The 144179-nt window shown below is 39.9% G+C and overlaps 2 protein-coding genes and 1 non-coding gene across 6 annotated transcripts; 2 read left to right on the top strand and 1 right to left on the bottom strand.

Annotated features, from left to right (window-relative positions):
- Nucleotides 1-8545: 8545 nt before the first annotated feature.
- On the bottom strand, nt 8546-52211 carry NUFIP1 (nuclear FMR1 interacting protein 1). 2 transcript variants are annotated; one of them, XM_029210583.1, is made up of 10 exons: nt 51788-52211; nt 49418-49500; nt 48166-48264; nt 47365-47427; nt 46630-46706; nt 30718-30810; nt 26416-26591; nt 16433-16549; nt 10192-10424; nt 8546-8847 (listed from the first exon to the last, which is right to left on the bottom strand). In XM_029210583.1, the coding sequence occupies exons 1-10, from the start codon at nt 52197-52199 to the stop codon at nt 8731-8733; spliced, it is 1470 nt and encodes a 489-aa protein (XP_029066416.1). In that variant the 5' UTR covers nt 52200-52211; the 3' UTR covers nt 8546-8730. The 2 variants fall into 2 exon arrangements, with proteins under 2 accessions (XP_029066416.1, XP_029066417.1); XM_029210584.1 differs by having other exon boundaries at nt 51847-52055.
- LOC114888473 lies at nt 28216-28336 on the top strand. Its single transcript, XR_003791806.1, has one exon. It is a non-coding gene; the product is annotated as a small nucleolar RNA SNORA40 (small nucleolar RNA).
- A 127-nt stretch (nt 52212-52338) lies between the features above and the next one.
- On the top strand, nt 52339-83640 carry GPALPP1 (GPALPP motifs containing 1). Of its 3 annotated transcripts, none has more exons than XM_029210498.1 (9): nt 52339-52506; nt 59975-60107; nt 61066-61170; nt 63767-63872; nt 69824-69958; nt 70401-70565; nt 73461-73559; nt 78532-78750; nt 83608-83640. In XM_029210498.1, the coding sequence occupies exons 1-8, from the start codon at nt 52419-52421 to the stop codon at nt 78748-78750; spliced, it is 1050 nt and encodes a 349-aa protein (XP_029066331.1). In that variant the 5' UTR covers nt 52339-52418; the 3' UTR covers nt 83608-83640. The 3 variants fall into 3 exon arrangements, with proteins under 3 accessions (XP_029066331.1, XP_029066330.1, XP_029066329.1); XM_029210497.1 differs by lacking the exon at nt 83608-83640 and adding an exon at nt 79400-80398; XM_029210496.1 differs by lacking the exon at nt 83608-83640 and having other exon boundaries at nt 78532-79136.
- The last annotated feature ends 60539 nt before the right edge of the window (nt 83641-144179 follow it).

Genomic DNA, 144179 nt, shown 5'->3' on the forward strand with positions numbered 1-144179 from the left:
CAGACTAACAAAACTACTGTATCTGCTGTTTGTTGGATATTCTTGTCCCTCAAAAAGGTCATCTAAGTATAACCTATGTTATCTTTGAAAGGCCCAACACTGGGGACCACTCCACTACCGCAGTGAGAGGACCGCCTCTAGGGGTAGGAGGGTTCCAAGGAAAGGCACACGTACCTCCCCAACCAGTGCCATGAGGGGTATGGAGACAGAAGCCTGCACACCACCCAGTCCTTCTTACAGTCTCACATCCTTCTCACGCACCTGAATGGTAAGCCCCAACTGAACTAGGACGAAATGTTTACTTTTTTTTTTAAACTTTGAAGTCTTTAAGTCTTACATACTGGCACATTTCACGTATCAGCAGAACTAGTAAAAAGGTTTGTAATACACTGGTAAATTCCCATGTACGTGTCAAAGAATAAAATTTCAAAAAGTTGGAAACATAACACAGTAAAGCACGGGTAAAAACAAAGGTTTAACTTATTACCAAAGGGCCCTGAAGGGTGATAAAAGAGGATACCAGAAAAGAATGTGGGAATAAGGTCACAAAGTTAGATGCTAAAGTGGTTAATGTCCTACAAGGCTAAACAACTGTAACATCCTTTCTGCTAGAGAAAAATAGCATGTCACTCCACCAAATAGAGATCACTTGCAGCTTATCAATAATGTGCAAGTTAACATCTGGCTGTACGGAGTCTGGGCCATAATCAATCACAAACAAAAAGTGGCAGTTAGGACTTCCCTGGTGGCGCAGTGGTTAGGAATCCACCTGCCAATGCAGGGGACACGGGTTCGAGCCCTGGTCCAGGAAGATCCCACATGCCGCGGAGCAACTAAGCCCGTGTACCACAACTACTGAGCCCGTGTGCTGCAACTACTGAAGCCCGCGCACCTAGAGCCCATGCTCTGCAACAAGAGAAGCCACCAAAACGAAGAGTAGCCCCCGCTCACCACAACTAGAGAAATCCCACGTGCAGCAACAAAAACCCAACGCAGACAAAAAAAAGTGGCAGTTAAACGTCAGCATCTAGCATTGTTTGTTAGACAATACTCTAGTACAGTGGTTTCCCAAACATGTCTCAGGACTCTGTCACACTCTTAAAAATTATCCAAGAGCTTTTATTTATGTGAGCTGTATCTACTGATATTCATAGCATTAGAAATTAAAACAAAATTTAAACATATTAATTCACTTAAAAACAATAAACCATTTACATATTAACATAAATAACATTTTTCCAATACAAAATATATTAGTGAGCTGAGTGGCATCATTTTAAAGCTTTGCAAATCTCTGGGATTTAAAATAACAACTTATTGATGACAATAATTACAGCGGTTACAGAGACTATATAGCAGGGATAACCAGATAGCTAGTAAAAATACAGTAAAAGTCCTGAGAACCACCTGAGTTAACCTCTAAAAACTCATATACATAGCCTCAACCCACCACCTTAGAAAATTCTAGGAAACACAAGAATAGCCAAGCACATGGTGATGACAGCATCACACACTGTGTAGCCTTTAGGAGATCTCCACTGTACTTTCATAAAAGAAATGAGAGTGAAAAAGGCAAATAATGTCTTAGAATTAGGAAAATAGTTTCAATTTCATAGCCTCCACGAAAGTGTCTTAGACACTCCCAGAGGTCCCTGGACAACACTTTGAGAACCACTGCTCTAGTATGACACTGAAAGGGCATAAAGTAATCCACTTCTCTTATTTCAAGTTTCAATCCTTTTTAAAACATATTTTTAATAAGAATGTAATTCGATACAGCCTTTTAAAGGTCATTTGATTTTTGATCCTAACGTTCTTTTCCACAGAAGTATCCAGAGGTGCGTACACACACCCATACACACAGAGTGTGTATCACTGTAAACTCAGTAGTGTTCACGGTAGTATCATTAACCTCAGAGAAAAACTGGAAACAAATTTCCCCATTGGGGAATGATTTAAAAAGTGAAAGCATATGTATACATGCATGCATATATATGCATATATTTATATACACATGCACAAATGTTTGTGACATATTGTCAAGTGAAAAAATTTGCAAAGCATTATCTATGATTTTTCCATTTAAACACAAAGTTTATACAAGCATATTTAGATACTTGTATGTGTTTTAAATGTCTGGAAATACACACCAAACAGTTAACAGTGGTTCTCTGGGGAATATGAGAAGGGAATAGTTATATACTACTGGATTATTTGAATTTTTACAATGAGCATATTACTTTTGACATTGATAAACAACAACAACTAAAAACAAGATAACTAAGAGACTCAGCGACTAAATGCAACGTGGTATCCTGGACTGAACCATCAAAAAGGACATTCTTGGAAAACGAGCAGAATCCAAATAAAGCCTATAGTTCAGCTTCACAAATTAAATAAAAACATAAAAACAATCAGAACAACATACAGACACTAAACTGCAAATACGTGACCCAGGAAACGATGGCATTCGCTGCTAATAACCAGAGATGACGCTGCCGGAAACTGGAATGTGGAAACCTTCACACAATGGGCGGAAGGTCCTGAAGCGAAGACATCATAGTTTCTCCAGGGTGTGTACAAAGACTTGTTTAAGTCGGCTGGGTACGGAAGATCGATAGAAGACACTTGCTCTCTTTATAAGACCCAGAAAGTGTTCCAAGCATGAGCCACAACTGGTGTTTCACAGGAGGCACTGCACTGCAGGGCACAGTCTATGGCAACAGCTGTTTAAGAACAGAATTTCAATTTGGGGTCTTTTCTCTGTACATTCTGAGTATCTGTCTTCTTTATTACTCCGTTTATTCACACTTACTGATGTTCTCCTCTTCCAGTTTTTTTTTTTTTAACATCTTTATTGGAGTATAATTGCTTTACAATGGTGTGTTAGTTTCTGCTTTATAACAAAGTGAATCAGTTACACATATATATATGTTCCCATATCTCCTCCCTCTTGCGTCTCCCTCCCTCCCACCCTCCCTATGCCTCCCCTCTAGGTGGTCACAAACCACCTAGCTGATCTTCCAGTTTTGAGGAAGAAATAATAATTTGTTCCCTAAGCCACTCCCAAGCTGCCTCCAGGTATGCTAACAGGAGACTGCTCTGGAGCAAGCCTGCCCTCCAAAGCTCCGCTTCCACCACAGATGAAGTGGCTTATTCCCAGCCTTGTAAAAGAGGCAAACAGTCACTGGACAAAGGAAGTGAATAAGGCAACATTCAAATGCTAATTCAGGGTGTGGGCTGTGGAGGTTAGAAAACCATCAGAAGAAAAACCTCCCTGGGCTGTTCCATCAGTGGGGCTCTCTCCTCCCCTCTCCCTCAGGACTCACTGACCACCTAGCACCCAGCAGCACTGGAGAGCTCTACTGCACAGAGCACCACCATTTCCACATTTAAATTAAAATATTGATACATTGTCCACTTGAGAATCTAAATGTCTGTTTTTTAATGGAAAAGAGGGAGGTGTTAGTGATAGTAAATACAAAAATAGGTTGAGCTTTTAAATATGTCCAAAATATAGTTTTCCAACATGGCACTTTTGATATACAGAACAAGGCACAACATGAAATATACAGAATGATCTTAACTATGTTATCATAAAAAGTTATAAAAACTTAATTTTTCTGATTGGACAGTTGATGATCTCAAGGAATTAATTTGTAATGATAGGTATCTTTTTTTAAGTTCCTATCTTCTAGAGATGTATGCTAAAATATATAGGGATAAAATAATAAGATGCCTTAGCATTTGCTTCAAAATAATCTCAGGTGGAGTGGGGTAGGGTAGGGTGGGTTGGAATGGGTGAGGTGTAAATGAAAACATGATTGGCAACAAACTGATAAAGTGTTGAAGCTGCACGATGGTTGGGAAGAAGGGTATCATTACATTATTCTCTTTTTACACTTCATATGCTCTTACATGTGCTTGAAATTCTCCAAAATAAAATGCTTTTTAAAAAAGCCACAAAAAGGAGAAAAAAAAATTAAACAAAGATGTTTACCCAAAAAACTGAGGACTATAATGAATAAAGAGATTCAATTAAAAGTCTGGATTAAAACAATCGGGGCTTCCCTGGTGGCACAGTGGTTAAGAATCCGCCTGCCAATGCAGGGGACGTGGGTTCGAGCCCTGGTCTGGGAAGATCCCACATCTAAGCCCGTGCACCACAACTACTGAGCCTGCATGCTACAACTACTGAAGCCTGTGCACCTAGAGCCCGTGCTCCGCAACAAGAGAAGCCACCACAATGAGAAGTCCGCGCACCACAGTGAAGAGTAACTCCCCCTCGTTGCAACTAGAGAACGCCCGCACACAGCAACAAAGACCCAACACAGCCAAAAATAAATAAATTAATTAAAAACAAAAAAAACAATTGACTACTCTCTCCATATGCTCCAAATTCCTTGAAATGATATTTGTAAAAACAACTGAAGATTTACAACAGGGAAGAAATACAAGATAAAGGAGGATATCAGGAAACCAGTGGTTTTGAGAAACTCCTATAAAATGGTTTTCAAAATGTGGTCCCCCCAGACAAACCTCATCAGCATCGCCTCAAGCTTGTTAGAAATGCAAATTCTCAGGACACATCCCAACTCCCCTTACTCATAACCTTTGGGGGCAGAGCCCTGCAATCTGGTTTTAACAAGCCCTCCAAGTGATTCTGATGAACCAAAGTTTGAGAACCACTGTAAAACTGATCAGGCTGACAAGAAACAAGAGAGGAAGGCCTCAGCCCAAACCAGCCCTAGAGACAGCAATAGGAAAGGTAAAAGCAATTACAGGGATACTCTAAGCTGAGTCCACAAGTGACAGAAAGCTGGAGGCCTCTAGCTGCAATAGTCAAGTGCTAACCTTGCCCACCTCCAAAACCAAGTGGTTGGTGGGAGTGGGAGACAGTTCTGCCCGGGATTAAACCTCAGATTAAAACCCTTTGTATTTTGGCAAAGAGATGGGAGCGAGGCTCAGACAACAGCCTAGATCTTTTGCCCACTCCCCATCCGTGTATTCTAAAAATTCTGCGGGAACAAGCTCCCTTTTCTCAGTCAAGGTAAACATCTATGGGAGCAAAGAAGGCTTCTACAAATGTGGGAAAAATCCATACCCACTACCAACCCATTAATCAAGTGAATCTCTTTCATATGTAAGAGTGATCTTTTAAGGACAACAAATAGTGATAAAGATAATTAGTAAACTGAACAAACAGAACAACTGACAATCAATGGGGAAAACAAATAATTCAAGGAATAGAAAATAACATGAAAATTCTAATTGATATCTTTAGAAATGTAAGGGTACTACACCTTTGAAAAAAGCAATTAGAACACGAAAGTAATCTTGACTATTTAAAAACAAATTACTAAACTTAAAAACTAAACAGAAAAGCTAAATGATGTAATGGACATGCTTGAAGAGGGAATTAGTGATCTGGAGGATAATATTTGAAGAAATCTTTCAGAATAGAGCAAAAAGACCAAGACAAATTATATAAATCCAGTGACAGGATCAAGTCAGGAGGTCCCATATTCACTTGATAAGAAGTCTAGAAAAAAAAAAGACAAAATGGAAAGAAAATAAAGAAATCATTTTAGAAATTGCCCTTAGTCTAAGAATGGTACAATTCTTCAGAGTGAAAGGACCATTAGATAAGCAGAACGAATGACATATATTATATCCCACATACCTGGGTGCATTACTGGTGAAATTTTAGGACTCCAAGCATAAAAAGAAAACCCTGAAAGTTTTTCATGAGGGGGAAAAATAAGTTTTTACCAATAAATAAAGAGAGAGAATCAGACTGGTGTCTGACTTTTAAGAAGCAATACTGGATGCTAGCAATCATGGTATAGCTTCAAAATTCTGAAGGGAAATGATTTTGAAACTAACACCCTAAACTTTTTTTTAAATTGAAATGAGGATTCAACATTTAATTACTTGATGATATGCTGCAGTAAACCAAAAAACTAACCCTGGGATGAAAGAAAAAGCAGTGAGAAGGAAACAGTGAAACTTATAGCTGTCTAAATAATGATGCATAATATCAAGACACAAACACACACACAGACCAAGATAACAGAGATTAATCTAAAACAAATCTCACACGATTACACCAGGAGAAGAGGTCCAGGTGGGGAAGTGACAGAATGCTAAGGTAACTGACTTAATTGCGAGATGGGTGAAAACTATGGCTACTGATTAACTGTAAATATAGAGAAAAGAGGTAACCCTTAAAGGAACAACAACAGGTTAAATTATTTCCAAAGCACTAAGAGGAAAAACAAGGAGAAAAGAAACAACAATCAATCAAGCCAATAAAATGGTAAAATAAAAACAAGCACGATATTCAGAAAATACAAACTACGATGGTAGGAATAGTCCAAACATTTCAACAATTTCAATTAACATGAATGGATTAAACTTCCCAGAGACTCTTAGATTGAACTTCCTAAAGCTGTTTTGACTACATTAATTGGGGAAAATAGGAGCCAATGCAGAAAGTATTAAGGACAAAAGAGAATATCTCAGTTATAAAAGGCACAGCTCACCAACAGTCACATAATGCTTTCACATCTCAGAAATCAATTCATTAAATGGACAATAAGAATGTAGAAGGTCTGACAATTAACCAGTTAAATCCAAAAAAGAACAGGCAAGTCACCCCTCCCCCCCCATAACTCATAGAATATTTACAGATATTGACTATGCATTCCATAAAGTAGAAACCATACAAGTTACACTCTATCTGCTTGGAAATTTTAAACACATTAAGTAATTCCTGGTTTAAATATAAAGGCCACTGAATCTGAAATTACCCACTAGAAATAAACAACAGTCACCACAGCTTAAGACTGTCAGACACAGCCAACGCAGTACTCAGAGGAGCATTTTCAGTTTTAAGTACATCTATTAGGAAACAAGAAAGATTGAAAATAAAACATTGCACAATATACCTTAAAGCAGTGATTGTCAGCACCCCTGGAGATAGAGTGGTTCTCTGAAAGTAGCCTAGGAGTCTGTGAATTCCTTTATATATTTTAAAGCCTATGGAATTTGCATGCTAACCTGTGATAAAACTGCAGACCAGTCAAAATTTGAATATTAAGTCAGTTTGTAACATTGGTTACTTCATCCATCCTGATGAGACGAACTGGGTTAAGAGTCACATCTTTGAATAATGCAAGGCCTTATTCATTTTTCTATCTTTAATCCATTGAAGTAGTATAAGAACTGAATTAATTAATGAACTGGACAGATAATTTTCCAAAATATGGGGCTCACTGGAGGAATAGAGTAAAGCAGAATAAAAAGGTCTGTATGGTGGTTACCAGGTTGGGAAACACTGACTTCAGTATGAATCTTAATCTCAGGTCTGTGATGTCACGGTGTTTCGTGCCTGGTGTTCCAGGATTTGGGATGGCATCTTACAGATGCAGAGGAACAAGAGGGCAAAGACCTGCTTACCAGCTTTCTTGCCTTATTTCTTGAAGGCAAGATTCATGGATTTCAATAATAACAATGTCAGATAAAGTTAATTTGCCAACTACAACAAGAGACTAATTTATAAAAATCCAGTTCCTTTGGCTGTACGTCAAAAGAGTAGAGCTCTAGCACTAGCTAGCACAAATGACTAGAACATAAGACCAGAACCAAAGATAAAAAGATCTTAGCAGCTATTTATTTAAAACATTTCTAGGGCTTCCCTGGTGGCACAGTGATTGAGAGTCCGCCTGCCGATGCAGGGGACACGGGTTCGTGCCCCGGTCCGGGAGGATCCCACATGCCGCGGAGCGGCTGGGCCCGTGAGCCATGGCCGCTGTGCCTGCACGTCCGGAGCCTGTGCTCCGCAACAGGAGAGGCCACGACAGTGAGAGAGGCCCGCGTACCGCAAAAAAATAAAAAAAATAAATAAAACATTTTTAGAAGGTTCAATTACTATCTTTACAGGACAAATTTTAATTATTTAAAACTCAGGTACCATGATTTCACAAACTACTGTTTATGCTATAAGAAACTAATTGAACCTCATCAAGTACTATACTTTACATACTTTTTCAAAGGAAAAGTTTTTTAAAAGGTCCAATTCTGAACCATACCAAAAAGAAGCACTTCAACTGAATTGAAACACACACAGAGGCCAGATCTGTAATGTTTCAAATGATCAATATTTGTGCTACTTAAATGCCAATAGGTGAATTTCAACATGTCCTTTGAAATAAACAGTGAAAATTAAAATTGCAAGACCTTCTCATTGTATTAATTTGCTCTTTTTGTTTATTTCTAAAACATCCCCGTTTGCTGAAGTTAAAGAATGACTCTTCCTCTCCCGTATTAAAAACAAAATGACTGTATTTCTCTCCCCAACCTATAGCTCTGCTCAGCTGAATTAAAATTTTTTTTAATTTTTTTCTTTACCCCTAAACCAGTACCTTCAATTCTTAACTGGCCCAAGGGCAGACTTCCTTACATGACAGCAATAAACACAAATAAAAAGTAGAATTCTGCCAGCAAATATTATGCATGATCCCAACAATACAGACACAGTCTTAAAAATCAGTTATGTATTTATTTGTATAGAGTCAAAGGAAAGACTTGAAAATCCTACATAATAGCCCATGAGGCTTACAATTTAATTACTAATCCAGTTTAAAAAAAAGAAAAGGTTTTCCTCCACAAACTTGAAGATGTTACTATTTTACATGCTTCAGATATGTGTACTAAAACACCAGACACCTATTCATCTTTAGTTTTTGCAGAAGTAGTATTAAGTCCAAAAAAGTCTTTTTTAATGATGTACCGAACACACTGCAAAATCACATTTCTTTCATGTCGAATGTCTGGAGCTAAAAGCTAAAAAATGATAAATAAAAAGATTAGCTGGTAAATAAAATATATCCAAGAAACACCATCTAAAATAGCATGTGTGCCTTCTCTATATAAAGAACACAGAACAATAAAGATGTGTATTATATTTACTAATTATTTTCCTAAAACACAATGCAAGAATATTTCCTTTTAACCAAAACTATCTAGCTTAAGCACAAATGTTCACATTTGAGATCCTCTCTAGGACTATCAAGCAAAGGACAGGAAAAATAGGTTTAAAAGTCTACAATTCTTTAAATCTAAAAATCATGTCAAACAGGATCCTCCTAAACCCAAATCTATAAACAGTACAGAAAGTGGTAAGGAGATATGGTAAATATAGTAATAATGAAACTAGCAGTAAAAAATCCTAACACTGCTGGTCTTTCAGAACTTCCCATTTTTGTGTTTACTGTAATTGAAAGAGAGCTGAAAATCCCTGGTATCTAGAATACATAACCAAGGAATTATATGTGATTCGCCAAAAAGATTTAATGTAACTACTCATTTTACTTCTGATGTCATTAATTAGTTCAGAAACACCCACACAGGACCTTTCAGTAGAAAGATGATTTAATATACCACTTATGAGGTAAACATTAAAAAAAATGCAATTTACTTTATATAGCATCAAAATTTACAAAACAGAGTACATTTCAGATCAATTTTTATTAAGAAGCAACTGTGTCTACATGTATTACAACATGTCATAGAGTGTAGTCACAGAACACTTCAGCTCCAGCAGAAGCATACATCTGACCAGGCAAAATCAGACTTTGCACAGAATGCCAATAGATAGTTTTACAACTCCACTGAAAATGAAAATTTCAGAGTATTTCTATCACTCTTAGAAATGAAAGTTTTGGATCTTTGAACAGCTTCGTGTCCATCACTTAGAATCAAAAGAGGCATTGCTTCTTTACAATTTGAAGAAAGATCATAAATTTTTGAGCACATCATGCTGAGAATAAAGCCAATAATGCACAGAATAAACATAAAACCCTTTCTCTCCCTTCAGCCTGCACTGTATTTAGCTGTGCTCTCAATAGGAAAACTTTATAAAGGTCAGTACACTTCAATACCTATTTCTTTACCAACCACTTAAACCTAGATTCCTCTATTTTAAGCAGTTTTGAAAATTGTAATTATTCTACATTTACCAAATATCAGCTATATTTCAAATGCAGCTTCAGAATTAAGATACTTAGATAACTCTTCAAGGAGCATATGTCTCTGGAAACCTTAAAATACACACACACAAGCCCAGGAGCTCTATCTTCAAGACACAAGAAGAACACAAAGATCAGAACATAAAGAAAAATCACTTACCATTTCCAGGAGATATGGATGGTGTGTTCTTGGTTCAAATAATGTCTGATAATTGCGATAATTTTTTTTCCTCTTAGGATTTGTGTTTTTGAAACTTTTCTTTTGGCTCTCATACTTGGCTTCTGAGAAATTTCTAACAGTTGCTTTAACATCTTGACTTGGTTTCTTAGGAGTACTGCTATGAAGAACCTGGTCTTCTGCCAGAATGTCTGCTTCAGTCTTGATGGGAGCTTCTAATGTGATGAAAAATAAACACAAAAATAAAAAACAAATTAAAAAACAGGGAAAACTTAAAAAGATAACAAAAAAAAACACCCCATAATATTCCCCTTCCCCAGCCATAATACTGGCTACTTATTAGTTAAAACTGAGCATGTACAATGTATTATACAAAATTTTTCAAATTGTGAGCTATGACTGCCAATAATTGAGATTACCACAAAGAACTACAGAAAATGATCCCTATGAAAGAAATAATACCAGATGGAAACTTGGATCTACACAAAGGAATGAAGAGTGCCAGAAAGTCAATATGTGGATAAATACAAAAGACCTTTTTTCTCATTTGAAAAAAATTTTAAAGAGAATTGACTATTTAAAGCAAAAATAATAATAACAATGTATGTAGGGTTTATAACATCTATAGAATTAAAATCTAAGATAACAATAGCACAAAGGAAGGGAAGAGGAAAATCTAAGTACATTGCTGTAAGATTCTTGAATTACAGGAATACTTCACTTTACTGTGCTTCGATTTAATGCTCTTCACAGATAGAGCGTTCTGTACAAATTTCAGGTTTGTGGCAACATTGAGCAAGTCTATCAGCACCATTTTTTCAACATCAATTGCTCACTTCATGTCTCTCTGTCACATTTTGGTGATTCAATATTTCAAACTTCATGTCTCTCTGTCACATTGTGGTGATTCAATATTTCAAACTTTCACTGTTATTAAATTTGTTATAGTCATCTGTAATCAGTGATCTTTGATGTTACTATTGTAATTGTTTTGGGTCACCACAAACCATGCCCATAAAAGACAATAAACTTAATTCATAAATATGTATGTTCTGACTGCTTTACCTACCTGCCATTCTCTCATCTCTCTCCTTCTCCGCAGGCCTCCCTATTCCCTGAGACACGATACTGAAATTATGCCAGTTAATAACCGTGCTACAATGGCCTCTGAGTGTTCAAGTGAAAGGAAGTGTCTCGCGTTTTTCACTTTAAGTCAAAAGCTGAGACAGGCCAGAAGCTAGGCCTCTTGTACCAGTTAGCCAAGTTGTGAAAGCAAAGGAAAAGTTTTTGAAGGAAATTAAAAGTGTTACTCCAGTGAACACACAAATGATAAGGAAGGGAAACAGCCTTACTGCTGATATGCAGAAAGCTGTAGTGGTCTGGACAGAAGATCAAACCAGCCACAACATTCCCTTAAGGCAAAGGCCTATAATCCAGAGCAAGGCCCTAACTCTCTTCAATTCTATGAAGGCTGAGAGAAGTGCGGAAGCTGCAGAAGAAAGGTCTGAAACTAACAGAGATTTAAAAGAAGCCGTCATCATGACATAAAAGTGCGAGGTGAAGCAGCAAGTGCTGATGTAAAGCTGCAGCAAATTATCCAGAAGACCTAGCTAAGACAATTAACAAAGGTGACTACACTAAACAACAGAGTTTCTATGTAGACGAAACAGCCTTGTATTGGAAGAAGATGCCATCTAGAATTTTCATAGCTAGAGAGGAGAAGACAATGCTTGCCTTTAAAGCTTCAAAGGACAAACTGACTCTCTTGTAAGGGGCTAATGCAGCTGGTGACTTAAAGTTGAAGCCAATGCTCCTTTACCATTCTGAATATCCTAGGGTCCTTAAGAATTACGCTAAATCTACTCTGCCTGTGCTCTATAAATGCAACAACGAAGCCTGGATGACACAGCACATATTTATGACATGGTTTACCGACTATATCAAGCCTATTGATGAGACCTACTGCTCAGAAAGAGATTCCTTTCAAAATATGACTGCTCACTCCTGGTCACCTAGGAGCTCTGATGGAGACGTACCAGGAGATTCATGTTGTTTTCATGCCTGCTAACACAACACACAGTCTTGTCAAGTTCACATAAACATGTTTTGGGGTATATATGTGTTGGGGTATAAAACGAATCTCAATAAATTGAAAAACTGAAAGCATACAGAATATGTTCTCTGACCATAACAGAAGTAAATAAAATCAATAACAGAAAACTATCTTTAAAAACCCTCCAAAAAATTGGAGCTGAACAACAGACTTCTAAATAACCAGAGTTAAAGGACATATCACGAGAGAAATTAAAAAATATTTTGATATAAATAAAAATGAAAACAAAATGTGTCAAATTTGCAGGATGCAGCTAAAGCAATGCATGGAGGCAAATGTATAGCTCTGAATGCTTACATTAGAAATGAAAAAAATTTAAAATCACTTATCTAAGTTTCTACTGTAACGAGGTAGAAAGTGAGGAGGAAAGAAAGAGTGAAAGTGTGAAAATCAATTAGAAATAGACAACAGAAAAAAATCAACAAAGCCAGAAGGCAGTTCCTTGAAAAGATTTATAAAATTAATAAACATCTAGCAAGATGATCTGATCAAGAAAAAAGGGGGAAAAAAAACCCCAATTAATAGTATAAGGAATCAAAGAAGGAACATCACTATAAATCCTACATATAGCACAAGAAAATATCACAAACAACTTTATGCCAATAAACTTGACAATTGGTCAAATTGAAACAAATTCTTTTGAAAAATATAAATTACCAAAATTGGCTCAAGGAAAAAGTAGAAAATCTGAATAGTGCTATACCTATTAAGGAAATTTGATTAATTTAGAATCTTCCCCCCAGAGAAAATGCCAGGTACAGATGGCTTCACTACTGAATCCTACAAACAAGAAAAAATTGCTGCAATTCTACACAAACCCTTAAAAGAGGAGGAGGAAACAGATCCCAACTCATCCCAAATCCAGACAAAGCCTATAAGAGAAGAAAAACACAGACTAATATTCCTCAAGAACACAGATGCAAAAATCCTTAATAAAATATTGGCAAATCAAATCCAGTAATGTATTAAACAGGTAATACACCAATTCCGAGTAGACTTTATCCCAGGAATACAGGGTTGGTTTGACATTTGAAAATCAATCGGTGTATTTCACCATACTGAGAAAAAAAACAACCACCACCATATAATCAGTTGAAAATTCACAAGTATTAAGATAGGAATTCCCTCCTCTCAGCCCCAAATGGTTTTTCTATATTTTTGATTACCATGAATTATAGGCTAATGTGATATAAATAGTTCTATCCTAGACGTCGGGAACTGAGTTCAATTGCCTGGACAAGAGTGTAACAGGCTAATCATATGCCTCAAAACCCTCAATATTCAAGCATTACATAGGACTGAATGTGGAAATTACATTTGAAAGGAAGTACAGGGTAAGTGTCAGAAGCACAGACTCTGTTACAAACTGTTAGGTTCAAATTCTAGATCCAAGACTTCCTAGCTGTGTGACCTTGGAGCAGCTACTTATCTCTACCTAAATTTCCTCATAAGTAATGGCACCTACTTCATGAGGTTACTGCAATAATTAAATGAGTAAAGCACATTAAACAGTGCCCGAAACAGAGTAAGCACTATATAAGAATTTGCCCTGATAGTGATTTTAATGTGCCTTCAAACTAATGGGGAAAAGAGGAAAAGAAGAGAAATATAACCATAAAACAACGGAGCTAAGAATTCACAAGTGGTTTGCAGAGTTCAAAACTATGGGAATAATAATTAAAGGCAAAAAAGAAAAACTAGGGCACTATTTTCTCTTATGTCCCTCAATCATAGCCAAACCTGTTTGAAGAAACATAGCAATTTTGGGGAGTTGCAAAACTGTGCTTAACTTCTCATATGGCACAAACAAAAACAAAAAACTAACATGCAAGACCCAGGACAGATAAAACATTTGGAAATACTGCTCACTGAAATTTTCTTTCCTATCTATATCTTAATGATTCTGAAAGCCCCAGAACCAAGTATATAGCCTCTTCTTTTGCTCAGTCTTTCTGGAAGGACCCTTTCCTTGTTTAAAATTCATTCTGGAAAAGCACTATTCATGTTTAAGATCCTCTACACACTTCTATGTTAATTCCTAAGTTAAGACAGGTCTTAAATATGAAAATACGGTCGTTAAAATCTGTGAGAATCAGACTGCTTCTCTCCATTTAGAACCCACTTAAATAAGAAGCCTTCTAGACGTTATTTCATGGTTCAGAGAAGGCTCACTTTATTTCCTTGGTTTATTTACTCTGAAGTCCCTCTGTGTCAATATCCTATCCTATCCTATAGCCCAGAATTAACACTGAAAGCTAGAAATTTGCTAGTGACCTGGATGGCTTAATAAAGCTGAATTCAAATTACATAAAATAATTCTTAAGGCTTAGGAATGTGAAGCAAGGACTTTTTCCTTAAGGCAGGACATTTTAAATAATTAGTCAAAATGAATTCATACAAAATCAAATATATCTTTTAACAGAGAACATCTTCTGTTATGTACTAGAAAAGAAAAGCTATGCATTACTGTGCAGGAAGATAGCAAATGCCACACAAAGAAAGACTGTAATGGAAGGCAATACAGTTGGCTTCTTTAGACATTTAAGTCCCTAAACCTAAGCTTTACATCAGCTTTGCCATATACTAGCTTTGCAAACCTACCCTCTCGAAGCTTAAGGGTCTATAAAATGGAGGGTTGAAACCTCAAAGATCCCTTCCAGTTTCCTTTCTTCCTTCTAATTTAAAAAATAGTGGCAGCCTCAAAATGAAGACATGAGTATAAAATGTTTTATCTTAGGAATGAGAGAAGAAAGCATTAGTACAGCTTGTTTTTATGGGGTTCAGTAATCTGGTAATAGCTTTCTTTGCTATCACCTGTCATAAATACAGATGATAAGCAGGAAATGTAATACGTGTTTAAAGAATAACTTCATCTTCATATCAGTATAATGGAAACAAGAGTAAAGAAATAAATACTGTTTTTCTTAAGATTAAAAAAAAAAAATAAGAAGAGGCAACCATCTGCTAAGGAATACTCTGATAAAGCCAAAGTAGTTTATGTTTCAAAATTCAACTAGCTTTTAGCCAGCTACCATAGTAAAAGGAAAAAAGGAAAAAAAAATTCCTGTTATAGATAGATCTAAACCTTAACTTTCGTATTAAAGCCCAACTCTTCCTTCAACATCTCAACTACACAAACATTGATTTTCTCTAGCCTAGCCAACATTAAAAGTCCTGCCATCTTCATCCAATTACATTCAAACCTTCCCTTCATCCTACATATTCACTTTTAAGACACTCTATTCTTGAGTACAGCCCCTACTGTGATTACATATCTGAGACACACACTCATGAATTCTCTCATGGTTGGTTGGTGAAGCCTAGATAAAATAACCATGCAGAGCCAGGTACACAGGCACAATAGGACACATGCTTATTCACTAAACAAATGCTGGATTACTGATATGAACCTTGGGTTAAGAACTGCCATACTGCCAAGCCTACTTGCAGCTCTTTTAGGTGGCCCTAAAAGAGACGCTAGTGATTGAGCTGGTTTATTATCATCTTTAAAGGTTAAGACATGTATCCTGAACAACGTTAACTTCTCAGAAAGACTATCTAAAGGATTCCCTGTCTCTCAACCTTTAAAGTACATACACAGGCGAATGCAACGCAAGTATAGGGTTACTGTGTTCTCCAAATGAGATAATTTAGGTAAATGAGCTCTATAAAGAGCAATGCCCCATATACATGTAAGGAATGTTATTATCCTCTTTGTCACAAAGGACCTCGCTCCACCTGCTAAAGGTGCAAAACATGTTAAGACAAGGGTTCTTGAGAGTAGAGAGAAGTAATTAACCTTCTTCACTATATCTTTTAGAATATTCTTTGATTTCACTATGGATATTATCTCTTCCCCTTCCTATTCTTTTATTATTGTTTGCCCTTTTCTCCTAGGGGAGCAATACATTTCCACATTTCTCCCACTTCATTTCATCCCATGTTAACTTCTGAATCAAACGAAGAAGGAACTTGAGGATCAAAGAATGTGCATGACACATCTTGTCCTCAGATACATACACACGAAAGGAAGCTACTGATGCGTAGTGTACATCAAAGGCAAAAAGCAACGAAACAAACCTAACTGTAACAACTGAGGCCATAACTTACCTTCCGGCTCACTCTCCGACCCCGAGAGGCTGCCATAGCTGCTCATTAGGGAGCACAGGGCTGGTGTCACTTCCTTAGGTATGACAGCACTTTGTGGTTTCTCCTCTTTATCGGACTCTGGAATAGAAAGACCTAAGAGTAAAACTGTATACCAAAAATATCTACAACCATAAGAAGGAAAGCTGACAGCCCCCCACTCCCTCGTGTGTTAGTGAAAAGAAAGTAATTTCTGATCATTTCCTCAATCTTCCCAAAAATGAAATCCAGGAGACTCGAAAAATTTCCCCTTGGTTTAAATCTTTATGGTCAGATAAGCTATCTACCCCAAAGAGAAAACAGAGGGGCAAATGGAAGCTATACACGACTCAGTTTCTTACCATGCTTCACAGGTTATGGAACTTGGGCCTTCTCTAAATTAACCAGACAGTCTTTGTTATTATTTTATTTTATTTAGGCTATTAATTAATTTTATTAAGGTAGCAGGAAGGCCATAAACTTATTTGACTTCACTGGATTAGGATCACAGACTCTGAAAATTAGATTTATAATAAATAAAATATAAAATATCCACTCTTTGTTGTTTTTAAGACTGGGTCGGAGGGCACATATAACATTTCAACCATTCTATAGCTGAAGGCACAAAGAGTTCCGCTGAACTGAATCTGCCCAGAATTTTTATTATTTAGAACTTCTAAGAGCTTAAGTAAACAAGCCAACTATGAGAATTACCAAGTACTAAGAGCCTGCCAAAGGTAAAGTGTTTGATCAGAGCCCAGTAAGCCTAGCTATAGCCCCCGGACACAACCTATTACATTTATTTTTGGCAGCTCTCAAAATGTATTACATCTATTCTAAACAAGTCAGTAATGCCTGACTGAAGAATGAAGACAGTAAGTAACCTGTCTGTGTAGTGAACCAACTCAACCCACAACCAATATGAAATGTTTCAAGACAGTACTTAACGTTTACCAAGTTAGTCTAAGGGAAACCAAAACATGCCAGTAGGAAACAGGAGGAAACTTTTATGTGAGTATGGAATTACCACCTTCTGGTGGATGAAGTTAAATCCTCTCTCCTCCCCCAATCCACACTGCCCAGCAGCAGCCCCTCCAAACACTGCTCCTTGTCGATTTTTAGCTAACTTATTACCTTTTCTCCTGAATTAATAAAGGGAAAGGAAAATATGCAGTTATATATATATATATATATATATATATATATATAAATAAATAAGTTACTAGTGGATAAAACAGAATCTGCAACAATATTAGTACAGACACTGGTCATCTCATTGTTTGAATGATGACGTACCAAAGTGTAGTATTTCCTTCTAAGACCCAAAGAGAGGCACCAAAAAGTACAATACAGTTGACTATATAATGCTCTTTAAAAGCATGAGCTCATTTAATCCCTATGAAGTATCACCTTCACTATTTTTTTTTTTTTTTTTTGGTTGCATTGGGTCTTTGTTGCTGCACGTGAGCTTTCTTTAGTTGTGGCGAGCTGGGGCTACTCTTTGTTGCAGTGCGTGGGCTTCTCATCACGGTGGCTTCTCTTGTTGCAGAGCATGGGCTCTCGGAGCGTGAGCTTCAGTAGTTGTGGCTTGTAGGCTCCAGAGCGTAGGCTCAGTAGTTGTGGCGCACGGGCTTAGTTGCTCCGCGGCATGTGGGATCTTCCCGGACCAGGGCTCAAACCCGTGTCCCCTGCCTTGGCAGGCATATTTTTAACCAGTACGCCACCAGGGAAGCCCTGCCTTCATTATTAATTACAGGTGATGAAACCAAAATTCAGAGAATCTGAACTGGATGATCCTTTAGGTAACAAATCTATAGAACACATGGGTCAAATTTAAATTCTAGCTATCTGATTCCAAATCCCACTTCTTAACTAGTGGGCTAGAGTACCTCCTATAGATATATAAAGTCCTCTTCTTAAAATTAAGTCATCCTACCAAAATGTCTCTCTGGTCTAGAATGTTAATAAATGTCTTCCAGCTATAGCCCATTTCTCTGTTCCCTTTCAGAGCAAAACCCCAAATAACTATTTATATAATTCACCAGGGAACACCTGGGCCTGAAATTTCCTACAGCTATCTGACACGCTCCAGAATCTACTCCAATCTGCCTTTCAGGCCCACCACACCAGTGAACCTTTTTCTTCCAAGTTCACTGGATTCCTCTGTGTTGCCAAAGAGGAATACTTGTTGGTGCTCATCTTATTTAACTTAGTGATGACATCTGACAGTCCAAGTGACCCTTGAACAACACGGGCTTGAAGTTCATGGGTCCACTTATGCACAGATATCTTTCGATAGTAAATATTATTGAAACTGATCTGCAGTTGGTTGAATCCGTGGATTCGGAACTGTGGATACAGAAGAACTGCATTACATGGAAGGCAGACTACAGGTTACACTTGAATTTTCGACCACGTGGAGGGCTGGTGCCCCTAACCTCCCAAATTGTTCAAGGGCCAACTGTAGTCATGTTTTACTTTTAAAAACATTTCCTTCACTTGGCTTCCAGAACCCTTTCACTTGGCTCTCCTTTCCCAGTCTCCCTACTAAATTCTCTTCATTGACCAACTTCAAAATTCTTGAACGTCCCTGGGTCCGATCCTCAGCAACCTTTCTCTTTATGCCTCCTCCTCCTCTTATGATCTCATTTTATCTCAAAGTACTATCTAGATCCTGGTAAATCACAAATGTATACCTCCAGCCTTCAATTATCCCCTAAACTCCAGAATAACCTAACTGCTATTCAACATCTCTACTTGGGTATCAAACAGGCACCTCAAAGGTTAACATGTCCAAAAACAAGCACTTGATTTCTCCTCCAAACATGCCTGCCAGTAGTCTCCGTCTCAGTAAACGCCAGCTCTTCTTCATGGTTACGCCAAAACCTAGCAATCACCCTTGACTCTTCTCTTTTTCACATACCATATCCAATCTAGCCACAAATACGGTCAGCTCTATTTTGAAGATATATCCAGAATCATACTCCTCCTCATTACTTCACTTCTATAACCCCAGTCCCAGTCAACATTTCTTACCTGGACAGTTCTAGCAGCCTCCTAAAAGGACACCCTGATATGACCCGCCCACCTCTGCAGTCCATTCTCCACCTTAACACATCACATCACCTCTCTGCTCAGCCTCGGAGTAAAGTCCCAAGTCCTTTGCTGCCTACAAGACCCTACTTGATCTGATCCTTCACCACTTTCTTCCTGGCTTACTCCACTCCAATCTTGCTGTTCCCTGAATACACAAAGCATGCTCTCACCATGGGGTGTTCGCACTTGTTGCTTTCTCTGCTTGGAAAACTCTCCCCTCAGGTCTCAGCCCCTAATTTTACTCAGATTTCTTAATGTCGCCTTATCATACAGATGCCATTGCTGATTATATAAAATAGCACACCCCTTTCTCCAACTGCCATTCTCCATCCTTTTCCTTAGCTTTACTCATCGTTATGAAGGATATCAACCCCTACTTACTGCAGCTGCCCCAAGCAGAACATAAGGTACAGGAGAGAAGGGGTTTGGCTTTGTTCAGTACTGTATCCTCAGAGCCTAGAACAGTACATAAGTGCTCAAGAAATATTTGAAGAACAAACTTGCATGAATGAGTTAAGGACAAGTTCAAAAAGGCTAACTGATACAGAATGACAGAGCTATGCCGAGGTGGTACCACAAAAGAAACCTGATTTTGTCTGGATTCAGAGCTTATTCTTTTTTCTTTTCAATAAAATGATTCCATTTTTCTTAAAAAATCACATACATGTGTATAAGAAAAATACTGATGGATATAAAACAAAACGTGAGCAGTGGCTGTCTGTAAGTTAAGAAAGTAGGTTGTTTTTTATTTTATGCTTTTCAGTTTTTTCCTCACATTTTCTGCATTATTTTTGTAATCAGAAATGAATAGAAGAAGAAAACATAGGAAAATAAAACCTGGAAGAAAGTGTTTCCTCACAATTCAATTCAAGAAGTGGACCACACAGCTTTAACTGGCCTACATATCACCCCTTTCCTGCCTCCCTTTTTTCCTAAACTTTATATTTTGAAACAATTTTAGATTTACACAAATGTTGCAAAGATAGTACCAAGAATTTCCATATACCCTTCACCTAGCTTCCCCTAATATTAACATCTTACAAACCACAGTACATTTACCATAGCTAACAAATTAACATTGGAATAGTACTACTACCTAAACTACAGACTGTAATGTAATTTCATCAGTTTTTCCACTAATGTCCTTTTTCTGTTCTAGGATTCAATCCACCATATCACATCACGTTCAATCACCATGACACCTTGATCTGTGTCTTCTCCAAACCTGTGACAATTTCTCAGTATTTCCTTGCCTTTCATGAACTTGACTGTTTTAAAGACTACAGGTCAGTTATTGTAGAATACCCCTCAGCTGGGTCTGTCCGATGTTTTCTAATGATTAGACTGAGGTTGTGGATTTTAGGTAGTGACCTTCTCATCATATATCAGGGGGTACATCTCAACCTATTACTGGTGATATTAACCATGATCACTCGGTAGTCTCCACCACGTTACTATTCTGCTCTTTAATTATTCTATTCCTAGAAACAAGTCACTAAGTCCAGCCCACATTCAAGGGGAGGGAAATTAATCTCCACCTCTTGAAGCAAAGAATTTTAGACATACATTAAAACCACAACATGAGTAGTTGGTGTACTCATTACGAGGAGTGTCACAAAGCTCACTACACTTAACTGCCTTCCCAAGTGTAAGAGCTAGGAGTTCATACAAATGAACACCTCTTTTCCTATTTCGTCCCCCTCAGCTATGTTTTGGGGACCCACCACATGTAATGACCCTTTTGGCACTATCAAAACATCCTCTATGGCGACTCTTCATCTCAAAAACAGAAGGCTGTTCACACAGACGCTCAGATCTACTTGGCAGTTCTAATGTAGGCATTTCTAGCAGCCATCTTGGAATGACTATACCATAGGCAGAGCTGATAAAATAATACTCAAGAAACTTCACCCACATTTTAATAAAAGCAGCCAAAACATCTGTCTAAACTAAAAATACCAGTATATGTACAGCAACATGGATGGACCTAGAGATTGTCATACTGAGTGAAGTAAGTCAGACAGAGAAAGACAAATATCATATGGTATCGCTTATATGTGGAATTTTTAAAGAGTACAAATGAGCTTATTTACAAAACAGAAATAGAGTTTCAGATGTAGAAAACAAACTTATGGTTACAGGGGGGTAAAGGGGGGAGGGATAAATTGGGAGATTGGGATTGACATATGCACACTACTATATATAAAATAGATAACTAATAAGGACCTACTGTATAGCACAGGGAAGTCTACTCAATACTCTGTAATGATCCATATGGGAAAAGAATCTAAAAAAGAGTGGATGTATGTATATGTATAACTGATTCACTTTGCTGTCTACTTGAAACTAACACAACACTGTAAGTCAACTATATTCCAATAAAAATTAAAAAAAAAACAGAAACCATAAAAAATAAAATAACGAAAAAGATCCCTGAGTAATATTTTAAGGTCTTATACAATTTAATATTAACGTGTGTTAAAAATTTTGATGGGCCTAATTTAGGATAATGTTTCTATAATTGAATAAAAATTAAGAAAAAATTTTAAAACTTAAAATAATAAAAACACCAGTACAAAAATAATAGCAATGAAGATTATAAAATCAAACTTTAAAAGCATTATAAATACCAACTCCAATAGTTTCTTTTACTGTTAAAAAAAGAAAATAGTGACACTTTTCTTAGGGGAAATCTCCTCTCTCTCTCATACATACACATCATGTTCCCAATGACCAAAAAAAATTTTTTTAATCTAAAAATTATCACTAGACTATGAGTTTCTTGAAGGCAGGGAAAGACTTCACTGAATTATAGGGCTGGGCAAGCAAAATGCAGGACCTCAGTAAATCCCTATTGAAATGAAAATAACAAAAAACAAACTGCCCTTTGAATGTCTTACCCAACTCTAAACATTAGAAAAAGCTTCTCATCTGGCTTCTTTCTACAACTTATTTCTCTATTTGTGCCACCCTCCTCTCCCCCCACTATTTCCTGTTGCCTTTATGGAACAAAGCACAATTATATGCTGTAACCCCAAGAAGATTTATAAATTCTCACAAAGAAAAAGCTATATATTGAAAAAGTCACTCTAAAAAAATGGGAACTTTGGTTTATAGTTTCCAAACCTCAAAACCAGGTATTTAACAATGGGCATTCATGATTTCTGATGTGCTAGGCCAGCTTACTTTCTTACTTGAATGTCTACCTTTTTAACAACAGAAGCCATCTAGCTTACCTCGATGCATAGTTATTAGACTGATGTCCCAGTGTTCTATGACAATAGCTATATTTGTTATAATGAATGACTAACAAACTGGATCCTTCCTGTTTTGTGGACACTGAGGCACTTTAGTCAGTGATGCTCAGGACACATTACTGACCAGCTCCTTTCCTTCTAGCCCAGACAATACTTGTTAAAACCACGGGCCAGGAAAGCCACAGAACATGCTGTATTTAAACAAGAGCAGAGCACCACCAAGGAAATCTAGTGACAACAGGCCATACTCAAAACTCATAAGCTGAGAGACTCCAAATGACAGGCTTTCCTTCTGAAACAATGTCAATTCCCAATTTAAAGCATCTGCACAGGGACTTCCCTGGTGGCACAGTGGTTAAGAGGCCACCTGCCAATGCAAGGGACATGGGTTCAATCCCTGGTCCGGGAGGATCCCACATGCCGTGGAGCAGCTGGGCCCGTGTGCCACAACTACTGAGCCTGTGCTCTAGAGCCCGCTAGCCACAACTACTGAGCCCGTGCACCTGGAGCCTGTGCTCCGCAACAAGAGAAGCCACCGCAATGAGAAAGAAGCCTGCGCACCGCAACGAAGAGTAGCCTCTGCTCACCACAACTAGAGAAAGCCCACGTGCAGCAGCGGGGACCCAATGCAGCCAAAAATAAATTAATTAATTTAATTTAAAAATTCTCCATCTTTAAAAATAAATAAACAAAGCATCTGCACAATTAATGAGGGTTCACATACTACCAACTACCATCAAAAAAAGGTGGGCTCAGGCAGTGATTTTCTAAACGTGACATGAGGTTTATAGAGATTCTCAAGAGCTACTATCTCGTCTAAATGTGAATGCTGCTGTCTAGATAAGGTTCTAAGCCCAAAAAAGGCAAAAAATAAAAGAAATTGGGATCTTCATTTTTAAAGTGAGCTTAGTGCTGAAAAGTGTCAACTGCGACATTTGAGCATGAATAGGGCCACGCTGTCACAATGCTGCCCTGCCACCGACAACCTGAATAACAAGCACAACTAGATCTTAATGAAGGTTGACTGGCTCTGGCCCATGTGAAGGAAGCTGCTTCCAAACAAGGTAAAACTGATAAATTGGAAAGTCGAGAATCTGAGATATATACCTAGGGCATGTGAAAAAATGGTACATACGGTTTTCTGTAGCTATACCTGGAGTGGAAAGTTGAAAAACCAACACTCTGAAACATTGATTTGGAAAATGTGAAAGTCCAGAAGAAATCCCAGGTAAAGAATAACATAAATTTAAATGGAATCTTTCCTACAAAATTAAGCTACCATAATTTGATTGTTGGTATTCTGATTTCCTCAAAGAACAATATTATAAATTTACAGCTTACTTTTAGGATTTTTATGTTCAAGACTTACATTTTCAGCTCTGACCCTCAGAATAGCTAAGAGTTTCAACATTAAGCCAAAACAAAATTACTTGCTATCTCTCATTCAACTGCTCGTAGATCTGCCCGAATGCTTTCTACCATGAGGATGAAAGGCATTTAACTATTGTTTCTCAGGTCTAAGGCGTCTCTTGAAGACCTACATACAAATAGAGGCAAGATATACTCATCTTTTTGTTAGTGTTTCACCAGATTGATACACTGAAACACTTCTTTAAAAATGAGAAAACAGAATCACCCAACCAAAGCTAACAATGCAAAAACAGAGTATTCAGTGCTACAGAATCCTTCAAATGTTCATTTAGAAAATTGCATAAAGGGAAGAATTATGTAATTTTCAAATTAGTAACACTGCTTGTAATAGTAGTCTTCACATTTGTGTTTCAAGTATTTTAATGACATGGAAGTTTATATTTAGGTATAGATTGTATTTCATCATCAAGGTCACAAACTGTAAGTCTGAAGAAGCATGTGGGCTCTCTCCAACATTTTTTGAAGGAAAAAAATATCAGTGCCCAAGAGTAAATTCAGCCCTGGCCCAATGTCTTCTGTCTTTGCCTTGCTAGCAGCAAGGATAAGATGCCTTTTTAAACCTCTCTCCCACATCTCAACTATCCTAGACTCCTACAATATTTTTTTTGGCCAAATTCAGACTTCACGTGTAGAGGTAGTATAGTATGCTAGGAGTCAGACACCTAAATTCTAATTCTGGCTCTGCCGTTAATTAGCAGCATGACTAAGGTAAATTACTCACTCTAAGTTCCTTGGTTCGAAAACGGAAGCAGCATCTGTACATACGTAAAACGCTGTCAGGAGGAAAAGAGCTAATATACACAAAGCATTTAGAGCACAGTAAGTATTGGGTTGGCCAAAAAGTTTGTTTGGGTTTTTCTGTAAGATGTTACGGAAAAACCCAAACGAACTTTTTGGCCAACCCAATACCTTACTCAGTAAGTGTTAGTTGGTGCTAAAATAATTTATTATTATTATTCCTACTAAATTTTATCTTGTCACTCTTAGCCCAACATTCCCTTATGCCAAGATCTTTTTCCATCCTGATTTAGTCGATGAAGTAGTTATACCCCTGTTTCTTCCCATCCATAAATTCAGTCATCTGCCACCGGACTTCCCTGGTGGCAGTGGTTAAGAATCGCCTGCCAGTGCAGGGGACATGGGTTTGATCCCTGGTCTGGGAAGATCCCACATGCCGCGGAGCAACTAAGCCCGTGCGCCACAACTACTGAGCCTGCGCTCTAGAGCCCACAAGCCACAACTACTGAAGCCCGCACACCTAGAACCCGTGCTCTGCAACAAAGAGAAGCCCACTGTAATGAGAAGCCCGCACACCGCAATGAAGAGTAGCCCCCACTCGCTGCAACTAGAGAAAGCCTGCAGGCAGCAACGAAGACTCAACACAGCCAAAAATAAATAAATTTATAACATAATCTGTGATTGTCGTAGAAGCCGCTTTCCCCCAAGCCTGCTAGCAAACCTGCAATGTAACATCAGCAACACCCCTTTGCAAAAGAAGAAGCACTAGCAACTGGATAAAGCCTCACATCGTTACTAGAAGGAAAGGTGGTAAAATATTTACATAAACATTTTTATTTTTCAGGAGAGAAATGAAGCCTTAGCGGTATCTTTCTGTGACAGCAACATTTTGGTCCTTTAATTTCTCAACTTATAAGCAAGAGTAAACTTATCTCCTAAATTCTAGAAGGAATTTAAGAAAAAACAATAAACACACATAAATATATTCTATGCTCTGAGGAAGAACAGTATTATTTAAATATATGGAATTCATATTATTTACCCAAAGAGACCATGTTCATGCTGAGCAGCATAAATACTGGCTTCCATTGGAATTCCTGCTTTCTAGGTGGGAAAATGCACATAATGATGCAAATCTGAATCCACAACATCTATACATTCAAAATAATCTTAAGAAAATTTCCAAGATTATATGATACTAAGGAAATTATCCAATAAATATAATCTTTCTCCCACATTCTACCTGCCTCATGCATTCATTCGCAAGATTCAGAAAAAATGTCTTTAACAAGATTTTTGACAAAACACCCCTATTAAGAACAAAAGCATCATTCTACCTTTTTACATTTTTTGCCATTAAACTCTCCCCAAACAAGGATGTGAAGAATCAATTTCTGCATCACTGGCTATACTCTTAAAAACATGGGGTTTTCTTATTTAGCTTACCGGAATCGGTGTTTACCAAAACACCCAGAGGGTCTGAATTTGCCTCGGGTGTACTTTCAGGCTTCGAACCACACAAGGGATTGCCTGACCCAGCACGACCATTTTTCCATTTGTGACGTTTGCCAGGACTTCTGATTTTTGCCATCTGTGAATGTCTGGCCATCCCCTTCATCTTGCTGGAGTAAGAAAAATGCAATTCTTAATATAAAAGGCACTGACCTTCCAAGAAAAATTTGAAAAAGATTACTGAATGCAAAAGAAATTTAGCTGTCAATCACCTGTCACCTAGTACATTAAAGAGACCAGAATAAAATAAATTCAATGGCTTCCAAAGTAGAACTTTAAAAGGATAACATACCACAATATACCATACTTTATCAATTCCAAGTTGCACATTTCCTCCCATAATGTAATCCCTCTGAAATTGGGCTATGTTGTACAATCAAGAGCATGTGAATTTAACTGGCAGCATTCTTTCATTCCTATTATACATTAAGATAAAATGCTCCTTAGACTTTACAAAGTGCATTAACTCTTATCTCCTTAATTGTAAGTAGCCTTAAAGTTTCTGACACTTTTACAAATATGCTACCTTGTTTCTTGTTTAAACTTCATGGTTCTTGTTTAAACTTCATGGTAACTCCTTAAAATAGATTAGACAGGTATTATTCTCTTCACATTACAGGAGGATAAACTTAAAGATCATAGACCAAGCACAATTTCACGGCTAGCTCAAATCAAGCGCCCTCTCAAACCATAGCAATTACTACTCTTAGGAGGAAAACAAATACTTATGTGAGCACCTACTTATGTAAACTATGCACAGGAAAACAAAGACCATTTTAAAAAAAAGGTTCATTACATATACTCTCAATGGACAATAAAACAAAGTAAGAAAATAATACCAAGGCACATAATGATCAAATTGCTCAAAGCTAGTGAAAAAGAGAAAATCTTAAAAGCAGTCAGAGATAAAAGGTATTTTATATAGAGGAACAAAATGACTGCAGATTTCTCTTGGAAACAATGCAAATAAGAAAACAACGGGGCAACATCTTTAAAATACTATAAAATTTTTAGAAAACTGTTAACCTAGAATTACTTATCTAGCAAAAATATCTTTCCAATAGGAAGGTAAAATAAAGATCTTTTCAGACACACAGAGCTGAAAGAAGTCATCTCCAGCAGACCCTCACTACGAGAAATGTTATAGTAAGTCTTTCAGGCAAAAGGAAAATGGTATCAGATGGAAAGATGGATCTACGCTAAAGAATGAGGAGTACCGGGCTTCCCTGGTGGCGCAGTGGTTGAGAGTCTGCCTGCCGATGCAGGCGACACGGGTTCGTGCCCCAGTCCGGGAAGATCCCACGTGCCGCAGAGCGGCTGGGCCTGTGAGCCATGGCCGCTGAGCCCGCACGTCCGGAGCCTGTGCTCCGCAACGGGAGAGGCCACAGCAGCGAGAGGCCCGCGTACCGCAAAAAAAAAAAAAAAGAATGAGGAGTACCACAAATAGTAACTATATAGGCACCCCAACCATCAGCTAACAAACCACCAGCTGTGACTAAGGCTTGTCAAGATCACCAGATAACCCCCAGCTGACCCCAGATATCTGAGCAGTTAAGACTATCATATGGAGAAAAAAAAAAAAAAAAAAGACACCTATTAAGGGTAAAAAGGCAAGCCACAAATCGCAAGACTATATATATCTGCACTACCTATACTCTACGCAAAAAAGGATTTGTATCTAAATAAATAACCGCTACTAATCAAAAAAAGCAACCCAATTAAAAGGTGGTCAATAGCACTTGTGTTTGTTTGATTTCTCGACAAAGACTTCTAGACAGGGGCAAAAATAAATCCTCTTTTGCAACCCAGAACTCACTGTTCAGTATGAGTTTTGATACAGGTAAGAAGGAACATGATACCTAAAAGAGAATCAAGTGATAGGGGTGTACTGATAAACATAAAGATTGCTTCCAGGACTATAGAGCTGATAATTTCCCTCATATCTTAAGCTTTTAAATTATCAGCTGTATTGATTTAGTACTCTAATTTTAATGTTGACATGAAACAAAGATGGCTTCTTTTTTTAAGCTTGTATCTTGAACACAGTGTCTGGAGTTTAAAAAGGTATTGGCATATCCCAATGATCTGTACTGTTCTAGGGTGTGATGGCTTAGGAGTGAATACGATTTGAACCTAACACATTTTTAGAGGATGTCAAATTCAGAAACAAGCAGATCCATCTCCTGACCCTAAACATGGTCCTAAAGTAAATCGCTTGAGGAAATTGGATCCCAAAGATTACAGGTGTGGAATTTTGAAGCGTGTCCATACTCCCCTGGAGATCAAAGAAGCCCAACTAAAAGAATTGTGGGCTAACATAACAACTTCTTTTTGAAAGGGCTATTTTATCTTGAAGATTATGAGTTTGGAGGAACTAAGGTGATTGGCAGTGGAAAGAATCAGAACACGTGAAATTCCTTAAAAATTTACTGACAAATAATTTTGTCTATGTTACACATAATTTAAAAAAACGCTTTAAAAAAAATGGTCAAAGACTTGAACTGGCACTTCACAAGAGAATATCGACATGACGGATAAGCATATAAAAAGATGTCCAACATCGTTAGTCACGAGGGAAATGGTATAACATGAAGAAAACGTATAACAATACTATGCATTGACCAGGACACACAGCAATTAGATGCAGAGTCAGTAGGAGTATAAATTAGTACAAGTGTTTTGGAAAACTGTTTGACTACATCTATTATAACTAAATATCTAGTATGACCTAGTGTGTGTGTGTGTGTGTGTGTGTGTGTGTGTGTGTGTATATGGCCAATGTAAACAAGAAACAAGTACTTATGTCCACAAAAGACACTTAAAAGAATGTTCATAGTAGCTTTATTCATAATAGCCCAAATTGGAAACAACCCAAATGACCAATAGTAGAATGAATATATATTCTCAAAACTAAGTTCTATATAGCAACAAGAATGGATTTACAGCTATACACAACAATATGGATGAATCTCACAAGATAATTTTGAGCCACAGAAACTATACGCTAAAGAAGACACATCAATACTATATAATTCCACTTATACAAGGTTCTAAGAACAGGTAAAATAAATTTATGATGATAGAAATCAGAAAAGAGGTTACCTTTGTGGGGAGGCATGGAACTAAGGAGGGCCTAAGAGAGAAACCTTTGTGAGGTAAGACGTTCTATGTATTATTAATGTGTGGAAGTTACATGGGTATGTAGGTATGTGAACGTATATAAATGCATTCAGTTGTACACTCAATACAAAACGAAATGGAAAAAATGCTATGAATGTGAGGCATTGGGGAAAATGGGATGTCTCATATACTGCTGATGGGAGAGTAAACTACAACAACTTCTATGACAGCTATTTGGCAGTCACCTATCAATATTATAAAAACACATGTCTTTTGACTCAGCAAAACCACTTCTAGGAATCCATGCTCAGAAATATCTGCACATGTGTGAAATATATGTACAGGGCAATAATGGCAACTTTTTATTAGTAAAAGATTGGTGAAAACTTAAATGTCTTGTCAATAGAGAATTTTTTTTTTTAAGAAAAAAAAAAGACCCTTTGGGATATTCTTATGCTTCTTACACACCCTCAGAGAACGAGGAGTCTTGTTTATATGTCAATATAGGACAATCTCCAAGTATATTATTTGGCTAAAAAAAGCAAGATGTACAATAGTATCAAAAAAGGAAGGGCTTCCCTGGTGGCGCAGTGGTTGAGAGTCCACCTGCCAATGCAGGGGACGTGGGTTCATGCCCTGGTCCGGGAGGATCCCACGTGCCGCGGAGCGGCTGGGCCCGTGAGCCATGGCTGCTGAGCCTGCGTGTCTGGAGCCTGTGCTCCGCAACGGGAGAGGCCACAGCAGTGAGAGGCCCGCGTACCGCAAAAAAAAAAAAAAAAAGGAAAAAAAAGACTATTATCTATGTGCTATATAAAGATGAAGTATCTCTAGAAAGATAAAATGGGTTGCCTCTGGGAAGGAGAACTGTTTAGCTAGGATACAAAGACAGAAGAGACTTGTTACTGTACATCGTTTTGAAAACCACATAAATGTAGGGTACTACGTATTTTTAAATATAATTTTAAAATTTTTAAATAAAAAAGTTACAAAAGCAAATATTTCAGAATTGAAAGTATAGAGGTTTTAGGATTTGGGTGTATGCTTTTTTATTATTTATAAGTACATACATTCATTTAAAATAAGCATTGAGGGTGCAAGCAATTTTAAGGAACTTACCCATACTGTGTCGTTGTCAACACTGCTCCTCTCTTTTCCTTTTCAATTTTTAACTTTTTCTTCCTTTCGATATTAGCCAGAGTTGGGTAATTTCTAGAGAACAATAAAAGTCCATTATAAAAGGGCTTTTAGAGTAAATTTTAATTATGCAATCAAGCAATTGTTGCATTTAACAACTTTTGTTTAATGACTAATGCAGTAAATTGATATAAACTTTTAATTCCTTCTGGAATTTTTTTAAGGGTGAAAAAGTAGACTGTAACAATGCTACTCAAAGTGTATACCAGCTGCCAGTCCAAACTCTGCTACCAGTCTGTTACCAAGTAAGAAGCTTACAATAGAATTTAAATCAAATATATCATATAATGTGCTGAAACTCATATACAGAGTTCACTTATTTGGCACATACCCATAAATACTATAAACAAAAATGTATTTTCTTATGCATCTACTTATGCAAATACATACTAGGAGGTATATCCAAAGTTACCAAGATGAGGAAGAGACAGTTCTTAAAAAAAAAAGCTACAGTCTACCAGGAAGGTTAAGAAAAGCATGGTTATTTCTAAAGACTAGTTATAACAAAAGACAAAATATTAAGCATCCTAAGGAGTATAAGGGAGGTTGGGAAGGAAAGATCCTATCTAGATGGAGAAATCCACAAAGGAACATGAAAGACACTGGTCTTAAATGGTGTTAAGAGACAAAAATCTGATGGAAAAGCGTCAGCATGTGCCTTTGTTTTTTTTTGGCCGCGCCACATGGCCTGTGGGATCAACCAGGGATCGAACCCATGCCCCATGCAGTGGAAGCACAGTCTTAACCACTGGACTGCCAGGGACCTTTTTTTTCTCTTTTTTGGTCAGAGTGTTCTAAGCAAACAATGCAGACAAACCAAGGCCTCAGAAAGTGTGAGAGAATGGCAAGTGGTTCATTCTTAAAGAAACAGTTACAGGCAATCAGACCAGAAAGGGAGGCTGGGGCCAAAATGTGCCTCGAATGCCAGACGAGAAAGCTATTTTTAATTCAGTGGTGTTGGGGGGGCCACTGAAAGTTATGAACAGGGAAAGATATGAACAAGGCAGTGAAAAAAATTAAATCTGACAGCAGCGTGCAAGATGAATTGCTCTGACAAAGCTTTCTTTGTTCCTTAGCACAGTTGTGTGGTGATGGAGGCACCAAACTTTGGTGGTGAGAGGAACAGATACTAGGAGCATAAAAAGCACGAAAGGAGGGGAACACAGACAGCCCTCTACCACTCAGCCTGGCTGCTCATTAGAGTAAATTTTGAGAAACATCAACACATCATGTTCTGCCATCATTTCGAGGACACTGTCTCTACCCCCTTCTTTTTTTAACATCTGCATCACTGACTGGGATAGCACAGACAATAGAAGCCCATGGGCTGGGCACACTGGAAGATAAGAATAGAAATGACATTGAGTAAGTGGTGAAGTAATCAGAAATGGAAAGGCAATGAATTTCAGTGAGGACAGTGCAAAGCAATCTATCCAGCCAAGAAAAATAAACTCCACAAGTAAAAGATGATTAATGTACAAGTTATAAATAAACATAAGAGGAAAAGATCAAGGTCACAGGAGATAAAAATCTGACAGGCAGTCAGCACCACATGAGTACAGTTTTGGAAAGCAAACATAATCTAAGGCGATATGAGATGGACTCTGGCACAGGTACAAGTGTGAAATCATCCTCTCATGACACTCAAAGGTGATCAGAAACTCGCAGGGCACTGCATCCAGCTTTGTACTTCTAAACTGAAAAGGAATGTTAAGGAAAAATAAAACTTGGAGGGGATTCAAAAGAGACTCAAAGATGATCAACAGGATGAAAAAATAAAACCTCTGAAGAAAGATGAAAGGAACTAGAACTATTTGCAGCCTTTAAAAGAGGGAGAGAATGACAAAAAATGATCTTACAGAGAAGATGGCAGCCAGCTGTTCTCAACCTGAAGACAAACTACACCGAAGCAGAAATGATGAGGAAAAGGTGATGACTTTCACAGGCACCACAGTGTCTAGACGTGTAGCTCACAGCTAATCAACACTCTTCACACCTCTGAAATTCACTTATTCTTAAAAATGTTAAAGAAACACAAAATGTGTTTCTTTAACGTTTTTCTTCCGAGTGTTACAGAGCAACCCTTAACATGTTGGGTCATATGCTAAACATAAAGACTTGGTCCTACAGTGTTTCATGTATAAGCAAGGAGCTATGTAAATGCTTCTCAGTGGTAAGGAATACAAACAGTTTGTTACAGGAAGTGGATTTTAGGTGAGATATAATAAAGAATTCCTTGAATGAGACATCAAGAATGTTGTGGAAACTCCTTTGGTGGAAGTCTTTTAAAACAGCTCACTTCTTCTTTCTGGCTGACTAAAGTGTCACTTTCCTAAAGGTAGGGGATTTTTATATCCCTTCCAAAGTTATAAGATTCTATTTTTCAGTGCTTAAATGAATAAAATTTTCTTGCAAAAGTTATACCATTCTTATTTACATAGAACCTAGAGACTAAAAACTAGGGAAAACAAGGGTACCAGAGAGCAAATTATCCCCCCAAATGGGAAACCAGAAACACAAGACCTAGTTATACATACAACAGTAATCAGAAGTCCCTTCCAGCAACATACTAGGGAGATACAGGAATAAGGGAAAGTCTGGGTCTTTGATAAAGGACACAGCTCAGGTTTCTAAATTACACAAATCCAAAGAAAACTGTTGAGAAAAATCACAAATTGTGTTACACTGTACAATTACATACCAATAAAATTTAGTCCAATATCTCCTGGTAGAGAATGGATGTTATAAAGCTATAAAGACTGTGACAAGTGGTATTTTCACAGTTGGTTTCTCTATTTTTATCTGCTAAAATCACTTTTCTCCCTACTTCCATCTTTTCCCAACACCCCAAAAGGACGTGGCCCTGAAACCGTATGCTCTCTATCTTGCTCTCTTCTCCCTCTTTCATTTCTTACCCCCTCTTTGTCTTCCCCTTGCCTAAGCCTTTAAGCCTCCAGTGACAATCCTTAAGCCCCAGAGTCAATAAATTAGCAACATGGAACCAACCATTATCTTAGCACATCTCATTCTGGTTACCCTTCTCTTTCCTTATACTCAAATCACCACCCACTCCTTGGCTTTTCCCTTAAGCCTCTTCTGTAGAAAAACACAATCCCTCTTTATTCTCCCTGAATCACGGCTACTTCAACATTACTGCATTTTTATTTCAAAGTCTTTCCAAACTTCAAAAAGATGTAGCATTCTTTAGGAGCACAGCCCCTCTGCTGGAATTCTGAAAGAACTGGGGACACAGCTGTAAAGCGTTTCCTCAGAGCCACAGTAACTGCAGTATTAAAATAAATAACACAACTACTCCACCTAGTGGACTCCAAATCTGCCGTGAAGTATGTTTCAACATCTCTAAAATAAGAGGTTTGGGAAACGAACCTCTACCACTCATTTTTCCTAATGCCAAATCATACAGCATTTGTACCCGACAGGAATTAAGAAAAAATAACTACCGGTTTTTTTTGGCTAGGATTTCTTTTTTTGCAGGTTATTAGTGGAAAGCCTTAAAGTTTTTAATTAAACACAACTATGGATGTTTCTCAGAACTATGCATTAAAAAAGAATAAACTTCACCTTCAAATAAATTGGAGGGGGAGGGAAGGGGTGGCATGACCCCTCTCACAAGAAGTCCTGCAAAACGAACTGATTGCCCTGCCTTCCAAAGACGCCAGCTATCCCTTGACCAGACACTGTTATCCCCACACAGCAAAATTTAATGCTTCAGTTGCCTGTGCTCTCACGGCCACCTACGGATATTCTTCCCACATCTCCCATTAGAGTGAGGGTCTTAAAGGCAAGAGTCTACTCCTATCTCTTTTCAGTAACCTTGGCCATATATAAAACAATCTTTGCCTTTTCAAATACTGAATGTAAAGTTTACCTCTAATTTCAAGCTAAACTCTTGTCAGGAAGTTATTTAAAGCTATAATGTACATCAACATAAATTCAAAGGTGGCTGAGAGTTCTCGATTACATTACAAAACCAAACTAGTCTTCTACCAGGGACTTTATAGAAACACGTGCTACCTAAGCTAGTTTGCATCTTCAAATGTTAGTATTCCTTAAGTTTCTCTAGCCAGCGGAATTTTTTCCTTTAAAGCACTTGTTGCACAAAACCACAAGGTGGCAGAGTTCACGTTCAAATGGGGAAAGCTACTGTAGAAAGTAATGCATTCACATACAGATCAATTTGGTTTGTCTTGGTGATGATCTGTCCTACGTGGTGAGAATTTATTGTTCAAAACCACAGCAGTTTAAGTACCATTAGTTATATTATTGAATTCCAACTACAGTTATTAATCTGATCAACACTGCCCAATTTCTTTAACAATGACAAAAGTATAGTTTAAAACATAAATTAAAAATATGAATCTCAGCAAGATTTCTCCAACCACTTACTTGTATATACCAAAATAGAATAACACCCATAATAAAAATATTTTCAAGCCCCATTTACATATATCAACATTTATAAACATCCCTTCTACCTATGGCACCGTGGGATATAAACATTCACACAAACCATGGTTCTTACATTTCTAAAGCTTGTAATTTATTTTTTTAAAAAAGACACATAAGCAAAAAAGTTCATCAATAGTACCATAATGAGGGGCACATACACTAAGGAGGCAGAGGGGATACCACATTCAAAGAGGAACAAGATACCCCTCTAGGCAGATAAGGAAAAATACTCCCAAAATTTTCGTCTGGCAGGATTTCAGCTGGACTAAAAGCAGTGAGCAGAACTTCAAGGATAGAGAAGGGAGGATTTTCTGGAAGCAGCATGATGAAAACAGAGGTTAAAAGTTCAAAAAACTTGTTTGTGATATGAAAAAGAAAAAAACCAAGTCTGGCTGGGACAAAGAACTCCTATAAGTAACGTGGGATTAATCAGGAAAGGTATGTTAAGCCCACATTACAGTACCCTGACTGTCAGTTCTAAGGTGTTGTTTTCACTGGCATTTTACCTGGCTAAAATAAAATCAGTTTAACAAATTTATTTTTAAATTTTATTCTACATAGTCATCTATGTAACTAAGAAATACATGCATACTAGCATCTCAATTTGCATGAAAAAAGAACAAACACAAAGAGAATAGCCTAACCTCGTTGGTCAAAGTCAATTCCTTCAGTGTGATCAACACTGCTGAGCGCTCCTCTGCAGAGGGTACTTCAGCTGTGTGGTTTTCTTGACTTAGCAACTGAGCCAGGGCTGAGATTTTGCCAGGTGGGTGTAATGAAGGGCAACGGAATGAGGGAGCTGAGCTTCTGAGAGTGGTGGAAGTGGCTTAAACTTGGCAGAGAAGCAAAGACAGAAGGGGGATGAGAGAAAAAGAAGGTAAAGGGGGTAAGAGGTGGGAGGCTTCAACTAGTCCGGGACCAGGTACAGGTGACAGTGAGACAGTTGGATGAAATGCAAGTCATGACCAAAGAGGAGTAAGCCCAACTTCAAGATTTCTGGGGCAGAAAGTCCAGAAGATCCACAGGGTGGCCGTGAAAGTAAGTGGCAGAAACTGCATGGAGGTAAAGGGCACTGGAAATTGGAAGGTAAAAAGGTGCCAGATGAAACTCTTTACTGTAAGCTGTGAGTCTCAAAAAGTCAGCGGAATTCAAAGGATACACACTTCTGTTGGACCATCTATATAGATGCCAAGGGCAGGGTGGTAAAGGCAACTGCAATCCGCCTTGTTAAGAATCACGGGGGAGGGACTTCCCTGGTGGTCCAGGGGTTAAGAGTCCGCCTTCCAATGCAGGGGATGTGGGTTCGATTCCTGGTTGGGGAACTAAGATTCCGCATGCCGCGGGGCAACTAAGCCTGCACACCGCAACTACTGAGCCTGAGCACTTTAGAGCCCACACGCCACAACTAGAGAGCCCACACGCCGCAACTACTGAGGCTGTGCGCTCTAAAGCCCGTGCACCACAACTAGAGAGAAGCCCGCATGCAGCAACAAAGAGCCTGCACTCCACAACAAAAGATCCCATGTGCCGCAACGAAGATCCCACTGCCGCAACTAAGACCCAACGCAGCCAAATAAATATTTTTTTTAAAAAAAAAAGCACCATGGGGGAGGCTGTCAGAGCTGCAGAGGGCTGTGGAGACAGATGGCAGGAAACTCCAAGAAGGGCCAAGGAGCAATCATCTGGAATTCACGTCAAGGGGGCCCTACAAGTCACAAAACCAGTCACTTTTTGTTCTTGTTTTATTTGACCTTTCCACAGCAATGTGCACTGATAATCACATCTTCCTTCTTGAAATCCTCCCTTCTACTGGCTTCCACGACAGGTCATATTCTGAGTTTTCTTCTACTTCTCGGGCTCTTGCTCAGCAGGCTTGTTGGTTTTAACTCCCTTTTAGGCTATCTTCCCTTTCCACTCTACCCTCTCTCTGTGGGGTATATCTTCTGCATTCATGGTTTCATGATTTTAAAATATCTATCTCCAGCCAGTCTGGTCTGAGTCCCAATGCTTACACAACATCTTCTAATAGACATCTCAGAATCTCCTCATACTCAACGATGTCCTAAATCAACACCTCCAAATGTGATTCTCTTCCGGGATTCCCTGTCTGAGGAACAGGCACCACCTTTCACAAAGGTGCTTTCACAGAGGAACTTGGACATCTCCTCAAAACCTCTTTCCTCCTCAACCTCACAACTGTCCAACTACCAAACAGTGCCCATTTTTATGTTCTATATCCACCTAGTTCTGTCCCCACAACTGCCATCTTTCAAAAGCTTCTATCATCTCTTACCTATATTCAAGTTCCTATACTCATGCCAATCTGTCTGTGCACTAGCCCCTACCTCCCCTTATTTCTTCCTAATTAGGTCTAAGTTCAGCTCAACTGCCCTTTGTCAAGGAACACCCCACTCCTCCAGACTAGATGAGGTCCTTCCTCTTATATGCTGAGAAGGAGGGTAGAGTGGAGGACTGTGGGAGAGTAAAACAGCTAGAGACATAGTAGAACAGAATCACTGAAGCTGGCTACCATTAATTTAATAGTGGGTCCAATTTTCCCAGTTTATATAATGCCTTAATTTAAACACTCGTTAGATATAAAAGAACCAAAGTTGGTTAATCAGGAACTCATTTCAGAACTTCCCTATTGCCTTAAGTGAACTCAAAACTTGAGAGATTAAACACCTTACTTAGTTAACTTCTCAGTTGCTTTATAATCATTGCTGACTAATAGCCATCATCATTCTCCTCAAAAGAATTAAACATATACAACAGGGGCTGGCACCACTGAGCTGCAACAACTTCCAACTGACCAAAGTCAGGGCAAAGTACCAGGGAAAAACCTTTGCAGGTAGGCAATTTCCAGTCCATCTAGCAGGATATAATCTTCAATACTGTCATCACCAGCTCTTTAAAAACTAAGTATCAGGAAGGGGAGCTAACTCTTCTTGTTTGATTATTCCTCTGTGCAAAATAGTAAGAAAAAGAAAAAAATTGTATCTGTAAAGAAGCCACCTAGAGGAGGCAAGGAGCTTTATATGAACTTCTTCGAATTCTTCACTAAGCCAAATCACGTCATGGTCCCAACTCCTTTGACTTCTAAGTTTGACCATGCAATTGGCTAAGGCTTCTTATCAATGCCAAGACTGGTTCTTCCCATACTGCACCATTTAATGGTAATTCAGTCCACAAATATTTATTCTCCACATACTAAATCCCAGGTACTATGCAAAGTGCAGCAGAATCAAAGATGTCTAAGACTAGGGCCACCTATAATATAATGCAACAAACGCTATTGTGTTTGTATTAATAAGCTATGTATTCACACAGGAAGTAGTGAATAATGCTTTAGGGGAGGTTGGTCCATGGACTGGCAGCCAATCCACACACTTATGTCAGGGTATAAATCAGCTATGTCCCTAAACAAAATATATTTAGTTCAGCTGACATTTTCTTCTTACCAAGACTTTCTCAATGAAGAAAGTAAGGTATAGATTTATATTCTGGTACAAGTTCCTTATCTTGTTACAGACTAGCATTCTGACAGCATTGAGATAGAGGAAATGAAGAAGAAAATGACAAATCAGGTGACACTTAAGACAGGTCTTAGGACTTCCCTGGTGGTCCAGTGGGTAAGACTCTGCACTCCCAATGCTGGGGACCTGGGTTCAATCCCTGGTCAGGGAACTAGATCCCGCATGCATGCAGCAAGTAAGAAGAAGTCCGCATGCCGTGACTAAGATCCAGCGCAGCCAAAATAAATAAATAACATGTTAAACAAAACAAAACAAAACAGGGGGCTTCCCTCGTGGCGCAGTGGTAGAGTCCGCCTGCCGATGCAGGGGACGCGGGTTCGTGCCCCGTTCCGGGAAGATCCCACATGCCGCGGAGCAGCTGGGCCTGTGAGCCATGGCCGCTGAGCCTGCTCATCCGGAGCCTGTGCTCCGCAACAGGAGAGGCCACAACAGTGAGAGGCCCGCGTACCACAAAACAAACAAAACCCAACAGGTCTTACAAGATAAATAAGATTCTGCCGGGAGATAAAGAGGAAAAGGCATTCTAGTATACCCTACTCCTCCTGGTGGCCTAGATTCTTACCCTAGATTATTACATTTGTTAGCCAAGGATGCTCTTAAAATTCTATTAAATCCATTGAGTCCATGTTGACTGCTGACTGGCTGGACCCAGGTTTACTTTCTTAAGAATTAATTTCCTCTGATTGTCCTTCACCCTCATCTAACTCTTTACACAGTATTAATAATGGATAGCTGCATACACATTTGCTGAATTCTATTTGTTCTCGGTTGTTTCTAAATCTTTACGTTTATGCTGGTTTTCCTCAGAATTACCTTTCAAGCTTTAAAGGGCAGTAGCTAACTCTCTCACGTAACACTGCATCATTTCACACAGCTCTTCATATACACACATACAGGGGCTTTAAGCTGAAAACTTTAAGTTGAACAAAGTACAACTTTAACCTGCTGGTTAAAAGTTTTTAAGTATCCTTCTTGACCTTTGAAGGTAACTCTTCCTATCTGAGGCTCTCCTCATTTTTCAATTCCAGAAAAACAGCTATTGACTTAAAACTGCTGCTGACCATCGTAATAGCTCTGACTTGGTCTTCTGTTTCAGGATGAGGTATCCTGGTCCTAGCCTGAGACAACAGCATCCTCATGGGATTTTTCATTGGTAGATTCTAGCTAGACATCTTTTAAGCTTTCTTCCCTTATAAGTATAAAGCTACAAGTCACATGGTAAGACTCAAATTTCTTAGACTTTAATTACAGGAAAACATTTCTCATCTTTTTATGGGTAAGGACAGGCACGTGTGTATCTTGTCACTGCTGTACTCCCTCTGCCTAGCACACTCCAATCATTCAACAACTTTTTAAAAGTAATCAAAACAATAAACATAACAAAGTATTATACATTTTTTAAAAAAATAGCACTCACCCATCACTGCCTCAGTATTGAATATTTAACAGAGGGGGCATGTAGTGGCTCCCCTCAAAGAGCAAGGTCCCATTATGACATCAGTTATTTATGAAGAGTTCCTGTTAGGTCTACCAAAAGCTACATTCATATAGCCTCATATAATATAGTTTACAGTCCTATTCCCTACTACCAACGTTATAAGGGAATGCAATGAATCAAAACTGCAATAATAAATGCTGTGTGTTTATTATACGTCAAGTAATGATACTCCCTAAGTCACTATATACCAATTCTGAAGAATGACAAAATTAGGACTGGTCATTTTCCATTGAATATTTGCAACATTATAAAAGACCAAATTTCCATGGGTGGGCCTGAACCAAGATGGTGCAGTAGAAGGACGTGCTCTCACTCCCTCTTGCGAGAACACCAGAATCACAACTAGCTGCTGGACAATCACTGACAGGAGGACACTGGAACTCACCAAAAAAATACCCCACATCCAAAGACAAAGGAGAAGCCTCAATGAGACGGCAGGAGGGGTGCAATCACAATAAAATCAATTCTCATAACTGCTGGGTGGGTGACTCACAAACTGTAGAACACTTATACCACAGAAGTCCACCCACTGCAGTGAAGGTTCTGAGCCCCACGTGAGGCTTCCCAACCTCGGGGTCCAGCAACAGGAGGAGGAATTCCTAGAGAATCAGACTTCGAAGGCTAGTGGGATATGATAGCAGGACTTCGACAGGACTGGGGGAAACAGAGACTCTACTCTTGGAGGGAACACACACGGTAGTGTGAGCATCGGGACCCAGGGGAAGGAGCAGTGACCCCATAGGAGACTGAACTAGACCTACCTGCTAGTGTTGGAGAGTCTCCTGCAGAGGCGGGGGGGTGGCTGTGGCTCACCGTGGGGACAAGGACACTGGCAGCAGAAGTTCCGGGAAGTACTCCTTGGCATGAGCCCTCCCAGAGTCTGCCATTAGCCCCACCAAAGAGCCCAGGTAGGCTCCAGTGTTGGGTTGCCTCAGGCCAAACAACCAACAGGGAGGGAACCCAGCCCCACCCATCAGCAGTCAAGCAGATTAAAGTTTTACTGAGCTCTGCCCACCAGAGCAACAACCAGCCCAACCCACCACCAGTCCCTCCAATCGGGGAACCTGCACAAGCCTCTCAGACAGCCTCATCCACCAGAGGGCAGATAGCAGAAGCAAGAAGAACTACAATCCTGCAGCCTGTGGAACAAAAACCACATTCACAGAAAGACAGACAAGATGAAAGGGCAGAGGGCTATGGACCAGATGAAGGAACAAGATAAAACCCCAGAAAAACAACTAAGTGAAGTGGAGATAGGCAACCTTCCAGAAAAGGAATTCAGAATCATGATAGTGAAGATGATCCAGGACCTCGGAAAAAGAATGGAGGCAAAGATTGAGAAGATGCAAGAAATGTTTCACAAAGACCAAGAATTAAAGAAGAAACAAACAGAGATGAACATTACAATAACTGAAATGAAAACTACACTAGAAGGAATCAATAGCAGAATAACTGAGGCAGAAGAACGGATAAATGACCTGGAAGACAGAATGGTGTAATTCACTGTTGTGGAACAGAATAAAGAAAAAAGAATGAAAAGAAATGAAGACAGCCTAAGAGACTACTGGGACAACATTAAACGCAACAACATTCGAATTATAGGGGTCCCAGAAGGAGAAGAGAGAGAGAAAGGACCAGAGGAAATATTTGAAGAAATTAGAGTCGAAAACCTCCCTAACATGGGAAAGGAAATAGCCACCCAAGACCAGGAAGCACAGTGAGTCCCATACAGGATAAATCAAAGGAGAAACACGCCAAGACACAAAGTAATCAAATTGGCAAAAATTAAAGACAAAGAAAAATTATTGAAAGCGGCAAGGGAAAAACAACAAATAACATACAAGGGAACTCGCATAACGTTAACAGCTGACTTAGCAGAAACTCTACAAGCCAGAAAGGAGTGGTGTGATACATTTAAAGTGATGAAAGGGAAGAACCTACAACCAAGATTACTCTACCCAGCAAGGATCTCATTCAGATTCAGCAGAGATATTAAAACCTTTACAGACAAGCAAAAGCTCAGAGAATTCAGGACCACCAAACCAGCTTTAAAACAAATGCTAAAGAACTTCTCTAGGCAGGAAACACAAGAGAAGAAAAGGGACCTACAAAAACAAACCCAAAACAATTAAGAAAATGGTCATAGGAACATACATATCGATAATTACCTTAAGCGTGAATGGACTAAATGCTCCAACAAAAAGACACAGGCTCCAACCAAAAGACACAGGCTGGATACAAAAATAAGACCCATATATATGCTGTCTACAAGAGACCCACTTCAGACCTAGGGACACACAGACTGTAAGTGAGGGGATGGAAAAAGATATTCCATGCAAACGGAAATCAAAAGAAAGCTGGAGTAGCAATACTCATACCACATAAAATAGATTTTAAAATAAAGAATGTTACAAGAAACAAGGAAGGACACTACATAATGATCAAGGGATCATTCCAAGAAGAAGATATAACAATTATAAATATACATGCACCCAACATAGGAGCATCTCAATACGTAAGGCAACTGCTAACAGCTATAAAAGAGGAAATCGAGAGTAACACAGTAATAGTGGGGGACTTTAACACCTCACTTACACGAATGGACAGATCATCCAGTCAGAAAATTAATAAGGAAACACAAGCGTTAGATGACACAATAGACCAGAGAGATTTAATTGATATTTATAGGACATGCCTTCCAAAAACAGCAGATTACACTTTCTTCTCAAGTGCACACGGAACATTCTCCAGGATAGATCACATCTTGGGTCACAAATCAAGCCTCAGTAAATTTAAGAAAATTGAAATCATATCAAGCATCTTTTCAGACCACAACGCTATGAGATTAGAAATCAATTACAGTGAAAAAAATGTAAAAATTACAAACACATGGAGGCTAAACAATACACTACTTAATAACCAAGAGATCACTGAAGAAATCAAAGAGGAAATCAAAAAATACCTAGAGACAAATGACAATGAAAACACGACAATCCAAAACCTATGGGATGCAGCAAAAGCAGTTCTAAGAGGAAAGTTTATAGCAATACAAGCCTACCTCCAGAAACAAGAAAAATCTCAAATAAACAATCTAACCTTACACCTAAAGGAACTAGAGAAAGAAGAACAAACAAAACCCAAAGTTAGCAGAAGGAAAGAAGTCATAAAGATCAGAGCAGAAATAAATGAAATAGAAACAAAGAAAACAGTAGCAAAGATCAATAAAACTAAAAGTTGGTTCTTTGAGAAGATAAACGAAATTGATAAACCATTAGCCAGACTCATCAAGAAAAAGAGGGAGAGGACTCATTAAAATTAGAAATGAAAAAGGAGAAGTTACAACAGACACTGCAGAAATACAAAGCATCCTAAGAGACCACTACAAGCAACTCTATGCCAATAAATGGACAACCTGGAAGAAATGGACAAATTCTTAGAAAGGTATAACCTTCCAAGACTGAACCAGGAAGAAATAGAAAATATGAACAGAACAATCACAAGTAATGAAATTGAAACTGTGATTAAAAATCTTCCAACAAACAAAAGTCCAGGACCAGATGGCTTCACAGGCAAATTCTATCAGACATTTAGAGAAGAGCTATCCCCCACCCTTCTCAAACTCTTCCAAAATATAGCAGAGGGAGGAACACTCCCAAACTCATAATTTGAGGCCACCATCACCCTGATACAAAAACCAGACAAAGATACTCCAAAAAAAGAAAATTACAGACCAATATCACTGATGAATATAGATGCAAAAATCCTCAACAAAATACTAGCAGACAGAATCCAACAACACATTAAAAGGATCATACACCATCATCAAGTGGGATTTACCCCAGGGATGCAAGGATTCTTCAGTATACGCAAATCAATCCATGTGTTACACCATATTAACAAAATTGAAGAAGAAAAACCATATGATCATCTCAATAGATGCAGAAAAAGCTTTTGAAAAAATTCAACACCCATTTATGATAAAAACTCTCCAGAAAGTGGGCATAGAGGGAACCTACCTCAACATAATAAAGGCCATATGTGACAAACCCACAGCAAACATCATTCTCAATGGTGAAAAACTGAAAGCATTTCCTCAGGAACAAGATCAGGAACAAGACAAGGATGTCCACTCTCACCACTATTATTCAACATAGTTTTGGAAGTCCTAGCCATGGCAATCAGAGAAGAAAAAGAAATAAAAGGAATACAAATTGGAAAAGAAGAAGTAAAACTCACTGTTTGCAGATGACATGATACTATACATAGAGAATCGTAAATATGCCACCAGAAAACTACTAGAGCTAATCAATGAATTTGGTAAAGTTGCAGGATACAAAATTAATGCACAGAAATGTCTTCCATTCCTATACACTAATGATGAAAAATCTGAAATAGAAATTAAGGAAACACTCCCATTTACCACTGCAACAAAATGGATAAAATACCTAGGAATAAACCTACCTAGGGAGACAAAAGACCTGTATGCAGAAAACTATAAGACACTGATGAAAGAAATTAAAGATTATACCAACAGATGGAGAGATATACCATGTTCTTGGATTGGAAGAATCAATATTGTGAAAATGACTGTACTACCCAAAGCAATCTACAGATTCAATGCAATCCGTATCAAATTACCAATGGTATTTTTTACAAAACTAGAACAAAAAATCTTAAAATTTGTATGGAGACACAAAAGACCCCAAATAGCCAAAGTGTTGAGGGGAAAAAATGGAGCTGGAGGAATCAGACTCCCTGACTTCAGACTATACTATAAAGCTACAGTAATCAAGACAATATGGTACTGGCACAAAAACAGAAACATAGAACAAGATAGAAAGCCCAGAGATAAACCCACGCACCTATGGTCAACTAATCTATGACAAAGGAGGCAAGGATATACAATGGAGAAAAGACAGTCTCTTCAATAAGTGGTGCTGGGAAAACTGGACAGCTACATGTAAAAGAATGAAATTAGAACACTCCCTAACACCATACACAAAAATAAACTCAAAATGGATTAGAGACCTAAATGCAAGACCAGACACTATAAAACTCTTAGAGGAAAACATAGGAAGAACACTCTTTGACATAAATCACAGCAAGATCTTTTTTGAGCCACCTCCTAGAGTCATGGAAATAAAAACAAAAATAAACAAATGGGACCTAATGAAACTTAAAAGCTTTTGCACAGCAAAGGAAACCATAAACAAGACAAAAAGACAACCCTCAGAATGGGAGAAAATATCTGCAAATGAATCAATGGACAATGGATTAATCTCCAAAATATATAAACAGCTCATGCAGCTCAATATTAAAAAAACAAACAACCCAATTCAAAAATGGGGAGTAGACCTAAATAGACATTTCTCCAAAGAAGACATACAGATGGCCAAGAAGCACATGAAAAGTTGCTCAACATCACTAATTATTAGAGAAATGCAAATCAAAACTACAATGAGGGATCACCTCACACCAGTTAGAATGGGCATCATCAGAAAATCCACAAACAACAAATGCTGGAGAGGGTGTGGAGAAAAGGGAACCCTCTTGCATTGTTGGTGGGAATGTAAATTGATACAGCCACTATGGAGAACAGTATGGAGGCTCCTTAAAAAACTAAAAATAGAATTACCATATGATCCAGCAATCCCACTACTGGGCATATACCCAGAGAAAACCATAATTCAAAAAGACACATGTACCCCAATGTTTACTGCAGCACTATTTACAATAGCCAGGTCATGGAAGCAACCTAAATGCCCATTGACAGATGAATGGATAAAGAAGATGTGGTACATATATACAATGGAATATTACTCAGCCATAAAAAGGAACGAAACTGGGTCATTTGTTGAGACGTGGATGGATCTAGAGACTGTCATACAGAGTGAAGTCAGTCAGAAAGAGAAAAACAAATACCGTATGTTAACGCATGTATGTGGAACCTAGAAAAGTGGTACAGATGAACTGGTTTGCAGGGCAGAAGTTGAGACACAGATGTAGAGAACAAACATATAGACACCAGGGGGGAAAGCCACAGGGGGTGGTGGTGGTGGTGGTGTGATGAATTGGGTGACTGGGATTGACATGTATACACTGATGTGCATAAAATTGATGACTAATAAGAACCTGCTGTATAAAAAAATAAATTAAATATTTTTAAAAATAAATAAATAAAATAAAATAAAATTCAAAAATTTAAATAACAAAAGACGAAATTTCCTTTTTCAAATTGTTCCGTAGGGCCAGAACGGTCATTATTTTCAAGTCCTCAGCCTTGCCACAGTAAAAGAAAATTGTTTCACTAGTTCTTAACTCTTTACTCACTTTCTTCTTTCTTCCCTCCATCTTGCAATCTCCTCTGGAGTGTCTAACTTGATTTTCTTCATACCAGGAGCATGCGTCTAAGGGGAAAATGTCTGCTGAATATCAAGAAGCGTATTGTATGCTTTTGACTAAATCTCAAGTATTATGGGGGATAATGGAGACTGTGTACCCAAAAGTAAATTTACTAGCAGAGACAATTTTAAAACTAAGTAAGCAAGCTTTATCTATCCTTATTATGACTTTTCCTTTAAAGGAGAAAGAAATTTTCTCTTGTCTTTAGATTAGTACTACTGATAAGAAAAAAGTCATAATATCATTTTGGTTACAAAGTAAATGTCACCGAATACTTGATTGATATTAAATACCCAAATGAATTACCTGCCAACCAAAGTTAAGAAAGTTAGCTAGAGAAATAATGAATATACAAAACCATTTGAAACAGCATGGTATAGTAAAACAGAATTTGCCATCATGAAATTCAAGTGCAGGGGTCAGTTCTGAGACCCTGGGCAAATCATTTTACCAATCTGTTAAATAGGGCCAAGATTTATTTACTTTACACAGTGGCTTACAAGGATAAAATTGAATAGTAGATGTAAAAATGCCTTACAGTGTTCTGTGTACAGTGTTCTGTGAATGTTACTCATTAGTAGGCTATGTACATAGAGAGCTATGAAGATAATAAATCAATGAAATAAAAAGAGCATGTAACAAACAAACAAAAAAAGAACTTACATTTCTCCAATGGAACTGGACAATCTTCTCATGTGCACTAAAAGAGCAATCTACCTCAGGGCACTGTAAGAATTTTTAAGAAAGGCTACTCAATGTTTTCCATAAAAAATTTACCTTACTACTATATATACAGACATATTCTGGTCATATTACATAGTATCCCATCTATGTGGTGTTATCACTGAATACCTAAAACAAAAATCACTCCAAACAGAGTTGCACTCTCTAAGTATATAGTACAGTAATGCATATCATTTACTTCTCCACTTGAGTGAATGCACGACATCAGCAAGGTTGTAAAATGTTCTTAATTCCTAAAGTTAAGGGGCACGCCTACAAACTGAAAGAGAACCTTTCCAAACTAAGAACTTTCTTTTTAACTTTTTTACTTCTCAAATATCCTGGTTAAAAGTACTTAATAAGGTGTAAACCATCCGTAGACAGTGCTGGGCCAAGGCAAATTACACTGTGTGGTTAGTCAAGGGCAGCCTTAAAGGAGAAAGAACTCACAAAGGCGCACGGAGCAACCGGAGGAGAGGCCCAGCCTCTCACAGAGCAGACGAGGCGCATACATACAAACAGCTGCCAGACCTCCCTTCTCTTTTACTGTCATCTCACACTTCCTGAAGCAGTGGGCTTCCCACCCTCAAACTGCAAATCCCAGAGTCACTGTCCCAATTTGGCAAGTCATCTAACAACATTTCTATGGAAACTATAAACTTTTAAGGGAAGGAAGCTCAGAATTTCTACCAAATACACCCATTTTGCTAAATAAATATCAGGACAACTAAGAAAACCTACTTTCATATGTTCGGACATGTGTTTATCATACTTCTCTTGATTTTTAAAACCACGATCACAGGTATCACAAAAATAGTGAAAAACTGGTTCCTTTCTTTTCTGCAAACAAAAATGAAGAGGCATTAGGCTACTGGTGAGAACTCTAATTATCAGTAAAAGTACAGTACATATTTTGATTTTTCACACAACCCTTACAGGTGGCAAAAACTTCTGAATACATTTTTAATGAAGGGATGATTCTGTTCTTATTTTTAACAAATACATTAGGAAAAGCCAGGCTTGTTAAAAAATTTTAAATCTGAGTAAAGCTAATATAAATTGTGAGTAGATTTAAAATTGGTAATCTAATAAAAACTTAATAGAGCATATGTCAAAATGACCTAAAAATAAATATTCAGGGTAAAAACAGTATTTCTTCTTTTAGGAAAAACAAGTGCGTGCGTGCGTGTGTGTATATTTTAACTACAGAATGAAAAAAAAAAGAACTATTTAGGTAAATATTAGTTTTTTTAAATTCCCAATTTACTATTTTTATGTTTAAACATAAAATAAAAATGATTATTACAATGATAGGCTATATAGGGCCCCAATTGTTCAATGTTGAGATTATGTTAATAAACATACTTTCACAATATTTTGTTAATATTAGTTACATAGTTTTGATGCCAAAATGAAGGGTACTAATCTCATGCTGTAGATTTACTCAATTTATTCTAAACTAATAAAATTATTTACACATCTTAAAAGTTGAAAGACCAGATTATAAGCTACATCAGAATAAAAAAAGCCTATTTTAAGACTCAGTTTCTGAACATAATGAAGGGCTGTTCCTCATTAAAAAAAACAAAAACTTTTAATTTCATCCTTCTCCTCCCAATATGCTAGTAAAATAAATAAATTAAATATATAATATATATTATGTATAACATATATATTATACTTTTGTTTACTTCATTGAAGTTTAATAACATTTACATTTATCTGTAATCATAATCCCCCATTATATTTACTCCTGATACTATACTGAAATGGATTAAATGTTTTCTTTTTCTACAATTTCTCCACTTATTTCTCAAAAAGATTTTGCTTGAAGTTTTTACTTACAGCCAAGACCCTTAAAGATCCTTTTATGCAAGGCTCTGCTGTGTCAATAATGAATGCAAAACACTGAGACAGTTATGATTGAAACACAAGATATGAAACAGTGACATAGGGACCAAAGTGTCACATTCAAGAACATCTTAAAAAATACCCTTTTTTTCTGTTTTCTCCTGGGAGACATGTTGAAGTCATTGACCTTTGCATCATGTTTTCGTGGAAGATAAGAATGTTTAACTGAAAAACAAAATGAGATCCAGAAATGTTTGCAACTATACAATTATTTAAAATTTTGCTACAGAATGTCATAAATACTTGAGAAAAACAGTGGTAAACTACTTCTAGGCAGAACAGTAATTCAAACAAATTAACAAAGATTAAGACTAGTTTACCAAATAAACATTTTTCAAATTAATACATATTGGTAAGATTACATGTCCATAGATGCTTTTTCCTCTAAGTAAAGGAATGGACAAGCTAACCTGGTAAAATTCCTTGTAGTTATTTCAAACATTAGAAATGTAAACCGGGGACTTCCCTGGTGGTCTAGTAGTTGACTCTGTGCTCCCAATGCAGGGGGCCTGGGTTCAATCCCTGGTCAGGGAACTAGATCCCACGTGCTGCAACTAAGAGCCCACATGCTGCAACTAAAGATCCCACAGGCCGCAATGAAGATCCCATGTGCCGCAACTAAGGCCCAGCGCAGCCAAATAAATAAATAAATAAAAATATTTTCAAAAAGAAAAAAGAAATGTAAACGGTGCTGGAGCCGAATGGAGCTCTTTCAGCATCAATTTTACATCAGGAAAACAGACCCTTGTGAAATACATTTCTTCTCAAATATTTTTCTTTTCTTATTGCCATGACCCAACTCTGAAACCTCGATCTTTCACCCAGATCACTGTGACAGCCTTCCAGACTGGCTTCCAGTTCCTAAGTCCTCTCTTCCAACAGACCCTGCACACTGACACCACAAAAATAATCCTCCAGTCATCACAACCCTGCTCAAGACCCTGGAAGCAAGTAGCTACTCAGGACTCATCGAAGAGTCCTTCGATGAGATCCCACTTTATTTTTTCACCCTGCTCTTCCCTGTACCTTCCACATACTATGCTTCAGTCACACGAGAACACTGCAACCTTCAGAACTCACCTTGCACTGACACCTCTTTGCTTCCACCTAAAAAGCATCTCTTCCAGAATATTAAACATCTCCCAATACACTTCTTCCAAAAGTTTTCCCCAACTTTCTCCATACTCTGAAATCTCCTTTTATATGCCTCTATCACCAGTCACACTGCATTGTGATTTATATTTATGAACGCATCTCACCTCGCTTGGGACTGTCTTAGGCACATTCATATCCCCAGCATTAGGCATACAGTAAACACTGATTTGGATTCAACTTAATGTAAATTGAATTGTTCTAAGCGAACAATTGCATGGCTTTAAATATGATCTCTATGCTAATGACACCCCGATTTACAGCTCTAGCCACAAACCTCCCCTGAAAGTACAAACTAATAGCTAACAGCCAGTTCAGTATCTCTACTTGACACAAATCATATTCCAAACTCAACTCCTGGTCTCCTTTCTAAATCTACTCCCTCATCCTTCCACTTGCTTGGCAAAAAACTTTAAGTTATTCTCGTCTCCTCTTTACATCCCATCCCACATCCAATTCCTCAACAAATTATGCTGACCCTACCCTACCTTCAAGATATATCTAGAATCCAACTACTTCTCATCACCTCCTGAGCTCCACCTTGGTCCAAGTCCCCAGTATCTCTCACCAGGTTAACTGCAATACCTTCTTAACTCATCTCCCTTTCCGTCATTTCCAATCAGTAGCCATATTAACCCTTTGAAAACATAAATCAAAGCATGCCACTCCCCTGAACTAAACATATCATAACAGTAGAAGTCCCACGATCTACAAGGCCCTCTTCCTCTATTGCCTATGACTCCACCCCAGGCTCAGTCCTTTCTTGCCTCACTGGGTTCCATTCTGATCTATAGCTTCTGCCTCCAGGTCTTTGCACTTGCAGGTCCCTCTGCCTGTACCGCTATCCCCCAGATACATGCTCTGCTCTGATCCCTCACCTCCCTGAAGTCTTTGCTCCCATGTCACCTTACGTACGACTGACACTGACATTTAAAACTGCACTGCCTGTCACTCTGCTCTCTCTCCATAGCACTCACTGCCTTCTAATACACACTGCTTTCTTTTGTTTATTGTCTGTCTTCCTACACCAGGAGATTTAAGCTCAAAATAAGGATATTTGTATGTTTTGTTCACTGCTATATCTCCCCTTCCTGGTTCATAGTTGGAATTCAATAAATAATTGTTAAACTGAATGAACAGGCAGGAAAAACATAACTGGAACGAACTGTGAGACATTAATGACCAGACTCCAAGAGTGCAAGGCAGTATCAGAAGGGGAGAGAGCAACAAGGGTGGAAAACGAGAGGGAAGAAGGGAAAAGGAAAGGTAAGGGGTGGTACAGAGAGGAGTAACAACCTACACGGAGTGTTGTGGGGCTGCCGATGCCAAGGAAAAACACCAGGAGACTGTGTCCAGTACCATGATGTTGAAGCCTGGAAATTCCAGGAAGGCTGGCCATTGAGTTGACGCTGAGAATCAAGGGGGGACTGGGCGTCGAAAGGGGGCTGTGCCCCGGGAAGAATCTGGGCGTCAAAGGGGGGAGGCGCCTCGGGGAGGCTCTGGGCCTCCGCGGGGGGCTGCGCGTCTGAGGAAGGTTCGGACCCTCCTGCGGGAAGCGACGAAGGCGGTGGTGGCGGCGCCGGCAGCATCGCCCAGAACATCCAGTTGTCCGGCAGCGAGGCACCGTCCCTCAGAGGCTCCAAAGAGGGGGTCACCTCGGGAGCTGAAAACCACCCCGTGCGAGTCACGCAATCACTTGCCTGCTCACCCATGCCATCCACCTAGTAGGGAAGCCAGCGTGCGAATGTGGAGCAAGCCTTAGGCGTCACTTCCGTTATCGCTAATGAGACAGGTCAGCCAATCACAGGCTGCTACGTCATTGGTAGGGGCCGGAAAAGCTTCCCTCATTTTCTGCGTATGGCGGGCTACCTCACGGGGATTTGACTCTGCGTGGATACACCTGTGTGCGGGACCAGTGTCTGCCACCGCGGATGGCGAGGGATCTTATCGGGCCGGCACTGCCGCCCGGCTTCAAGGCCAGCGGGTCAGCGGAGGACGAGGAGCGGGACCCCAGCCCCGGTAAGCGGCGGCATGTCCCCTGCCCGCCAGGCCCTCCCACCCCGTCTCTGGCCCGGCCCAGTTCTCAGAGTACTGGTCCCGAGGCCCGGGAGGGCGGAGGAGTGGCGAGTGGGCGCGGCCCCACCCGAGCTAACTTTCCTTCCCAAGCGTGGCCGTGGGGGCTGTAGAAACGAGCTTTGGCCTGGTAATCATTATCACCAAGAAGTATTCGCATTTAGTTCTCGATGGGCTGGACGCTGTGCTAAACGATCAATGCACATTCAGTGATTTAATACTCTTGGCCACTGTATAAGGTAAAGATTATTATTTCGTGTTGCAAATGGGGACACTGAGGCCCAGGCTGTTGCGCATACCATACAGTTAGTTAAGTGGTGGAGCCCGACTTAGAGCGAAGCCCGTACTCCGAACCTCTGTGCCTTCTTGCCTTCTAACGTGCAACGAATGCCCTTGGCTCTTGCAGAAGATGCTCTGCGCCCTAGCCCCCGACCTGCCTTCCTAGCCTCTCGTCCTGTCCTGACACACACGGCTCAGAGCTCAAACCAATCCGAGTTTCTGCGCAGTTCTTCAATTCTCTAGGCTTCTTTGGCCCTCGCCCTGCTCTTCTTGACGTACCTGACAAACTCCCACCTCATCCTTCAAGCCCTAACTTCAGTGTCACCTCAGTGTGGAAGGCTTTCCACACTCTCCCAAGCATTGTCACGCCCTCCTCTTTACCCACGGGTTTTTTGCCTACTTATTTACGTCACATATTTAATACACTGTTTTCAAATAACTTGCTGACATATCTGTCTCCACCATTGCACTATAGTCTTCTAGCCTTAACACATAGCAGGCACCTCGTATTTGCCAAATAAATGCTTCTCAGACTCCTCCGTGATGAGTATCCATCTCCTTTCACGTTTGTACTAATTTGTAGCCTGGGACTGACTGAAGTTGGCAAAGAGCAAAGCTGGAAGAATAACTCTTCCATTTCCGAATCTAATTTGCATTCTTTGACTACCCAGAGGCCGTGTTTCCACCTAGAGGTTTCTTTCCAGGTCTTGTTTCTGCTATAGCTGTTAAAAAGTTAGGCTTTTATTTTAGCAAGGAAGGTTCCATTCAACTAAGGTTGAAGAAAAGTGGGGTTAACCAAACTTTTTATTTAGCACACAGGCCTGAGATGGACCAATTTAATTTTATTTGAATACTCTGGAAAATTGAGTGCTGGGAAATGTCCCCTGAGATCATGTTAAAAACTCGGGGGTGCAGATGTTTTCTCAAGACCAGTCTGCATACTCCAGACACTGCTTTGTGTAAGCTGAGTGGAGCCTGGGCTCTTTTGACTCTGACTTTATTCTCCTCATCTGCGGCAACCTTCACACCACTCATCCCAGCCACATTTGCAGTCACACACTGGATCCTATTCCACCTCTGAAAACTTTTTTTTTTTTTGGGGGGGGGGCGTACTGTGCAGCTTATAGGATCTTAGTCCCCTGACCAGGGATTGAACCCGGGCCCTTGGCAGTGAGCTCATGGAGTCCTAACCACTGGACCGCCAGAGAATTCCCCCATCTCTGAAAATTTAAATTCAGATCTTATTCTCAGCCAGAACCCCTTATTCATCCATCATTCTTACTCAGTTACTCTCATTACATTTTTTTTTATTTTTTATTTTTGTTTTTAGTCTCATTGAGCCATGTGATCTCTGCCTCAGTCTGTTTTGGCCTTAAATTTCCTTTAATTACTTCTGTCCCTGCTCAACTTAGCCTCCATGGTCCGTCCATTCATGCCTTCTCTTGCCAGTGTTTTCAGCTGCCTTATCCCATTTAGTATTCTGTTAAACCCATCTAGCAAAAACTCAGCCCTGGATCAGTCCAGTCGTTCACCCCTGATGAGCCCACACCCAGGCTTCCAAGTGCTGCTAGAAGAGACCTCACCCCTCCACAGGCTAATGCTGCTAAAAACTATAGTCTTCTCCCTGGCTGGGTCCACAGTTCCGCGCAGCCATCCTCAGACGTTTCCCCACGCAGGTCTCCTCCCCCATGATCAACCATGGCTTTTTAAAACCTTCTCTTTCTTCTTTACACTCTCTCTCCATCTACTTCACAGAAAAAGTAGATGCCATCTTAAGAGAACTTCCTCACTTTTCTGGCACAGTACCTAAAAACTTTCCCAAACCTCTGCCCAACTCTTTCGTCTTCCCTTTGATTATAATGCAAGAGGGGAACTACCTCCTTCCAAGGCTAATCCTTCCATTTTTACTCGGAACCCCTTCCCTCACTAGTCCTGGGCGCTCCTTGCCCTTAGCATTTAACCAGAACATTCAAATCGTTCCCATCTTCATGAAGACTACTCCACATCCCCCAGTAGCTACTCTTCTTTCTCTCTGACCAACTCTGGATCCTCCCCATTTTCTCCTTAACCCACTGCATTCTGGCTTCTGTTCTTGCCAATCCACGGAGACCACTCACCAATTTCACTGTGGAAATAAATGAAGACCACCCACCAATCGTCTCAGCACCTTTTTGCTAAATTCAAGGCACCCTTTTCAGTCCTGACCTCGTTTGACCTCACAGCCGCATTTCCCCCTGGTGATCCCTCCTTCTCTCTTCTCTTGGTTCCAGCCACTCTGAACACATTTCTAGATGTGCCAGGCCCTTAGGCTTTCAATTCTTTGCAGATGCTTTTCCCTCTGTCTGGACCACTCTTCCTCCAATCCACACTCCCTTTGCCCAGCTAACTCAATCTCATCTTTTAGCCTCAGCCCAACCATCACGTTTGTTTGTTTGTTTTTAATTTATTTATTTATTTATTTTTGGCTGTGTTGGGTCCTCGTTGCTGAGCCGGGGGGGCTACTCTTCGTTGCGGTGCGCAGGCTTCTCATTGCAGTGACTTCTCTTGTTGCGGAGCATGGTCTCTAGGCGCACGGGTTTCAGTAGTTGTGGCACACGGGTTTAGTATTTGCGGCACACGGGCTCTAGAGCACAGGCTCAGTAGTTGTGGCGCACAGGCTCTAGAGCACAGGCTCAGCAGTTGTGGCGCACGGGCTTAGTTGCTCCACGGCATGTGGGATCTTCCAGGACCAAGGCTCGAACCCTTGTCCCCTGCATCGGCAGGCAGATTCTTAACCACTGTGCCACTGACGTCACTACCTACTCCCATCAAAAGACAGTTGGGGCTTCCCTGGTGGCGCAGTGGTTGAGAGTCCGCCTGCCGATGCAGCGAACACGGGTTCGTGCCCCCGTCCGGGAAGATCCCACATGCCACGGAGCAGCTGGGCCCGTGAGCCATGGCCGCTGAGCCTGCGCGTCTGGAGCCTGTGCTCTGCAACAGGAGAGGCCACAACAGTGAGAGGCCCATATACCACACACACACACACAAAAAAAGACAGTTGGATGCTCCTTATTGACATTTCCATGACTTAATCCTGTCACAGGATCAGCAGGCTTTTCCTCAACCAGATAGTAAATATTTTAGACTTTGCCAGTCAACAGGCAAAATCAAGATTATTATAAAAATATGTATATAACAAGAGAGCAAAACAAATTTCCGCAAATCTTTATTGTTGAAATTCAAAATATAACATAACAGTATAATTTTTTTGCAGTTTAAGTCTACTAATGAGAAGAATGGAGCTGCTTTGGAGGGAATAACGTTTTGTTTAATTGGGGTTCAGAGTCAGTGTTTCCTATTATAATCAATTGCTGATCTATAATGAGATTTAATGTGCTTTATACTTAGTACTTCTTTTTGTATGCATAATTCTGTGTGATAGATATTACAAGGGAAATATAATGGAATATATGACATAATCTCTATTTTCATGGAAGTTGTAATCTACTTGTAAAATTACCATTGCAGTAGAAGAGCTACCTTAATGATGCGCATCACTGCTTTAGGAGAGAGATGGAATAGTTCGTTATAAATGCCTAAAACAATTTTTTGAGACATTTTATATAGTTCTGAAGAGTGATACCTATAAAAAAAAAAGTGAAGCTAGGGGGCTTCCCTGTTGGTGCAGTGGTTGAGGGTCCGCCTGCCAATGCAGGGGACACGGGTTCAAGCCCTGGTCCGGGAAGATCCCACGTGCCGCAGAGCAACTAAGCCCGTGTGCCACAATGACTGAGCCTGCGCTCTAGAGCCCGTGAGCCACAACTGCTGAGCCCACGTGCCACAACTGCTTAAGCCTGCATGCCTAGAGCCCGTACTCCGCAACAAGAGAAGCCACTGCAACGAGGAGTAGCCCCCGCTCGCCACAACTAGAGAAAAGCCCGCGCGCAGCAACAAAGACACCAACGCGGCAAAAAAAAAAAGAAAAGAAAGGAGCTAAAAAGGAAAAAATACTTCTCTCTTTAATACTTAGGAGCAAGAGGAAGATGGAGAGAGCCAAGAGTGAAATGTAATCCCCTAGGCTCTTTCATGTTAAACTATAACCACCTAGAATTTTGAAGAAAGGGATATTTATGGAAGGTTGTATGCTCCCTTGCTATATTCTAAAAGGTGCTTTCTCTAGGAATTAGTAGTACATACAAAGATAAACCAGAAATCAGTAAAGGCGTTATTCATTACGGTCAGAAGTCAGGTATAATCTCCACTTATAGTTGGGGAACATTTACAAACGAAGACATAACTGTTCTTCAGTCTTAAACAGCAGTTGGAGATATGAATTTTATCTTTTAATTCTTATTGTTTTCCTCTTTTTGCTCATTGATTGTTCTTTTCTAGGCATGCCGTATTACCAGTTTAGCTTTTTTAAAAATATATAAATTTATTTATTTTTGTCTGCTTCGGGTCTTCGTCGCTGGGCGTGGGCTTTCTCTAGTGCGGCGAGCGGGGGCTGCTCTTCACTGCGGTGCGCAGGCCTCTCATTGCTGTGGCCTCTCTTGTTGAGGAGCACGGGCTCTAGGCATGTGGGCTCCAGAGCACAGGCTCAGCAGTTGTGACGCACGGGCTCTAGAGCGCAGGTTCAGTAGTTGTGGCACATGGGCTTAGTTGCTCCGCGGCATGTGGGATCTTCCCGGACCAGGACTCGAACCCGTGTCCCCTACATTGGCAGGCAGATTCTTAACCACTGCGCCACCAGGGAAGCCCCAGTTTAGCATTTATTTTCTATAATTCCTTCCTTTATTTAATGATACATGGGAGAATGTAGAAAAATGCATCCAGTTTTTTAAGGTCAAAGTTCGGATTTTTGAAGTCAATTTGTTGTGTATTGAGTATTTGTTCTATGGTAATACAACAAGGAGCAATAGGGAAAAAATTTCAGAAATAGACCAGTGGTTCCAACACTGAGCCTGCTTTCTCCCCTGAGTTTTATATTAATATACCCAAGTACCACTGATCATACCACTGAAATTTCTAATGGGCATGTTAAACTGAAGGTGTGAAAAACAAGCTCTTAGCTCTTCCCCCAAACATGCTTCCCTCCTAGTCTTCTCCATATTAGAGAATAGCATTACCATCCTCCTGGCTAGCTAATCAGGCCAGAAACCAAGACATCCTCAATTCCTTTTTGGCTCTCACTTCTCACATCCACACCATTAGCAAATCCTGCTTCTTCAAAGCAGTTGCAAATCAAACCATTTCATATCAGCTTTCTAACTCATCTCCCCTACTCCTGATTCCCTATTGACCACAAGCTGAGTTTTTTGTTTTCGTTTTTGTTTTAATAAAAAAGCTAATTCAGATTATATCTCTCCAGACTCAAAACCTTGCAGTGACTGCCTGTTATAACTAAAATCCAAACTCAATTACCACAGCCTATGCTCACATTTATGGAGTGCCTGCTGTATGCCAGATATAGTGTTATATGCTTTTCAGGTATAATATGTATTCTTCACAACAGCCCTATGAGATTGGAACTACTGTTAACCTCACTTTACAGATTAAGAGATTAACACAGGAAGGTTAAATAATATCCAGATCACACAGCTAGGAAGTGGCTGAGCTGGAATTCACAGCTGGAGCCTGGCCCCAAAGCATATAGTGTGGCCCCTTTGAACCATCCAGTTTTGTCTTGTCACTTTGCTTACTTTGCTCTAGCCACACAGGCCTTTTTGTCCCTCAAGCACATCAAGCTTGTTCTCTCCATAGGACTTTCACACTAGTGATTCCTCTATCTAGAATGTTCTTCCCTCAGATTGTTGCATGACCACTGTCATCATTTAAGTCTCCCTACAAATGTCTTCTCAGGGGAACCTTCCCTGACCTCTGTCTTTAAAATTACCCTCCCACGTATTCACAGTCACCTTTTTTTATTTGTTTCTTTTTTAAGTTGTTTCTCTAGAAGTACTTACTCAATAAATATTTGTTGAATGGATGGATGTTGACTTTGTTGAATGTTGTTTAATATAACGGTTAAGAGGTTCATATCCTAGCTCCACTATTTAGTTGTGTAAAATTGGGCAAGTTACTGTCTCTCTGCCTCAGTTTCCTCATCTGTAAGCTAGAAGTAATACTGCTTTCCTAATAAGGTTGTTGTCAGAATTAAATAGGGAAATGTGTGTAAATCTCTTTTAAGTTTTTGTTGTTATTAATACTGAAGGAATAGCATACCTGGGAAGCTCTTTGGAAAATCATATTTCCAGGCCCTACTCCAGGCCAACTAAGTCAGAATCTCTGGGGCAAGGGCCCAGGAATCTCTTTTTTAAAAATATTTTGGCAAGTCTGATAAACACCCAGGCTTGGGAACTATGTCAGTAGAGTTTTAGCATCACTGCTGAGGATCGACATAGACAGTTGTGTCTGTGTGACATCATACAATGACATCATGCAATAATTTATAATTTCGCTAAGTCATGAAGTGAAAGCAGTTCACTATGGTGAGTGGACACAGAACACCCTTACCTCTTCCTTGGCATCTGCATCCCAATGTGACCTCATTCTCTTCTCTGAATCTCTACTAGTAAGCAGGAGAATTTAGAGTGCCTCTACTTTTGTTTCTGCTTGGAAAATCATCTCAAACAGAAAGCTAACTGAGAAGTATGGTAATACCAGTAAAGGTATTTTTAAGTGGTGATTCTTAGTCAGAAACCAGAATGGATAATTTTGATTTTTACCATGTTAGACTGTGGAATGGCAAATTTGTTGTTTGGTTAGCTCTGTGATATAAATATTGTCTACCATACGCTGTCCATAAGGAAAAAACAAAATTATGAAACCATTTTGGCAGTTGCACCAACCAAAATTGCAACCAATGCAAAAATTGCAAGATGTCAGGCAATTTATGTTCTATTGCTATATTTATAAGTTTGGGTGTTAAAGCTTTTGTGAATCTCGTAGTTAACACTGTGTAAGACATGATTTCTGCCTTCCTGGAGTTGGAAAGACAAGCCCACTGTACACAACAGGAACAAATGAGATTAAAGTCCATAATAAATGATAGCCAGCCAGTGCTAAGAATTTCAGAAAAGAAAGTGTGAAATGTCAGCTAGGGAGTTCATTGAAACAGTTGTGGCTACTTATGACATACACAAGACATCTTCTTTAGTTGCAGGACCAGCTCTGCCCCCTAATTATAAAAGCAGTAGTTCAAAGTCATCAGACAGCGACGAGGACAGTAGTTCTTTGTCTGAAGAAGGAAATCAGGAATCTGAAGAAGATGACACTGGTCCAACTGCAAGGTGAGTCACTTATTACATTAAATGGTAAACCAATCTTCCAATCTGGTGTACGCTGGCTAGAACAGAGAGCTGGTAAGGGGATATCATAACCTGCATTTATATAGCACAGGAAGAAATTACTTCATATGGCATTTCCTCATGAACTACCTTTCAGAAAGAAATTTATTTTAGTAGTATATAGCTCTGGAGATATCTAGAATTTCAATAAAAGTCTTATATAAAGGAATTTTCCTAAGGTATTATTGAAGTGATTAAATATTCTAAATAAACCATACATCTTCTTTTTAAAATTATGTATGCAGGGAACTCCCTGGTGGTCCAGTGCTTAGGACTCCGTGCTTCCAATGCAGGGGGCACAGGTTCGATCCCTGGTTGGGCAACTAAGATCCCACAAGCCGCACAACCAAAAAAAAGAATATGCTTTAAAAAAAAATTATGTATGCAGTATGTGCTTTTTGTTTAAGTAAATGAATGATTCCCTCTGACCTAGCCTTACTCACCACAGGTCGATGTAAATAAGAAGTCAAATCTTTGTTTATTATTGGATAGCAAGGTCTTTTTTAAAGCATTTTAATGAGTAAGAGACAGAAGTAGCAACTTAAAGCCTTTACTTAGGTGAATTTGAAAACCAGTGCCATAAACTTTTTGCTCAAAAATATCTAGCAAGTAGAGTATTTGAAACATCATTGAATGGACTCTTAAACAACACAGAAAATATAGAAAATTGATATATTACTGCTGTAAAGAAGTAACCAATCTCTATTTTTAGACCATAAGTGAATTTCAAGAAAAGATTAGTATAAGATCTGTGGTAGATTTTTTTTCTTATTTGGCAAGATTATTTTATTGTTTCAGTGTTTGTACAACTAGTTGAAGTTAATGTTCTTTTAAAAATGGAAATTTCTCTATGAAGAAAATTTTGACATACATGCATAAAATTACACTACTGTGTTTTCAGAAAACAGAGGAGAAATCAGGATGACGATGATGATGATGGTGATGAAGGGTTTTTTGGACCAGCCCTTCCTCCTGGATTTAAAAAGCAGGATGATTCTCCTCCAAGGTGGTAATGTGTACTACTTCCTGCCAGTCTTTTCTAGTGTCCATTAATTCATTAAAGAGTTGTCTGAAATTGTTTTTTAACTTATGTGTTTATATAACATTTGAAATAAATTTGAAGTAAAAATAACTAATTTTAAAATTTATATAAGGAAAATAATTATTTACACGTTTATGACACTTTTATAATTCATAAAAAACTTCCACATCTCTTATTTGATACTCACAAGAGCGTTCTGTGGCAGGCTGGGTGAAACATGACCCTTCTTCCCTATTTTTTTTTTAAACAAGTAAGGTTGCACACATAGTCAGTGGTACACCTGGGGCTGGAATCCTGGTGTTTGACTTCTAATTCAGACGTCTTCTTAATTATTTATTGAAAGAATAGACAAATCCCTAAGTACCAAGTTACACAGTTAACTTCACTGAACCTCAAATTTGTCATCTGTGGAATAAGATAGCAACACGTACCTTACAGAATTGTCGTGGTGATTGAGATTTCATATTTATATGCATATATATACATGTGTGATTCTTATATAGTGCCTGGCACAGAATAAACAGATAGTAAATACTGATTCCTATCTTCCCGGAATTATAAAATATTTAACTGCTGAATATGAAATTGCACACCATATTGTTTATAATTCATAACATTGTATCCCAGTATGCAAGAACAAGTAGAAAAGGCTGTTGTACATTTTATATTCAGAAGTTATAATCACACTTGTCAGCTTCTAATTTTTATATAACTTTTGGGGAGTAACTGCCTCTGACTTCAACTCAAAAAACACTTTTTGTTGCGAATGTAGTCAGTTTCTGTAATGGCGTCAGCAAGTAAAGGGATGCTTATTGAAGAAAAGAAAGAAGAAATAAGAGGAATAGGCAGTCCACTGCCTGTTTTTGTATGGCCCCGAGCTAAGAATGATCTTTAGGGGGTCATTAAAATACAAAGATGAATATGCAACAAAGACCAAATGTGGCCCTTAGAGCCTAAAATTTCCTGTCTGGGTTTTTATGGGAAATTTGCTGACTGCTGGGAAATAACATTCCTTTCAAGAAAATAGATTATTAGATACATAGCGATTTCTTTCTATTTTGACAATAGTAAAATATATGTTTGAAATAAACAGGTGGAAGCATATATTGGAGGCAAAACCTCATACACGTCCACAGCATGTGCCGTGGTTATGTTCCTTTACTATATTTTAAGATTTTATGTGTTAGTGGTTTTATCCTTACAAATTCCCTGAAGCCAGAGAATTGAGCTGTAATTGCATTTGTAGATCTGCTAAAAACTGTACTCAGAAAAAAACCCATACAGCACTTCCTTATACTTTATAAATGATAACTAATTTGATCTAACAATGCCACACTTCCGCATTTTTCATTTGCAAAATTGTTTTGGTTCATAGCAGTTTTATGAACCAAGGCAAGAGGTAATTAAGTGGCCAGGATCAGACCCCAGACCTTGTGACTCTAGTACTATTTTTGTCCTACCGGGAAACCTGTCTGTAAGACTCTAATTGAACATAGTGCAATCTGGAAAATTCAGCTTAGGGCATCAGTGCCATCTTGGTTGGTAACACTTGCACAGGGACATCTCTGGAAAAAAACAAAGAATGGAGAAAATTAACAGTATGAAAGAGAGTAGAAAATATCGTTCTTCTTTTGTTTTTTCCATACATAAAGTAGGACTTTTTCTTTTTAAGTCCTAGAATTTAGGCAGTTTTCTCTTTTGAATGGATGTCTGTTCCCTCAGAATGTGGCAGTAGGGCAGCTAGAAAGAAAATGAACTTTGGCATCAGATAGACCAGGGTTCAACCTCCAGCTCTGCCACCTACTAGTTCATGTTGTCCTTGGGTGTTATTTTGCTCAGATAGAAAATGGAGTGACTTATACCAACCAGGGTTTTTTGAAGGAAACAGTACACTGGTTGAAATGTGGTTAGCATACTACCTTCTCCTTTATATACAGGTCTTAAATGAACTTTTTTCCTTCTTATATGCTTCCACATCATTATTGGATTGTTAGAATGGTGTTTAGGTTTTTATACTGCCTCGGCACACATAACCATAAATTACTAACATCTGTTGTATGCACTTGCTACGTATGTCCTTAGAACCCAATTTATACTTAAGTAGTTCTGACTATAAATATAATGCCACTAAGGTATTTTTCAGTGGATGGTGAATATCAAAACTGAAAGCCAAGGCACAAAATGAAAAAGATCTTCACAGGCTTTAGTCCACATAAAAGTCCACATAATAAGGACTTTTTTTTTTTAAGTTATTATTTTTATTTAACATAGTTCTTTTAGGAAGTGGGTATACACCATTGCCACAAAGATTGAGAATTACTGGTTTAGCATCTAATCGTTGACTAACAAATAGAAAGTTAAAATACCAAAAATTAGATTTTTATTTTTATGATACTCGGTGAAAAAATACTAGGTTATAGAGTAAAAATAATATGTTGAATAAGATTCTCATTTTCAACATTTGTTATTATCTGGCTTTTTATTATTTGTGTGAGCTTTTATTCTGAAAGCTGACTTTTTAAAGTCAGGGAGAATGATAAAGGTACATTTTATTTTTCAGGCCTATAATAGGTCCTGCATTACCACCTGGTTTTCTTAAATCTGCACAGAAAAGTGACAAAGGCAGAGATGATCCAAGACAAGTATCATCGTATTTCAACTCTGAGGTTTGGAACTTTTTCTATTAAAGAATAAGATGTAAGAAACTCAAGACTTTACATGGGAATAACTACAATCATTTGACTCAATCATATTCAAACTAATTTAGGATTGTAGCTAGGTAGATGAAATCAAAAGCTGTCATAGACCTGAGATTCTGTTAGAAAAATAACAAGGCAAATTACATGTGACAGGGTGTTACCTATTCATGCTTCTCATCCTTGAAGGGAAGCTTTAAAGTACTAGAAACTAGAACATGATGCAAAGTTTAAAGAATCACTGTGATTTGATCCAGAAGAGAACAAGCTAAGAAAATTTTTAATAGTGAAATAATTATTATAAAATATTGAAATTAACTTTCTCCTACCCAGCTCTCATACCATTGTATAACAAGGGCACTAGTGGATACATGATGTTTTGAAAAGAAAGAACAAGTAATTTTGGAGTCAAGGAGGAAGCCTATATTCTTAGAGGGCCAGTCCTTAACAAAAGCTGAGATTTGCAGAATACTTTATAATTTGTAATGCATTTTTCCCATATATGCATTTGCAGCTTCTCCAAAGCCTTATGAAATAATCATGATCTGTATCTTAGAGATGATAAAAGCCAGAGAAATTGGGTAACTTAACTCCAAATCACAATTTCTACTTATGAAAAGTCAAAGCTCAAACCCAGTTCTTAGGATTTTATATCACCTGTTCAGTCTGCTAATCTGCAGTGATTAATTCATGCTGAAGATTAGCAGACTGAACAGATGGTAATAAATTCAAATACTCCTGTGCATCTCCACTGAGAATCCAGCAATTCCACTGAAGTTGTTACTAAAGGAAATATATAATGCAGTGGTTAAGCTCATGAACTCCAATGTCATTTACTCATTCTTTCAGCAGATGTTTATAAAACACCTACAGTGTGTCAGGCCCTTAGAGAAATCAGTCTGACAACAAATTCTGTTGTTCCCACCTTCAAAAACGTCCAGAATCCAGCCACTTCTGCTGCTACCCTGATCCCAGTCAACATCATATTTCACCTCTTTCATTGGTCTTCGTGTCTTAGCCTTTGTTCCTCCACTACCTCTTCTCAACACAGCAGCTGGAGTGGCCCAGATAAAACAAAGTCAGATCATGTCATTGACGCTCAAAACCATCAATTTGCTCCTCCTCTGTCTGCATTCAAGCCAAAGTCCTTACAGGGCCCTCTATAATCTGGCCTCCATTAGCTCCCTGATTTTCTCTCTAATTTTGATCTGACCACACTGAGCTCCTTGCTCCTTAAATATGACAGACAGGCTCCTACTCCTGAGCCTTGATACTTGCTATCCAAGTCTCTCCAAAATGGTTTTCCCCTAGATACTTAAGTTGGCTTGCTTACCATCAGCTAGAGTGCTTTTAGCTGCTAATAACAAAAAATCCAACTCGCAATGAAATGTAGTCTTAACCTTGTTAGTTAACAAATTGGTTGTTTATATAATTTCCTGGGTGGTCTGTAATCTGTATTCCCCAAATAAGAAAAATGTGTTTCATACCTAAGAAGAGGTCTAGAGGAAGGGTCATTCCAGGGTTGGTAAATTCAACAGACTAATGAGATCATCCAGGGCCCAGTTTTTTATGTCTTCTCTATCATTTACACTATGTTAATTCCTCTTAGGCTGACCAAGTGCTGAGATTAACATGCAGATGGCAGTGTCCAGACATAGGGTCCCTATCCTGTGCCCCCTTTTTAGAGAGAGGAAAACCTTTCCAGGTGTCCTGTAGACCTCTCCTCACATTTCTTTGGCCAAAATTGAATCATATGCCATGCTCAAGCCAATCAGTTGGCCAAGAGGAATGAGACCAAAGTGATTGGCTTAGAATTATCAGCATTTTTACCCAGGAATTAGAGAAGGTTCCAGTTTCCTGAGAAGCACATGGTTCCAAAGAAAATGAACAAAACAAAACACAGGCTTCTCTTAGCAATAGAGTAGTTATTGGTTGGAGCTGTTACAATCCCTGTCTGAAAGACAAACCAAGGCCTAGAAAGATTAAATAATATGCTTGACAATCTTGAGAAAGAAAAACAGAGCTGGAGGAATCAGGCTCTAGACTTCAGACTATACTACAAAGCTACAGTAATCAAGACAGTATGGTACTGGCACAAAAACAGACATAGATCATGGAACAGGAGAGAAAACCCAGAGATAAACCCACACACATATGGTCACCTTATTTCTGATACAGGAGGCAAGGATATACAGTGGAGAAAAGACACCCTCTTCAATAAGTGCTGTTGGGAAAACTGGACAGCTACATGTAAAAGAATGAAATTAGAACACTCCCTAACACCATATGCAAAAACAAACTCAAAATGGGTTAAAGACCTAAATGTAAGGCCAGACAGTATAAAATTCTTAGAGGAAAACATAGGCAGAACACTCTATGATATAAATCACAGCAAGATCCTTTTTGACCCACCTCTTAGAGGAATGGAAATGAAGACAAAAATAAACAAATGGGACCTAATGAAACTTCAAAGCTTTTGCACAGCAAAGGAAACCATAAAGAAGACAAAAAGACAACCCTCAGAATGGGAGAAAATATTTGCAAATGAAGCAACTGACAAAGGATTAATCTCCAAAATTTACAAGCAGTTCATGCATGCAGCTCAGTATCAAAAAAACAAACAACCCAATCCAAAAATGAGCAGGAGACCTAAATAGACATTTCTCCAAAGAAGATATACAGATTGCCAGCAAACACATGAAAGAATGTTCAACATCACTAATCATTTGAGAAATGCAAATCAAAACTGCAAAGAGGTATTACCTCACAACAGTCAGAATGGCCATCATCAAAAAATCTACAAACAATAAATGCTGGAGAGGGTGTGGAGAAAAGGGAACCCTTCTTGCACTGCTGGTGGGAATGTAAATTGATACAGCCATTATGGAGAACAGTATGGAGGTTCCTTAAAAAACTAAAAATAGAACTACCATATGACCCAGCAATCCCACTACTGGGCATATACCCTGAGAAAACCATAATTCAGAAAGAGTCGCGTACCACAATGTTCATTGCAGCTCTATTTACAATAGCCAGGACATGGAAGCAACCTACGTGTCCATCGACAGATGAATGGATAAAGAAGATGTGGCACATATATACAATGGAATATTACTCAGCCATAAAAAGAAATGAATTTGAGTTATTTGTAGTGAGGTGTAGTGAGTTATTTGTAGTGAGTGTGGCACATATATACAATGGAATATTACTCAGCCATAAAAAGAAATGAAATTGAGTTATTTGTAGTGAGGAAATGAAATTGAGTTATTTGTATTTTTAACACCTTTATTGGAGTATAATTGCTTTACAATGGTGTGTTAGTTTCTGCTGTCTAACAAAGTGAATCAGCTATACATATACATATATCCCCATATCTCCTCCCTCTTGCGTCTCCCTCCCACCCTCCCTATCCCACCCCTCTAGGTGGTCACAAAGCACCGAGCTCGTCTCCCTGTGCTATGTGGCTGCTTCCCACCATCTGTTTTACAGTTGGTAGTATATATATGTCCATGCCACTCTCTCACTTCGTCCCAGCTTACCCTTCCCCGTCCCTGTGTCCTCAAGTCCATTCTTTACGTCTCCGTCTTTATTCCTGTCCTGCCCCTAGGTTCTTCAGAACCTTTTTTTTTTTTAAGATTCCATATATATGTGTTAGCATATGGTATTTGTTTTTCTCTTTCTGACTTACTTCACTCTGTATGACAGTCTTTAGATCCAGCCACGTCTCTACAAATGACCCAATTTCGTTCCTTTTTATGGCTGAGTAATATTCCATTGTATATATGTACCACATCTTCTTTATCCATTCGTCTGTCGATGGGCATTTAGGTTGCTTCCATGACCTGGCTATTGTAAATAGTGCTGCAATGGACATTGGGATGCATGTGTCTTTTTGAATTATGGTTGTCTCTGGGTATATGCCTGGTAGTGGGATTGCTGGGTCATATGGTAATTCTATTTTTAGTTTTTTAAGGAACCTCTATACTGTTCTCCATAGTGGCTGTATCAATTTCCATTCCCACCAACAGTGCAAGAGGGTTCCCTTTTCTCCACACCCTCTCCAGTATTTGTTGTTTGTAGATTTTCTGATGATGCCCATTCTAACTGGTATGAGGTGATCCCTCATTGTAGTTTTGATTTGCATTTCTCTAATAATTAGTGATGCTGAGCAGCTTTTCGTGTGCTTCTTGGCCATCTGTATGTCTTCTTTGGAGAAAGAAGGGGCTATTTAGGTCTTCTTCTATTTAGGTCTTCTCCCCATTTTTGGATTGGGTTGTTTGTTTTTTAAATATGAGCTGCATGAGCTGTTTATATATTTTGGAGATTAATCCTTTGTCCGTTGATTCATTTGCAAATATTTTCCCCCATTCTGAGGGTTGTCTTTTCGTCTTGTTTATGGTTTCCTTTGCTGCGCAAAAGCTTTGAAGTTTCATTAGGTCCCATTTGTTTTTTTTTTTTTTTATTTCCATGACTCTAGGAGGTGGCTCAAAAAAGATCTTGCTGTGATTTATATCAAAGAGTGTTCTTCCTGTGTTTTCCTCTATGAGTTTTATAGTGTCCAGTCTTTCATTTAGGTCTCTAATCCATTTTGAGTTTATTTTTGTGTATGGTGTTAGAGAGTGTTCTAATTTCATTCTTTTACATGTAGCTGTCCAGTTTTCCCAACAGCACTTATTGAAGAGGCTGTCTTTTCTCCATTGTATATCCTTGCCTCCTTTGTCATAGATTAGTTGACCATAGGTGCGTGGGTTTATCTCTGGGCTTTCTATCTTGTTCTATGTTTCTGTTTCTGTGCCAGTACCATATTGTCTTGATTACTGTAGCTTTTTTGTATAGTCTGAAGTCAGGGAGTCTGATTCCTCCAGCTCCGTTTTTTTCCCTCAAGACTGCTTTGGCTATTAGGGGTCTTTTGTGTCTGACAAGGACTGTTTTAAACCCAAGTGCATATAGCATCTAACACAGTCTTACATGAAAACCCTTTAATAAAATGATTTACTAATGGGACTTCCCTGGTGGCTCAGTGGTTAAGAATCCGCCTGCCAATGCAGGGGACATGGGTTCGAGCCCTGGTCCAGGAAGATCCCACATGCCACAGAGCAGCTAAGCCCATATGCCACAACTACTGCGCCTGCATTCTAGAACCCGTGTGCACCGCAACTACTGAGCCCATGTGCTGCAACTACTGAAGCCCACACGCCTAGAGCCCGTGCTCTGCAACAGGAGAATCCACCTCCATGAGAAGCCCACACACCGCAACGAGGAGTAGCCCCCACTAGCTACAACTAGAGAAAGCCCACACACAGCATTGAAGACCCAACACAGCCAAAAAAAAAAATTAAAATCACTGTTCTTTAAGAAAATTAACTTAAAAAAATGATTTACTAAGAACTACTTGAATTCAATTATTGGATTACTATTGTGTCTTTGGGGTAACGAGAGAAATACTTTGGGAACCAAATTAACTCGTTCGGGCCAGTATTTTGTAAGGCTTTGCACAGCATTTCTGTTTCAGTGGACTGTACTAAATCATGAAGGCTGATACAGCTTCCAAGAATGTCTTATTTGTGTGCATCTTATTCCAAAGAGCTCTTTCTGTACCAGGAAAGAAAATGGTTTCAACTTGTGTCATCTCTGATGAATCATTAATAATTCTCTGGAATATTACAGAGAAATTGTGAGGCCACATCTATGTCCATCAGGAAGAGGACTGAGATGAGTTAATGAGCTCTGCCGTGGACATAGGGAAGAGGTGAGACAGTCCACAGCCCCTGGATTTGTCATTTTTGTATGGTGCTCTTGAGGAAGGCACAGGAAAGGTGCTCAGTGATTAGCCAGCAACACAGTGTTTGCTTTTTGTTCTGTTTCTAGGTTATCAGTCACAGTTAAATTTTAAGTAATTTAGGATCATTTTCTTATTTCAGAAGAAAACAGGTAGCAGTGAAGAGGAGGACATTATTGGGCCAATGCCTGCCAAAGGACCAGTTAACTCTAGTGTTACGACAGAGTTTGAAAAAAGGGCCCAGAGAATGAAAGAAAAACTGACTAAAGGAGATGATGTAAGTTTTAAATACATAGTACACTTTTCTCTGAGAAATTGACCAAATATATTAAAAAATCTCAATTTTAAAAATGAACATTAAAAAAATGTATATGTACATATGTAAGTGTATAAAAATTTAGGCTCTAGGTAATTCAGAAGCTATAAAAGGAAAAGAGTAGAAATTTTGCCTACTTAAAAATTTCTGTATGACAAAAGATAACATTAAGTCAAAGGAACAATAAATTAGATAAAAGTATTCATAACATATATGACCAAAAAAAATAGTCTATTAAATCCTTTCTCTTAAAGTCTGTTAAATAACTTTCAAGCCTCAGTTGAGAAACATAGTCACTTATACAGTATTCTACACATATACACACATACGTGTGCACACACGCACACATATACACATTTTCCAAGGCTACTTTTTTTTATTTTACTTTTTATTTCTCTTAAAGGATTCATCTAAAACAGTTATAAGAGACTCTTGGATGACTGAGCTTCCTCCGGAGCTGAAAAACTTTGGTCTTGGGCCTAGAACTTTCAAGAGAAGAGCTGATGACAAATCTGGAGATCGATCAGTCTGGACAGATATGCCAGCTGACAGGGAAAGGAAAGCTAAGGTAAGAGGGTTTGTTTGTTCCTGTATTTTTGTCCTTGTTGACTCTATTTTGAAAAAATAGGAGGCAGAATTATTTAAGAGTACTGTTTTTAAAATTATGATTCCAAAGGGAAAAGATTTCCCCTGAAGGAAAGTTAAAAGAAAGTGAGGCCAGTTGCTTCCTGTGTATTTACTTACTATTTCCCAATAAATTGTCTCATCTAAATCTCAAGAGAACCTGGAGACATAGGTTTACTGACCTCATTTTATGAAGGGAGACACTATCCTCTATGAGGTCACCTTTTCTGGAATTAAATGCTGGTAAGTCATGAACAGTAATTCCCTTCTAGACCTTTCTGACTCCAAATCCCCTGGTCTTTATACATCATACTATCCATGAAAATTTCTTTTAAAATGTCTTGAACAAGCCAAGGCACAGATTAACCTAGCAAGTTAAGTGATACACAGGGACTACCTCTGAAAATAACAGTAGCTCAAGTGCAGTAAACTTCATATTACTGTAAAGATAGGCAAAAAGCCCTTTCATTAATATATTGAATAATTTAATTTAAAAATACCCGCAAAAGTATGCATAAAATATTATTGTCGGATTTTCTTTTCTTGGATCTCTCCATTTATTATGAAATATTCCATTGTAAGTTAGGGGTCCAACCAGTGTCCTCAGCACTAACTCCTTAAATTCACTCCATCCCAAAGTTTCAGTTTCCTTGAGATGTCCCATTCCAATCTTAAATGCTTGACTAATTGGCACCTTATGATTATAGCTTTATCAGTTCTGACTTAAATTCACGCCCCTAACTCTGTTTATCTTGTTCATCAGTACCTAGAATTATGAGGATTTCCATCTTCATTCTATAACTGTAAATTGAATATCTCCTCTGCCAGGTATTCTGTTTGGTCACAGGTAATAGAAAAAGCTCCTTATGGCGCTTTCATTTTAGTGGAGAATTGGTTGTGAAATAGTGTCATTCTTAACATGTGGATGATATGTGGCAATCTCCACACTTTAGCAGAATATGTGGCAAAATCATAAGTTCCCCTTTGCCCGGAGGATTCAAGGAAATCTGAGAGTTGTAACAGAAAGGTGAGGTGAACCAACAACCTGAGGGCAGAATAGACAACAGAAGATACGGTATAGAAGCGAGCCACACACCGTGAATGACTAGTGTTGGAACGCCTGTCTGCTCTTTCTTAACTGGTCTTCTATAAAAATAACATACTGACGTTTTTTATAATTTAGCCTTTAAGATTGTCTCCAAAAAGACATTTAATCCCCTTGCTTACGTGGACTTTTTATTTGTGCTTTTTTCAGTCCTTGTGTTCCTCATTGTATGTGAGTAGATGTCTAGCCTACAGCCAGATATGCAGGGAGTCTTCCTCAAAGAAAAATACCACAGAAAAACGGAACAAACAGAAACTAGCCAGTTTGAACTCAGGTGATTTTAGGCCCTATGACTGAGTTCTTTAGATATAGTCATTCTTTTCAGGGCTGAAAGTGTTTTGTTCTGTGTTTACAACAGGCTCCCAAAGGGATGACTAATACCCCTTAAATTTTATGTGACACTGTATTACAGCATATAATACCACAGACTTATATTTGTGGTACAAATTATATAGTGTCACAGAGCTGTCCTATATACAGGTCATGACTAATTTTTGATTTTTGTAACAGATCTTAGTCAAGTTTCCTTTTTTATCTCTCCAAATTACCTTTTTGTAGATTTTCTCCACCACTTCATCTTACTTTTTTATATTTGATTCCCCAGCATTCATCTCTCATACCACTAATGTTTGCACATTCACTTAACCAACATGCCCAAATGAAGTAAGATTGCTTTTTAGAAAGAAATGGCAGTGTTATGCATAAATTAATTGAATAAGATCTGTTATGTTCTCTTTTCCCAGTCTTGACTAGATTTACTAACTCTTAACTGGTCAGGTTTTCACCTCCATCTTACCAGAACATCATTTTTTTCTCTTAATATTTACAAGTAAAAGAATCTTTCTGGGGAAATTTTTATGAAAAAAGAAGAAATGAGCTACTCGTATGTTTTTTAACATACTTTATTTATTAAGTACAATGTTGTTTTAGTCCATCATTAAGGTAAAAATGGTGTGGGGACCTCCTTGGCTTTCTTAAGCAAACAGCAACAGTATAAAAACATGCTTTGTGGAAAGTGGTTTTCAGTTGATTTTATATGGGCCTTCTTCTTTCCTGGCTGGGACTATATTCTCCAGAATACTTTTTTTTTCCTAACTAAAATTTATTAGAAATTTACCTAAGTATTTCACTTGTGTGTGTGTGTGCTATGGTAAATGGTATTTCTTTTTAAATTTCAAATTCCAATTGTTCATTGCTGGCATATTTTGTATGTTGACCTAGCATCCTGCAGCTTTGCTACACTTATGCTTACTAATGCCAAGAGTTTTTTAATAGATTCTTTGGCATTTTCTACATTGCCAGTCATGTCCTCTGTGAATAAAGATAGTTTTATTTTTATTTTTTCTGTACCCCATTTATTTCTTTTTATTTTTTTTCCCTCAAGAGTGCTTTTCCTAGCTTTGAAAACAGATAATATAAGATTTCTTTTTAAGCCTTATTTTCTCTTCTACATTTCATTATTGTTTGTCATTCTCATCTCTGAGTTTGATAAAATCCATTTAGTTGATTGGTTAGAGGTTTTTGGGGTTTTTTTCTTGTTTTCAGGCAAATGTTAGAGTAGGACACTAACAGATCCCTTATCAAGTATATTGACATTTCTAGTGGGAAGAGATTCAATGGGCCTGGCTTCGTTTAGTCTCCTATTATTCAATCTGAGTTAAAATAATAGTATTTCTTTTTTATTTTCTCTTAATTATATGGTTTAGTAATGTGTTTTCTGTGTTCGTTCCTCAGGAGACACCAGAAGCAAGAAAGTCATTCAATAAGAAGGATGAAGAACATATATTGACAGGAATGGAAAAGAGATTGGCCGAGCAGGTATCCGCATACAATGTAAGTTAGGGGATAAAATATATGGCCTTTCATTTTTTCCCATCTTTTAATGCTCTTCTCATTTTTTCTCTTTTTCTTGTTTCTCTTTCTTAGTCTTCCTTTTCATCTCAGTCTTTTTCTATACATCTGTTCTGAAAAATACTCTTGTGTGTATGTGTATATGTGTGTGTGTGTGTAGTCCTTTAGTATAGGCTTTTTTAATGCATCTCATAACATTTTCAGTTCACTTTTTACTTAAGTCATATGTCAGAAATTCAATTCCTAAAGATGGGTAGCACATGATTATAAAGTAAGAGCCCTACTAACTCCTAGAGAGCCCAATTCATACATTTTAAATTGTAAGCTGATTTGGAATGTTTGATGTAATGATTTAAATATGGGAGAAAAATATAAATCTATATAAATATAAAAATTTAAATATGGTTCAATTTAAATTTGTAAACTAAACAGTCAGTATTCATTGGGCATATTATTATTTTGTAATAGTCTCTTACTCATAAAAAAAACAAAAACAAAAAAACCACTAGTGTTCCAGCTCAAAGAATAAATGTAAACCATTGAACCCTTTGGTCCCTGAAAGGTATTCAGGAAAATTACCTTCTGTTCCTAGTGTATTAGTTCATGAAAATTTCCATGAGCATTAAAAATATAGTTAGCATGATTCATTGGGCATATATAGACCAGTACCACAAACAGTGAAGCATACATGAAGCATAGTTGGAAACTGACCAGAAACCCAACCCAAATGGAACATCTTTGAAAACTGACCAGCCCAAAGTCAAGTCTCAACAAAATTGAAAGAATCACCATCATTCAGGCACCACAAAGAATTTAAATTAAACTTCAGAATAACTTAAAAGCCCTACACAACTGGAAATTAGAAAATTCAAAATTTAAACTTTACATCAAAGAAGACATGATGATGGAATACCTAAACCTGAATGATAAAAAAATATTCAGTACAAAAAAAAAAAAAAAAAAAAAATTCAGTACAACATATCAAAATGTGTGAGATGTAATATAAAGTGGCACTTAGAGGCAAAATTTATAGCTGTAATGAGTTATGTTAGAAAGGAAGAATAGCTGAAAATTAACAAGCTGGGCCTTTTTCCAAACAGGCATTTCTTATAAAACTAAACGAACACCTACCCTATAACCCTGCAACTCCACCCCTGGGTGTTTATGTAAGACAGATGAAAACATGTTTTCGCAGACTCGAGCGTGCTTCACTCATAATAGTTCAAAAAGACTTATACAGGAATGTTCATAGAAGCTTTATTCATAATAGCTAAATACTTCAAGCAACCCAGCTGTCCATCAGTAAGAGAAAGAAAAAGCCAAACTGTGTTCATAGTAAAATACTACTCGGCAATAAAAAGGAACAAATTACAAATAAATGCAACAACGTGGATTAATCTCAAAGACATTATGCTGAGCGAAGGGAGTCTTACACAAGACTTCCTACCCAAGTACTACTGTATGATTCCATTTATATGAAGCTCTACAATAAGCAAAATGAATCTATGGTTGGAAAAAAACCAGAATACTTGTTGTTGGAGTGGGGTTGTGGAGACGGACTAGGAAGGGGCATACAGAGCTTTCTGAGGTGATAGAAATATGTTCCAGAAATTGCTAGGAGTTTGAATTGTAAAACTCAGTGAATGTAGTATTAAGATTTGTGCATTTCATTGTACGTAAATTTACTTTAAAAGAAAAAATTGTAAACGAATATTGAACTCTGGTTAGTGAAATCATGCTGAAATACTAGGGATACATGTAACAGTGTCTGCAATTTATTTTAAAACACATCCAAAAAATTAGCGTTCTAATCTTATGCTGAAATTTTGGTTACTTATGAGATATAGTTTTCAAAATATTAATATAGTCTTAAGACTAAACCAACTTATAACTCTTAGTATTGATAAATTGAACACTCTTTAAAATATTACCATGAAGGCAAAATAAAAGCCAAACAACTAGAATCTTAGCATGAATTTTCAAAAACTGCTGAAAAACTCGCCCATTCAAAATAAATTGCCCTGGCTTTTTGCAAATTAATATAAAACCTACACATTTTTGTTAAATGATTAAATTTGGTGAATCAGCAAACCAGTCATTTAGCAAATTGATCTCTACATGAATTGGCTTTTGGTGTGATTTTTGTTACTTACTTAAACCTTATAATGATCTATTAACAAAAAATTATTATTAATGATCTCTCAACTGTCAACTCTCTCTCAACTTTGATTTTTTTTCACATTGGTCTTTTTTTTTTTGCATTCAGAACGGCTAGACATTTAATAACTCCTCAGCTGAGGACCGTTTTCCATCTTTTCTCCAAAGGTCACAAGCTGGCAGCATTGCCACCCTACTGGATACTGAGGGACAGAGTAAAGAGAGTGAGGAAGGGCTATAGTGCCCTGACTCTCCAGCCCTCCTGAACAGGGCTTATTTTCCCATTCTCACTTTCCAAATCTGTATAATGGGAATAATAACATTTAATTTATAGAGATATTGTGAAGATTACAATATAGTATGTGCTAAGTAAATTGAATACTTAACATGTCTTGACTGATTCTTTTTTTTTTTTTGGCTGCGTTGGGTCTTTGTTGCTGCGCGCAGGCTTTCTCTAGTTGCAGTGAGTGGGGGCTACTCTTCAAAGCAGTGCGCAGGCTTCTCATTGAGGTGGCTTCTCTTGTTGCGGAGCACGGGCTTTAGGTGCACAGGCTTAGTAGTTGTGGCTCGCGGGCTCTGGAGCGCAGGCTCAATAGTTGTGGCTCACGTGTTTAGTTGCTCCACGGCATGTGGGATCTTCCCGGACCAGGGCTCAAACCCATGTCCCCTGCATTGGCAGGCGGATTCTTAACCACTGCTCCACCAGGGAAGTCCCTTGACTGATTCTTATGAACCCCGCCACACTACTAAATCCTTTGTATTCATTAGATTACTTAACTCCTACCTCATCCAAATATTTAGACATTATTACTATTATGATTTATTATCTTACAGCTGAGAAACTGAGGCTTAAATAACTTGCCTAAGGTCGCCAGTGTTGAAAATGTCAGCACCATCATTGCTAACCAGATTCTTCCAAATGCAGAAATTTAGTTCTAAACTGTTTCTCCCTGCTATGTGTATTGATAGGTTATTTTTTCTTAGCAACATTTGATTTTTTTTCACCTCCAGTTTTCATTAAAAATAAAGAATTCGAAAGCACTTAACTTGCAAATCAATTTGTTTCCTAAAGACTTCACCAAGATTTATGAAATGACCAATTTATGAAATGAGAGGGATTGAGAACATGGAAATAGTGCTAATTCAAATAAATATTTACTAATTCAGCATCCAGATAGAGCTCAATGTATAGGAAATAGCAACCACATAACTTAACTGATAAAGTCAGATCTCATTGTCAATCAGACAGGTGATTGAGACTGACTTTCTGTGAGAAAGTCTGACTCCATTTCTCTGTTCAAATAGATGTGATTATGATCATTCCTATGACACTTCTGAATTGTAACGTAGGTGGGTAGGTGCCATGAGTTTGTCTTCTGATAAAATAAGAAGCTGCCACCTTCATCGTTTCTTACCAGTTATTTTGCTTTTACTGAGCTCTCCTCATGTCTTTGCTCTCAAATATATTCTCTGACAGGAGGCAGGGCCTGGAAGAGATGTGGTTGTTAAGCAAAAGTTGTCTTTTCTTTCATTGCCCCATTCTGCAGTATATCTGAATTCAGAACATTCCAACAAGAGCCAAACTACCCATTCCGAAAGGACATTACGCTCTTAAGAGAAATATGTTTGAGACACAAAAGGACACAAAGCCTCCTGGGTTTACAGTTCCTTGATTAGAAGATCATTCATACAGTATTTCAGGTTTTTTATTTGTTGCTCTGGAGACTTGCTGTCCAAGACAACATTCCGTAATAAGATTCTGAAAGGCCTCTCCTTTGTTAAATGGGAAAGGGCTATAATGAAAGGGGAGACATCCTCACGAGATGCATTACCAGGCAAGTCAGCTTTAAGTGAGGCTAAGAAGTTGAGAATCATGAGTAGGTAACGTTGAAATTCTCTATGCCTTCATACCCCATGGAATCCACTCCGTGTGGCCCCCAGGGATACATATATCACAGTTTGATGGCTGCTGGTCTGTACTACCTGCATCTACTCCTGCATCCCACTCCCTGCTTCTTCAATCCAGGGCTGTTCTGTCTTTTAGTTTAACCAAAACCGAAAGGTCTGTAAAGAATCTCCAATTTACGAAACCAGCTGACTTTGTTCAGACCTCATCCTACTAGATATATTTGAAAATGTGAAACTAATATGTTGTAAATCAGCTATACTTCAATTTAAGAAAAAGGAAAAGAAAAAGAAAATGTGAGCACATACCCCAGCTGAAAAGAAAGAAAATGAAGGAGATAAAGCTGAAAGGACAAAAATTCTCTTGGCACACAGACTATGCCAGCTTTTCCTGCACCGGCCTTGGATCTTGTCATCTCTGTGCCGTGGTTGTTCTGCTTTGCACTTGCTTTAGCTTCAGCCTGGCAGTGCCCGTGTCTTCAGTTCCACCCGTTCAGGGTTCACGGACCAGCCCATCCATGAAGCTTTAACCGGGCTCCCACATGAGAAAGTAATTGCTCTTCTTTCTCACCTGTGTTCTTGGTTCAGACTCATGTTGACTAATCACACAATGATTTTCATGATGGTTATTTAAACATTAGTTTACTCTCCGTCTTGCTCTTTTTTTATTGTGTGGCGTATAGTTGGTAGATACCGTCATTTTGGTCTAATTGAATTTGCCTCTGATAACACATTTTCTTCAGAGATGCTGTCTTAGATTTGGAAAAACCTATTGGGTTTGTAAATAGCCCTCCTTCATGTTTACCATTACTACTTCATTCTTTTGTTTCATGATTATATTCTGTCAATGATCTATATAAGATTTTTCTTTCTACTCTCTTGCTCTCCCCAGGAATCAAAAAGGCCAGAATCTCTTATGGACATTCATCAGAAAAAACTAAAGAATAAGGCTGCTGAAGATAAAAATAAGCCCCAAGAAAGAATACCATTTAACCGTGATACGGATCTCAAAGTTCATCGGTTTGATGAAGCTCAGAAAAAAGCCCTGATAAAGAAATCTAGGGAACTAAACACCAGGTTTTCACATGGCAAAGGCAATATGTTTTTATAAGTAAGTATATTTCAGTGAGGTATATTTTCATACTGATAAATTTGAACTTTTCTAAATACTGTTATATATAACTGTGTAAAAATTTATTTCCTTTTATAATAAAGTAGATTATAAACCTGCAGATCTTTATTTTCTAAGTAAACTGTGAGGTTTGAAAATTCAGCCTTGTGGAATAAAAAATGTTGTATACTGGGAAAGTAGACTTGTCCTCATAATAACCTAACAGGGCATTACTATTCAAAATGCTAAAATAAAAGCTTTTCATTTGTGAGACATGGCAAAGGAAAGTGTGGTGTGAAGCTTGGGTAAATATGCATGCTTTATTAAAGAATGAGTTTTTTAAAAAAAAAAAAAAAGAATGAGTTTTGCTAGCAGTCTTTTTATGTTAAACAAGATCACAAAAGATGTTCATTGCTTTTGAAATGTTCTATGTAAGTTAAGGTTCAAAACCGTTACATCACTCATACATAGCCCGAACTGACAAGGGTTCGTAATGGTGATTACATAAAAGCTAAGGTTGCTTCTTAAAATCTTTGTGATTTTTAATTGTATGAAACCTACATCAATATTAAAATGTGACTTTCAGGGAAGATACGGTTAAAGTGAGAAATATTTTCCAACTTACTGAATTTTCTTATTCTTACTTCAGGGGGATTTCCCTGTGCAATGAAGAAGAGTTGAAGAATACTCTTTTTTTCTGTCTGTCCATCTTTCTTCCTTTATTTTGAGTTTCTTAAGATTAGAGGATTGCTTTAGTCTTACAAACCACACGTCCTTTAAAGTCACGTGGAAACATGAAATCAGTGTGTCTTACGTAGAGTAGAATTTTGTGTGTCTTTGGCTTCTGAGGAAATGTGGGCTTTTCTTCAAATAACTTTTTTGAGGATTCCCCCCCTCCCCACCACTCCCTAATTTTTGTGCTGTCTCACAAGTGCCCAGTTAAGATCTGGTCAGGACCATCCACTGAGTCTCTCCCACAGCTCAAGACCCCCTCATCAGATATTATGAACTTGCCCTGAGTGAGTGTGTCAGGTCCTCACGGTGAATCCATGAATTTGAAATTGTTTGGGTTTCCCTCTAAACTGCAGCCAGTGAATACACAACATTTACTTGAAAATAGAGGGTATGGAGGTTTTGTCCATTTTGTTATCAGTTTGCTTGTTGCGGCAATCAGGGCTTTTTATTTGTGGTTTGGATTTTTTGGTTTGTTTGTTTCTAAGTCAGAAAGAGGGACCTCTGCATTATTTCATGTGCTAAGGAAAAACTATTTTGATTTTTCCAACTTCAGTAAGTATTTCTAGGGAAGGCAATCTGAGGGACAAGAGAACACCATTAACCGTTCCCAGTGTGAAGTCTGAGACCTGGTCTCTGTGATCTCCACCAAAGCTTTCTAAGTCTTTAACCTGCTTTGGGATGATCTGACTTGATTCATTTATATTTAACATGCTTTAGCTAATTTACTGGGGACAGATCTTTTATATCACTCATAAGTAACTTTAAAAAAAAATCAAACTCATAATCCCTGAATACAAAAATGGAAATGGAAACTAATCAAAACCACCCTGATGTAAGCTGGGACGAAGTGAGAGAGTAGCATTGACATATATACACTACCAAATGTAAAATAGATGGCTAGTGGGAAGCAGCTGCATAGCACAGGGAGATCAGCTCGATGCTTTGTGACCACCCAGAGGGGTGGGATAGGGAGGGTGGGAGGGAGATGCAAGAGGGAGGAGATATGGGGATATATGTATATGTATAGCTGATTCACTTTGTTATACAGCAGAAACTGACACAACATTGTAAAGCAATTATACTCCAATAAAGATGTTAAAAAAAAAAATAACACCGATGGAGTATTGTAGTATTGTAAGTTTGTGATGCTTTAAGCACTGCCCCTTAAGATATTAAACAAAACTCTTAATAGTTAAAGCTTAAATTCAAATTCTGGAAGTTATATTTTCTTACAGATTAATCCCAATTGTTCTGCTAGTTCTGTGCTCTAGTTTTGATGAAGCACACGGTTTTAATGAAAAAAGATTCTGAGTCCTAGCTCATCTAGGCTTCATGAAAACTGAATAAACTGTTCAATCAAATTATGTGACAGATTTTTCTCCTGATCATAGAAGTACAATGATCTTCCATAACCGTAACCTACTCAGAGTGTTACTATTTGTAAGATGAATTTTTCTCCTAAGCAAATTGGAAAAGTCTAGTCTAAGCAGATTGAACAGAGCTACCTTTTGACCAAAGATGTCATTTTTAGTGGATGATATTTTCTGAACACAAAACTTTGTACAGGAGCATCTATTACTTTCATTAATTTTGTTATGATTTTTTTCCCTGACGAAAGGAATAAATGTTTTCTAATTCCTCATCCTTATGTAAATTCCTAATATATATTTTTGAGAAGTTTTGGTATCTTTAATGTAAAAGTGTCATATTTGGATACTTACTTTTGCTTTGCTTTCCTTACCTGAAGGTAGATAGGGATATTTCTCTAGTATGTATTTACTATTTCTTCCATCACCCTTGGAATGTCTGTGACCTTAACAAAAGGGAGAAAATATTAATACTTTCCATGAGTGACCACCTCACATGGTACCTCAGGTCTAATGCTCTCTCATGCCACCCTGAGGACAGTTTTAACAAAATGTGAGGCCAAGCCAGAGGTTTTTGCCCCATGGAGAGACCAAACCCAATATAACAACATTGACAATAAAAGCAGAAAGTAGCTATCTGAACAGGATGGACAGGTGGTCTTCATTTTATTCCCTTCCCTCTTCCAAAGCCGCAAAAGGCCTGGTAAATCAATTCTCCTCTCCATTTGGCAGAAAATTGGGATTGTTGACATTTTCTGCTAAGAACTTTTTAATTTTCTGTACTTCTTGGCCAAATTTTGTAGAGCTGTGACCTCTTTTGAAACTTAAAAATGAAGAAGAAAAAAGAACAACACTAAGTTCAAAGAAGGGAGCAGACATTTTAACATTCTTTACTGTTTGGTGAAGGTGACATTTAAGTTCATTGTCCCTGAAATTATATGATTGTGTTCAGCTGTCTAAATTGTCATCTCAGGTAGATTTTGATGCTTCAAACAATAACATCATTACTGGTAAATAAATGGCTTTAGTAAGTGGGGGAATTGGGAGGGGAGACAAAAGGTGAGAGGTGGTAGCTACACCCATAATAAGGCTGTCTCATCCAATAAATTTTTTTGTATTGGGAAAAATATCATAAATTAAGCCCTATGCCAAAAAAGAGAAAGAAAAGAAAAGCTACAGTTTTCTAAGAATTTTTTATCTTGTTCAGATGTAGCAGCTACTTGACATTTATCACTTGAACATTTTATGGTTCTTTGAATTAATGATTTTTTTTAGAAGTAAGGTTGGGCTTTAGATGGTACTGAGGCCTACATGCTCCAGAATAGATTAACAGTTATCATATAAATTATTTGATCCTGAAACATCTTGGCACTTTTTGTTTCTTATATAGGGTGGATAATGTTAACATTATATATTACTTAGAAACGTATGATCGTGGGAGATAGTTTTTAGACTATTTACAGGAGCCCTTATCACTTCTCTTCACTTTTTCCATGGCAATGACAAGTATTGTTCACAAAAAAGTCTCTGTTGAGTTGTGTACCTAAGAGGAATAGCCAACATGGGGGAAGTAGCTAGGATAGTACCCATGTAACATCAGTACCAAGTCTTCTACTTCAGACTGTTAAATTTTTTTACTTTGGCTTTTGACACCATCATGTCATTTTAGTCTGCAGTTACAAAAGGTCGTGCATTTCCTATTATAGGAGAGGTATATTTTTTTGCAGCTTAAATATTTAACCGTGACTAGAGTATGTACAAAATTTAAAAGTTATACACTGCCCCTTTCAATCTTTTCATTTTGAACTTTATAATTAAAAGACTGTTTTTAGAAAAGAATTCCTGAGGTGTGATTTTTTTTATGTATGAATAAAGTTGCATCTGTATCTGAGAAGTTGTCGTCTTTTATTTTTGTTTTGTTTCTTTTAATATTATTAGCTTATCTGAAGCAGGCAATGTGCATAAAGAGAATATCCTGTAAAGGTTTATTCTAACCAACCAGATCATTGTGGGCTGTTGTGGGTTAAAAAAAAGTCTTTCACTCCAACTCACTTGCCAGATTTTCATTACCCCAGTATAACTACAAATATAAACTGTTTAGAAACACAAGACAGACAAATTGGAAATGCTCTTAAGAGCACCGTGGCACAAGAGGGGCTGGCACTGGATTTGTAACCAATATTCCATTTTTATTTGACAGTTGGTGGGTTTTTTCTGGATTGGTTGATTGTGAGATTTTACGTTTTTCTACTTCTCGAATTCTTTCAGGAAGCATGTATTCTTTTATAATTCCAGGGGAAATGAACCTCTTTTTTTTTTTAAGTCCCAATTTTGTGTTATATAGGATCAGAGTTAGAAACCGAATTACTAAGGAGACAGGACTTGGGATTTCTCTCTTTATTTTTTTAAAATTTTTATTTTATATTAGAGTATAGTTGAGTAACAATGTTGTGTTAGTTTCAGGTGTACAGCAAAGTGATTCAGTTATACATATACATATATCTGTTCTTTTTCAAATTCTTTTCCCATTTAGGTTATTACAGAATATTTCTCTCTTCCTTAACTGGGGAAGTGACCAAAGAGATACTTTGCAATACAAAAGCTAAGCATTAAATGATAGGAATCTGGACATACAGGATCCAAGGAAAGAAAGCCCTTGAGTTTTCAGATCAGTTCCCTATAATAAGTATTTCTTAAGGAGATAATATGTTTGTTCATTCAGTAAACATTTGTTAAATACCCGGGTGTGTCCTAGGTGCTAAGAACACAGTGGTGAACCAGACATTCGTAGCCCTCGTCCATGAGAGGAGGTTCTGTGCTAGTCACTACAGAGTGTTCACAGGTAAGTAACGCAGATTCCCTGCCTCGTGAGACGTGGGAGAGCAGAAGATCTCAGTAAAAAAGATCGAGTAAGTGTATATCATGATGACTATAGCTAATACTGCTGTATGGTGTATAGGGAAGTTAAGAGAGTAAATCCTAAGAATGCGCATCACAAGGAGAAATTTTTTTTTCTTTTTGTGTCTATATGAGAAGATGGATGTTAGCTCAAATCAAACCATTGTGCTGTCCACCGTAAACTCATACAGTGATGTATGTCAATTCTCCGTAAAACTGGGGGGGACGCCACAAACTGTGGTTAGTGTTATAAAGAAAACAGGGTAATGGGACAATCCAACAGGTAATTGAGGATGGAAATCCTACCTGAGTAAGGTGATAAGGAAAATCTATCTGAAGAGATGTTATTTAAGCTGAAACCTAAAAAAATGACAAACTAGCAGTTTGAAAAATGACTTGTTACCAAATCAGGTCTGGCTGCTCGCTGCTCAGTCAATAACTCGAGAGAGAGGCAAATGTCGCGAGAAAGGAAGGCTGCTTTTTTAATCAGAACGCTGGCGATCTGGGGAGATTGTGGACTCAGTGTCCCGCTAAAACCACCTCCAAAGATTCTGCTCAGTCAGGAAAGTTTTTAAACGGAGAAAGGGAAGTAACCTCAATCATTGAGATGGGGGGATCAGAGTCGTCCCTATCCCGCTCTGTGCAGGCTCATCGTGCAGGCTTATAGATGCTGTCTTGTTCGCACAGTTGGCTTCACACGGTTTGTTCGTGAGATTACTGAAGGGGAAGCTAGGGAAGAGATCTGATCATCTGTTAATTATGTTTTCTTCATTTCCACTTTGATCCATGGAAAGAACAGGTTAGGCAAGGTATTGTGTGATCAAAAAATTGAAAGGTGTGCTGGGACCCGAGTTGAGTAGAGCATGGGGCTGCCGGGTTTAAGGTAAGTGATAAGACAAAAGGGGCCTCCTGCAGAGACCCCTTTCCTGCAACCAGCCCTTTCCTGCCAAAAGGTGCTTGCAGACCACGTATGCAAAAACCCTGAAGCATTCGTTCTTTGGTGGTTGAAGAATCGCACCAGTGTGGGCGGTGTACAGTGAGAAATACGCGTAGGGTTGGTCCCTGTGCCAGCAGATACGAGGAAGCCCATGTAACTGCAATTAACCCAGCTTTATAAGGTAAAAGGAGCCTCCCAGAGGAGAGTGGCTCTTGGTCAATCATAAACATCACACAGGAGTTGGCCTGATGCATCCTAACATCAAAGATCTACCTTACTGGCCTTCCAGAATTTCCTAAACATATCTGAATTCATACCTTAGGGCCTTGCTCTGAAAACCTGTATGAATCCTCACTAATAACGGTCATCAGTTATCAGAATATTAGTACATTGAACTCCTGCCTATACTTTATCACCAAACCTGCAATTATTTAAGTAGAGCTGTTAGCGTTTTTTTTTTTTCAGAATTTGTTATAAATGATTGTTCATTTCCTCCTCTTAGGCCTAATTATTGAGGATTATATACAGCCTTTTTAATAGCTAAATAACACCAGATGAATTCAATAGATATCGATTGATATCAATCAGTTAATTAATTAATTGATAGCAATTAATCTTTAGAATTCCAGGACATGGCAGAACCTTTTCATTTGGGAACTGGAGAATACAGTAGACCTGTTTCTTAATTTGAGAGCCTTGAACCACCTCCATCAGAATCACCTGGGGAGCTTGTTTAGCTGCAGATTCCCAAACCCACCCCTGTTGAATGGGGATCTTTGAGGTTACAGTCAGGAAATCTCCATTTTTAACAATTATCCCCTGTTATTGTTTGTCAGCTCAAGTTTGAGAATCACCGCACCTATCATATATGTTCCTCTAAACACTCCCCTCTCCCTTGTTGATGTGTTCCACTTTCCTATATTAAATATTCTTAAATACATAGTCATTTTATGTTACATGGCTATAATCACCAGTACTGATAATACTTGCATTATGAGGAGTGGATTATCATTTCTCTTGAGTGAATTGATGCTTAAAAGTTTTCATTCTTGAAACATTTTTTACCAGCCAGGTGCTACAGGGTTTAAGATTATACTGTCAGTGGTAATTCAGTCTAATTTCATTAGACTTTGCCTTCTCTTGGGCGCCTTTTAAAATGGGAGAGTCCCTGGGAGCAATAGTTAGGTTATAAGACCCTTGTCCCTGGCTGCCTGGGTCCCTGTGATATCACTGAATGCCCTGGAAATACAGAACATTGAAAGGGTTAGGGGGCTCAATGGGATGCTAAAGATGAACTTCATAGTGGGTGCCTTGTGACTGTTTTCCTTGGGGGAATTAATCAGTGAATGTTACTGAAGTATTTTAAAGTCTTAGGTAACTGCTTTGGCAGCTAAGGTATTATTTGAACTAAGCTAGCAAATACACTTTTAGATATCAGTTTCTGCATTTGCTAATAAAAGATGACTATAGATAATGGCAAACAGCAAAGGTACGTGATTGTATTAAGACTGAAAAATGTCCAGAACCTACGCTAGAATATTGAAAAGCATTTCGAAGCTCATTTTCAAGTCTCTCTGATCACCTCCTTTCCACTGTGCAGCCCTTTATAGAACTTCCATTTGGTTTCCTTAGGATGGGTTAATGTTGGCTGAACAGACCGTATGATCAGGTATTTTGTCCTAAAGTTTTCTCTTTACATAATCAGTGCTCTGAGGTAAAAATAAACTTGCTCCTTTTATCACTGGACAGAAAGGAAGAAATGGAGTTGCCTATGAATATAACTTAGGATGATTTTTATCTTTTTGAGTAATGCTGAAAGCAACACATCTTGCTCCCCTAAGAATACATAATACTGTAATACCTCATCCGCACTATACATTTAAAGAAAGCAGTTTATTAACCTGAGGTTGCTACTTTTTACAACAGGTACAGACATAATTAATTTGACACTGGCCAGAAAAATCAATCTAGAAATTGTACCCAATTTTCAGTCTTCATTTTAACTGGACACGTTATGGTCTTTTAAATGTCTTTTTTTCCCAACAGCCTTGTGCACTGGTTAATAAAATTGTCATACTTGGAAACTGAGACTCTTAGAGTTAAAAATGTTTGCCAGTCAAACTGGTTTGTCAATAAAGACAAGATTAGGACTCACCCTATCAACGTATAAGATGTCAGTTGACCCATTCATAATACTGTGGTCCTTCTAAGAAAACATGAAAAGATGGATTCAGAGCATTTCCGTTTACCATCTAATCATAAAGAGCTTTTTAAAAAATCACATTTATATTCTTTTTCTAAAATAAATTTATTTATTTTTAAATTTTTGGCTGCGTTGGGCCTTTATGGCTGCGTGCAGGCTTTCTCTAGTTGTGGCGAGCAGGGGCTACTCTTCGTTGCGGTGCGTGAGCTCTAGGCATGTGGGCTTCAGTAGTTGTGGCACACAGGCTCAGTAGTTGTAGCTCGCGGGCTCTAGAGTGCAGGCTCAGTAGTTGTGGCACATGGGCTTAGTTGCTCTGTGGCATGTGGGATCTTCCTGGACTAGGGATCTAACCCGTGTCCCCTGCATTGGCAGGCAGATTCTTAACCACTGCGCCACGAGGGAAGTCCTTATATTCTTTCTAATTAGTGCATATCAATACGCAGAAGGACTGCATCTTTAGTTCAGCATTTATCAGAACTGAGTAATCCCTAGGTTTAGAGGGATGAGGGTGATAGTTGAACAGACATGGTATGGACCAATTTAGACAACAAAATCCTCTAGGTCAATGTTTTTGAAACTTCAGTGTTCATCAGAATCCCCTGAGAGCTTATTAAAAATATAGATGCCCTCGCCTCATTATCAGAGATTTTGATTCTGTCTGTAGGTTTTGGTGTGGGCTCAGGCATCTGTTTTTGGCGAGCTCCCCAGGTAATTCTGATGCACTCCGAAGTGTAAGAACCAAACTTGGTTTGGTCCAAACGTGGCATATTAAGATTTCTAGAATCAAAAAAGTCAGATTGCTGTTATGCTGTGGCCACTGAGCCTCTTGATTCAAAGAACAGAAGGGAAAACTCATTTCCCAGCTTCCCTTGCTGATAGAGCACAAGTATGTGGCATGGGCTCAGCCAATCAGATGTACCCACATAGGACTGGGATTCCAAGGAGAGAAAAGTAAAGAAGCAGACATTCCCAGAATCATCTTGTGGTGGAGGTGGCTAGATTTTCAACAGCAGCAGAGGTGGCATTTCTGGTACCCAGTCCCAAGCATCACTGTTGTGATCCACCATGTTGGAGGCCTGTGATGTGGTATGGAACGGTGGTAACACTGGAGCATTGCAGTGAGGTTGGACATATCCCTGGTTATATAGCTTCCAGACCTGCTTAAACTGGCCAGGTATATTATTTTGTTTACAACTAAGAGCTCTGAGTAACATCAGGGAGTTATACTCTGCTAGTTAAGAGCGGAAATTTTGGAGACAGCATCTTGGGATCAAATCCTGGCACTGCCACTAGCTGTGTAAACTTGAGAAAGTTTCTTAACCTATCTCTGCTGTAATTTGTCTTAAAATGGGGGCACTGATACCTCATAGGGTGTTATGAGGTTTACATGAGATGACACACTTAAGCAATTAGCACAAAGTCCAGCAATAAATGCTGGTTATCATTATTGTAGACCCGTGGATAACAGACCCACTCATTTCTTACGACCTCAGAAAATTCCTCTATTTATCAGGACTCTTGGCAGCAAGTGGTAGAAACCTAACTCAAACTGGCTTAAGCAAAAAAAGATAACCTTGGCTTGAGGTACAAATGGATGTGGATGCCCAGTTCATGTCACCAGGATTCTGTCCCTGTCCCCCAGCCTGCTTCCTTTGTGTGGACTTCATCTTTAGGTGGGCTTCCCAGGTGGTGACAGGCAAAGATAGCAGCCCCTCTAAACTGACATCCTACCAGCTTAGCAACCACTGAAAAGAAGGCCTCTCTTTCCCACTAGTTCCAGCCAATAATGCCCAAGGACTAAGGCTAACTGGCTCTAGGGACCAGCTTTGGTCACTTGTTTACCCCTGAATCAATCATATGGTCAGGAGGTCACCCAATAGCCCAGGCTGGTTCACATCTCTACCTTTGAAGCCAAAGCGTGGGTTAAACCTGATCTAAACCACACAGGCTGAGAACTTGGGAGGGTAGCTCCCTAAAAGAAAGTGAAAGTGCTGTAACTGGAAACAAGGTAACGTGCTACAAAGGACAAAACACCTGATGCTTGCAATAGCCCCCATCTCATGTTTTATTCCCACCAATTTGTTAATGAGAATACCAGTGTTTTGTTTACAAAAATGGGATATAACCCATCTACCTGTCTATTCACCCCAGGTTCACCTTTGTGAACACCCCGCCCCCTTTGTTTTTGGCCATGCTGCACGGCTTGTGGAATCTTTGTTCCCCAACCAGGGATCAAACCCAGGCCCTCGGCAGTGAGGGTGCAAAGTCCTAACCACTGGACCACCAGGAAATTCCCTTTTTGGCTTGTTTTTTTTTTCTTTTTTGTGAATCTCCCTTTCATTAGGTAGCTTCTACCAGTTCTCCTGGTTATGAATCTTTGTGTGGGAGGTTTGGGGAGGGAACAAGCACACATTGACCTGCTTTAGAGATGACTTAGTGTCGGTAGGTTCTGCCCAGTAAGACAGCACTGCTTGTCCCCTGCTTATTTGGTTCCGTGAAATCCTCTGACATCAAGAAGTACATTTAGCACAAAGTAGGTAAGAAATGAGGGGCTTCCCTGGTGGCACAGTGGTTGGGCGTCCGCCAGCCGATGCAGGGGACGCGGGTTCGTGCCCTGGTTGGGAGGATCCCATATGCCATGGAGCAGCTAGGCCCGTGAGCCATGGCCGCTGAGCCTGCGCGTCCGGAGCCTGTGCTCCATGGCGGGAGAGGCCACGGCGGTGAGAGGCCCGCGTACTGCAAAAAAAAAAAAAAAAAAGAAATGAGGCTGTCATAGTTTATTCACCACGTTCTGCTGCCATGTATAAATCACAACACAACTCAAGATGGTTTACTTAGTCTTTCCATTTACAAACAAGACAAGAAAAAAGAAGAGAAGGAAATGAAAAAATACATAAAGGATTGCCAGCTTCAACCCAAGCAATAGCGAGGAAGCCTACCTGCCATTGCCAGTTTATCATGTATCTTGATAGAAGGCGTCCAATATCTGAGGCAGCCCTCGAGAGGTGTTAGCCAAAGTTGGGGCCACACATCCCCAAATCACGAAAGTAGGAGGAAACAGGAAGGGGAGTAGGAGATTCTCAGATTTACCTCTTGAGCATCTGCAGAGCTAGATCTGGAGGAGTGCCAGAGGCAAGTGTCATGGGCTGGATAGTGGCCCCAAAAGGCATGTCCACCCGGAACCTCAGAATGTGACCTTATTTGGAAGAAGGATCTTTGCAGATATAACTAAATGAAGGATTTCAGGATGAGATCATCCTGGATTTGAGTTGGGCCCTACATCCAGTGACTGGTATCCCTACAAGAGAAAGGAAAGGGAGATTTAAGACACAAAGACACACCGAGAAGAAGGCCACGGGAAAATGGAGACAGAGATTGAAGTTTTGTTGCCACAAGCCAAGGCACTCTACAAGCTAGTAGAAGCTGGAAGAGACAAAGAAGGATTCTCCCCTAGAGCCTTCTGACACTTCGATTTCACACTTCCAGCCTCCACAACTGTGAGAGATAAATTCTAAGTTACCAAGTTTGTGGTAGTTTTTTTTTGCGGCAACCCTAGGAAACTAATGTAACAAGACAGGAAGCAAATTCGCCTTCGCTTCATCAAGCCAAAGATGAGGCCTAGTGTTAGCAACTTCTCATCAGCACTCGTCATTGGTTGAGGACATGGTGGCCAGTAGATTTGTCAGATGCTCTGAGGGTTCTGGCCTCCATGCATAATGGTTCCCTAGGAGAAACTGGAGGGATCGTTACCAAAAGAAAATATATTCTGGGCAGGCAAAAATTTGAAAAAACAAAAAAACACTACAATCAGTAAAAGGCCTGATATGGAGTACTTAGAAATGGATTTTTTAAAAGAGAAGTGTTGTCAAGTGAAGGTAGTTCATTAATAAATTGTTGTTTAAAATTAGCAATCAGATATGTTGCCATAGTACTGCTGGCCTCCTATACATGGCAATTAGATCATGTGTAAATGTATCTTTCTAAAGAGAAAAAAGGTAGAATATTTTTCCTCACATAGGTAACTATTTCTAAATGAGCTTTGTTTGTACTGCCTCACAAGCAGTTAAGGTTCAGTGTGGGTAGTAATGCCATTAATTTAGGCGATGATAATACAAATTATACTTACTAATGAGCTTTGAGTTCTTAGTTACAAGGCAGAAAAGGGTTCAGGAGTCATTCAGACCAACTCAATGTGTAGCTGTAGCCCCCAAAAGCTAGTAGAGTGTTGGATAATATAAGAGAGAAAAGAAATACAAGAAAAAGTTGTACTGCTTCCTGTTCTAGTTTCTATACCTCAAGGAAAGAACTCAATAGAGAAGAAGGAAGTCTACAGAAGGAGAACTAAATTAAGTCCTGTGTACAAATATTTATTGAGCTCCCATAATGTTTGAGCCCCTGGTCTAGGGATGCAGAAATGATTAAGATGTGGTCCTCAACTTCACAGCCTAAAGGGAGAGACAGATACAGAGAAATAGCTGTGATAATGCAGCTCAGCAAGTTCAGGACAGACATGCACACAGGACACCAGGAGATCACAAAGGAGACAGCAGGATCTACCAAGGTTGAGCTGAGAGCAAAACAGACAGCAACACAGGGGCTTGGGTGGTGGTGCTGTTATGTGTGTTTGGGATTGAGAGCGACCAGTTTGAAAGGAAAGACGGTGGAAGGGAGAGATGGGGAGCTAAGAGAAAATAATCTCGCTGAAAGGGGAGAGTTAAAGGATGATGAATAGTGATTGGCCTTAGAGAAACAGGAAGAGAGGTCCACATCCTCTGAAAGTAGAGAGAAGGAAATGAGGGCAGTTACGGGTATCAATAGGTTTTAGGTAAAGTTCAGAAGAATAAGGGAGATTACTCCTGGCATCCTCAATTTGCTGAAATCAAGGTTTTTCTAACCTTTGGGTGTGTTGAGAATATGATGAACACTCTGGATGTTTCACCTCTTAAAAATGCACATTACACAGATTCTTACATATAATTTCAGTTTCCCAACCTTTGAGTCCCAACCATGGACTCTGGATAGAAAACCTGCATTCCACCCAGAAGAGACAGGTCATTTGCTCAGAGGAAGGGGTCAGGGGCTGGCAGGTTTGGTATAAACCCTGAGGGCAAAGGATATGCTCCTACACAGAGACCAGTGAAAGATGAGTCATGGCGTTGATCCATGTTGGGATGTTAAGAGAAGTGGAATCCCAGGTGGGAACGCAAGCGATTAACACACATTCCAGACTGAATGGGGAGGAAAAGAGGCCTTGAGGAGACGGACAAACTGGGAGGGGGCTCTGTGAGCTGGAAGGGAAGATGCCTCACGTCATGCAAAAAACTTACTGGGGAAATTCCCAGCACGCACTCCCCTGCCGGAGGTGGGCACGCGATCAGTGCTTTGGAGCTGCCGTAAATTGCCCTGTTTTCCCCTCATGGCCCATTTATGCCTCCTCTGCACATCTGCACCACCTGCTTCTCCCTCCACATACAAACTTGCTCAAGTCTCTCCCCTACTTAAAAACAAAACAGCAACAATGAACCTTCCTTCAAGGACAAGGTCGCCCAAAACAATCCCTGTGTGTGATACGCCCGCAAATTTTTGTTGAATACATGGGCGCGTGAAAGGCGCTCAAAGCAATAATTGGAGTCCACTACCTTTTATTCCCACTTCATTCTCATCTTTCTCTCCCCTGTTTTCTTCTCTCATTCCCCTCTCTGGGCACCACCCCGGCTCCATTCCTCTGTCCCTCTCCAATTTTACTCCTTCCCAGCCTCTGTCCCAGAACTGCCACTGGCAGCCAGGGGTGCCTCAGGACTGGAGGCTGCTTGGCCCATCTTGGGGAGGTTAAGCTAACAGAGGGCAAAAAGGATGGTAAAGAAGAGGCCTCCTAAACCAGCCCAGGCTTGGGGAGGAGCCCCCAGGGCCAGGACTTCTGAATGGTCAGAAGAGGTCTTTCTCCCACTGCTTAATGGATTCACTTTGGGTTTCTTGGGAGCAGGGGAAGATGTAGAAAAAGGGCAGTTACCTCTTCAGGAAGAATATAAATGGTCCCAGTTGTATAGTATTTGTCAGTATTTTTTTTTCTGGAAAATTCAAACACACCAAGAGAAAAACTTATTTAAATAAAATACTTTGAAAAATGAAAAAAAAAAAAAGGACAAGGTCACAAATGGGATTAAAGCTCACATGTCATAGAAAGTTTTGAAAGAGACACAAATATAAAGAAGGCATTTCAAATCAGCTGGTTGAGGGACTTCCCTGGCCGTCCAGTGGTTAAGACTTCGCTCTCCCAATGCGGACCCCGGGTTCGATCCCTGGTCAGAGGACTAGAGCCCGCATGCTGCAACTAAGAGTCTGCAGCTAAAGATCCTGCACGCGGCAACAAAGATCCCACGTGCCTCACCTAAGACCCAGCGCAGCTAAATAAATAAATATTTTTAAAAAAAATCTCAAATCAGCTGTGGCAGAGGGTGGCATAGATTACTCAATAAATGATGTTGAGACTCTTGTGTAGACACGTGGGGGAAGAGATAAGTTGGATCTCTCACACTGTAGATCAAAACGAATTCCAGAAATATTAAATATGTATATGTAAAAAATGAAACCCTAAAAATACTGGAAGGAAATGTAAGAGAATTTATTTTAATAATCTCAGAATGGGCAAGGACTGCTTAAGGATAACATAACATCCAGAAGCCCTAAAATAAAAGACTGATAAATTGGACTATATTAAAGAAAAATTCTGCATAGAAAACACAGTCAAAAGACAAATGGGGCTTCCCTGGTGGCGCAGTGGTTTAGAGTCCGCCTGCCGGTGCAGGCGACGCGAGTTCGTGCCCCGGTCCGGGAGGATCCCACGTGCCGCGGAGCGGCTGGGCCCGTGAGCCATGACCGCTGAGCCTGCACGCCCGGAGACTGTGGTCCGCAACAGGAGAGGCCACAACAGTGAGAGGCCCGCGTACTGAAAAAAAAAAAAAAAGACAAATGAATTTTTGCAACTCACATCACAGACAAAAGCCTGATTTCCTTAGCATTTGAATATCTGATAAAAGTCAATAAGAAAAATTCGAACAAGAAAAAAAAAATCAGCAAGCCTATTGGGCAAAGGATATGAACTCATGAGTCACAGAAACAAAACAGTTCTTAAATATATGAAAAGAAACAACCTTACTCATAAAAACGAAATGCAAATTCAAGCTACAATGAGAAATCACTTTTCAACTAATAGATTAGCAGAAGTCAAAAAATGTTAAAACACCCTGTGTCGGCAAAGCTGGTGGGAAATTCATTCTCTCATACATTGTTGGGAGGAATGGAATTTGATGTGGCCTCTTTGGCAATTTGTTGATATTCATAAAAATTACATACAACAGAACCTTAATTCCACTGCTAGGAATTTATTCTACAAATATACTCACATAAGTGTAGAATGACATGTCATTTTTAATTGAGCATTCTTTGTAATAGCACGAAATTAATGCTCATCAATAGGGGACTGGTTGTAAATAAATTGTTGCCTTCGTTCTATGAAACATAACACTGCTGTTTAAAAGAATCAGTTGGGGGCTTCCCTGGTGGCACAGTGGTTTAGAATCCACCTGCCAATGCAGGAGACACAGGTTCGAGCCCTGGTCCAGGAAGATCCCACGTGCCGCGGAGCAACTAATCCTGTGCGCCACAACTACTGAGCCTGCGCTCTAGAGCCTGTGCTCCACAACAAGAGAAGCCACCGCAATGAGAAGCCCATGCACCACAGTGAAGAGTAGCCTCCGCGCGCAGCAACGAAGACCCAACGCAGCCAAAAATAAGTAAATAAATAAATTTAAAAATAATAATAGTAGGGCTTCCCTGGTGGCGCAGTGGTTGAGAGTCCGCCTGCCGATGCAGGGGACACGGGTTCGTGCCCCGGTCCGGGAGGATCCCACATGCCGTGGAGCGACTGAGCCCGTGAGCCATGCCGCTGAGCCTGCGCGTCCGGAGCCTGTGCTCCGCAACGGGAGAGGCCACAACAGTGAGAGGCCCGCATACCACAACAAAACAAAACAAAACAAATGACTTTTGTAACATACAAGCTTGATTATATCACTGCCCTACTTAAATCTTTCAATGACTCCATAGCCTTCAGATTAAGGTGCCATCTCTTCTAATGGGCTCCCAAAGCCCTTGGCACTAGGGGGAGGGCGAGCGGTGTCTGTGCCTTCCTCCTCACCTGTATTTGTGCCACTCTGCGTGCGCGCGTGCCCACACACACACACACACACACCACCCTCTGCCCAGTGAACAGCCTGGACTTCCCAGGAGGTGCCTGTCGCCTCCGCACCAGATGCCCCGTAACTGTCAGCTGATGGTGCTGTGTTGTCTGTTATTGACAGCTTCTTCTCAGGTTTGGGTCTTTGTAGTTGCTTCTGAGTGCAGAGCTGCTTTGAAGGTAGCAACATATGAACCCAGATAGAGACAAATGTTGCTACATTTTATACTCTATTTTGATAACAGAAACCCCTATTTGATGAAATATTGTCATTTTTTAAAATCTTGCAACCTTGAGGGACAGCATCCTTGAACATCCAGCTTACAACATCTTCTATCTCGATAACTTACGCAGCTTCCCCAGCCAGTGGGTCCCTCCTTCTGCCATTCTCCCATAGCTCTTTGTACTGTTAGGAGCTGTTCGCTTATTTTGTCCCCTCCCTATACCCCATTAGATTGTGAATTCTGTGAAGAAAAGAGCCTATATTTCTTATTAGTATCATTTCCAGGGCCTAGCTGAAATATAATAGATACACAGTAAAGTTTGTGGGAGAGAGAGTGTTGGGTGGAAGGATGGATGGATGGATGGATGGATGGATACATTAATACACGGAGAAAAACTATTTTCGCTTCCTAAATACTAGCAGTAAAAACTTCAGGTTTTTCCAGAGTGCAGCAGAGCTGGAAATGTTAGAGGTACCACAAGGAGGCACTAGAATTCCACATGGGTTCCCTCTGCCAAGAAAAGGCAGATCCAAGTGTCTTGACCTGGGCTGATGCCTTGTGACAGATGCCTGGCTGAGCCCGAATGGGCCAAGAGGGATGATTTGAAAAGGGGACTGAGGGGGAAATTAATGCAAGGCGATTACGGCGCAGCTACGGCAAAGAGGAATGATCACTTTAAAGGGACTCTAACACAGAAGGACCCCCTCCACCTTTGGAAACATCCCACCGCCCTGGGAAGCCATGTCATGTTGTTGCCTCTCTCATTTTCCTCCTCCACTAATGAAGCAAAATACTCAGGCTCATACTACAGCGATTTCATTCTACGGCTACGATATTTCCCCACTGAATCCTCTCTTCCTCATTCAATGAGAATGAGGAAAATAGAACTGTCACAAATACTATTACCATTTCCCCTTTTTCTTCCCAAGAGGTCACTGAAACTTTCATCCCAGACCTTGGAACCCTGGCTTTCTGTGTAGGCTGGCAAAGAAAAGAAAAAATCCTTTTAAATCTCAAATATATGTCTCTGACTCCTGTGAGGGACTGAGAAATGTAACCATGGAAACCAGAGTATGCCTGTAACCATGGAGACCCATTTAAACCAGCTGGGCCATTATCATCTAGAAGCTGGTAAGGCTTTGGCTGTTAGGAGGCCAGTTAATATGGTTGAATGATTTCAGTTTAGGCGAGTGTTTTACAGACAATTAAGTAATTTCTGGGTACTGCCAATACTGTAAAATGTTAGAGAGAAAGCCTTTTGATAGGACTTCCTCTGTTAGACTAATTTCTAAACGATCTCCCAGGTCTTTCTCCCTCACCCTCCAGAGCCATCGCTTTATCAGCAAACACACGTTAATCACCTTGGTGTGCGGGGCACTCTGCTGGATCCCACCATCTATGTATCCCAGATAATATACATTCTCTGTCCCATCAGCTTTAATGTTGAGGCAAGTCCTTGAATAAAGGATGTACTTATCAAAAGGCTTCTTGGGACTTCCCTGGCAGTCCAGTGGTTAGAACTCTGGGCTTCCACTGCAGGGGGCCTGGGTTCAATCCCTGGTTGGGGACTAAGATCCCACATGCCGTGCAGTGTGGCCAAAAAAGAAAAAAAAAAAAAGGCTTCTTTACCAGAACCCATCGGAATTTGGCTTTGTATTTCCAGTACGTGAGATGTGAACTAGCCTATTTTCATTTTGAAGGAAACTTTCACTAGCCAGTGTCTTAGCAGTACTTCACAAAGTTCACGAGCATTCTGTTTATCCGTTTCTTTTGTTCTTTTCCTGTGTGTGTTACAATTCCATTATCGCCCCTGCAACCACAGCTTCAAAGGCCTGATGACAGTTTGCTCTGCGAGCTGCTCTGTGGCGTGTTTTGTACACCAGGGTGTTAAAAGGCAGAGCACTGGAGTCAGATCCCTTGTGTCTACCACTCACCAGTGTGTGACCCTAGGCAAGTGACTGGACCTTTCTAAAGTTTCCCCATCTAGAAAAGGGAAGTAAGACCCATGTCTCATTATTATAGGTTATTGAGTAATAACTTTGCACACCTCTGAAGATTTACACTGTTAGCAAGTCTTATCTTCTGGTCTTATCTGTATCCCCCAGCATCACTCAGCACTCTTTCATGTTCTTTCATGTTCTTCTCCTATTTTACTCAACAGCTGGTCCAAATCTTTACAACCTCCAGCTTGCACCCGAAACCCTCTGGCTCCGCAGATAATCATGGTGCAGAAGCTGATAATAACAATAAATGTTATACGGTGCTGATTATATGCCCAGACTGTTCTAAGCCCTTCACATATTTTAACCCATTTAATTCTTACAATGATCCATTGAGGATTATTATGACCTCCGTTGTACAGATGAGGAAACTGAGGCACACGGTGTTTGGGTCAATTTCTCAAGGTCATAAGCTAGTGAACGGCAGAAAGAATGTGAACCCCAGCGGTGCCCCCGGAGTCTGCACCACTATGGGATGGTCACCCTCCCTCCAATGGTGGTGTTTCCTAGCTCACTGAGTGTAGAGTCCACGGGCACAGTCTCCCTCAAACACCTTTTGGTCAACCCCTACTCTCGCCACTACTAGCAGACATGTTCATCAGCACCTGTCCCCACGCCCTTCCTCGACGTTTCAGAGGAAAGGATCAGCCTTCCTCCAACCCCGCAGTCCCGTCAAATCCCTCGATGCCTTGAGTATCCCCTTCCTTCCTGATCCTCAGTCCATCTCTCATTTGGCACTTTCCTCTCAACACGTAAGTAGGTCCAGTCTGTTGTCTCTTATTACAAAAAATTTTTTTCGACTGTCTCTTCTCATCATCTTCTCTTTCCTTTTCACAACCCAATTCCTAGAAAAAGCTTTCTACCTTTGTCTTTAGGCTTCCTGACTCCCACTCCACTGCGGTTGCTCTTCCAGCGGCCCCCCAAAGTTGCTAAAATATGTGACTTTTTTAAAGGTCCTGCTCCTCTCTGCAGCATTTAACTTTATCCATCACTTTTTCCCCTTAAAACTTTCACCTGGCCATGACCTTCTCCGGTTCTTCCTCCGTCTCTTTTGCTGGCTCCTCCCGCACTGCCTACTCTTATGTCTGTGTGTCCCTGGAGATCTTTAACCTGCATCACCTCTCCCTGGGGACTGTCAGTGTTGAGCCTGTATCTTTATTTCTTTATTTTTTTAATATTTATTTATTTTGGCTGCGCCAGGTCTTAGTTTCGGCACACGGGATCCTCGCCGCGGCATGTGGGTTTCTTAGTTGCGGCACACAGAATTCTTAGGTGTGGCACGCGGATTTCTTAGTTGTGGCATGCAAACTCTTGGTTGAGGCATGCATGCGGGATCTAGTTCCCGGACCAGGGATCAAACCCGGGCCCCTTGCATTGGGAGCACCGAGTCTTACCCACTGGACCACCAGGGAAGTCCCAAGGCTGTACTCTAACCAGAACTTTCTTCTGAGTTTCAGAGCAGTATATAAAAATGCCATTAACCATCTTGGCTGGAGGATCGTGGACTCCTCACCCTTAACTCATTACCACCATCCACCGAGGACACCTAGTCACCAAACCAGAAGTCATCCTCCAGTCCTGCTCTATCCCCCACGCCACCAGGACTTCTTACATGTACATCTTAAAATGCCTCTCTGCTCTTCATCCAGCCCCTCCACCAGGCTCTCATCCCTTCTCTCTCAAAATATTCAGATCACCTCCTCACTGGTCTCCCTCTACCTTAAGCCTCAACCTCTGTCAACAATAATGATACCAGCAAGCTGTCTCTAATATGCATATCAGTCCAGTCCTCAAAATTCACTAATGCTAGCATAATGAAAACCAGTGCCTTTGCATAACAAGAAAGGCCCTTCATGACCTGACTCCTGCCTTTCTCTCGAGCCTCATCACTTGCGTCTCTGCCTCCGTAACCACTGCCTCCGTAACCACTGCCTCTCTTGTGCTACGGCTGCAAAACAGGATTGGACGTAATGACCACGAGCATTTCACTCCCACTTCCTCACTTGGCACATTCCATCCCTTCTTTCTAGAACTGCATCCCCAGTTTGTCCATCAGGCAAAGCCCTCATCCCTATTCTCTACCCGCTCTGTGCCACCACCCATCCCCTCCCCATCCTCTCACCGGCCTGGCTTCCCTTGTGCTTTCCACGCACTCCCATCCAACAGTTTATCTTATGGTACTGTAATTATTTGATTGGTCTATCTCCTTTTCTAGACTTACTAGTTCCTTAAAGGCAAGTACTATTTTTTTTTCCTGGTATTTTTGTCCCTTCAGTGTCCAGCAAAATGTCCTCAAAATAGCCGACATTTATTAAATATTAGAAATTAATATTGTTATCAAGAGGATGACAGAGAAATTCCCTTGGCAGCTAACACTTTTCATGATGATCATAATCATCAACACACACTGAGTGCTGTTGGTAGGAATATTACTCAGCCACAAAGAGGAACAAAATCATGCCACTTGCAGAGACGTGGATGGACCTAGACACTGTCATACAGAGTGAAGAAAGTCAGAAAGAGAAAAGCAAATATCGTATAATACCGCTTATATGTGGAATCTGGAAAAATGATGCAGATGAACTTATCTTCAAGCAGAAATAGAGACACAGACGTAGAGAGCAAACATATGGATACCAAGGGGGGAAAAAGAGGGTGGGATGAATTGGGAGAATGGGGCTGACATATATACACTACTGTGTATAAAATAGATAACTGATGAGAACCTACTGTATAGAACAGGGAGCTCTACTCAATGCTCTGTGATGACCTAAATGGGAAGGAAATCAAAAAAAGAGGGGATATATTTATACGTATAGCTGATTCACTTTGCTGTACAGCAGAAACTTACACAACATTGTAAAGCAACTATACTCCAATAAATATTAATTTTTTTAAAAATGCTGTTGATAACTGAACAAAGAGCATTGACCATGAAATAGTGTAGGATGTATTAGTATAGATACCCACGTGGATGACATAAAATCATTGGCATACAGACATCATAAATTCACATACCAGGTAAGGGCTACACCAGATGACTTCTCAGGTCTCTTCAAACTGATATTCTGTGAATGCAGGTATCAAACCAAGACATCCAATCAATCAGTGCCATTATGTGCAAACTATTTCCCTAAGTGCTGTAATGAATAGAATAGAATGTCACCAGCATTTAAATCAAAGATAAATATAATTAAAGACCATTTAGATGTGAGATTGGAAGAGTTAAATAGGGGGAGACAAAGGAAAGCATTCATTCAATTTGTTCAACATTAGGGACACTGTTCAGTCTGTTACTGAACCAAATTCGGGTCCACTCACCGGACACGAAGCAAAGCCAATCTACTGACACTGGCTTGTGGTGAAGGAAAGTATAGCATTTATTGCAAGGCCAAGCAAGAAAAATGGACAACTCATGCTTAAAAGACCCGAACTCCCCAATGGCTTTCAGGGAAGGGTTTTTAAAGGCAAGATGAGGGAGAGGGGGACTTCCCTGGTGCTGCAGTGGTTAAAAATCCACCTGCCAATGCAGGGGAAACGGTTTGATCCCTGGTCCGGGAAGATCCCGCACACCACGGAGCAACTAAGCCCGTGCTCCTCGAGCCCATGCTCCACAACAAGAGAAGCCACTGCAATGAGAAGCCCGTGCACAGCAATGAAGACCCAATGCAGCCAAAAAAAAAAAAAAAAAAGATAATTAAAATAAATAAATTAAAAATAGATGAGAGAGAGGGTTGTGGGATACATGATCAGCTCGTGGACATGCTTCTGACTGGTTGGTGGTGAGGTGACACGGTGGTGTTTCGGGGGTTAACATCATCAACCTTCTGATTCCAGCTGGTCTGGGGCCTGCTTGCTTGCGGTCAGCAGGCAGTTAACTTCTTCCACCTGGTGCGGGTTTTAATCTCTGCAAAACAACTCGAGTATGGCTCAGGATATTATCTATATCCCTTGAGGAGGAATTAAAGGTCCTTGACTTTGTTTTATGGCTAAACTATTATTATTTTGTCTTGCTAGGCTGTTTTCCTTTGTTTCTTCATTTTCTTACTTCTCTGATTAAATTTGCTCTTTGGAACTCGGGGAAGGCCTAGGAAGCTAAAGGTTTTCTACAAACAAGAGATGGGGGACATGGAGGGAGTCTGTTCCCAGGAAAGCCCCACAGTGCCCTGTTCAGTTTCATGTCAGAAGCTGGGGTATAACAAAGAAAACCATGTGTTCTGTCGTCAGCGTGCTCATGGCCCAGCCAGGCAGACAGACACATGACCGTCAAATACAAAAGGCAGGGGAAACTGCTGTGATTGATTCTGCCTGAAGAGGGAACGCAGAAGGGAGCACAGGTCTCAGTGAATTTTCCAGACGTGGCATTTGGTCTGGCTTTTGAGGGGCGAATGTGGTTTCTCAAGTGGAGAAGAGAGAGTTCTACACCGAGGGAACTGAATGAACAGAAACCCACAGGGTTCGAAGCTGAGGCACCTTGGAAACCATTGATTTTTCTCCAGGACACATACAGCAACAGCCGAGCTGCTTGCTCAGAACTCCATAGGGAGTTCCAGAGCCCGAGTGATGATGCATGGGTAGTTCTGGGGGAAGTGATGGGCAGTGGGGAGGTGGGGAAATAGAGCAGGGTCACCGAAAGTTAACTGTTTAATCTACCACTGATCTAGCCTTCCTTCTCTGCCTTATCCACACCTTTGCCAGGTAAAGAAGTAACTCTATATCTAATACAGTAATTTGACAATCTGCGTAGGTAACCTGTGGTTCTCAGATAGCTCACCTTGCCCCCGCTTCTCTTCCTGAAGGAGTATTGAGTTCCATGGTTTTTACAACCTTATCATGGCCGGAAAGAGCTGGAGACTTCAAGAACCTGGGAAGGCATCTCTTTTCCCTGGGGTACTGCCTGCCGTGCTGGTATCTGAGACTGAAAATCCATGGCAACTCTGGTCTAACTCAGCTGGACCCAGCCCAGCAGCGTTCCCTGAACTCTGAGCCCTCAATGGGCCCCCGTTGCTCTGAGGTCTGTCTGTGACTCGCCATCAACCCAGGCTTGGGTGTTCTTCCCTGCACAGGTCTTAGCTGTAGAACTACCGCTCCTCTGCCAATCAAGCTCCTCAGCCACACTCGGATTTTATCCGTGCGTGCCGTACTGGAGTTGAGGGAGGCTTTGGACAGCTAAACCTCGGCGACTCCTTCCGTCTCACCAAGATGAAATGGTTGCACCCACGAGCAATTCAAAATATTTAAGAGCCCTTGAAGAGATATCTGCACTGTCATGTTCATACACTATAGCCAAGAGGTAGAAGCAACCCAAGTGTCCAATGATGGGTGAATGAAGGAAGAAAATGTGATCTATACATACAATGGAATATTATTCAGCCTTCAAAGGAAGGAAATCCTGTCACATGCTAACATCGTGGATGAACCTTAAGGAGATTATGTTGAGTGAAATAAGCCAGACACAAAAGGACAAATACTGTACGAATCCACTTATATGAGGGACCTAGAGGAGTTGAATTCATAGAAACAGAAAGGGGCTGGAGGGAGGGAGGGAAAGGGGAGTTTTGTCTAATGGGGAGAGAGTTTCAGATTTCCAAAACTAATAAGTTCTAGAGATCTGCTTTACAACAATGTGAATATACTGAGTACTGCTGAACTCAACTTAATAATGGTTAAGATGGCAAATTTTTTTTTTAGGCCACACTGTACGGTGTGCAGGATATTAGTTCCCCGACCAGGGATCGAACCCATGCCCTGTGCCTTGGGAGCATGGAGTCTTATCCACTGGACCACCAGGGAAGTCCCAAGAAGGTAAATTGTATGTCATGTGTTTTTTAAACACAATTTTAGAAAACGAAAAACAAAACGAAAATATTTAAAAGCCCAGCGAGCACAAACACTGTGCAGTCCGAATGGACACTGGTCCTTAACGAGCCCCATCAGGCAGTCAGAACTGGCTGCAAACTCCCAGGACCGCTCCATGGGTGAAGACCGGCACGGGAGCGTCCTCTAAGGCCTCTGTCCTCCCCAACTGATCTATATTCCATCTCCTCACCAGGCACAGTTCTGCCCACTGTGTTCTCCTCTTACTCCTCTTATTCTTCTCGCCACAATTTCTCAAGCCTGAGGAGGCTTATATTTCATACTTCAAGTACTATGCATGCACAGTTTTTACATTCAAGGAACAGAACTGACTCTGACATAGTTAAGGGGCAAAGGAACTCATCAGAAGGACATTGGTAACTTGCAGGGTTCCAGGGAGTACCAAACCTAGGCACCGAGGCTCTGCAGCCAGGAATGCTCAGGATAAGGCCTTAGAGACACTGCTGTTGCTATGGACCCTGGACCCCACAGCTTACTCCACTGACAACACTGGACACTGGATGCTGCCAAGGTCACTGTCATCAGCCATCACTGTAACTGACTCTGCACCTCACCTGCTTCTTCCAAATACCAGCTTTCAAATCAAAGTTGGGGTAGATGTATCTGCCTGGCAAGTGGTGCCCTCATGTATATCTCAGGAAGGCTGGGAAAGCAAGTATCTGGTACTTTCTGATTCTACACTGCGTACAGACTCTGTTCAAATAGAGAAAAGGGTTTCAAAGTTTGGATGGTCAGTATGATTAGCATGCCCTAGACTTCCCTCACATCTTATTATCCTATTACTGTATAAGTAGTACTTGCCTTGCTGTCCTAGATCTTAGGGGTACGACTGTCAAGTTTAACAAATAAAAATACAAGATGCCCAGTTAAATTTGAATTTCACATTAACAGTGAATAATTTTTTTGGTATAAGTATGTCCCATACAATATTTGGAACAGACTTATACTAAAAAAAGTATTCCTTGTTTATCTGAAATTCAAATTTAATGGGGCATCCTGTATTTTATCTGGTGATCCTCCCTAGGGATATCTTTTTTATATTTCACTATACTTTTCTACACTATACCAGGGCCTGCTTCCTGGGTTTGCTAAACTACTAACGTACAAAATCCGTATTCAAGACAATAACTTAGGGACTTCCCTGATGGCACAGTGGAAAAGAATCTGCCTGCCAATGCAGGGTACACGGGTTTGATCCCCAGTCCAGGAAGATCCCACATGCCTTGGAGCAACTAAACCCGTGTGCCACAAATACTGAACCTGTGCTCTAGAGCCCGTGAGCCACAACTACTGAGCCCACATGCCACAGCTACCGACGCCCGCAAGCCTAGAGCCTGTGCTCCGCAACAAGAGAAGCCACCGCAATGAAAAGCCCGCGCACCGCAACGAAGAGTAGCCCCCGCTCGCCGCAACTAGAGAAAGCCCACATGCAGCAACAAAGACCCAACGCAGCCAAAAATAAATAAAAATTAAATCTTTAAAAAAAAAAAGACAATAGCTTAGCTGCCAAATCCTGGTTTTGAATTCCAAAAATTGGAAACTACCCTGTCTTTCTCTCAGCTTTCCTCCCATAAAAGATTTTCATCTCCTCCAAATCAGATACATACCTTTACTAAGGTGAAAGTTATCTCCTTGGGAAAGCAAAGGAGAGAAGCACATTAAAACTCAAAAACAAAAACAAAAACGATTACCCAGTTGCAGTAAGGAAAAGTGGAGTAAACAGTGCAGAAAGATTTCATGAATTTCTTATACTGGGCTCTCTCAAATTCTAGGACCTCAAGTTTACTCTGACTCACACTTAACAAGGTTTTAATAGGAGGTGAAATTATAAAGTAAATGAAACCAATTTTCCTGTGCAGCGTATGGCAATGAGCCTCCGTGAGTCAACGATTATTGTTGCTCTCACCTCCCACATAGCAAGGTGGATTCATTACCCAAATGCCAATTTGCTCCTTTCATGCAAAAAGGCAAATGATTTTCAAAACACCGAATTTCAATATATTATAGACAGAAATTCTAGAACCACGTCCTAATGTTACTTAAAATCATAAATAACACAAACCAGGCACACAACTTTGTCAAATTCTTCTAAGGAACATACTCAAACATTTCACTCATTTACCCAGGTCTTATATGAGGAATAGTTAGACCTTCCCAAACCAGTGTCAGCTTTCTCTGGGCTGCCAGATGAACCGCAGTGAGATATTTCCAAGCCACAGAAAATAAATGGTTTCTTTTAGACCATTAGGTATGCACATTAGAATATATTTCACAAACCAGCCTCAGATCCTTGGGAAGAAAACAGATTTATGTATTTGCTTCAATTACACCTTTTTCCAATTCCTCAAATATGCCTTGTGCCTCTTCCTCGTACATGCTGTTCTCTCCTCCTGGAACCCTCTTCCTTGCTCCATCTAATCAAGTCCTGTAGATCTCTGCTGAAACAAGTCAATTCCCTCACTCCCCAGACTAGAAGAGAGCTTCCTTTTTATGCTTTCAGAGTTCACCCTACCATTCCTTCATAGGTTTTATTTATTTATTTATTTATTAGTATAGGTGCTGCCTAAGTGAGCACACTTGGTAGGATTTGTAAATCTATAGCTGTGTGGTTTTTGGCTTAATGTCTGTCTCCCTGTATGCTTTAGCAATGGAAGTTTTAACTGCATGCATGCCAGCCAGAGACCACATTTCCCAGCCTCCCTTGCAGCTAGATATGATCATATGACTAGAGTCTGGCGAATGGGTTGTGTTCAGCTTCTGAGTGTAGCCCTTAGAAGGTATGGAGCACACCCTCCCTATTCTTTTTCCTCCTGCTAGCAGCCTGGAAGGCAAATGTAATGATGAATGGTCTTTACTGATGCAGGGATGAAGGGATGGAAGAACAGCAGGATGAAAGTGGTGAGCATCGCCATAACCACCAGATCAGCCCTCAACTAATGGTCAGGATTATTACATGAGAAACACTTAAAACTATTTTCTTGTTTAAGCCACTGTATTGTGTCTCTTAAAGCAGCCTGGGCTTCCCTGGTGGCACAGTGGTTGGGAGTCCGCCTGCCAATGCAGGGAACACGGGTTCATGCCCCGGTCCGGGAAGATCCCACATGCCCGCGGAGCGGCTGGGCCCATGAGCTGTGGCCGCTGGGCCTGCGCGTCCGGAGCCTGTGCTCTGCGGCAGGAGAGGCCACAGCAGTGAGAGGCCCGCGTACCGCAAAAATAAAAAAATAACAAAAGATAAAGCAGCCTATAGCCAGCAAATGCAGATTTGAACCCAAGGATACTTGACCCCAAAGCAAGCTTTTGGGGGTTGCAAGCCCCCCAAACCACCACATGATGTTTTTCCACACCATTTACCTCTTCTCTGTATATACTTTACATCATGTATCACAGATCATATAGTAGAACACTTTGATGAAGGTGGTTCTCACACCCTGGATCTACATTAGATCTCAGAGTGAATAAAAGATGGTACTCTCCAGGAGTTTTTTCCATATTTCTTCCTTCTCACTCCATTTTCATGTTTTACCTGTGGGAGCTCCTTGTAAGGTCCTAAGGACCACCTTAATGTCTATTATTATAAATAAGTAATTTGGCTCCCACATGCCAAGCAGCAGGCCCTTCCCCCATCACAGCCAGGCGAGGGCAAGCCAGCCATGATCAAGAATCTTAATCTCTCTTAGAGGTCAATATTGCTTAAGGCTGTCACTCCCTCTGCTAGTAACATGAATATTTCAGAGATGATGGAATCAAAGCTAAAAAGCAGCCCTTGACCTAAGGAAAGACCTGCATAATTTTTTAACTTAGTTCTTTCCATATCACGTATAATTTTACATAAATATGTATCATGTGCTATTATTATTTTGGTACAGTGCTTTTCCTTTTCTACTTGGTTTCCTCCTTCCTTTCCTCTTTTTCTTCCTCCCCTCCAACACCAGCCATTCCCACACTAACAAACACACAAACCAGGTCACCAACCAAGTATGCATTCTCCCACATTTTTCTCCATGCTCACAGAAGCACATACAGAGATTTGGAGGGTTTTTGTCATGGGCAGCGGGGAGGGGGGAGCTTTACAAAAGTGAGATCATATTATACACACTTTTCTGCATCTTTCTCTTCTCATTCAACAATAATCTCATAAAAATCTCTCTAAGTCAATTGGTTTAGATTTAACTCAGTCTTTCTAATGGCTGAATAATAATTCATGGTGTTGGTGTGCCATAAATTATTCAGCCCTGGGCTTTGTTTCTTGCTTTTTGTCACAACAAATAATGCTACAATAGCTATCCACATACATGTGTTTTTATGGTGGTTTTGTCTCTGTAGGATTGATTCCCAGGTGTGGGCTTGCTGGGTCAAAAGGCATATGAATTTTTAATTTTAATAAATATTACCTTCAGTGGCAATTGATAGCTTCCTTACAGCCAGCACCTCACAGCTTGTGAGGTCTTAGTTCCCTGAGCAGGGATCGAACCTGGGCCCTTGGCAGTGAGAGTGCAGAGTCCTGACCACTAGACCGCCAGGGAATTCCCAGAGCCAACCTTTTTTTCCCTTTGCTCCCTATAACTCTCCTCTTTCCCCACTTTCTGCTACATCCTTTCTCTCTTTCATTTTCTATAATTAAAAGGCTGACATGTTCATTTTAGGTCTAATCTTATAGGCTAAAATGTCATTTGTTTGTGCTAATCTGTGAAAATACAATGAATATTATAAAATTGGAAAAAAAATCATCGTTGTTTTAAAAGGCTCTCTCAGAAAGAGAGAAGCCCTCTTCTACAGGGAGCCAAGTGATTAATACTGTGACCAGAGATATGTAACACAATACCTATTTTCCCTCTTTCTGTATTTAATCAAGATACGTGTTCACAAACATCCAGGCACTATGGTATGGCAACTGAATATTAGCAGTAGCAAATTTTGTGATCCCCTGCCAACGTTTCGTAGGTCGGTCATTATATGGAGTACTGCTTTCCTGAGTCATAATCTGCCCCCAAGTCCTGCTCCCAGGACCATGTATTCACTTGACAAATATTTACAGAGTTACTCCTATCCGCTAAACACTGTACTAGATGGTGAACACATAGCACTGAATAAGAGGGACAAGATCCCACTCTAGCTCCAGGGAAAGATGTTAAACGACTAATTACACGTGTTTGGATAATTTTTTTATTGTGATTAATATACATGTAACATGAGACTTATTTCTGCCACTATACCATGTCTCTTAGTAAAGCAGCCTGTATCCAGGAGTGCACAGTTAACCATTTCTGAGTATACAGTTCAGTGGCATTAAGTACATCCACATTGTTGTGAACCATCAATGACATCCATTTCCATAACTCTTTTACCTTGCAGAACTGAAAATCTATACCCATTAAACAGCTCCCCACTCCCTTCTCCCCCAGCCCCTGGCAACCACCATTCTGTTTTCTGTTTCTATGAATTTGACTACACTCACGTAAGTGAAATCACACAGTATGTCTTTTTATGACTGGCTTATTTCACTGATCATAATGTCCTCAGGGTTCATCCATGTTGTAGCATGTGATAGAATTTCCTTCCTTTTTTTTTTTTTTAAAGCATCTTTATTTATCATTATACATTGAGATCCAGAGTCAAGTAACTATTCAGGTTTTTTTTGTTTTGTTTTGTTTTTGCGGTAAGCGGGCCTCTCACTGTTGTGGCCTCTCCCATTGCGGAGCACAGGCTCCGGACACGCAGGCTCAGCGGCCATGGCTCACGGGCCTAGCCTCTCCGCGGCATGTGGGATCCTCCCGGACCGGGGCACAAACGCGTGTCCCCCGCATCGGCAGACTCTCAACCACTGCGCCACCAGGGAAGCCCCAGGTTTTTTTTTTAACGGTTGCTCCACACGGCATGCGGGATCTTAGTTCCCCAACCAGGGATAGAACCCACGCCCCCTGCAGTGGAAGCACAGAGTCTCAACCACTGGACCGCCAGGGATGTCTCAGAATTTCCTTCCCTTTGAAGGCCAAACAAGATCTTATTGTATGTGTAGATACTTTGTTTATTTATTCACCAGTGGACCCTTGGGTTGCTTCCACCTTTTGGATAGTATTTTTAAACTTTTTTCCCGTTATTTTATTTTTTATTTTTTTAAAGGGATTTAAGCTCCCACACTAGACTTACAGAGCAGGTAAAGACTGGCAAATTATATCTCCCACACAACTTTCACTACACATTCCCAGAGAGTAAACATATGTTTGAACTACTATTTTTAAAATATTAACCAATGTTTTCTCTCTCTAGTGATTTCCTTGCCTCTCCTTGCTTTCTCCCTTTGAAATAGTGAGGTTGTGTGCATTGCCCCAGAGGAGGTGTGGCAGGGCACAGAGTTTTCCAAGCATCTCTCTGACTGCTGTTGTTCAACAGCCGAGGTGCCTAAGGAAATAGAACCAGAGAGGACTCTGGGAATCTCAGCAGACAGCTTCAGGGACAGATGACACTAAAGACAAAATGATCACCCTCAACGCTTCTTGTCCTCCCCTTCCTCTCTCCAACTATAGAACTTTAGTCCTTCAGAACTAGAGAAACTTTGGGGACCCCCAAGTTGACTGAAACTATATTTCTACCACTGTGGTTGAATGGGATCTTGAAGTATAAATTAAGTTATATTTCTTGCTCACCTGAGCTGTGGATTATCTCTATGCCTATACATAATGAATGATTTATTACAATGGTATCACATGCTGTGAAAGAAGGACTGGGTTCTTTGAGAGCCTATGACAGGGGACTCATCTGGATGAGAGGAAGGGGATGGCTGGAGATCAAGTTAGATTTTCTTGCAGTTTAGCTGAGAGCTCAAGGATGAATAGGAAGCCCTTAAAGAGGATGTGAAAAAATAAATTAAAAAAAATAAAAAGGATGTGGGCCAAGCACTTCGTATCTCCAATGCTGCTAGATTGCATATTCCCATGTCCTCTTCCTGGAAGAAAAAAAAAAATCCCCACCATTGCTTTGTTACCAGGAAAATTTGTCCAGCACATCCCCTTGCAATAGCCCTAGTTTCCCAATTTTTGTTAGTATTGTTGAGATGCCCAAAGCTCCTTGTGGATGTTATCATTTTCTAGGAATTTTAATTTGAGAATTCTCTAGATGTTTCAAGATGCCATCTTGGTCTTTGCAGCATATCTGTTAAACATCTGAGCATTCTTTATACAACACAGACATACCAGCTGACATATTTTTTCCCTTGTGGCATTCATATTCAATCTTAACACTCTATCCTTTATCATGCAAAGCCATCATGTTGAAAAGTAAATAAAGAAAACATATTTTTCCCACGTCATTAATTACTCCATTTTTAAGCAGACACAAACACTTTTCCTCTTTGGCTTTGGAACAGCTACTATGGCTGCCAGCTGGGACTCCCGGGGGCTTTAAGAGCCTTAATCACTAGAATAAGCTTTGTTCTTTTTAAGGAAAATAAGACTAAATTAAAGGCACACTCAGACATTTTCTTCCTGGTTAGAATAGGCACAAAATTTGGTGATTAATTTCTCATATACCCACCAGTGACTTTTTTTTCAGTTACTATAATTTTAATAAATTTTTATTAAAATATAAGCAAATTATAATTTAACTATTTAGCCTAAATCTGTTTTCTGAGCTTCAAACTCATTTCCAGTTACCTACAACATCTCCCCTTAACTATCTCATGAGTATCTGAAGGGAAATTTTTCTAGACTCACATTGCTTCTGATGCCAAATGTGTAAGTTCTTTTCCCCACACCAAACAATTTTCCAGTTCTCTGTGGACGCCAACTAGGTGTCCTACAACTCATTTCAGTTCTGACACTCTACCTGGAGTTAGCATCAGATGCCACAAGTTAAGGGTTCGGTTCCACAAGGGGCCTCACTTCACACACCAGTCACAAGTCCCAGGTCGCTACCTGTTCTTCTGACCAACCAGCTAGAAGTTAGGGTTCTCAGGACCCCCTTCTGAGGTGCATAACTCGGTAGAATGGCTCACAGAACTCAGGGAAACATTTTACTTACTATTACTGGGTTTTTATAAAGGATACAACTGAGGAAGAACCAAGTGGAAGAGATGCATAAGGCGAAGTAAGGGGGGAGGGGTGGATGTGTGCCCTCTCTGGGTGTGCCACCCTCCCGGTGAAACTGTTACCAGAGGGGGACCCCTTCCAGGGCCCGAGAGTGGGCTCCTGTCTAACACTAGGAACTGAATTGTCCGAGGAGACACACGTACTGACAAAGCAAAAGACTTTACTGGGAAGGGGCGCCTGGGCAGAGGGCAGCAGGGTAAGGGAACCCAGGAGAACTGCTCTGCCACATGGCTCGCAGCTTCAGGTTTTATGGTAATGGAGTTGGCTTTCTGGGTCATCTCTGGCCAGTCATCTTGCTTGTTGCCTGTATGTGGTCTGACTCAGGTCCTTCCTGGTGGTGCGTGCATCTCTCAGCCAAGATGGATTCCCGTGTGTGGGTTTCTGGGAGGTTAGCAGGACATATTATGGGCTGGCGTCTCCTCCCTCCTTTTGGCCCCTCCCGAATTCTCCTTCCTATTGTGAGACAACTCATGCAAGCTGTTATAGCGTGCCTGGCCAAGGCAGGTGGTTTCTTTCTTTTTTTTTTTTGCATATTTGAATTTTATTTAATTTATTTTTTAATACAGCAGGTTCTTATTAGTTATGTATTTTATACATATTAGTGTATATATATCAATCCCAATCTCCCAATTCATCCCACCACCACCCACCCCGCCACTTTGCCACCTTGGTGTCCATACGTTTGTTCTCTACATCTGTGTCTCTATTTCAAGGCAGGTGGTTTCTGTCAACGGTTCCTTAACAGAACCACACCCCAGATGGGACCCAAACCCAGTCGCACCTCAGATGAGATGCAAACCCAGTCTTCCAGCTGAAACCACACAATTCATCTCAGTACTTAATGAAGCTCAGGTTCTTTATATCTCAGCGCAGAAAGAATTCAGTGAGAGACAAAGCGATAGGTAAGAAGTGGATTTATTTAGAGAGATACACATCCTATAAGCAGAATGTGGTCCATATGAGAAAGTGAGAGCAGCCCTGAGAGATAGATGCACACTCCACAGACAGAGTGTGGGCCATCTCCGAAGGCAAAAGAGGCCCCGGAGTGCGTGGGTGGTCAGTTTTTACAGGCTGGCTAGTTTCACAGGCTAAGGAGTGGGAGGATTATTCTACTATAATATTTTGGGGAAGGGGCGGGGCTATCCCAGAATTGGGCCATCGCCCACTTTTTGGCCTTTTACGGTTGGCCTCGGAACTGTCATGGCACTTGTGAGTGCGTTATTCAGCAGATGCTAATGTGTTATAATGAGCGTACCATGAGGCTTAAGGTCTACTGGAAGTCCAGTCTTCCTCCATCTTGGGCCTAGTTGGTTCTAACCAGTTTATGTTGTATCCTCAACAGCTCTGTCGTTCTTTTAATGGTTGTGCCCTGCCCCCTTCCCTCCTGTCTCAGCAGCACCTCCTTGTATTCACCAACTCAGAAGCTCTCTAAAGTTGTTTAGGGTTTTTATTAAGGCTTCATTACATAGGCATGATTGATTAATTAATTGGCCACTGGTGATTAAGTCAATCTCCAGCCCCACACCCCTCCCCAGAGGCAGGGTGGGGAGCTGAAAGTTCCTACTCCCTGGTCACAGAGTTAGTTCTTCTGACAACCACTCCCAACCTCCAAGAGTCACTGCATTAGCTTAAACGCAGGTGTAGCGGAAGGACTTATTGTGAATAAGTGAATAAGGAAGTTACAAGGATTTTAGAAGCTCTGTGCCAGGAACCAGGAGCTAAGAACAAATGTATGTTTCTTATTATGTCACAGCATCTCAAGATAATCATGTCCAAACCTGAAACCTTGATCTTTTTCCGCAAATTAATATTGTTGATATCCCGCATGTGCCATTTCCAGATTCTGGAAGGCATTTACACAGACCATCTTCCCTTCCTGCCCAGAATGCTTCTCCCCCATCTTTCAGACTTCAGCTTAAACATCACTTTGTCAAAAAAGATCTTCCTCGATGCTCTCTCAGTCTAAATGCTATTCTCTCAAGTTTCCTTCACTTCTTCATCGCACTTATTGCAGTTTTAAATAATGTGTTTGATGATTATTTGGTAGTGTCTGGCTCCCCTGCTGGTGTGTTAAGTGTGAAGAAACAGGAGACCCGACTCTTCCTGTGAGCCCCCAGCAGAGTGCCTGCTGCCCAGTGCTCAGTGTTTTTGGATGAATGAGTGAATTGTCTATATCTGTAAGCTCCACAGAAATTGCTCTCACGGATGATGATATATTTTTCCCGACTGAAGGGTTCTGCAGTCAAGCAAGTTTGAAGAATAACTGAGTTAAACAAAGTTAAACAGGTCTCTGTACTGCAGGATTTCTCAGAACCTATAATTTGTCCAGGAGCACTGTGAATACAGTGCAGGAGAGGGGAAATGAACTGTAGAACCTTTATATCACAGAGTGCCTTTCGAGACATTCTATAGCTCTTAGGGAAAATTCTAGCAAACAGTAATTATTTAGCATTTAACTTAATAAATACTCCTTTTAGAAATATATCTGTATATAAAATATCTCCATTCTGTGGTCACTAAGTCTTCTGTAAGCATTATTTCATTTACTTTTTTGAGACTTTATTGTTTTAGAACAGTTTTAGGTTTACAACAAAATTGAGAGGAAGATACAGAGATTTCCCATATACCCTGCATGTGTATACCCTCCCCGTTATCAACATCACTCACCAGAATAGTGTATTTTTTAACCAAAGATGAACCTACATTGACACATCGTGATCACCCAAAGTCCTTAGCTAACCTTATTGTTCACTCTTGGTGTTGTACATTTTATGGGTTTGGATAAATGTATAATGACATGTGTGCATTTAAGGTTCCTCCATTTCTTTGCATGACTTGTTAGCTCATTTCTTTTTAGTGCTCAATAATATTCCATTGTCTGGAAGTACTATAGTTTATTTACCCATTTACCTATTAAAGGACATGTTGATTGTTTCCAAGTTTTGGCAATTATGAATAAAGCTTCTATAAATATCCATGTGCAGGTTTTTGTCTGGACATAAGTTTTCAACTCCTTTGGGTAGATACCAAGGAATGCAATTGCCAGATTATATGGTAAAAGTATGTTTAGTTTTGTAAGAAACCGTCAAGCTACTCCCAAAGTGGCTGTACCATTTTACATTCCCTCCAGCAATGAATGAGAATTCCTGTTGCCCCACCTCCTCACCAGCATTTGGTGTTGTCACTCTTCCAGACTTTGGCCATTCAAGTAGGTGTTTATATTTCATTTACTTTTCAGAACATTCCTTGATAGTATGTAATTTATGGAACATCAAACAGCTTATAAGAGATGGAGTCAGGATTTAAATCTGGTCACGTAGACTGCAAAGCCTAAGCTCTTAACTATGCAACAACACAGACTCTCAAAATATCCTCCAGAATCTTCCACGTTATCTGCATGCATAGTCCCCTGACATGGAGACGGTTACAGCTCCACATGTAATAGAGCAGCATGTCTTGCACAGAAGCTTTCTTGCATTATTATTCTCTTTTTTGTGCATGTAGTAGTTTTCTATTTCTGTATAACAAATTGCCACACATTTAGCAGCTTAAAACAACCCTCATTTATGAGCTCACAGTTCTGCAGATCAAAACTCTGGACAGGCTTGATTGGATTCTCTGCTCAGGGTCTTACATGGTGTATATCAAGGTGCTGGCCCACCTGTGTTCCTTTCTAGAGGCAAAAAATTTCACTTCCAAGCTCATTCAGGTTCTTGGCCAAATTTAGTTCTTTGTGGTTGTAGGACTGAGGTCCCTCTTTCCTCTCAGGGGTTGCTCCCATCTCCTAGAGGCCACCCACATTCCTTGCTACATGGTCCCTTCCATCTTCAATGAAGAACCTTCTTCACTCTGAATTCCCCTCACACCTTAAGTCTCTGACTTCCCCGTCTCTGACCTCTAGACACTGACTTGAAGGGATCATGTAATGAGGTCAGGCCAATCTGGATAAAATCTCCCTATTTTAAAGTCGACTGATTTGGGATGTTAATTACATCATCAAAATCTCTTCACAGCAGTACCTAGATTATTGTTTAATTTACTAGACGGGAGAAGGTGTTTGCACACCAGGGACTGGTATCTTGGAGACTGTCTTAGATTTATGCCTACCACAATGCATGCATGCTTTCTTCACTGGATCGTAAGCCATCCAAAAGCAGGGACCATATTTTATTCTCATTGTATCTTTAATGTCAGTACTTATCATAGAGAAGGTGCTCGCTTGACACTTCTTGATGCTTAGTTATCACCATCATGCACAGGATCCTCCTTGTAAATATTTTGTCCTTAAGTTTTCATTGATTTATTTTGCTATAAGTGATGCTTTTCAAAATAATGACTAGAAAAGTTAAGTTATAAGATCCAAATTCAACCCTTTTCAGTAATTACTCAGAACTTTGATGTCAATACTATAGAAAATGGGGAGGAGAGTTTCAAAACTTGATGACTCTTTCAGAGCAGAGCTGTGGACCAAGATCTAGAAAATTCAGTAATTTCTTCCCTTGGCTATTTTAGAGTAAAAATGTCAGAGAAGGGGTGTGCTAGTAACCTTGCATGCTTGCATTACAAATTTCTTAAATCCGTGAATATGTGCAAATTAGAAAGAAGAGTGCATTACGTAGTTCCATGATAACTTTCTGTCCACAAAACCTGGTGTCTACAGCTGAATGCTATGACATGCAAATTGATAGATGCTGCTCTTAGGACTCTGTGGCTACAAATAACAAGAACCAATTCAAGCTGGCCTAAGCAAAAAGATGGAACTTCAGAAGGTGGCAAACTCGCAAAGGCTGCTAGCTCCCTCTCCCAGTCCACCCCTGCCCTGATAAACTGGATTACAATAATGACGGAAGAATTCTGTAAATTTATTAAAATTAAAAGAGCTTGGGGACTTCCCTGGTGGCTCAGTGGTTAAGATCCTCCTGCCAGTGCAGGGGACATGGGTTTGATCCCTGGTCCGGGAAGATCCCACGTGCCGCGAAGCAACTAAACCTGTGCGCCACAGCTACTGAAGCCCACGTGCCTAGAGCCCGTGCTCTGCAACAAGAGAAGCCGCCACAATCTCACCGCAACTAGAGGTAGCCCGCACGCAGCAATGAAGACCCAACACAGCCAATAAATAAATAAATTTTAAAATAAATAAATAAAATAACATTTTACAAAAAGAGCTTAACATTTTAATAGGAGGAGACAGATAATAAATAAGTAAATATATAGAATTTTGATGCTAATAAATGCTATAGAGAAAAAGTGTATGGACCTAGAGACCTACAAAGACAGTTGAGAGCTCTTCTCACCTCCCTCTTCGGGAGAGAGAAAAAGTGCTTGTGATCTGGTGCTGCAGGACACTCAGAAAGAAGGAGGGATCTTCTCTTTCTTCTGATGATTGCAGTCTAGAACTAAAGCCAGGTGATCCCCAGTGTGTTGGAGAAGGAAGCAGCGTTGGCTGGAGACCAACCAGAGGAAAGCGAGAATGTGGTATCATACTTGTCTTATGTGGGGGAAAGACAGATTTTTTTGTGTGCAAGAAAGTGCTAGGGAAAAGTAAATATAATTAAAGGTCTTAATTCAGTTTACCCAGTAGAAATCTGGAAAGGAAAGATGAATCCAGAAAATTAAAGTGTAGAGAATATAAGATAAAATGTCAAAAAAAAAAAGCCAGAAATAAATGAAAATGTTGAACTCACCATTTAGAAGGTAGAGTCTTAAAAAAATTAATAAGATCTAGTAACATTTTAACCACACGAAGAGACACACTTAAAAAGGATCTAGACAGATAAAACATAAAGAGATGGGAAAAGATTAAGGTATGGGAACTGAAAGATAACCAAGATACCAATTTTAATATTAGAAAAAATAGGATTCAAAGTTTAAACGTCATAGACAATAAAGGGAATGTCACATATTGAAAAAAGGAACAATAGATCGTAGATCAACAATAACTCCAAAATTTATACAGCATCAATGGACAGAATCCCAGAGAGAAACAAATATATCAACAAGTATTTTTGGAGATTTTAAACACAACACCTCCAGAAACTGACAGAGTGTATGGGGGGAGGGGTAAGATTATTTGAAAAACTTATTTAACAATTATTTATTGAGCGCCTGTTATGTGCCAAATGCTTTAGATACTAGAGCTGTAGCAGTGAGCAAAACAGTCAAAACCCTATCTTCCAAATTTATAAAGACAGAAGGAGATCAGTGGTTGTCTGGGACTGGGATGGAGGGGAAATTAACTGTAAAGGGGCACAAGGAAACTTTCTGGGGTGAAGAAAATGTTCTAGATATGATGATGATTGATCCATAAATTTACCAAATTAAAAGAACTCACATTTAAAAAAAATTTTTATTGAAATATAGTTGATTTACAATGTTGTGTTAGTTTCAGGTGTACAGTAAAGTGATTCGGTTATACACACACACACATATATATACACGTATGTATTCTTTTTTTTAGACTCTTTTCCCTTATAGGTTATTACAAGGTATTGAATATAGTTCTCTGTGCTATACAGTAGGTCCTTGTTGTTTATCTATTTTATATATAGTAGTATGTATGTTTCAATCCCAAACTCCTAATTTATCCCTCTCCCCTTTTCCTTTTGGTAACCATAAGTTTGTTTTCTATGTCTGTGAGTCTATTTCTGTTTTGTAAATAAGTTCATTTGTATCATATTTTTAGGTTCCACATGTAAGCGATATCATATATTTGTCTTTCTCTGACTTACTTCACTTAGTATGATAATCTCTAGGTCCATCCATGTTGCTACAAATGGCATTAAAAAGAACTCACATTTTAATGTGGGGAAATAGACGATAAGTAATAAAGAAGGAAAATATATGCTATGTTTGATGGTAATAAGTGCTGCAGAGAAAAATAAAGCAGGGAAGGGGAATGGAGAGGGAGGAAGAGTTGCAAGTTTGAATAGAGTGGGCAAGGAAGACCGCTGAGAAGGTGGCATTTAAATGACAATTGGAAGGAGGGGAGAGAGCTTTGTGGAGCTCTGGGTGGAGGGGGGGTGATGTTCTAAGCAGAAAAATAAGAAAACAGACAATCAAAAACCAAAATACTAAAATCACATGAGCTTAAGAAGTCAGAAAATAAGCAACAGGTCACACCCAAAGAAACGAGAAGAAAGAAATCAATAAAAATAAAAGCAGAGAACATCAGCTTTTAGAAAACTAAAAGCTGGGTTTTTTTTTAACTGATCAAGAAAACAGTAGACAAGAAGCAACTAAATCACAAAATAGAAAAGTAACTGCAAACACCGCAGTTTAAAGTAATAATAAAATGAGTAACTATTTGACAACCTAGATAAAAGAGATTTGTTCAGAAAAAAACCCAAAAATGTCAAAATTGATACAAGAGGGAAAAGAAATTTGAAGAGACTGATAATAGTTAAAGAAATTGACATTGTTATCAAGGACATCCCCAATCTTACCCTCAATAAAGAGGCCTGCTCTAAATGGTTTTACTGTTGAGTTTTGATGATTTTCAAGGAACAGAAAATAACCATTTATACAAATCATCCCAGAAAATAGAAAAAGAGGGATAACCTCTTTTCTTGAGGCTGGTATAACCCTGATTTCAAACCCAGGCAGTATTGGGACAAGAAAAGGAAATCTGGGCCCTTTGTACTTCTGAGCATGGATGCAAAAATCTAAATAAAATATTAACCATCTAAATCCAGCAGTATATTACAAATAAGATACATCATGATCAAGCAGTGTTTTTCCTAGGAATGCAAGAGTGGGCAACATTAAACCTCTACCAGTGTGTGACTGCATGGTGTATGATAAATGCTCAGTAAATATTATCGGTCATTTATTGATTAGTAATGGTGGTGGGAGCACAAGCTAGTACAATGCTTTAGAAAACAATCTGACATTATCTTGTAATGTTAAACATATGTAACTTCCAACTCAGCAATTCCACTCCTAGAAATATACCCTAAAGATTCTTAATTATGTGCACTTGTAGACATATGCAAGAATATTGTTAGCAGCTTTCTTTGAAATAGCAAAAAAGGAAATTTTAAATTTTTTTTAAAAAGGAAGCAGCCTAGTTCCCTGGTGGTCTAGTGGTTAGGATTTGGTGCTTTCACTGCTGTGGCCCGGGTTCAGTCCCTGGTCGGGGACCTGAGATCCTGCAAGTCACATGTCGCAGCCAAAATTTTAAAAAATAAAAAAAATAAAAAGGAAGCAACCTAAGTGTCCAACCATTGGAAAATGGATAAACAACTTGTGTTATAGTCACAATGGATTGCTATTAAGCAGTGGGATTGAGGTAAGAAAATGGAGGTTGAAGATGAAAGAGGAAAAGGAGGGGGGATTTGCACCATTAAATGAGCCTAGTGTGCTGTAATCTGCAACTGAGTAAGACAGAAATGAAAAGGCAAGGATTTGTTGTAAAGATAACGATGTTACTTCCTGGTCCACAAGCACGGGAATGTGGCTGGGCTGGGCTTCAGAAAGCTACTGAAATTAAGGTCTGCAAAGCTTCTAGGTCTCTTTCTCCATCTCTCATCTCTGCTTCTCCATATGGATTTGTTACACTCCTCTCTCTGAGGACTTATTTCCTCTGCATCCTCTACAGGTTCACAGTGAAGGTGGCTGCTTCATGGCTGTTAAATTTGTAAGTTGCAGCTCCAGCCACCTAATGTGTACCACCTAATTCTTCCTGGATCTCAATTAAAAATTTCCAGAAAAGAGATTCCTTTACAGGGTCAAGTGCTAGCTCTAAAAACTATGGATCCTATGATACAAATACAGCTGCCAGAGGTCCACTCCAGAGACCTGTGGATCGGGATGGCAGTTCCCCAGAGCAGGGGATCCTTGTGAGCTGAACAGTACTTGCAAATGACCAATGTCAGAATCAAACTGACGGGATGGGGAAGCTGAGATGAAGTGAGAGAGTAGCATTGACATATATACACTACCAAATGTAAAATAGATAGCTAGTGGGAAACAGCTGCATAGCACAGGGAGATCAGCTCGGTGCTTTGTGACCACCTAGAGGGGTGGGATAGGGAGGGTGGGAGCTCAAGAGGGAGGGGATATGGGGATATATGTATACGTAGAGCTGATTCACTTTGTTAGACAGCAGAAACTAACACAGCATTGTAAAGCAATTATACTCCAATAAAGATGTTTAAAAAAAAAAAAGAATCAAACTGATATTCATGTACAGGTCAAAGGACAAGGAGCTTGGCTCTGGTGCCCAAAATCTGGGTTTGCAAGCACAGTCATTTTGCCTACACCCTCAACCAATTCATCATTTGAAGTGATCCAGAGACATCTTCCAGATAGATGTCTGGAAGAGCAGTTTCCAACATTGTCTAACATTGTCAGAAAGAAGGAGGCATTAGGGCTTCCCTGGTGGCGCAGTGGTTGAGAGTCCGCCTGCCGATGCAGGGGACACGGGTTCGTGCCCCGGTCCAGGAAGATCCCACGTGCCTCAGAGCGGCTGGGCCTGTGAGCCATGGCCGCTGAGCCCACGCGTCCGGAGCCTGTGCTCCACAACGGGAGAGGCCACAGCAGTGAGAGGCCCTCGTACCGCAAAAAAAAAAAAAAAAAAAAAAGAAAGAAAGAAGGAGGCATTAAATGGGCATCCCAAGGGAGGAGTGGCAGGGCCCCTGATGTGACCTCTGCACTGCTTCCATATTGGGGTCCCAAATGGGGAGGAAGGAAGGCAGAGTAGGTGGAGTCAGATTGTAAAATATTTTGTGTGCCTGGCATTTGAATTTAATTTTGACAACGGAGGGAGCCCCTGAAGGTTCTAGAGCACAGGGGTGTTGTGTGTGTCCTTTACAATTAAGGCAAATAAGTTCAGAGGACTTAGCATAGTCCCCAAACTTAAACGATGAAAAACAATCATGGTTCCTGATGGAAATTATTTCTTGAATTTATTCTGGTTTTCACTTAATTTATATTTATTGGCAAATATCTCTCAGATATCAGAGAAGTTGTTAAGCAGTCGTTGCCCTGGGCAGTGAATACACAGAATCCTCCTCTTCACCACCTGCAGAACAGAAGGCAAAACACTACACCTTCACCTGCTGCGCGGTTGGAGGACTTTATACATAGAGTCTGTGGAGAAGGCTCATTGCATTGTGCCTCCCAGGAAAAGCCAGCACATTGCAAATTCAGGGCAGTCCAGTTGCAGACAAAGAGTAGGAGATGCTCTGAAAGTCAGTGATATGAACGAGCCATACTTTAAGCAGGTTGCTCTAAATGTGCTGCCCTTCTTCTATCTGAATACCAGTATTTCACCCCACTTATAAGGTAACCTGTCCTTCTGTGCAGCTTATCTTTCCACACTGATTAATTAACATCTGGTTCAATAAGGTTTCACAGCCCATTGACTTTCTTTTTATTGAAGTATAGTTGATTTACAATGTTGTGTTAGTTTCAGGTGTACAGCAAAGTGATTCAGTTTTACATATATATAAATATACAGATTCTTTTCCATATTCTTTTCCATTATAGTTTATTATAAGATATTGAATATAGTTCCCCATGCTATACGGTATGACCTTACTGCTTATCTATTTTATATATAGTAGTATGTTTCTGTTAATCTCAAACTCCTAATTTATCCTCCCCTTCCCACTTTGGTAACCATAAGTTTGTTTTCTATGTCTGTGAGTCTGTTTCTATTTTGTAAATAAGTTCATTTGTATCATTTTTTAAGATTCCACATATAAGTGATATCATACGATATTTGTCTTTGGCCTACTTCACTTAGTATGATCATCTCTAGGTCCGTCCATGTTGCTGCAAATGGCATTATTTCATTCTTTTTTTATGGCTGAGTAATAGTCCCTTGTGTATATGTACCACATCTTCTTTATCCATTCCTCTGTTGATGGGCACTTGGTTTGCTTCCGTGTCTTGGCTATTGTAAACAGTGCTGCTATGAACATTGGGGTGCATGTATCTTTTCGAATTAGTGTTTTCATCTTTTCCATATACATGCCCAGGAGTGGGATTGCTGGATCATATGGTAACTCTACTTTTAATTGTTTAAGGAACCTCCATGCTGTTCTCCGTAGTGCACAGCGCATTGACTTCTGACAAGCTAATCATGCTCCCATAGTGATAATTCTACTTATGTCTGTATGAACTCATGGTCCGTCTTTATTTCCACTAATCCCACAACAATTCTTGTGCAGGCAGTTGCCAGAGCAGAACTTGAACTTGATTTAACTGTGTGGTTCTGAGTAGCTGTTGCCTAGTCGTGGTTCACCAAAGGGCTGAAGAGCAGAGCAAAATCAACACACTGATGGTCTGTGGGAGAATCAGGCAGTTACCAGCTTTGCCACTTCCACACGTAAAGGCAGGAAAGCATCTCTCCCTTCTTCTTTCCGTCTGCATTTCCTCCTGCCACAGGCAGGAGGGCAGTTTGTGTGAGGAAAGTCAAGAAATACAGATATCTTTTTAAATGGAAATAATAACAGCTTCAATTCCTTCCTCACCGAGTTATTATGAAGATCCAATGAGAAGCAGTTGAAATTCCTTTGTAAGCTGTAAAGGGCAAACTTGCTCTGTGCCTAAAACCCCCCGACGTCTCCCCCAGGTCCTTGGAATGAAGTCCAGAGTCTGTGCACGGCTCACCTCTGCAGAGGTCTCCTGTCTCTCAGCCACCTCCAACTCTAGGTACCCCACCACCTTTGCTCAGGCCAGTCCCTGTCTGTAACCTTCCTTCCCTTCTCCTCCCTTTCACCCTCATCTGAGTGGGGGATCCTCATCAGTGCTTCCTTAGCAACTTGTGCTTTCCCCAGGGCAGCGTTTCTCAGTGGCAACACTGACGTTTGGGGCTGGATAGTTTTTAGTGAGGAAGCCTGTCCTGTGCACTGTAGGGTGTTTAGCAGCATCGATGACCTCTATCAACTAGATGCCACTAGCACAACCATCCCCCCGCCCCCGTTCTGACAACCAAAAATGTCTCCAGACACTACCAAATGTCTGCTGGGGAGCAGAATTGCACCCACTGAAAACCCCTGCTACTGCTTATATTGGGGCCAATTATACCCCAGATACTTTCAGATGCTAAGGAAAAAAAGAAGAAGAAAAAGATTCCATTATTTGCTAATAGTGGTCTGATCTTGCCTTCAGGCCACCATCACACTAATGAGAGAAAACACTTCCGCTTGCTAGTTAAAGGTACCCTGTTCTCTTCTGGTTGAAAACCATCTCTTTCTTGTGTGAAATGTGGAAAGTTCTTCTCTGAAATTTGATTTCATGTTTACTCATGAATAGCAGCTACTCACAAAAGTTGTTCACTTTTAAATAAATTATAAGTTTGCCTCTGAGCACATAAACATCCTAAAGGTTTATTTTATCTTGTGTCTCGAGAAGCAAGTGGGACTGAATGAGCTGACTGTTGATCAGGTTGCAGACCTGAGAGGAGGGAACGGGCCCTGTTTCTGGCCGTCCCCCTGCCTAGATCTATTTCCAGCTTACCACCTAAGCAGGTGCATGATGGATTCAGCACTTACCTCAGGGCACTTAATAATGCGCCAATATTTATCCAGAAAAGAGAGGAACAATACCCCTTACTCTGAAATCTCCCCAGAACTTTTCCGGTTATTTAAAACCTCTCCCCTCCCCCAACTTTGGGGAGGATGAAGGAGAGGGGGGACCAGCCCACGTGGTTGCCTCCCCTGCCTTCTTTCTCCTCTGCCTCACCTCTCAGAACCCAACAGGATTTGTTTTTCCTTCCCTGCCTGCCCAGCAGGGATTTCGCCCATGTCATATTCCCTTCCTTTCCAAATTCCCTGTTCCGCTTCCCTGCGGGCATAATGGCAGAGGGGCTGTAGTGAAAGAATCACTACAGGGGCAATAGGAGGAGCTAATTGAAAAGTACCTCCCTTTCCTCACACATCAGCCAATGGTCATCTCTTTCCTTGTTGTGTCCCTTGCAGGGCAGGGTTGTGTTTGCCTTGGGGACCATTGTATCCCCAGCACCTAGCATGGTGCTGTGTAACAAATCACCTGGGATGGAGCCCCCTAAAATAACACATATTTATTAGATCACAGTTTCTGTACCTTGGGAGACCTGATGTGGCATAGCTGGGTCCTCTGCTCCGGGTTTCGCAAAGCTGCGATCAGGTGTCAGTGCCAGGAGATGGAGTCTCACCTGAGGCTCCAAGTGCTCTTCCAGCCTTACCTGGTTGCTGGCAAAATTCTCCTTGCAGTTATAGAACTCATGATGGCTGCTTCAAGGCCAGCAGGAGAACCTTACACTCTCAAGAGTTTCATCTGATTCAGATCCACCCAGGTAATTTCCCTTTTGATTAACTCAAAATCAACTGATGGGCAAAATCCGTTAACCTTTGCCATAAGTACACAACCTCATCACAGGAGTGACACACGTCATATTCACAGATCCTGCCCACCTTCAAAAGGAGGGATTATACAAGGCCATTGGGTGGTCATCTTAGAATTCTGTGTACCACATCCCCCCAAAATATGTGCCTTTGATTGTGCACCAGATATTCTATACCGTTTCTGTGTCTGGCCCACATTGGCTTCTTTTTCTTCCCTGCCTCTTTACTTCTCCTCATCTATTTATGATCTTTTATCAGCAATGCACTCTTCATCTGCCTGTGTGTTGATAGACCCATTTTTATCACATGGAAACTCCATATTACATATTAAAGTCCCTCCTTTGTAGTATAACATGCATAATACATAAGCAATCATCCCACCACAATTTCACAGCACGCCAGGCATAAATCCAAGGCAGAAGACGTTTGTTTGTATATTTTCATAATTCACTTTAGGCTTTAATTTCAATGAGGCAATACAAGAAAGATATGAAGACATTGATCTTGTGGCTGGCATCTTCGTCATTCGCTTCGTGTTGACAATTCCCAGTGAAATTCAAGCATCTCTCTCTGCACTTCAGCTGCTGTTCTCCAGTCTGCTGAGAGCGTCCAAAACAAGTTACCTGCAGCCTTATGAATATCCAGCTCATTCTGCCCTACTTCTCCTGAGACACAAAACAAAACAAACTTTTAGGGTATTTATGTGCTCAGAGACAGACTTCTAATTTACTCAAAAGTGAACCTCTTTTGAGAGCAGTTGCTATTCATGAGTAAACATGAAATCAAATTTCAGAGAGGAACTCTTTACATTTCACCCAAATAAACCTTTTAATTGTGACTTTCTTAAAGTCAGACAAAATGGTAAAGGGACCTCCCGAACGTAGCTAGATTGTCCAAAGGAAGATTTTACTGAGGAGATATGAACATTTGGAACCACAAAGCCTGTTTGCCTCACCCCCTAAACCTGCTCCCTCTGAGTATTCCATCCTATTGATTCTCCTTCCACCATCCAACTTGATTCATTGAAATGGAAAGAGGGAACAGCATGTACAAAACATGGAGACATGGGAGAACCTTTCATTGGTGGAAATAAAAGCAGTTAATCACACCTTGAGGTCAGGGGAAATAGTGGGTGTTAGGACTTGAAAGATAGCCGGGACCTATAGTCAGGACCTTCTGTTAAGGAGTTTGTGTTCTTCCCAGAGATGCTCTGAATGGAGTGCCCTCTGATGGTTGAATGGTGTCCCACCCCCAAAAGACTTGTCTACGTCCTAACCCCTGGAATCTGTGAATGTTACCTTATTTGCTGATGTAATTGATTTAAGTATCTTGAGATGAGGTCATGCTGGGTCATCCAAGTGGGCCCTAAATTCAATGACAAGTGTGCTTAAAAGGGACAGAAGAGAAGGCCAGCGTGAAGATGGAGGCAGAGACTGGTGTAACGTGACCCCAAGCCAAGGAAGCCAGTAATCACCAGAAGGTGGAAGAGGCAAGGAAGGGAGTCTCCCCCAGAACCTCCGGGGAAGCGTTCAACCTGCCAACGTCTTGATTTCGGTCATCTGGCCTCCAGAATTGTGGCAGAATACATTTCTGTGACTGTAGCCCTAGGGATCAGATTCACCCTTCCACACCCTGGTCTTTATGGAGATCTGCTGTCCATCTTTCAAACTCAGCTCAGGTGCTGTGCTCTCTGGAAAGACTCCCCTGACCAGCCCAGGTAGAGGCAGGCCCTCCCTGCTCTCAGGTGGCCCCTACTTCCCCAGTGGCTCTCACACTTCCCAGGTTGTTCCTCCCATTGCTCCTTGTTGCATTTTCTGGTGATGCCCAGCTGTCCCTGGCCATCTCTTCTGCACAGGTGCACAACACCTAAACCCTTCTGGGACCATCTACAAGGATTCCCAGACCCCTTTCCAGAGGTGTGACTAAAACCTTGGGACTCAGTCTTACATTTAAGTGATCCCCTGCCCCTTCACTTGCTCACATGGGTTTTGAAGGGAGGGCAAAGCAGATTTAGATGTGTTCCCTAGAACAGTACCAAGAGCAAGCCTGCAGATAGGTTTCTTATCCATCGGTGGCAACCTTTCCTCACCTTCTTCCACTCTTGCCATCAGAGATTGGCTCTCCTGGCTTCTCTTCGCTGTGTTGAAACAACTCATGAAAGCTGTGCAGCTGCCTTCCTGGGACAAAGGCCAGAACTCATCAACTCACAAAATCTCTAATAAAGAGGTTAAATACATATTCTGAGGCACAACTAACACAAAAAGGAAGGGAATTTATGAACTCTAGGAAATGGTACATTCACTTCCAAAATCCTTTCTACTTACCCTGCATCCGGGGTTTACCTCTTCGTCCTTCCCCTGCGCAGGCTTTCTTGTCACTGGCTTCGGGGGCCTTCCTCTCAGAATCCCCATCCCACCTGCCACCTTCAAATTCTCCCCTCTGGAACACAGAAGGTTCCGTTCTGGCTCAGGGCTTACTCTGAAATGCAAGCTCAGCAAAGGCAGAAGCCCATCCTCCTGAGGGAGTTTCTCACCTGAACATCCCGGGGGAGAATTATCCCTCACCCCATGCAGTGCATCGTGCATCTCATCCCAGCATACACAGTGCTTTCCTTGATAGGTCAAGTGAAAGAAATTCTGTCCATCTTCTGAAACACATATAACTTTTATAATCAGAAAAAAACTTTACGCAAAAATTAGATAACATGTGTGCAACTGTAGTGTATATCATACCCAGGCTGAAATAGTTGTGAAGGCGTGCCCTGACTATTGCTAGAATTATGGTATCAGGAAATCTTTTAGGAAGTTTGCCAGGATCTATCAGTGGTTGAATATGCTTCCTCTTATATCTGGAAATCCTCCCCCCTGAGGCTCTATGCCATAGAAGAATCTCTCAGAAGAGTATCTAGATATACATTCAAGGTGCTGGTGTAATAACAAACACCAGAGAGAGATTGATTATGGATAAATAAGAAAATAGTTAAATAAATGGCAGTACATTCACACAAGAATGCCTAGGATGTATATATTCTGACCTGAAAGGATGTTTATGGTACATTGATAAATGTTTATTCTTCACCTGTGTCAGGGTTGTGAATTCTCTCACACAGCACTCAGATGTATGAATAGAATGTTAGGCCATCGTATCCCATAACAAATCTGACCTTACGAACTCACATCATTTGGGGTAGCAAGGGTAAAAAGTTAGTCCAGCACCACAATCTTAATCCAGTCCCATGATCTCAATAACCACTTGAGTTACCTCCTCTCTGCTTGGATAACTTAGGCAAACGCTCTGGCCTAGTTCTGTCCAAGAGGAGGTCTGGGTCTACGGGGAGGAGTATGGTTTGGGGGGACTCCTGGCACTGGGGGAAAAGGGGCCTGGCCTCTTGCTCACTCTCATAGGGTCTCACAGAGCGTCTGCTGAGTGTGGTTTGTCCAGTCCTAATCCCTGGATCCTTTGCTGGCATCACACTCTCCCCTTCCCTCCAACCTGTACCCCAACTGCTGTCAGAGTCATCTTTTTGAGAATGCAAATCTCATCAGGTCACTCCTTTGTATAGCAAACCTTAACACCTCCTCATCGTCCTTAGGAGAAAGACATGAGCCTGAAGCCCATCTGGGAGCCCTTGCACGTATCACGCCTTACTTTCCCCCACCCTGGGGAAAACCCCCCACCCCTGGCCCTTCTTTCAGTACCTTAAACACAGAAGCCTTTTTTACCTGCCGTCCTCCTGTATCCCCTTCCCCTTGTTAATTCCTATTCTTCCTCCAGATCCTTTCCTCAGCTTCACTTTCTTTGATCTCCTTCATGTCCACAGTATACCTCTCTTCAAAGCACAGTTGTAACTATTTATGACACGTATCACAGTTGTAACTTTATTTGTGACACATATGGTGCCTGAACCATATCAGATGCTGGATAAATATTAATTTCTCCTTCTCCTTCCTGATTTATAATTTAGGCCCATATACCAGGTTGGTGTTCCCCAAGAGAATGCTTGTTATCCTGCCAGCTATTTCCCACTGGAGATTAATAAGTTGAAATTTGAGTTTATAAAGCAGTTGGCGAATTTTGGTTATAATGAATCAGCTCTCCAAAGCCCAGCAGCATGACACCTCAGGGCTGTCTTAGTTTTCTGGGGCCATTGTGGCAAATGGCGACAAACTTGGAAAACTTAGAACAACAGAAATTTATTCTCTCACAGTTCTGGGAGACCAGAAGTCCAAAATCAAGGTGTCCCCAGGGCATGCTTTTTCTGTAGGTTCTAAGGGAGGATACTTCCTTGCTGCTTCCTAACTTCTGGGAGATCTGCCAGCCGTCCTTGGTACTCCTTGGCTTGAAGACACATCACAACAATCTCTGCCTCCATCATCACATGGCTTTTGCTCAGTGTGTCTGCATCCAAATTTCCTCTTCCAGTAATGATATCAGTCATTGGATTAGGGCCCACCCTAATCCAGAAAGACCTCACTTTAATCTGATTAATTACATCTGCAAAGACCTTACTTCCAAATAAGGTCACCTTCCGATGTTCTGGGTGAATATAAATTTGGGGGGACACTATTCAACCTAGTACAAATATCCATAAGTTATCATTAATTATGTCTCATTTTTCGACTTTTTAACATGCTTACAACCAAAGGAGTAGTAAACAAACGATTCCTTTCTCTAGGTAATAAAGTCATAGAATAAATCTCAAAGCAAACTGAAGTCTCCTTTAAAAGTAATAGCCACAGCATTTGCTGACATGAAAGAAGGTTTGTGAAACATTGTTCAGTGTTTGTTCTCCCGTGTCATAGCTGTCAGTTCACTCCCACTACACCAGGTCCATAAATATAATGTTGCTCCATTGTGTTCCATTAACTTATCTGGTCTCACCTACTGCCACTATGATATGAAAAAGAAAACGCTGGAAGAAAAAAATTGAAAAATAAGTCAAAAGAAATATCTTCAGACTATAGACTTTTCTTCCTTTGTGTGAGTTGAATATTCATTATCTAATTCCTTGTGGCTTGAGTTTTCCCCTTGTCTGCTTTAGATGTAATTTCTTATAGCAAATATATTTGTATTTAATACTTTCTATTTGATCAATGATTAGTTGTTTTTTTTTTTTTCTTCACAAAACCCTGGGACTAGGTACTCTCTTATTTGCTTTGCAAAAGAGAAAATCAAAGCATAGAGAGGTGATGTACCTGAAAAGCCAGGTCCTGAGTCACCTGTCCTGGTCCACAGCGGTGAGGACTCTCTCACTGCTGCCATAGGAATGACCTCTGATCCCTTGGAACTTCAGCCAAATATTTCTTCTTGACAGACTCCCAAGCTCAACATTAAAGGTTAGTGCTTTCTTACCATACTGTTTCTTACCATTCAACCTTATGGACTCTTCAGGATGAAAGAGAGTTAGAGGACATAGCAACCAGTTACAAATGTCTGATTCTGGACTGAATCTTGGTATGGACAAATGAACTCTCAAGGGCATTTCTGGAACAATTATGGGAAACTGAATATGGACTGGGTGTTAGATAATATTAAGGAACTATTATTAATTTTAAGATGCTGATGTTACTTCAGCCACCTATGAAAGTAAATGTTTTTAAACTTTTAGCAATGCATACTCAAATAAAGCAATTATTTTTAAGCAACATTTTGAACTAGAAAGTTCGAAGAATCAAATTGTTAACAACAGTTATTTACGGTGAAGGGGTTGGAAAAGAGGCAATTTTTATTTCTACTTGAAAGACTTCTCTGAATTCTTTGCAATGCACATGTAATATGTATATTTAAAACTATTCCATCAAGAAACACACAGATAAATCCAAAATTGAGAGACATTTAAAAAATAACTGGCTTGTGTACGTCAAAAGTATTAAGGATAGGGCTTCCCTGGTGCCGCAGTGGTTGAGTCCGCCTGCCGATGCAGGGGACACGGGTTTGTGCCCCGGTCCCGGAGGATCCCACATGCCGCGGGGCGGCTGGGCCCTTGAGCCATGGCCGCTGAGCCTGCGCGTCCGGAGCCTGTGCTCCGCAACGGGAGAGGCCACAACAGTGAGAGGCCCGCGTACCACAAAAAAAAAAAAAAATATATATATATATATATATATATATATATATTATTAAGGATAAGACAAAACCTGAAAAACTGTTCCAGTTAAGGGAGACTAAATTGGCTTTGAGAACTAAATGCAATTTTTGAGTCTGAATTGCATCTTGGACCAGAAAAAAAGATATTATTTTTATTTTTTCTACAAATAACATTATTGGAACAGTAGGCAAAGCATAAAGTCTGTAGACTAGAGGATAGAATGTTATCAATGTTAAGTTCCAGATTTTGATTATTGTACTGTAGTTATGTAAGTGAATGTTCTTGTTAGAAAATATATACTGAGGGTTATCATGTCTGAAACGTACTCTTAAATGGTTCAGAAGGAAAAAAAAAATAGTGTTTGTGCGTGTGTGTGTGTTTGTGTGTGTATGGAGAGAAAAAGAGAAGATAAAGCAAATGTGGTAAAATGTTAACAAGTGGGGAATCTGAAAAGTAAACAAGAGTTCTTTGTACAATTCTTGCAACTTTCCATAATTAAAAGTTCCCGTAAGGGCTTCCCTGGTGGCACAGTGGTTGAGAGTCTGCCTGCCGATGCAGGGGACACGGGTTCGTGCCCCGGTCCGGGAAGATCCCACATGCTGCGCGGAGCGGCTGGACCCGTGAGCCATGGCCGCTGAGCCTGCGAGTCCGGAGCCTGTGCTCCACAACGGGAGAGGCCACAACAATGAGAGGCCCGCATACCGCAAAAAAAAAAAAAAAGTTCCCGTAGTATCCCTTCTTTACCTTCAGAAGAGATTGGAAAAGTTGCTTCCTCATCTGCTAATAGAAATAAATAATAGTACTTATCTCTTGTTCATGTGATGATTAAATTAGATAATGTAGGTAAAGGGCTTATCATATCGCAAGACAAAAAGTGAACTCTCAACTTCCAAAATAGTTGAGAATAGAATCCTCTCTGGCTAGTTTAAGTACAACCAGATTTATTGAGGGGGACAAAGAACTCACAAAACTGTTGATAAAAACCAAATAAAAATTTTAAAAACTCAAAAACGTAGACTCACAAACCAAAACCATACTCACTGAAGAACTGCCGAGTCTGCCAAGATGGCTGCTGCCCCTGCCACTACTAGGAAGCTGTCCACTCGGGAAGCCACAAGCACAGCTGTCGTCTGACGATGCAACATCTGTCATCACCCAAAACAGCCAAGAGATGACTCAGAGCCTGATTCTCTCTCCATAGTCTTCATTCCGAGTCAACATTTCAGTTGTGCATCCAATCAGGGAAGCCTGAAATATATCTGGAGCCTAACTGCAAAGGGTTCTGGGAGTGTAGTTTCTCGGGTGATATGGTGCAGACAGCCAGACCAGCAGGTGGTTGGAATGGGTGTGGAGAGTCAGTATCTGCAGGAGTCCACAACTGTAGCTACTCAACCTCTGAACTTGCTCAGATTTAAATTTCTGAATAACAGACTATCTGCCTAACCTAAGTCACTCCCCTTCTCCCTAAGATGGGAAGCCAAAGCCACATGAGGCCCTGCATCTATTTTTTCTCTTTTTGAATTTTTGAAATTTATTTTATTTATTTTTTTATACAGCATGTTCTTATTAGTTATCCATTTTATACATATTAGTGTATATATGTCATATTAGTGTATATATGTCAATCCCAATCTCCCAATTCATCCCACCACCACCACCCCACCCCTGCCACTTTCCCCCCTTGGTGTCCATATGTTTGCTCTCTACATCTGTGTCTCTATTTCTGCCCTTCAAACTGGTTCATCTGTACCATTTTTCCAGGTTCCACATATATGTGTTAATATACGATATTTGTTTTTCTCTTTCTGACTGACTTCACTCTGTATGACAGTCTCTAGATCCATCCACGTCTCTACAAATGACCCAATTTCATTGCTTTTTATGACGGAGTAATATTCCACTGTATATATGTACCACATCTGCTTTATCCATTTGTCTGTCGATGGGCATTTAGGTTGCTTCCATGACCTGGCTATTGTAAATAGTGCTGCAATGAACATTGTGGTACATGTGTCTTTTTGAATTATGGTTTTATCTGGGTATATGCCCAGTAGTGGGATTGCTGGGTCTTATGGTAATTCTATTTTTAGTTTTTTAAGGAACCTCCATACTATTCTCCATAGTGGCTGTATCAATTTACATTCCCACCAACAGTGCAAGAGGGTTCCCTTTTCTCCACACCCTCTCCAGCATTTGTTGTTTGTAGATTTTCTGATGATGCCCATTCTAACTGGTGTGAGGTGATCCCTCATTGTAGTTTTGATTTGCATTTCTCTAATAATTAGTGATGTTGAGCATCTTTTCACGTGCTTCTTGTCCATCTGTATGTCTGCTTTGGAGAAATGTCTATTTAGGTCTTCTCCCCATTTTTGGATTGGGTTGTTTGTTTTTTAAATATTGAGCTGCATAAGCTGTTTATATATTTTGGAGATTAATGCTTTGTCTGTTGATTCATTTGCAAATATTTTCTCCCATTCTGAGGGTTGTCTTTTCATCTTGTTTATGGTTTCCTTTGCTTTGCAAAAGCTTTTAAGTTTCATTAGGTCCCATTTGTTTATTTCTGTTTTTATTTCCATGACTCTAGGAGATGGCTCAAAAAAGATCTTGCTGTGATTTATGTCAGAGTGTTCTTCCTATGTTTTCCTCTAAGAGTTTTATAGTGTCCAGTCTTATATTTAGGTCTCTAATCCATTTTGAGTTTATTTTTGTGTATGGTGTTAGGGAGTGTTCTAATTTCATTCTTTTACATGTAGCTGTCCAGTTTTCCCAGCACCACTTATTGAAGAGACTGCCTTTTCTCCACTGTACATCCTTGCCTCCTTTGTCATAGATTTGAATCTGAATGAGGTCCTTGCCGGGTCGAGTAATCTTGGTTGTAGGTTCTTCCCTTTCATCACTTTAAATATATCACACCACTCCTTTCTGGCTTGTAGAGTTTCTACTGAGAAATCAGCTGTTAACCTTATTGGAGTTCCCTTGTATGTTATTTGTCGTTTTTCCCTTGTTACTTTCAATAATTTTTCTTTGTCTTTAATTTTTGTCAATTTGATTACTATGTGTCTTGGTGTGTTTCTCCTTGGGTTTATCCTGCCTGAGACTCTCTGTGCTTCCTGGACTTGGGTGGCTATTTCCTTTCCCATGTTAGGGAAGTTTTTGACTGTAATAGCTTCAAATATTTTCTCAGGTACTTTCTCTCTCTCTTCTCCTTCTGGAACCCCTATAATGTGAATGTGTCTGCGTTTAATGTTGTCCCAGAGGTCTCTTAGGCTGTCTTCATTTCTTTTCATTCTTTTTTCTTTATTCTGTTCCATGGCAGTGAATTCCACCATTCTGTCTTCCAGGTCCCTTATCCGTTCTTCTGCCTCAGTTATTCTGCTATTGATTCCTTCTAGTGTATCTTTCATTTCAGTTACTGTATTGTTCACCTCTGTTTGTTCTTTAATTCTTCTAGATGTTTGTTCTTTAATTCTTCTAGGTCTTTGTTAAACATTTCCTGCATCTTCTTGATCTTTGCCTCCATTCTTTTTCCGAGGTCCTGGATCATCTTCACTATCATTATTCTGAATTCTTTTTCTGGAAGGTTGCCTATCTCCACTTCATTTAGTTGTTTTTCTGGGGATTTTTCTTGTTCCCTCACCTGGTACAAAGTCCTCTGCCTTTTCATTTTGTCTATCTTTCTTTGTATGTGGTTTTCCTTCCACAGGGTGCAGAATTGTAGTTCTTCTTGCTTCTGCTGTCTGCCCTCTCCCTACATGTATTTCTAAGGGAATTTTATTCTTCTAGATTAATCACATTCTGTCTTAATATCCTATAATCTGTGGACTAAATTAAAATTTAACTAGAACCAAAACACATATAAAATAATAAGGAAAACTGGTTAAGGGAGAAGGAGTGAGGCAGGGCAGGGGAGGAAAAACCATGTTAATGCATATAAAAATAAATACCTAACAGATAGAGTTAACAGATACACAAATTGGATGAATGCTTAGTGGCCAAACATTAAAACAAATACTTTGACAAAGGTCAGACCAAAGCTAAACATTACCATCATAGGGCTTCTGGGATTTAACAAGAAACCTCAAATATTATCAAAATGTTTAAATTAGTATTATAAATTTTAGAGGCCTACTTAAAAGTTTTAAAATTTTGTATTGGAGTATAGTTGCTTTACAATAATGTGTTAGTTTCTACTGTACAGCAAAGTGAATCAGCTATATATATACATATATCCCCTCTTTTTTGGATTTCCTTCCCATTTACGTCACCAGAGAGCACTGAACAGAGTTCCCAGTGCTATACAGTAGGTTTTCATTAGTTATCTATTGTATACATAGTATCAATTGTGTATATATGTCAATCCCAATCTCCCAATTCATCCAACCCCTCCCCCAAAGTTTTTATAGTGCAGAACGTCCTCAGCCACTGGCTTACTCTTGTGGTCACCATACTGCCCGTTAGGAATACTAAATCATCGCTTGCTTTCAACTGAAGTTGGAAGAGTAGCAAGACTTTTGTTTCTAGCTCTGCCAACAGTCTTTGGCTGGTGGGGATGGTACCACTACAGTATAAAGCTTTCCTTCTTCTCTAATCATAATTGACTAAAGTAAAGACTCATTTTCAACTCCTGGCCTTGAAGATTGGTAAATCATGACAATGCACTTTCTCTGAAGCACCTCACACACTGAAGCCCTGTGCACTGCTTGGAAGTGCTTTCTGCATATTTTCAGAGATAGACATAAGATTGGAGTAGTGATTTGTGCTCTTCCATTTCTAGCATTTTAGCGTGATTTTCAGCTTCAGACAATCACTTATGAAAATTCTGTCCTCAAATCTTGAAAGTAGAAATTTTTCAGGGAACAATATGATTCATTTGACTAGAGAGAACAAAACATGTTTTGGAGACTTCAGTGTTCTCCACCCACTTTCTTCTCTTCTTCATACCTTTTCTATTCTTCATCACGCCTGGATCACAAATTATTGTCATGATCCACGTGATTTTGGAGGGTTTTTTTGCCCATGAAATGTTGAGGTGGCAGAGTTGATATTCTACTTTAAAATTAAAATTCAGCATCACGAAATATGAAGAAATCTCTAATAGGACTTAAAAACAAACAAACAAACAGAAAACCCTAAGGCCTAAACTTCATTAATATTGGGTTGGCCAAAAAGTTAGTTCGGGTTTGTCTGTAAGATCGGACCCCAAAACCCGAACGCACTTTTTGGCCAACCCAATACCAAAAAAATTACTGTGTTACTGGCCAGAGCCAGAACCGAATTCAGGTTTAGCTGCTTGCCACTCAGAAGGCCAATACTTGAGAGACAAGTGTTGGTTAAAAAGGAAAAGGTGTTTTATTCAGGAAGATGACAAACTAGTGTTCCCAAAACCATCTCCTTTGTTAGAGGACAAAGGTTTTAAATGGGAGTTTCAGTGGTGTACAGGCAGGGGGGCTACCTGTAGAACAGCACAGTTAGCTCTGGTAATCATCTCAAAACTAGTTGTGTGGTGGTCTGGTTAGTGTCATGTTGATGGCTTTATGCACAATTAATCTTCTACTCCAGGGTCAGTTTGCTCCCATTTCCTTGAAGCCAGTTCCTGGAATTGTGCAAGCCACAGATTCAGTACTGCTCAAGATGGAACAGCTTATGTCATGGCTCCAGTCTGGTCATCATACAGTTAGCTTTTTCCCTCTGGTGGCAATTTTAGTATCTGCAAGACAACCCAGGAATGTGCATCAGACACTGTTATCTATGTCGTTTAGGGAGAAACTAAAGATTCTGTGACAGCTATATGGCTGATCTGTTGTTTACATTGTTACCAGTTCTCCTGGCCCAACTGCTATCTTTTGTTACTGTATGTTCACATTCTTCCAGTCCTTAACTCTTGAGCTAGCCTTTTGTGACTCATGAGAGGCCTGGGAGACTAAAGCTTTTCTACAAACAAGAGGCAGGCAGAGGATATGGCAGTGGAGGGGGGTGGGGGCAGGTCTGTCTGGGGAAGTCTCCATAGGGTCCTGCTCCGTTACAATGTAAATTCTTGGGGACGTCCCTGGTGGTCCAGTGGCTAAGACTCTGTGCTTCCAATGCGGGGGGCCCGGATTCAATCCATGGTCAGGGAACTAGGTCCCATATGCCGCAACTAAGAGGTCGCATGCCACAACTAAAAGATCCCGCATGCTGCAACTAAGACCCAGCGCAGCCAAATAAATAAATAAATAAACAAACAAATAAATATTAAAAAAATATTCTTAAAGGAAACACATTTGCCTACTATTATGCTTCAGCCCATTGTAGAAGAGGAACATAAGAAAAAGGGAGTAAAGAACACAGCCAGAAGACAGAAGACAATGAGGCAGACACGGGAGTGGTAGCTGGTCAAACATCCATCCCTGGGGAACTAGATTTGGGGAAGCACGAGGTGCTGAGCTTGCACTTGAGAGTAAGTGCATACTTAAATTTTGAGCCCTGAGTACCTTGTTTACCTGACCCTAGACTGGTACTTCTGAGTTTCCATTAGTATGCATGCAGCAAGGATGCAAGTTGTGAGACAGTGGTCTTCTATGGGTCTTGTTGCAGTGGGGCAAGATGACCCTACAGCAGAGGCTGCAGATGTATTACTGAAAAAGGAAGTGGAGTAAAGGACAGAGATTCAGGGAACAGGAAGAGCTATTGAGACAATGTTCCCAAGAGCATTCTTTTTTTTTTTTGGATTCTTCGCTGTAGCAGCCCTCCATCCTCCTGCTCCAATAAGGACTAGTCTCCCAAGCCAGATGTAGAGATGTCATTGTGTCTTTCAACACCTTCTCTCCTGTGTTGTGTCCCCTCTTACTGGTGTATTACTAGACAATTTTGGAGACTATCCTCCACTAGCTTCCTGCAAAAAGGTGCATGGGAGTTTACTTTTTGAAACTTTACATGGCTGAAACATTTTTTATTTCATCATCAAATCCCATTGATAATTTGGCTGGGAATAGAACTATGCATTGAAAATTATGTTCTTACAGAATGTTGAAAGCAACACTCCATTATCTTCTGTTTCCCATACAGTTTGAGAAACCAGAGAACATGTTTATTTCTTATGTTTTATTGTGTCCTGTTCCCCACCTCTTGCCCTGTCCCCAAATCTCTTAGAATTTTTTTTGTTTTTTTTAGGAATTTACTCTTGGTATATAACTTTCTATATTTATTTTGCTGGGTAATCTGAGAGTATTAATGAAAATACTTAAAGTTTTCTCTTAAATTCCTTTTTTTAAAAAATTATTTGTTTAGGTCTCTGTCTTTCATGTTGAAGATCTTAGTAAAATACTTAGTGATCCCAGGCTGCACATTCGTGATAAAAAGTGAGGCACTAAATATCTGATTGGCTTTCTCTGTTTCTGGCCACAGTGGAATAACAATGACCAGATTTATTTCTTCTATTTGAAACAAAACAAAACAAAAAACAGAAAGATGTATAAAACAATGGTTTTCAGACAGTCAGCAACAGGCAGCATGGGACAATGATTTCTGAGAACAGGAAAAATACATAACATAAGCCCTGCAAATGTCCCAGCTTACTGGGTTTAGTACGATTGCAGAATATAAATTCAATACCAAAAAAACCGAATTGTATTTGTACACACTAGCTTACACAGAAGTTGAAATTTTAAAACAATACAATTTATGGCCATGTCACAAATGTGAAATATTTAGGAATAAATTTGTCAATGGATGTGCAAGACCTGTATATTGAAAACTCAAAACACGGGTGAGAGAAATTAAAGCCATAAATAAATGGAGAAATATACTGTGTTTGTTGATCAGAAGACTCAATGTTATCAAGAAGGCAATTCCTTTCAAATTGATCTGTAGAGTCAGTGAAATCTCAATCAAAATCCCGGCAGGTAGTTTTGCAGAAATTGGCAAGCTGTTTCTAAATTTCAGCTGGAAATGCAAAAAGACTAGGATAGCCAAAGCAATTCTGTAAAAGAACTAAGTTGGAGGACTCACAGTACCTGATCTCAAGCTTTATAATAAACTATGGTTATCAAGACAGTGAGCTATTAAAGTAAAGATAAACATATAGGTTAATGGAACAGAAGAGAGATATGGTCATATATGACATATACAGTCAGTTGATTTTTGACAAAGGTATCAAGGCAATTCAATGAGGAATAGATAATCTCAGTTAATTATCCTGGGACAACTGGATTGTCATATGCCAAAAAAAAAAAAAAGAAGAACTTTTATCCTTACCCTTACCTAATACCATAAATAAAAATCGACTAAAAATTAACCACATACCTAATGTAGGGTTAAAACTATAAAGTTTCTAAAAGAAAACATAAGAGAAACTCTTAGTAGCCTTGCATAGGCAAAGATTTCCTAAGAGACAAAAAGTATGAATTCTAAGAGAAAAATTTGTTAAACTGGACTTCATCTAAATTAATGACTTTCACTCTTTAAAAGACACTGTCAAGAAAATGAAAAAGCAAGCTATAGAGTGAAAGATAATATTCACAAAACTCGTATCTGACAAAGGATTTGTATCTAGAATATACCAAGAACTCTCACAACTCAATAACACAAGACAAACAACCCAATTTAAAAAATGGGCAAAATATATGAACAGATACTTAACCAAAGAAGATATGTGGATGGAGAATAAGTACATGGAAAGATGCCCAGCGCTGTTAGTCATTAGGAAAATGCAAATTAAAACCACAATGAAATACCACTACATACCCACTAGAATGGCTTAAGGTAAAAGACTGTCATACCAAATGTTGCAAGGATGCAGATCAACTGGAATTCTCAAACAATGTTGGAAGGAATATAAAATAAAACAATCACTTTGAAAAACAGTTTAACAATTTCTTAAAAAGTTAAGCATACACCTATGTTATGGCCCAGCTATTCCAATCCTGATATTTACCCAAAGAAATGAATGCATATGTTCGCCCAAAGACTTGTACATGAATGTTCATAGCACTTTATTTCTAATATTCCGAATGTCCATCAATCAGTGAACGGCTAAACAAATTGTGGTATATCCATATAACAGAACACTACTCAGCTATATAACAGTGAATTATTAATATATGCAACAACATGGCAGAATCTCAAAATTATTATGGTGGATAAAAGAGGTGAAACAAAAAAAAGTACATACTGTGTGATTCCACATATATAAAATTCTAGAAAGTACAAATTGATCTGTAGGACAGAAAGACTAATTTTGCCTGGACACTGGGGGGAAGTGGTGGGTCAGGGAGAACCAGATCACAAAGGAACAAGAGGAAACATTTCAGAATGATCAAAATGTTTATTATCCTGATTTTACAAGTGTAGACATAGGAAAAAATCAAATTGTACATATGAATATATGCAGTGTATTGTATGTTAATACACCTCAATAAAACTTGGGAGGGAACTCCCTGGTGGTCCAGTGGTTAGGACTCTGTGCTTTCACTGCCAAGGGCCCCGGTTCAATCCCTGGTGGGGGAACTAAGATCCCGAAAGCGGCGTGGTGTGACCAAAAAATAAATAAATAAAATAAAACGGGAAAAAAACGTTGATTGGCTTCTTTGTGTGTGCAGATTGATTCAAAAGCTCACTGTGTTGAACTGTCTCTAGGGTTTTCTCTGCTGGAGAGGAATACTCACTGTTACTTGTACTCAGTCTAATCCCAAATTTATTAGTATTTCAGTAAGTAATGTTCCTTTAAGTATGCACAAACTACTTACACAGCTAATAAAGTCATAATTTTTTAAACGAGTTTTCTCCGAGCATTCAAACATCAATTGCAAATTTAGTCAGTTAAATTCTTTGCAAGTCTAATGCCTTAGATTCCTTTAAATGCAGTAATTACTTTAAAGGCAAGGAAAACATTTATATAATAGTTCAATGATTACAAAAGTGATTGGAATACTGATAATAAACATGATGAAAGAGTAAGTACTGTTTGTTTAAGGGCCCAGCAGTAAGGAATTGGAGAAACACGAAACAGTAGCCAACACTCAATGCACGAATTACTCTGTTTATTGGACACAGCACCCAACACATGTTAGTCAAAGTAGGGAAAAGGGTGTAATGAACCACTCCAGGGAGAAGCGCGGGGAAGAGGCATCTCAGCATGAGCAGTGGTCTGGCAACGGGTTTCCCGACAAGCATGAATGGGAAGTCACCTTCTGCTCCAGCAAGACCCCAGGCAGTGTCCGTCTGGAACAGCTCTCAGCAGCATGGAGTCCGGTCCTCCAGCGAAGGGGCTTCAAGTCACTAAGTCTAGTGGTCTCTTGTTACGGAGTAACAGTTACCTCTAGGGAAGAGATCTTGACACCATCAGTTGCTCCTTGTGTTCCAGTAATGGGCATTGCCCATCAAACTTCTTATCAAAAGTAATACTCTTTATTTTATTTTATTTATTTATTTTTGGCTACGTTGGGTCTCCGTTGCTGCACGCGGGCTTTCTCTAGTTGCGGTGAGCGGGGGCTACTCTTCATTGCGGTGCGTGGGCTTCTCATTGCGGTGGCTTCTCTTGTTGCGGAGCATGGGCTGTAGGTGCACAGTCTTCAGGAATACTTTTTTTTTTTTTTTTTTTGGCCGTGCCACACGGCTTGTGAAATTTTAGTTCCTGACCAGGGATTTAACCCGGGCCTCGGCAGTGAGAGCACAGGGTCCTAACCAATGGACCACCAAGGAATTCCCTCAAAAGTAATAATCTTAGTTTACCACTCTAAGACACTCGAACTCTTCCAGCACATGTTTCAAAATCACTAATATGGAAGTTCACATTGGCCACCGTGATTCCATTTTGAACTACTTAACATGGCTTAACACAACTTAAATACTATACGTTTCACACAAGACTAGTAGGAACCATAACACAAAAGAAATCACATCACAAGTACTAAAACTATAGATTTAAATTTATTTTTTCATTATATTGGTGTTTATCCTTCCCCTACCTTTGGCCTATTTCTTATTTCTATTTCTTCCCAGGGGCACAGTTTTAATGAAACCCAGAGAAGCCATATTTATTCTCAGACAGGGCAAGCTGGTGGATTCAGGTGGACCATTGACATTTCAGGACAGGAAACAAGTTGCCTGGGAGGCTCTCCCAGGATGATTCGCCCTCAGTCCATCACCCAATCCGCTAGGTCCCTTATAGGCCATTACATCAGGAAAATGTACAATGATCCATCCTGACCAAACAGAAAGAGTCTGATTTCTTCAACCCTTGTTGTGTTTTTTTGGAAGTGCTTGTCCTGAACAGCTCCAGAACACAGACCAAATAGCATATTTCACGACTCCTTGTTTTGAAACATGGCCTGATACGGTTTGCTTAACCTTAAGCTTTTGGTCAAGCTGTTTCACCAAAACTCATAGAAGCAGGAAGTAGAATGGTCATTGCCTGGCACTGTGGGGAAAGAGAAGCAGGGAGCTGTTGTTTAATGGATGGCAAGTTTCAGTCCTGCGTGGTGAAAAAGTTCTAGAGATCTGTAGTGCAACAGTGTGCATATAGTTAATAATACGGTACTGTACTCTTAAAATTTTGCTGAGAGGGTAGATTTAAAAATTTGTTAGGGGACTTTCCTGGCAGTCCAGTGGTTAGGACTCTGGGCTTCTACTGCAGGGGGCCCGGGTTCAATCCCTGGCTGGGGAACTAAGATTCCACATCCCACATGCCACGTGGCGTGGCTAAAAAAAATTTTTAATTAAAAAAAAATTTGTTAGAGAGCATGTGTTTTTCACCACAATTTTTTTTCTTGTTGGCTATTTATTTTAAATATAGCAGTGTGTACATGTCAATCCCAAACTCCCTAACTATCCCTTCCCCCAACCCTTCCCCTCAGTAACCATAAGTTAGTTCTCTAAATCTGAGTTTTGTAAATAAGTTCATTTGTATCATTTTTTTTTTTAGATTCTGCATATAAGCGATATCATATGATATTTCTCTTTCTCTGGCTGACTTATTTCACTCAGTATGACAATCTCTAGGTCCATCCATGTTGCTTTTCACCACAATTTAAAAGCAAAACAAAACAAAACTTTTCTTTTACATTAACACTAAGACAAAAATGACAGTGACAAGAAGTATCAGGAGGTCTGTTCTCTGAGGATTTTCCCTTTTTCCAGAAAGGGAACCTTTGGACTCCTGCCTGGATGCTACACAGATGCTAGCATTCCAGGAGCAAGGCAGCCTCCTTGGAGTTTCACCGTTCCACATGCAAACTTCCCCTGAATCCCCTTCTTTCTGTCTGGATCTTCACTCTTGCCTTCTGCTAAGCCTAGTGTCCTCTGATCCAGAGCCTCTCCTCCTTCAGTTTCTTTAGGGAATAGGTCCTGTCTCCATAAGGGAGAGAGGGGGCAAGGTTGAGTGCTGGCAGGATGGGTGTAGGAGACAATCCACAGAGGTGTCCACCTGGACTAGCAACAGATTTTCAACACATTTCAAGGATTTCAGCTTGCTTTTCGTTCCTTCCACAGGACCTGATGCCTTTTAGGCAAATCACTCATCTTTCGTGGGTATATATGGCCAAGCCTATCAGATACCTACTTGATATCTAGTTCCTCCTTGTGCTCTGCTAACGGGATATCAGTTACCTTTAAGACACAGGTGCCCAGCCTCAGGCAAGGTACTTACTTACCCAGCCTCCCCGTGTAGCCACAGAGACCAAATATAACCACTTTTGTTGTAGGCAGCAGTCTGCTGGAGAGACTTATAAAAATGTTTGTTTTCCCAATAGAAAGGGATGGATGTGACTGTCATGAGGCTTCTCCTTTACCCATTCTTTCTTCGATGCAGACATGATACCTGGAGCTGCAGGGAGCAACTTGTGACCATGAGGCAAACAAAAGTCAACTAGCTAAGGATTGCTGAGCAGAAAGATAGAACCCGGCATAGGTGAATAGCTGAACTAATGCTGGAAACCACTTTCCTCTGGACCTCTTCTGATATGAGAAAAGTAAACCCTGGATATTGAAGCCTCTGCTTGTTACATATTCCATTACATGCAGCTGAACACATCCCTAACTGACATCTCTTTCCCCAGGCACTTAGATTGTACCTTTCTCCATGCTGCTGTCAGTCTTCATTCTTCCATCTATTTTCTAGCTTCCCAAATGGGGCTTAACTCTTTCCTCATTTGCTGTTATTCTATTCTTAAAAATATATATTTAGGGGCTTCCCTGGTGGCGCAGTGGTTGAGAGTCCGCCTGCCGATGCAGGGCACACGGGTTCGTGCCCCGGTCCGGGAAGATCCCACGTGCCGCAGAGCAGCTGGGCCCGTGAGCCATGGCCGCTGAGCCTGCGCGTCCGGAGCCTGTGCTCCGCGACGGGAGAGGCCACAACAGTGAGAGGCCCGCGTACCGCAAAAAAAAATTTTTTTTTTAATAAATAAAAATGTATTTAAAGGTAACATCCTTTTAGTGGGAATTTGAGGGAAGACAAAATAGAAAATAAATCTGTAGTTAACA

The sequence above is a fragment of the Monodon monoceros genome, unplaced genomic scaffold (genome assembly GCF_005190385.1).
Source record: "Monodon monoceros isolate NGI ecotype Baffin Bay Population unplaced genomic scaffold, NGI_Narwhal_1 Super_Scaffold_8, whole genome shotgun sequence".
Classification (NCBI taxonomy): Eukaryota; Metazoa; Chordata; class Mammalia; order Artiodactyla; family Monodontidae; genus Monodon; species Monodon monoceros.

Bases quoted from the DNA above. Each gene is read 5' to 3' on its own strand.
- GPALPP1 (XM_029210498.1), top strand. From the start codon at position 52,419: ATGGCGAGGGATCTTATCGGGCCGGCACTGCCGCCCGGCTTCAAGGCC. The intron at 63,873-69,823 runs GTTTGGAACTTT...TTCTTATTTCAG, and splicing joins CATCGTATTTCAACTCTGAG to AAGAAAACAGGTAGCAGTGA. The intron at 70,566-73,460 runs GTAAGAGGGTTT...TTCGTTCCTCAG, and splicing joins ACAGGGAAAGGAAAGCTAAG to GAGACACCAGAAGCAAGAAA.
- NUFIP1 (XM_029210583.1), bottom strand. From the start codon at position 52,199: ATGGGTGAGCAGGCAAGTGATTGCGTGACTCGCACGGGGTGGTTTTCA. The intron at 47,428-48,165 runs GTAGGTTTTCTT...AAATTCTTACAG, and splicing joins ACATGTCCGAACATATGAAA to TGCCCTGAGGTAGATTGCTC. The intron at 26,592-30,717 runs GTAAGTTCCTTA...TTCTTACTCCAG, and splicing joins TTGACAACGACACAGTATGG to CAAGATGAAGGGGATGGCCA.